The sequence below is a fragment of the Zea mays genome, chromosome 6 (assembly GCF_902167145.1).
Source record: "Zea mays cultivar B73 chromosome 6, Zm-B73-REFERENCE-NAM-5.0, whole genome shotgun sequence".
Lineage (NCBI taxonomy): Eukaryota > Viridiplantae > Streptophyta > Magnoliopsida > Poales > Poaceae > Zea > Zea mays.
The window spans coordinates 20,798,347-20,924,619 of record NC_050101.1 but is presented as its reverse complement, the minus strand read 5'-3'; the positions used below and the strand labels follow the sequence as shown (position 1 = coordinate 20,924,619).

Here is a 126,273-nt window from a genome sequence, read left to right as displayed (position 1 = left end):
ACAACCACGTAGCGCGCGAATTTTGCGCGAAAAATGCCGCGACTTGCACTGGCGGGTGGGGAATAAAAATAAATTTTTTTAACTATTTTTAAAATATGTTTTATGTTTCCTGAAACGATTTGCACTGGCGGTTTTATTACGTCGACCGCCAGTGAAAATCGATTTTCACTGGCGGTTTTATTACGCCGACCGCCAGTGAAAATCGATTTTCACTGGCGGTCCTCAGTTACCCGCCTGTAAAAATGATGATTTCTACTGGCTCCTAGCACTGGCGGTTACGAAAAACGCCACTATAAATAGGTTTACAACCGCCACTATAGAACTTCTATGTACTAGTGTTTATTTCATAACACAATTACATATTTTTTCAATTACATATATGGGTATGGATACAAAAGCTAAAGAAAATTACAAAATTTGTGAATAACAAAAATGATTTACATAGTTGGCTTAGAATTACAAGTACTGGGTCTTGTGTTCGTCATAGCCGCTGCCTCAGATTTCATTTCCTTTTCATTTCATCCTTGGACTTGGAGCTTAAGGAACAGATAAGAATAGAGGATTAGAATAGTAGAGTAGAGTACGAGTATGAGCAGTAGTAGTAGTAGTAGACTAGGAGTAGGAGTAGTAGTAGAGTATAGTAGTGTAGAGAAATAGTAGTACAGTAAAGTAGGAGTAGGAGTAGTACAGTATTGAGATAGTAGTAGTAGTACCATAACAGCAGCAGCAAAAACCACCCACCAGCCACCAGCCATAGCTAGTAGAGAGTAGTAGTAGTAAGTAGAGTAAGTAGCAGGAGTAAGTAGACTAGAGTGGTAGTAGTAGTATAGTCAAATTCAAAAACAAATAACAGGCAAAGGCCAGGGAGAGGGAGAAACAGTAAGCCTCAGATTTCATTGCCTTTTCATTTCATCCTTAGACTTAGAGCTTAAGGAGGAGCCATGGGATCCGTCCAGCCCAGCCATCAGAGCATCAATACAGACACATCTGTTGCTTGGGCATGGACGTATCCCATGGCTTGATGCCAGGCATGAAAACCACAAATACAAGATGCAAACAACATTGCTCCAGTGCCTCACAAGTCCAAGATCATCACCATGTACATTCCATCACTTCAATTGGCAATGTTTTCATCATAGGCAAATTCAAAAAAAGGCCTCAGCTTATTCCAGTCAATAGTAATCATGGTAGGCATGGAGCCATGTGAGCCGTCCAGCCCTCCCTCACACATGGTATCTCTACCTTTCGAAACCAGAGTTCAAGTCACAGCTAGTGGCCACTATAGTATTGCAGAAATGGAACCAGATAAACAGGTAACCAGATTTGTATAATCCAGTAAACATGCAGCCTTAAAAAGATTTGTATAAATATTTGTGTACTTTACTGACTGTTTCTATTATAGGTACTTTTAGTTATGCTTTCAGTGTCATTTTGTTTCGTAAATTGGTCCAAGACTTTAGGGGTGCCCAAAGGATTGCACTCAAAGCTACAAGGCTTTATCCGGAGCTTGAGAACTTGTCCCAGCTGTTGGCTGTCTGTGAGGTGCATTGTTGAAGCGTCCCAATCCTCTGGGACTCAAAAGTGATACAAATACTAGTACTAGGAGGCTAGTATACACATTTATACATCAGATGGTTCCAGATCTACTTAAACGAGACAAGCCTATAAAGGTGGCGATCAACTTTAAGAGTTGGTCCACAACTCGGGACATATCATCCGAGTGGGGCTGAAGCAGCCCGATATATGCAGCGGAGCAAATCAGTGGTCCAACAGCCACAGGCATGGTTGGGAAACAGGCGTAACTCTTACCCGATCAGCGATCTCCTTCTCTGAAAAACAACAAATAAGCAAGAATGAGTACTTACGTACCCAGCAGCCCACCTTCACCCACGGACTGGGGAAATCAGATATAATGCATGGAGTATGTGGAGCTCAGGATATTTTGCAGAAAAAGCCATTTTTGATGCAGGGCTATTTTGTAAAATATTTTGTCATTTTTCAAAGCGCATCCTCTCCCAAAGGAGCAGGAAGTTTTTCAATATAGAACAAAATCCCCTGGACTAAACCATCCAGTAATCTCGGTAGTTTCCCACCGGTTTTTATTTTCAAAAACAGCTACTGGACTTCCCGTCCACCATAGCTCACGGCTCAACCGCCAGACCTTTCAAAAACCATTTTTCAAAACATTTTGGAAAACAAAACACTAATTGTCAAACCAAGCCAGAACTCATCCATAACCGTGGAGACGGACTATTCGAATAGGTTTTTGACTCTGCGCAGAGGTGTACACTTTACCCACTAGACCAGTTTCTACAATCTCACCGTCGTGAGATCCGAATGCCGGAACTCTCTCCTCCCTTGCACGTCTTTACCTTAACGGTTATACCGAAAGGAACAAGGCCACCTCCATGCCCAAACCAGGACAAAACATTCCCCCTCCTTGTCCTCCCGGTGCTCCCCAGCCACCATAACCCTGGGGTGCAGACCGTGCAAGTTTGGATCAAGCGACTGCCCATACAGTCTCGAGTGGTTGTACTTGATAAGAGTGCAGGCAGTGAAGAATGACAAACCGGTCCTTATACGAGAGGGACAATCCTTCATGCTCACACCTAACCCGGCTGAGCCATCACCTTAAGGCCCTCCCAAACCAGGGAGTCGGTGATCATCTCGCTCAAAGATGATAAGGGTGATAACCCTTCATCATACCCATTTTGAAAAACATTTTCTTTTGAAAAACTCACACCTTTTCTCAAACCATTTTGTAAAAAATGTCAAGGAGTATAAAGATGAATTACGGCAAAGTTCTAAGGCTGGGTGGCCATATTAACATGTCTCTTAGCAGCAAAATCATATAATGCATAAAATAACAGGCTGAGGGTTGTGTTTGAAAAACATAGGTAATTTATGCATCAAAGGGATCCAGTGAGCTTGCCATGCTTTAACCGGCAAAAGGGTGAGAGCTCGCGGTACTAGCTTCTGGCTCCACCGTCTGGCGTAGACTCGTGGAACCGGCCTTCACGGGACAACACGAACGCTCCGATAACTATGCAGCAAGAACAAGCAAATACACAAACCAGCAAGTATATCAGCAAATATTCAATATAGTGGTCAGGAATGGTGGTGGATGGGTGAATATAGTTTTGAGTAGAGTTTGTGTTGATGGAGTAGAGATGCTTATCCGAAGGGTGTATTGGAGGTGAGCCAATACTAGAACTGTAGTGGCAGAGCAGGGTACCGAGTGGGGGGGGGGTTGCCCTGGCTTAGTGTGCTGAGGGTGCGGGGAGGGAGAGGGTAACTCTCTGGGTGTATTTATAGCTGGGTGCGTATGGCTTAGTATGGTAGAGTTTACTGTTTATGAGAATAGTGGTGAAAGAGTTGTCTGACTCAGTTCGAATGGGGAAATTATAGGTAGAATATGGGACAACAGTATTTTTGGAGTTTTTTGGAATATGAACCATGCTTACGGGATGACATGGTTGGATAGAGGGTAATTTGATAAGAATTTAGAAATCAGAACTGCCAAAATCAGAGTTTGGACGGAGGAGTTTTGGATTTTACAATCATAGGAATTAGAAAAAGAAAGGGAAAAAAAGAAATATTCCTAGAATATTCCAAAATTTGAATATTTGGGGATATTTGGAAAATAAAAATACAAATGTATTTTTGAGCAGAGTGCCAGGATTTATTTCTGGGCACTATTCATGGGCGGAGGTTTATGTTGGTGGCAACTGTTCCTACCTACCGTGTCACATGGGACAACAGTAAGGCGGGACCCAGATAGTTGGAATACTGTGATATCCTGGCCCGGGCGGGTTGTGGTATATTGGCCCAGAGTTTTATAGGATTGATGGCGTATCCATACAAATATGGTTCGCCTTTCTTTTTGGAAGCCTGGTTCAAAAGAACCCCAAAGTTAAGCGTGCTCAACTTGGAGGATGGGTGACCAGACGGGAAGTTCTCACTGGAAGGAAAATCACAGTCACCGGAGTCCGTATGACTGAGATATTGGTCTGGCAGGTCTTAGGTGAGCTGAACAGCATGATGGATGAGCAGTTAAATATTTGGGCGATCGGATGAACGATGAATAGTAGGATGAACGATCTGATGAACGATGAATAGTGACTATGAACGACCCGATGAACGATGAATAGTGACTATGAACGATCCGATGGACGGTGAATAGTTCGTATGAACGAACGATGAACGATGAATAGTCGTATGAACGAACAATGAACGGTGAATAGGGATTATGAACGAACGAACGAACGATCGGAATTTTGGCAGCATAACGGCTGAACAATGATTATTTGGACGAACGAACGGACGAACGAATGAACCATGAACGATCAGACGAACGAACGAACAAACTATGAACAGTTGGACGAACGATCGAATGAACGACCGAACGATCCTTGTGCTTGTGTTGTGCTTGTGTGGGAGTGGGAGTGAGTGGGAGTGTGTTGCCATGAAATGGCTTGGGATGGCATGAGGGAGCCCCTTGCCCCTCTATTTATAGGCAAGGTGGGGGGATTAGGGGGAGGAGGCGAGGATTAGTGGGAGGAGGCGAGGATTAGTGAGAGATAAGCATGTATTAGCCGTGGATAAGTGAAATTAGCTTGTAGAGCTCATTGTATGGCACCGGAGGCGTATGTATACGTATGAGCATGAGGAAAATTATTAATAAAATATTTGTAGGGACTTTAAAAATGATTCTGAGGGTATTTCTTAGGAGAAAAATATTTGGAGACATATCGGTGGAATATTTAGGGAGTATTTCATGAAAGAATTTGAAGGGGATCACTGGAAAAATATTTGTAGGATATTTTGAGGAGAAATTTGGAGAGAATATAGACCACTATATTTTCTTTGTCGAGATCAACTCGCAAACAAACATTTGGAAACGAAATTTAAAAATTCATTTTGAATTTAGAGCGAGTTCAATAAATTTTCTAGATTTGAATTTTTGGAGTGCTACAGATCTACCCCACTTAAAATGAATCTCGTCCTCGAGATTTGGCTTAGAAGGGTTATGGGTGTAGCTGTACTTTAGCTACATAACTTCACACTGCAGACTCTTCAGGCAGATGGAACTTCAATAATATCTGGCCTTTGAGGAGCATCTTGTTGCCGATTGCAAACGCTGTTTCTGGCTACTCAAAGATCATCCTCAGGCTTCTAGCTTTCACGTGGCAGCTAGCTTACTGAAGAAGCATTGACGCCAACACGCAAACCTTTCTCTTACGAACTTATCCATGGATCCCTTCTTTGATTTGTCTTCTGGCACTTTATCAACAAAACTTGGGTGACCACTTCTCATCCAGAGACTTATATACTTGGGAGATCTAGTCCTCCACAAGCTTGCTGCATATACAGGTCTTCTTCTTTTTCTCCATAGCAGCAACCTTACTTGAACACTACCCCACTTAAAAAGAATGAGGGTAGAACTCTTGTATCTTGGGGATTTCAACTCCTTGAAGTACCTCATAACATGGGTGTTACGGGGCCTTCTTTTGCTGTTGTTGCTTTAGCAGCCTGCGAAGAGATGACTGACACCGAGTCGATTTTGGGATAACCTTCTTCTCATCTTCTCTTCGCTATTTTCTTTTTTCACTGTCCCTTTCTTTCTCTTTGTTCTTCCCACTGGAGGGCTCTATCAAAGAGTATTACCATCACACAGAGGAGGAAACCAAAGACTATGAACCATGTAGCACAGTCTTCAACCCAAGAGTCACCAAGCATTGTGATCTTAGGGGCGAGGGAGTGGAAAAGGAGTTGCTTGCGATTAGGCACGGGGGTTTTTATCAGGTGTGTGCTTTGAGCAGGATGGAACTGAGGGAGCTGGTGGGGGATTTTATAGGCGAGCAGTATGCGAGGTGGTGTTCGGGGTGCGGTGTGGTGGTGATGGAACAGGTGCCACGCGGCAGCAGGGGCGACGAAGGGAAGGGAGCGGTGTTGTCGGTGGTGATGGCGGTGGTGGGTGCGCTGCAAAGGGGGCATGGGCAGTGGTAGTGCGCATGGAGATGGGGGCACGCGTGTGGGGGGCACGGGTGAGTGGTGGGGTCGATGACCCTGATGTTTGTGGTCTCTGGTTCCAAGAATCTTTGCCTCTCTGTATGATAATAACTTTTTCTGTGCCCTTTTCCTTTTCCTGTTTACTTTGACCCAGGGGCAGGGCTTTGATTCTCATGGTCGGTCCCATGGACTAAGCGACTGGACAGGTCCCTTATGTAGCTTATTACAGGCTTCAAGGGTAAGCTTCCCGGTATCTTCTTGGGTAAGGTGCTTTTCTCTTGAGATGGGTTAAGGGGAGAATGGAAGCATAAGGTGAGGATTAGCTCTAATTTGTGATCTATGTTTTTAGAGAAAACCTTTCCTTTTCTTTTTTTAGATAGAAAACACACAAGCTCAGCAATGACAAGCATAAACAAATCAAATGTTTTGAATGAGAGGGGAATAGAGTTTTCCAAATCATGGACTACTCGGATTCAAGGGCTAAGCGACTACTGCTGCTCGGCTTCTGAACTTGACCCAAACTCCGGTTGCTTTGGATGCCTTTGAGGAAGATGAGAGTGTTAAGAACATTCCCATTTCCTTCTTCTCTTGGTCGCTGAGGGGCTGCCTTGAGACTCTTGCTTGAACAGACGAGCTTTCTGCAGATTCTCCAAGGACTTGATGGGCCATGCCTGCTGTGAAGGCAAGACCTTAGATGCTGGTGATGACTGGGGTTCCTCTTAAACTTCTCGTTACATCAGCGAATGCCATTCTTTCCATGTTCCTTGTGGCCGCATTCCGACTTCGAGCATCGGCCAGATCCTTTTGGCATTTCAGTAGAAGGGTTTCTGCTTTCTCCACTTGCATGGTTGTTTTCCGCAACTGAGTGATTATCTTGTCACACCTTTCATCCAAGGCAAGCAGATAGAGGGCAAGGTATGCTGTTGTGAGATCTCCACCGTGCCTTTGCTCTCTCAAAGCTTGCACTCGGGCCTTCCACTCTTGATGGGTATTGTGGAGAGGTGGAAAGAACCTCATGGGGGTGGTTCCCACTTCTTCTCGGTAGACCGAGCATAGTGTACTTAGCGCTTCACGAGCCACGAGATGGCAAGTGTCCTTGGACCTATGCCCGATTGCCATAGAACACCATCCGGGTTGTCGATTACTTGATCCAATGTACACGGTAACCATGTACTTCTTTTTACCATGCTCCATGAATTCCATTCCACGGTATTCTGGGTAACCAGGGATTCCAAGGCATGACATGCTGTCCCTCAAGAGCCTAGAGAAACCTTCTTCGTAGATGTAGAAACTGGTGAAGCTCTAACCTTCCATCTAGGGAACACAAAGGAGATCAACTCTGGCTGCTGAACTGAGAACCACGCTGAATGCGATTTACGAGCACTAACGTTAAAGCATCACATATGCGCACAAAAGGGGAGCAAACATCAAGCACAAATTATTTTGAAAAGCCCTAGGGGGCCACACAATTAGAGGTTTTTCAAAACACGCGGCTACATGGTTACAACTCATACATGCAGGGCTTTGGCCAAAGTGAAGGAAAACTTCACTATCCAATGCATGCAGAGGACTGGGCGTAACTAACTTCAGACCAGGCAGCTTCTCTTCTAGCGAGGCTGGTGCACAACTTCATTCTGAGACGTCTCCTGGATGGGTCAAGAGGGAGCTGATGTTGATGACTTCTTCTAGCGGCGACTGAGATGGCAGGATGGGGTCGAACTCTTCTTCAAGCGGGACTCTCTCTTGTAACTCCAAGGTGACCTCAGAGGGCGGTGGCGCTGGTGGGGTGCTTGCAGCTTCTTCCTTGACTTCAGGGGAGGGTGCTAGAATCTTCTTCATGGTGAGGGGCTCAAACAACTCTGGCGGTGGATCTTGGGAGGGTTCGGGGTGCTCTTCCTTATCCATAGCCTGAGGGGAGACTGGTATTCCTACTAGGACTATGGCTCCTTCTGGGGGTTCCCAAGCCTTCCTCTCTCCTTTTATAGAGACCGGGAGGCCCTCCAGAATCTAGGACTCTTCCGCTCTCATGGGTTGAACTGGGTTGGATGAGGCGGGCTCTTGGATCTGCAGGGCTCTATGTTGGTTGTGGGTGACCAAGTAGGCCTCAACCAGCTTCTGGACGTGCTCATCCTTGGCTTGCTTTAGGGCTTCAACAGCAATGACTTCACGACTTTCCAAGGCAGCTACACGGGCTTGAGATGTTGTGAGATCCACATGGAGCTGACGGTTGCGCCTCTCTGCATCTTCTGCCCGGGTGATCATTTGATGGTGATGCCGAGCTAAGAGATCATACTGTGCATCCAGGGTAAGCAGGTATGCTGTGAGGTACACGACTGTAGGGTCGTCCTCTAGCAGCTGCTGCCCTTCTAAGGCACGCATCCTGGCCATCCAAACGGGATGGTCTCTCTAAAAGGGCGGAAAGAACTTGAGCGAGGTGTCGACCACTTCCTCTTCATAGATCTGACAAAGGGCTCTTAATGCCTTGCGAGCGACGACTTGGTAGGTGTCTCTGAATCTGTGCCCCGCAGCAGTGACACTTCATTCCACATGGTGCGAACTGGATCCAATGTATACAGTCACGACACACTTCTCTGTGCCATGCTCGAAGAACTCACGACCGGCGTACTCTGGCTGGCTCCTGATTCCGAGGCGTGTTGTGTATGCTCTCAGCAACTTGGGGAAACCATCTTCATTCCGGCAATAGCTGGTTTGGTAGCGAACCTCCATCTGACTTCTGGGAGAAGGAAAGGAGGGAAAACATTTTTGAAATGGAGGGATGAGAGCAAGATTTTTTTCTAAGAAAATAGTTTTGACTCAAAAACTTTTGGTCCAAGCCGAAGGGTTACGTCCTGCGGCCAACCTATAGCTCCGATACCACCTGAAGCGTCCCAATCCTCTAGGACTCAAATGTGATACAAATACTAGTCCCAGGAGGCTAGTATACACATTTATACATTAGATGGTTTCAGATCTGCTTAAACGTGACAAGCCTATAAAGGTGTCGATCAACTTTAAGAGTTGGTCCACAACTCGGGACATATCATCAGAGTGGGGCTGAAGCAGCCCGATATACGCAGCGAAGTAAATCAGTGGTCCAACAGCCACAGGCATGGTTAGGAAACAGGCGTAACTCTTACCCGATCAGCGATCTCCTTCTCTGAAAAATAACAAATAAGCAAGAGTGAGTACTTACGTACCCAGCAGCCCACCTTCACCCACGGAATGAGGAAATCAGATATAATGCATGGAGTATGTGGAGCTCAGAATATTTTGCAGAAAAAGCCATTTTTGATGCAGGGCTATTTTGTAAAACATTTTGTCATTTTTCAAAGCGCATCCTCTCCCAAAGGAGCAGGAAGTTTTTCAATATAGAACAAAATCCCCTGGACTAAACCATCCAGGAATCTCGGTAGTTTCCCACCGGTTTTTATTTTCAAAAATAGCTACTGGACTTCCTGTCCACCATAGCTCACGACTCAACCGCCGGAACTTTGAAAAACCATTTTTCAAAACATTTTGGAAAACAAAACACTAATTGTCAAACCAAGCCAGAACTCATCCATAACCGTGGACACGGACTATTCGAATAGGTTTTTGACTCTGCGTAGAGGTGTACACTTTACCCACTAGACCGGTTTCTGCAATCTCACCGTCGTGAGATTCGAATGCCGAAACTCTCTCCTTCCTTGCACGTCTTTACCTTAACGGTTATACCGAAAGGAACAAGGCCACCTCCATGCCTAAACCAGGACAAAACATTCCCCCTCCTTGTCCTCCCGGTGCTCCCCAGCCACCATAACCCTGGGGTGCAGACCGTGCAAGTTCGGATCAAGCGACTGCCCATACAGTCTCGAGTGGTTGTACTTGATAAGAGTACAGGCAGTGAAGAATGACAAATCGGTCCTTATAAGAGAGGGACAATCCTTCATGCTCACACCTAACCCAGCTGAGCCATCACCTTAAGGCCCTCCCAAACCAGGGAGTCCCTGATCATCCCGCTCAAAGGTGATAAGGGTGATAACCCTTCATCATACCCATTTTGAAAAACATTTTCTTTTGAAAAACTCACACCTTTTCTCAAACCATTTTGTAAAAAAGGTCAAGGAGTATAAAGATGAATTGCGGCAAAGTTCTAAGGCTGGGTGGCCATATTAACATGTCTCTTAGCAGCAAAATCATATAATGCATAAAATAACAGGCTGAGGGTTATGTTTGAAGAACATAGGTAATTTATGCATCAAAGGGATCCAGTGAGCTTGCCGTGCTTTAACCGGCGAAAGGGTGAGAGCTCGTGGTACTAGCTTCTGGCTCCACCATCTGGCGTAGACTCACGGAACCGGCCTTCACGGGACATCACGAACGCTCCGATAACTATGCAGCAAGAACAAGCAAATACACAAACCAGCAAGTATATCAACAAATATTCAATATAGTGGTCAGGAATGGTGGTGGATGGGTGAATATAGTTTTGAGTAGAGTTTGTGTTGATGGAGTAGAGATGCTTACCCGAAGGGTGTATTGGAGGTGAGCCAATACTAGAACTGTAGTGGCAGAGCAGGGTACCGAGTGGGTGGGGGGGTTGCCCTGGCTTAGTGTGCTGAGGGTGCGGAGAGGGAGAGGGTAACTCTCTGGGTGTATTTATAGCTAGGTGCGTATGGCTTAGTACGGTAGAGTTTACTGTTTATGAGAATAGTGGTGAAAGAATTGCCTGACTCAGTTCGAATGGGAAAATTATAGGTAGAATATGGGACAACAGTATTTTGGAGTTTTCTGGAATATGAACATGCTTACGGGATGACATGGTTGGATAGAGGGTAATTTGATAAGAATTTAGAAATCAGAACTGTCAAAATCAGAGTTTGGACAGAGGAGTTTTGGATTTTACAATCATAGGAATTAGAAAAAGAAAAGGAATATTCCTGGAATATTCCAAAATTTGAATATTTGGGGATATTTGGAAAATAAAAAATACAAATGTATTTTTGAGCAGAGTGCCAGGAATTATTTCTGGGCTATTCATGGGCGGAGGTTTATGTTGGTGGCAACTGTTCCTACCTACTGTGTCACATGGAACAACAGTAAGGCGAGACCCAGATAGCTGGAATACTGTGATATCCTGGCCCGGGCGGGTTGTGGTATCTTGGCCCAGAGTTTTATAGGATTGATGGCGTATCCATACAAACGTGGTTCGCCTTTCTTTTTGGAAGCCTGGTTCAAAAGAACCCCAAAGTTAAGCGTGCTCAACTTGGAGGATGGGTGACCAGACGGGAAGTTCTCACTGGAAGGAAAATCACAGTCACCAGAGTCCGTATGACTGAGATATTGGTCTGGCAGGTCTTAGGTGAGCTGAACAGCATGATGGATGAGCAGTTAACTATTTGGGCGATCGGATGAACGATGAATAGTAACGATGAATAGTAGGATGAACGATCCGATGAACGATGAATAGTGACTATGAACGATCCGATGAACGGTGAATAGTTCGTATGAACGAACGATGAACGATGAATAGGGATTATGAACGAACGGACGAACGATCGCAATTTCGGCAGCATAACGGCTAGACAATGATTATTTGGACAAACGAACGGACGAACGAACGAACAAACCATGAACGATCGGACGAATGAACGAACAAACTATGAACAGTTGGACGAACGATCGAATGAACGACCGAACGATCCTTGTGCTTGTGTTGTGCTTGTGTGTGTGTGTGGGAGTGGGAGTGAGTGGGAGTGTGTTGCCATGAAATGGGTTGGGATGGCATGAGGGAGCCCCTTGCCCCTCTATTTATAGGCAAGGTGGGGGGATTTGGGGGAGGAGGCGAGGATTAGTGGTAGGAGGCGAGGATTAGTGGGAGATAAGCATGTATTAGCCGTGGATAAGTGAAATTAGCTTGTAGAGCTCATTGTATGACACCGGAGGCGTATGTATACGTATGAGCATGAGGGAAATTATTAATAAAATATTTGTAGGGACTTTAAAAATGATTCTGAGGGTATTTCTTAGGAGAAAAATATTTGGAGACATATCGGTGGAATATTTAGGGAGTATTTCTGGAAAGAATTTGAAGGGGATCATTGGGAAATATTTGTAGGATATTTTGAGGAGAAATTTGGAGAGAATATAGACCACTATATTTTCTTTGTCGAGATCAACTCGCAAACAAACATTTTGAAACGAAATTTAAAAATTCATTTTGAATTTAGTGCGAGTTCAAGAAATTTTCTAGATTTCAATTTTTGGGGTGCTACAATTGTGCAGCAGAGGCAGAGATCAACGGAGGCTTGGAATGGTATGGTATTCATAACAAAGCAATACTGCAAACTTTCCTGTTTGCTCCATGCTGACAAAAATACTCTTCCTTGTGCTGAAGCTGCTTTCAAGTTGGTTTATACCGCTAATAAAATATTGTGTGATCATATGATGCGGTTTCTGTATGACATCAAAACACTACATGTTTTCAGAAAAGTGGCAAAGAAGACTACACATCTATCAGACAGTACTCATGCAAACAAAGGTGATGCAATAGGACATAGGGTCTCCCTGCCTTAAGCCCTTACCAGGTTTAAAATAGCTACTATTTTCATCATTAAATTTAAAATACTAGGTTCTCAAGCCATTGTTCTTATCCTTGGCAGTAATGACAATATTAAAGTCACCTCCAATAATAGTTGGGCCATCCCAGTTAGCTAGAAGGCTATCTAATTCTAGTAATCTCCAAACAGAATTATCAATATAATTCCTCATCTCAATTGCATAAAAATCTCCCAACTAGTTGTCAGCAACACAAAAGACCAAGAATGGAGCAGAAGGGGTTGGGCTTACCTGCAGAAGCCCTACCAGAGAGGGATGTCGGTGTCGGTGTGCAGGGGCTGGCCGGGGACGGTATCCAGAGCACACGGGCGGGCTAGGGAAGCGCCGAGCGCATGGCTGCAACGGTGCAAACCCTAAACGGGGGACGCGGCAGTGATGAGGCAGGGGGGCACGGCCGTCGAGGTCAGAGAGGAGGCACGCGCAAACCCTAGCTGCCGTGGCGGGGCGGCGGCAGTGGCGCAAACCCTAAACGGGGGACGTGGCAGTGATGGGGCAGGGGGGCGGTACGCGTCGGAGGCGAGGGCGGGGGCGGGGGCGGGGGATGAACTTCACACCGGCGGCGGCGGCGGGGACTCAAAAATTCGAAAGCCCTTCAGGATGCAAATGAAGAGCGAAGGACTTAGCCATTTTGGAGCGATGTGTGCGCCTTTTATAGGAGACAATTAACCGAGGCGGGCAAATAACAGTGCCCGCCTCCGTAAATATTAACTGGGGCGGGCACTTAAGCCGCCCGCCACCGTAAATATTAACCGAGGCGGGCAAGTAACAGGGCCCGCCTCCGTTAATGTTTACGGTGGCGGGCGCTTTAGTTTACCCGCCTCCGTTAATGTTTTTTACTTAATGTTATTTTTCACTTAATGTTAGCTATTGGGTTTAATTAGTTAGGGTTTAGGGTTTGTTTAAGGTTTAATTAGCTAGGGTTTAGGAATTAATCTTTAAGGTTTAATTAGTTACGCTTTACGGGTAATAGAGGGTTTATTATAGCTAGGGTTTAGCTAGGATTACTACTAGCGGCGGAGTGTGTGTGTGTGTATATATATATTTAAAAATCAAGTAGTTAATTAACCATGGATATACATATGGTTCTATGCACTACATTATTGCATATATGTGCGCCGTACACATCATTTTGGTTTGGGCGCTCCCACGGACTTGTTCTGACCGTCGTTTCGTGCCCAGGGCATCATCTTGGTCTTGTTGAAGCGTGCCTCGACGGCCTTGATCTTTTGTGGATGATCGATAAAGATCCCAACCTCTTCGTAGGTGTTATATTCTTCAGGACTCTAGATCCCATCAGCTCCCGCAATTCTCTGCTTTCCTGACACAACTGCATGCCTCATCGACTTCTTGCTATTTTCCTTGGGCATCGCATGGTAGGATACTTGTACGACACGGCTTGCTAGAACCCACTAGTCATCTTTGTAGTCTACATTGTGGAGCTGCACAGTGTTTACACCATAGTCGTCCACGACAACCCCTTCGGCTTCATCCACTGGCACCTGAACACGGGTATCTGTAGGTCACCGCCGTAGTCAAGTTCCCATATGTCTTTGATCTGCCCATAGTATGTCCCGGCCTATCCCGTCGACTTGTCGATTCCCCCATATCGAACACCGATGTTCTGTGCCGTGTTTTTCTTGTCCTTCTCTTTTGTGTGGAACCTGTATCCATTGAAGTCGTACCCTAGCCACATAGTGATTTGGGTGGACGGGCCGGACGCAAGCCTCACGGCGGTGGTGGACTCATCATCTGATCCTCCACTTGGAATGTTTTGCTCCTTTAGCCACGCCGTGAAACTGATCTTGTGTTGTTTCTGGACCCATGCCTCCATGCGAGTTCTGTCCTTAGCGACGCGGATCTCTTCTAGGTGCTTGTCAATGTAAGGATCCATGAGCACTAACTGATGAAGGACGTCGTGATGACCTTGTTGCACCATATCGAACTGGATATCGGTGCGTACTTTCCTACCTGTACACCCCTTTCCAGTGGTTCTATCTTTGTGCTTATGGACGGGAAGCCCAATCGCCCTGACATCTCGGATGTATTTAGTGAAGCAGTTCACGGCCTCCTCAGTGGTGTATGCCTCTATAAGGAAAATGGACCCCGGGCCATTTGGCTAAGTGATTTTGGTGTTTGATGATCAACATAACCTGTGGACTAATGGTTTCCATAAGTTTGTGTTTTGTAGTTCACAGGATGCAAATATGTTTTGGACTCAGGCTCTGAGGATGCAACACCTCAAAAGAAGAAAACAAGATGATAGTTATGACGATCTCCAAGTATCAAGCAAAGTCCAAGACATGAAGAGAGTGCAGTCACTGAGCAGACGGTCCAGTGGCTCACCGGACAGTCCGGTGCCACACCCCGGACTGTCTGGTGCACCAGGGAATCGAAGCCCAATGGCTAGTTCCAGGTGGCACTGTGGAGGAGAGGCACCGGACTGTCTGGTGCAGCACCAGACTGTCCAGTGCAAAAGCTGCAGCCCGCCAACGGTCGACTCCAACGGGCAACAGCAACGGCTAGTCGCACCGGACTGTCCGGTGCCTTCCACCTAGACTGTCCAGTGTGCCGCAGAGAGCCGCAGCTTTTCTCCAATGGCCATATTCGAGTTGGGGCCTATATATACTCCACCCAACCGGCCATTTGAAGGTGTGGGAGCCCAAGCAACATACCAAGGAAGATTGTACACATATCCAAGTGCTCAAACACCCAAGTGCTAATTAGAATCATCCAGTGATTAGTATAGGTGCTTTGCGAGGTGCTTAGGCTAGTTAGACCGCTATTGCGCTTGCTCTAGGTATAATCCTAGTTAGTTGAGTGAGTTTAGAAAAACCCACAAAACCCCTCGGCTCTTGCGCGAGCCGTTGTAATATTGTACCGAGTGGGGCGACGTCTTGAGAAACCGTGACAACCGCGATTGTGTCACGGCCGCCACCGTGTACCAGAGGGAACGAGGCCCGCGGCGCTTCGGCCGGAAGCTCGATAGTGGAGACGGCGAGGAGCATCCGAGAGGAGGCCGGCAAGCGGAGCACCACTTGCACGTGGAGAAGGCCCGCGGCTCTCTACGGAGTTACTCGACCGTGGTGCTTGGCCCTCGCGTGGGCTACCCTTTGCGTAGGGGCACCAACGAGGATTAGTCGGGACCTTGTGCGGCTCTGGATACCTCGGTAAAAATACCGGCGTCTTCCACGAGAGTTTGCTTTCTCTACTAGCTCTTTATTATTCCGCATTTACCTTCAAATACTTAAGTTTCAATCTCTCTATTCATAGTTAGATGTGTTAGGATTGGAACTTAGGGGGCAAAACTCTTTTGCGGTAGAGATAGCAAACACTTAGACAAAACCTAGTTTGCACCTTCTAGTTTATTTGCATAGGTTTTGTTCTAGGGTTTTATTTTGTGGCCTAGTTTAGAAGAAGTTTTAGAAGTCCTAATTCACCCCCCTCTTAGGCGTCCACCGTTTCCAACAAGTGGTATCAGAGCTAGGTTTGGCTCTTTTTAAACTTTTTAGCTTCACCGCTAATCGAGCCGACGCTTTTTAGAGGAAGGGGATGGATACCCATAGGCCACCACACTTCGACGGCACTAACTTCCCATATTATAGTGCTATAATGGCTTGTTACCTAGAAGCGGTTGATCTAGGTGTTTGGAGAGTCACTCGCGACGGGATGAAACCACCTAAGAATTCCGAAAAGCTCACCGCGAGTGACGAAAAAGAAATTCATTTAAATGCTCGAGCTAAAAATTGCTTGTATGAATCTCTTAGCATGGATATTTTCAATCAAGTCTTTACTTTGAAAACTGCTAATGAGATTTAGCTTAAATTGCATGAGCTCCATGACGGCACATCAAATGTCCGTGAGCAAAAACATTGCCTAGTCTTAAATGATTACAATTCTTTTGCCATGAAAGATAATGAGCTTGTTAGAGACATGTATTCTCGTTTGAATCTAATCATCAATGAGCTCAATTCTATTGGAATTAATAAGCTAGGTGATGCGGACATTGTGAGGAAGATCATCTCCCTGCTACCTCAACAAAAATATGGGAGCATCATCACTATTCTTCACAACATGGAGGACTTGAGTACAATGACCCCAACAATGGTAATTGGAAAGATTGCGGCATTTGAGATGTCGTGAAAGATGGGTCAAGAGGAGCCGACTTCTTCAAGGCCATATGCTTTTGCATGTGAAGAAAAAAGGAAAGGCAAGAAGAAGGCTCCTAGCCCAAGCTCCTCAAGTGAAGAAGAGGAAGAAGAGGAAAGTGATGATGAAGAAGATGATCAAGGCTCAACATCATCCTCCGAGGACGAAGAAACGGTCCGACGCGTCGGAAAGGTAATGAGGATGATTCACAAGATTAATCTAATGGGTGTGCCCCTGCAAGTGGAGGATCTTTTATTTAATATTGACAGGAAAAAGCAAAGAAAGAGAGGATGCTTCGAATGTGGGGAGAAGGGCCACTTCCGGGATAATTGCCCAAATTTGGCCAAACCCAAAAAGAGGACGGGCAAAGGCAAGGCGCTCACTAGTGTCAAGACTTGGGATGATTCTTCAAGCGAAGATGAACCTCCAAGGACGCGCAGTCACCGATCGTCATCGTGCTCATCACGGTCATCACACAAATGCCTTATGGCAAGAGGTAAAACAAGTATCCCATCCTCTAGTGATGATAGTAGTGATGATGGCGAAGGTGAGGGAAAACCCTCCATAGAAGAACTTGCGGAGACCGTTAAATTTTTTGAGGATGTCTGCACTAAGCTAAAGGCTCAAATTAAATCTTGCAAAAATAAGTGGCTTAGCTCTCAAAATGACTATAAATGTTTGCTAGAAAAATTTGAAACTTTTACAAACTTGAATTGTTAGCTAACTACTAAAATTGAGCAATTAGAGTCTAAAGCTCCATCCTCAACTACCGATGATAGTTTAATTAAAAAGAATGAAAAACTTAACGCTAAGTTAGCTAACTCTGAAAATGCTATGATTAATTTGCTAGAGAAAATGGAAATTCTTAGCATACATAACAATGAGCTAACAACTAAGCTAGAAAGCATCGGTGGCACCCCAGGAGCATCTTTGGTTGAAATTCCTGAAATTATTAAGAAAGATGCTTCTACTTCTTGCTTAGATTTAATTGATGTTAATTCTAATCCATGCAATCAAGTTCTTGTTAAGAATGTTATTGTAGAAACTTGCTCGGATGAGATTGCTATGGAAAATGAGTTATTAAAGCAAGAAGTGGCTCGCCTTGGTAAGGCTTTGTATGACAAGAAAGGAAAAGCCAAACAAACCCAACCACCACAGGATAACACAACTGCGGGAGTGAAGAAGCCTGTGGAGGGAGAAACCATGGTTTGTTGGCTATGTCACAAGGAAGGCCACAAGTCTTACCAATGCAAGGCGAAGACCGGGGAGAAGCAAAAGCAAAAGCTCAAGCAAAAGCCAACAAGCAAGATCTCCAACACCTACATCAACAAGGTGGATAAGAAGGCCGCTACACCTTATTTGATCAAGAAGAAAAAGAATGGAAAGGTGATAGCCATCAAGGCCAACAAGCAAGCCAACAAAGGAAAGGGGGCCAAACGCATCTGGGTGCCAAAGGAGATTATCTCAACCATGAAAAGCACCAAGAAGGTTTGGGTCCCGAGAGGGAAGTGAGAAGTCCGAAGGACTTCAGGGAATTTGGAGACTTGGCAAAGTTGGGATGTATATCATGGGATGCATCATATTGGATCAAGTCTATTGCCAAGTGGGTTAGTGAATACTTTGGACCCAAATTCCCCACCCATGACTAAGGTAACTAGATTTACTATATTTTCATTTCCTTAGATATGCGTATCTATTTTCTCGTATCTAATCTTTACCTTTCATGCCTAGTTTTACATGTGGTATTTACTTTTGATTGAATTACATGCATACTAGGTCAATCATATGGTAGGAATGCTCGCTTTCAATTCATATTCTCGAGCAGACCTACATGGTTTAAATGATTAGCAAAGCACGACACATAGCTTTTTAAATTCCTAAGTAAATGATATCCATGCTTATCAAATCATTCTTCAAGAGATATCATTTAGCTTATATGTGCCAAAGCTCGGATTATGGATAATCTACCCCTCTTGATGTCAAAATCAAAAGTGCATGTCTCCTACAAGTATTCAAAACTTGTATGCACACCTTCAGGGGGAGGTTACTCTATAATCTAAGTCTTTGAGACTAACACCTTTCTTTCAAGTCTATTATGTGTGTAGTAGTCTCATTGAAGGAAAATGGAGTCCCCGGAGAAAGACAATAAGCTTCCACTGCAATACTACAAGAGCTTTCAAATTCCGCAAGTGGTTTACTCCACAATCGGTATCTTTTACATGTCTTCTCCAATAATTTGATGGACTATGCTTTGTCTTAATCATATGCCCCCATGTTGCCATATATGCATATGTTGTTAATTTCTTCATATGGTATTCTTGATACATCTTTTATCATATACCTATGCATAGCTTAAGGGGGAGTTAGTCTATTCATTTTTACCTTGTACCTCACATGCTTTCATATGCAATGTTTTCCCAAAGGGGGAGAGTTTTCCGACAGGGGGAGTATGTCTTGTTCCATCAAGGGGGAGAATACTTCTCCACATGGGAAGAACTTTCTTTAGGGGGAGCAATCTTTTTAGAGGGCAAGTCTTTTAAATGCTTCCTATATGCTTTCAATGTCTTCCTTTTCGGTGTTTGATTCCAAAGGGGGAGAAGTTCTAGGGATCAAAACAATCCAAAATATATCAAATACCAAAATCTACCAATTTAAAATTTTTTGATCTTTCTAAGTGGTTTTGGTTCTACAAGTGTTTTTGGTCCAAAATAGGAAGTATGTGGATTATGGAGTTAGGGGGAGGCTTAAGTCTATAACTCCACTTTATGGGGACAATCATGCATCCTAGCAAGTAGATTGCATTTTTACACTTAATATTTGGTATATTTTCTTGCTTTGGTTGTGTTGTCATCAACCACCAAAAAGGGGGAGATTGTAAGGAAAATGGACACCAGGCCATTTGGCTAAGTGATTTTGGTGTTTGATGATCAACATAACCTGTGGACTAATGGTTTCCATAAGTTTGTGTTTTGTAGTTCATAGGATGCAAATATGTTTTGGACTCAGGCTCTGAGGATGCAACACCTCAAAAGAAGACAACAAGATGATAGTTATGCAGATCTCCAAGTATCAAGCAAAGTCCAAGACATGAAGAGAGTGCAGTCACTGAGCAGACGGTCCAGTGGCTCACCGGACAGTCCGGTGCCACACCCCAGACTGTCCGGTGCACTAGGGAACCGAAGCCCAACGGCTAGTTCTAGGTGGCACTGTGGAGGAGAGGCACCGGACTGTCTGGTGCAGCACTAGACTGTCCGGTGCAAAAGCTACAGCCCGCCAACGGTCGACTCCAACGGGTAACAGCAACGGCTAGTCACACCGAACTGTCCGGTGCCTTCCACCCGGACTGTCCGGTGTGCCGCAGAGAGCAGCAGCTTTTCTCCAACGGCCATATTCAAGTTGGGGCCTATATATACTCCACCCAACCGGCCATTTGAAGGTGTGGGAGCCCAAGCAACATACCAAGGAAGATTGTACACATATCCAAGTGCTCAAACACCCAAGTGCTAATTAGAATCATCCGGTGATTAGTATAGGTGCTTTGCGAGGTGCTTAGGCTAGTTAGACCGCTATTGCGCTTGCTCTAGGTATAATCCTAGTTAGTTGAGTGAGTTTAGAAAAACCCACAAAACCCCTCGGCTCTTGCGCGAGCCGTTGTAATATTGTACTGAGTGGGACGACATCTTGTGAGACCGTGACAACCGCGATTGTGTCACGTCCGCCACCGAGTACCGGAGGGAACGAGGCCCGCGGCACTTCGGCCGGAAGCTCGATAGTGGAGACGGTGGGGAGCATCCGAGAGGAGGCCGGCAAGCGGAGCACCACTTGTGCGTGGAGAAGGCCCGCGGCTCTCTACGGAGTTACTCGACCGTGGTGCTTGGCCCTCGCGTGGGCTACCCTTTGCGTAGGGGCACCAATGAGGATTAGTCGGGACCTTGCGCGGTTCCGGATACCTCGGTAAAAATACCGGCGTCTTCCACGAGAGTTTGCTTTCTCTACTAGCTCTTTATTATTCCGTATTTACCTTCAAGTACTTAAGTTTCAATCTCTCTATTCATAGTTAGATGTGTTAGGATTGGAACTTAGGGGGCAAAACTCTTTTGCGGTAGAGATAGCAAACACTTAGACAAAACCTAGTTTGCACCTTCTAGTTTATTTGCATAGGTTTTGTTCTAGGGTTTTATTTTGTGGCCTAGTTTAGAAGAAGTTTTAGAAGTCCTAATTCACCCCCCTCTTAGGCGTCCACCGTTTCCAACAGCCTTGATCATAGAACCTCCGGGTGAGCACGGTTAAGGGCGTATCTATTGAGGGTCGACATGAACCGCTCGTACGTCCACATCTGATGTAGGTATACGAGGCCCAGTTCTTGTATCTAATCTACCATGTGCATCATCAGTTGTGGCATAATATCAAAGAACGATGGTGGGAAGCACATCTCCAGCTGGCAAAGAGTCTCCACGATGAAGGCTTTCAGTCTAGGCAGCTCAGCTTCATCAATGACCTTCTCTGTGATACGGTTATAGAAATAAGACATCCGTGTGATGACTATCTTCACGTATTCTGGTCTGATACACCTAATGATGATTGGAAGGAACACCGTCAGCATGATGTGGCAGTCATGGGAGTTGAAGTTGGTCAATGTGCGGTCTTTCATCGAGACTAGACTCTTGATGTTGGAAGATAAACCGGTCGGCACCTTCACCTGCTTCAGATACATGCAAAACGTCGTATGCTCTTCATCTGTTAGGTTGTATCCCGTGGCCGGGAGTTCGACTTTCCCATTCTCAGGTTGACCCGGGTGAAGTTCTGGCCTTATGCCGAGGTTGACAAGATCAGTGCATGACTTCATCCCATCCTTGGTCTTTGTCTTGATGTCTAGCAGCGTGCCGATCTTGCTTTCAAAGACATTCTTCTCCAGATGCATGCAGTCGATTGCACGGGGCGTATGTAGCTCCTTCCAGTACGGCAAGTGCTTGAAAAAGATATATTGTTTCTTGAAAGGAACGAAGACGGATGGTTTCTCCATTTCACCCCGCTTTCTCTTCTTCCCTATCGTGATCCCGTCATTCTTCTTCTTCTTTCCGAACTCGACCTGATCCATGTCTTTCACCATGTCAAACACCTTTTCCCCGTACTTTGTCTTCTCTGGCTCGTCAAGTTGTGGCTCGTCATTGTTGTTGAAGTACCTATTCATCATAGCTCTTCGGTACCTATTCCCTTTCACGAGGAATCGTCTGTGCCTCATGTATATAGTCTTGCAAGATCCCTTGAGATAAGTGTAGCAAATATCGTCAAGACAAACTACGCAGTCGATCTTCCCTTTGATCTGCCCCGACAACGAGAAAAGACCAGGGTAGTCGGTGATCGTGACAAAGATGATGGCTTTTAGAGTGAACGGCTCCTTGGTGGACGCATCCATCATCTCGATCTCTTTTTCCCATAGTGTCTCCATGTAATCCATGAATGGCTCCTGGAACACATCTATATCATTGTCGGGTTGCTTCGGTCCTGAAATAAGCATTGTTAGCAACAGATACCTGCGCTTTTGACATAACCACGGAGGCAGGTTGTAGATGGTGAGGATCACTGGCCAAGTGTTGTGGGAGCTGCTGAGGTCACCAAACGGATTCATTCCGTCGGTACTAAGCGCGAACCAGACGTTCCCGGCCTCTTCGCTGAACTTCGGGAACATGGTGTCGAAACGTTTCCACTGGCGAGCATCGGAAGGGTGTCACAGCTTGCCATCGTCCTTTGTACGGTCATCTGAGGCATGCCATGACATCAGCTTGGCATCCTCGGGGTTCCCAAATAGAGCACAAAGGCGGTCGATTACGGGCAGGTACCACATCGACAATGCAGGACTCCTCCTCGATGTGTAACCCTCTTCCTCCTCATCCTGATGAGGCAGGTCATTCTGCTTGGTCTTCTTGGTCTTCTTCTTCATCATACTAGAGGGATCATCATCCACGCGACAGCCAGCATTCGTCTTCCATCGACTAGCGCTACAGTGTGGACACCTCTCTAATTTCTCGTACTCGCCATGATACAGTATGCAGTGGTTAGGGCAGGCGTCGAACTTCTTAAGTTTCATTGCCACTGGGGGGATCATCTTCTTCGCCCGATAGGTATTCACGGGCACTTTGTTACCCTCAGGAAAAGCTTCAGCAAGTACACCTTATTGCTCATTGAAGCTAGTGTCCGAGAAAGCATGACGGGCCTTCACCATCAGCAACATAAGATTAAAACGCAGCGCCGTCATATGCTTCGGACAATCACCCTTCTCATAGAGCGGATCAATTGCCGACAGCTTCATCTCTTTGAAATTTTCTAGCCACCTTGGGTTCCCAAACAGAACATCATCTTCGTCAAGGCGGTTAGCTATGTTCTCAAAAAGCTCCACATCCTCAGGTTCTAGCAATGTAGCACCAACATCCTCATCGCCGCCCCTGTCGCCAGCATCGTCACCGAACAAATCATCCACTATGACGTAATCACGATGATCAGCATCATTGTAGCCAGCAACGGTGGTGCTAGGCCCACCTGCCGATGATGATGACGGTGCCTGGTCTGCATTCGTCGTCGTCGACGAGTTTCATCCACCAGACGAACCACCTACAGTAGCATCTGCTCTCTCGCCGTGGAAAGTCCAGACTATGTAGTCCTTGACAAAACCAAACCTGATCAAATGAGATAGCACCGTGGCGTCTTCATGGCCTTTCATGTTCTTGCAGTGAGCACACTGGCAGATGGTTGTCGTTTGACTCAGACTCTCTCGATGTTTCTTCGCAATGGCAACAAACCTTTTTACCTCAAACATGTACTCGAGTTCCATTCTCTTTAATTCGTACATCCATTTTGATCTTTTCATTCCTAGAAATTAGATATAAGCATAATATATATAAAATCTGGAGAGATTAATTGAAAAAGATCGAGACAAGAGAATAGGAGGTGGGCAGGGGTGTGTATAGCAGTCTACCAACTTTGCAGTGTCCTCCTATAAAAAATATAGCAACTTAACACCTACATCTACTTTCTCTCCACTCCATGCAAAACTAGATCTAATCTAGATCTAGAGAACCTCAAATGATGAAAAAAGTGGATATAAAGGCAGTTTAGGGGGTGTGTACCAATCTCTTACGATCTCCTAGTCTCCGATCCTTCAACAAACCCAAGAAATCCAAGATCAAAACCTCCCCCCTATTAGAGCTCAAAGTCCTTTAATGGGGAGAAGCCGTGAGGAAGAAGAAGGCGGTGATCGATCAGATATATATAGGGCGATTAACGGAGGCGGGCAAGTTACAAAAACTCATCTCTGTTAATAATCCATTAACCGAAGCGGTTGCCTTAACTTGTCCGCCTCTGTTAAACGATTAACTAAGGCGGGCGAGTTAAGACAGCCGCCTCTGTTAATAGACAATTAACAGAGGCGGTTGCCTTAACCTGCCCGCCTCTGTTAATTGATTAACAGAGGCGGGTGACTTAACGCAACTACCTCTATTAATATAGATTAACGGAGGCGGTTCCGTTACGTCGCTCGCCTCCGTTAATTGTTAACCGAGGCGGGCGCAAAGGCGGCGACCCTGCCACCGTTTAACGGAGGCGGCCAGCAGGCCCGCCCGCCTCCGAAAATGTTTTGCCACCGTCATACAAAATCATTTGTGTAGTAGTGAGTGGAGTGATGACTGCTGCGTACGATACAAGTGACAAACTAGTTTATTACTACGGTGTGCTTCAGAACATAATTGAGTATGCCTTCGGTGGCCCTAAGAAACTTGTAGTTGTGTTCTTCCAATGTGACTGGTTTGATCCACATAATGGTACACGTGTAGACAACCTTGGCATGGTCGAGGTGAACCACAGTTCTAAGCTTCAAGGTCAAGATAATGTCGTCCTTGCTCATCAAGCTGAGCAAGTGTACTACCTGCCGTATCCTCACCCTTCTTTGCACGCATGGTGGGTTGCGTTTAAAGTGAACAGGTGTTGGCACCGATCTGGGCGCCAATCACTGCGAGGTGTACCGACGACGGTGCTCTCTGTGGAGGCGCGGACGATCTGCGGCCTAGGGCCGGACGGTCCGCGACCTGTGGCAGGAGCGGGATCTTCTCTGCAGCGAGGCCGGATGGTCCGTGCTTGGTGGCCGAACTGTCCGCGCGTGCGCAGAGGTGGCAGCGTTCGCCAACAGCACCTGGATCCGACCCCCGAGAGGGACCCCGTCAGGGAGGAGGGTTCCTAGGTTTTGTCTTGGGGTCGGCAGGCCACCCAAGACGCCTCTAGACGACGTAGAGCCGAAGAGAGGTGAAGTTGGAGATGAGAAGGCTACATTGCTGTCTACTCCTAGGGCATGAAAGTAAAGAACTGGTAATATATTGATTTGGGTTCGATTGTTGTTTTCTCAATCGGTCGTACCCCTTCAAATATATGAGGGGGGGAGGTCTGGACCCGTTCCTAGGCCTCCTCCAATAGCTCCCGTGAGATTAGAGGGATAAACACGCGAGGAGATAGGAGTTTAACCTCCTGATCTAATCCTATCGCGGACTGTCCGCGCCTATGGGCGGACAGTCCGCAGGTCAGACCGTTCGGGCCTCAAAGCCGGACCGTCCGGCCATGCCCAGTGCCACAAATGGTGCTCAACACATGCCCCCTGCCTTTTGGGGAAGCTGAGCGAACCAAAAGCATTTGTGCAGGCTGGAATCAACTCGATGTGACAACATCGGCTGTCCTAAGCGTCTCGCCACATACCAGTATGGTATTGCTGCGTGATCTTGTGAGGGCCTTGATCGGACTGTCGCTCCCGATGCCGTTAAGTGTCATATTAGTCCTGATCGGCTCGTCATCCTGCTTACCTAATTTTCTGCGTGCTCGGGCGAGGCTCCGTAATCCACCAGATCCTCTCCTAGTAGGTCGTCCTCCTCGATGTTGTCCTCGTCCATAGATGCTGGTGCGTCATCGGAGGCTCCCTGGCAAGGGTCGGACGGTCCGACCTCAGGGGTCGGACGGTCCGAGATGGGTCCGGACTGTCCGGCTGCTGGAGCCGGACGGTCCGCCGTACCTGCAGAGAGCTGTGCAGGTGCTAAGGCTTCCTGGTGAGGCACAGACGGTCCGAACTCAGATATCGGACGGTCCGTGCCGGTCTCGGACGGTCCGGCTGCTGGAGCCGGACGGTCCGCCGTACCTGCAGAGAGTTGGGAAGTTGCTGTCTTATTTTCTGTTTCTGTGGCCGCTTGAGTTGCTTCGACGGCCTTTGGTCTCCACTTTTTTTGTGGTGGTGGGTACTGTGGATGTGTATCATTAAATATTTTTTCCGCCACCTTTTCCCTGCTCTCCTTTGCTCTCAGGCGCTGCAATTTGTGCTTTTGAAAACGTGTCAGTCCCGATGGGCACCATCGGGGCATTGAGTATTTTCGGTCGGATGCTTTGCTGGTAGCGCCTGTGTCCTTTTCCTTGCCTGTTTTGGTCGATTTCCCAAAAATCATCGGCCCTTCATTGTTGCCCTGTATGATGACATCTGTTGTACCTATCTTGATGATATCTCCGCCTGTCGTCCTCTTGGCGCCCACAGATGTTTTCTCTCCCTGCTCCCCTGCCGGATTGGTCGGCCTTCATGGCCGAGTAGCTCGGCAATCTTGCTGGACGTATGCCTGGTGACCAGATTGAGGTGAACCCAATCGGTCTTGCACTAGTGGTGCCAACCTGTCGAACACATAAGTTTGGGGTGCCCCCGAGGCGGGGTACTGCTGCATCCCATACGTGTATGGAGGCATGCTCCACATTTGATTGGGCGTATAAGGTGGTGGAAGATATGCATACTGATATGGCACAGGTGGGTATGGGAGTGGAGGTGTCCATGAAGGTACATTGGGTCTTATATGAACATCATTACGAACTGACTCTTCCGATTGGTGAGAAGACCTAATCGGTCTGATCTGTCGTCGCTCTTGGGTAGGTGAGCGAGGTTTCATTGCTGGCCGATTATTGGGACCGGCCCTCATTTTCACATATTTAGATAATTGCTGATCAAATGTCGGGCCGGCTTTGACCAGCCGATCGGATGCTTTAAAAGTATTCGTTTTCCACGTACCTATTTTGGGTCATCGAGGTTTGAAGGTATGCGGTCGTCGTTGCTCCTGAGTGTTGCCGGACCGTCCGCCTGATGTGCCCGGACTGTCCGGCGGGGTTCTGGACCGTCCGTGCCTCCGCGCCGGACCGTCCGCGATGTACAGAACAGGGGGCCACGCCTGGCCGGCTGCTTGCACATGCCCCCCAGCGTTGGAGGCCGTGATGGTGATCTTCAAGGTCTCATCTCCATTTGGGGTCTTCTCTGCCACCACTTTCCTGCAGGAAATTTTAGTATTTTCATCGGCCTCCCGAGGGTCGCCGATGATGATCCCCTTGCCTTTGCCTTTATCGGCCGCGCTAGGCCGAACCAGGACTTTTTTATCATCAAAGTTGATCATATTCACTGGAAAGGGTTCAGTGTCCACCTGCATTTCCTGAAATTTCAATCGGTTCTCGTTGATGGCCGATTGGACCTGTCGTCGAAACACATTACAATCATTAGTGGCATGAGAGAAAGAATTATGCCACTTGCAATAAGCACGACGTTTAAGCTCATCGACAGATGGAATAGTATGATTTATTTTAATGTTGCCGTTTTTGAGTAATTCATCAAATATTTTGTCACATTTGCCGACATTAAATGTAAATTTAACCTCTTCTTGTCGTTTCTTTTGAACCGGCTGCAAAGAGGTACAAACTGGAGATTTGGCCTATTTTAGCCAAATCAACTCAGCGGCGTACACTTCTTGCAGTTCGTCATCTGAGCTACTCTATTCACGATCTACTATATGGACGTCTTGACGAACCGCTCTAGCTGTGTCTTTGCTTCGGCTTTCGCAAGCCAAAGCCCTCTGGTGTAATTGAGCTAGCGTAAAAAACTAAATGCCTTCTAATCTTTCTCTTAAGTAATAACGCATTCCATCAAGCGCTAATCTTGCTAGCTGTTTTTCTGCAAGGTGAATTTGGAAGCATCGGTTTCTTGTATCCCGAAATCTCCGGATGTAGTCATTAACCGATTCGTCCTTCCCTTGTCGCAGAGCTACCAGATCTACCAGGTCTAACTCATAATCATTGGAGAAAAAGTGATTATGAAATTTCTATTCTAAATCTCCCCACGAATAAATAGAGTTAGGTGGCAGAGTGGCGTACCAGGCAAATGCAGTACCAGTTAATGACAATGAAAATAAACAAACACAGAACACCTCGGTATCGGCCAATTCTCCTAAATGTGCTAGGAACTGACCTATGTGCTCGTGCGTGCTTTTACCTTGATCACCCGAAAATTTTGCAAATTCGGGTATCCTTGTTCCCTGGGGACACGAGTGGTAATCAAATCGGCTGTCGTAGGGTTTTCGATATGGCTGCCCCCCAGGGATAATGCTAACTCCGAGCTTATCTCGGAACGCCCCAGCTATCTCCTCTATCACTATGTCAATGGCGGCTGGTGGTAGCCCACCGGCCTTTTGGTCCAACATAGGTGTGGGTGCTTGGGTGTTATGTTGCCTTCTTGCCCATGGGTTTGGGTTTTGTGGGGCGTTAATGTTTCCCCCAGGTACTTCATATTGTTGGTCAGAATATTTTTCCGGCCTTCGGGGGGCCGAAAAGTGTTCGCCCACATGTGTCTGGGTTATCATATCATGGTGTTGGGGCGCCGTGGGGTGTAACGGGAGGTTTAGCTGGGACGGGTGTAAGAATGGGGAATAATAATTAACATTATTTCCTGAATACTCTGCGCCGGACTGTCCGGTATGGTACGCGGACCGTCCGGCTGTGTGCGCGGACAGTCCGGCATTGTAGACGGACCGTCCGGTAATGTCTTCGGACTGTCCGGCTCTGTGCGCGGACGGTCCGAAGCTGTCAGTTAGTGTTTGCGCGGAGTGCGGTGGCCCTAGCGCGCATTTCGGTAATTCGTTTCGGAAAATGGGGTCGGCCACCGCTGGCCCGGACGGTCCGCCATCACGTGCGGACAGTCCGGCCGTGCGCAGATCGGTGGATTTACCCCCGATCTGTGTTGGAGGCTGTGGTTGCCCAGGGTATGTGTCCATCGGCATCCCGTAAAGTGGTTAGGATTGGTCATGCCAATTTGCAGCCGATGACCAAAGCGTATTTTTCCTAGTTTCAACCTCGTGCGATGGAAAATTAGTAACAGCAGATTTATCAAACGCACGTGCTAGCCTTTTATAATCCTCTTGCATACCCCCTATGATTTGTTGCATTTGTTCTTGCTGCTCATCTATGTAAGATCTAAGAGATTGGATTTCGATTGCTTTACTTACATTGGGGGTAGCTGCAGCAGGTTGGAGCGATTCCGGATCAGTTGCCCGCACACGGACGACCTTCTGATTTCTGTCCACCTTGAAGTTGGTCAGAAATTTCGCCTTTGCTTCCTTGTTCATCCGTTCCGTGTGCTCCTCGAACTCCTGCTGGTCTTCAGCCAGCAGGGCTTCCCAAGCTGGCTCGATGATGTTGCTGGGAGAAACTTCGGTAAGGTCTTTGGAACCGGCCATTAGGGGCCAATTTAATAGATCCAAACGCTTGTTCCCCAGCGGAGTCGCCAAAAAGTGTGTTGGCGCCGATGTGGGCGCCAATCACTGCGAGGTGTACCGACGGCGGTGCTCTCTGCGGAGGCGCGGACAGTCCGCGGCCTAGGGCCGGACGGTCCGCGACCTGTGGCAGGAGCGAGATCTTCTCTGCAGCGAGGCCGGACGGTCCGCGCCTGGTGGCCGGACTGTCCCTGCGTGCGCAGAGGTGGCGGCGTTCGCCAACAGCACCTGGATCCGACCCCTCGGGAGGGACCCCGTCAGGGAGGAGGGTTCCTAGGTTTTGTCTTGGGGTCGGCAGGCCACCCAAGACGCCTCTAGACGACGTAGAGCCGAAGAGAGGTGAAGTTGGAGATGAGAAGGCTACATTACTGTCTACTCCTAGGGCATGAAAGTAAAGAACTGGTAATATATTGATTTGGGTTCGATTGGTGTTTTCTCAATCGGCCGTACCCCTTCAAATATATGAGGGGGAGGTCTGGACCCGTTCCTAGGCGTCCTCCAACAGCTCCCGCGAGATTAGAGGGATAAACACGCGAGGAGATAGGAGTTTAACCGCCTGATCTAATCCTATCGCGGACCGTCCGGGCCTCAAAGCCGGACCGTCCGGCCATGCCCAGTGCCACAAATGGTGCTCAACAACAGGCAAGTGCTTCCTCCTGGGGACGCAGCGTACTCGGATAGCAAGTTAGATGATGATCATGAAGTGTTCCAAGAAGGAGGGTTTGAACCCGATGACGACCATGCTAACATGGTTGGACGAAGACTCTAGATTTTCGATGGAGAAGGGCTAGAGCTAATAGAGAATAATACTATGGACTCAATAGAGGAACCTAGACCAAAACGGAGCCGCCCTGTTAGAAAGTCAGTGAGAATTCAACTCCTAAGAGAGCGTGTCAATATGCAACGAGCCAACGAAGCAGAGTCAGATGCAGACGATTTTTGATAAGTATGCTTTTATTAAATTTGAATATTTGACATATATCTTACCTTTGTTATTTGTCACAAAATTTCCATGGGGCATTTAGCTGTGGCACACAGTAAAAGGTTGAATTCAGCCCTAGGGCACCCCAAAACGGCTTTTCGGCTCTGCAACACTGTAAAACTGGGGATATTGTCCACAACACACCGCGTCCAATGTCCGGAGGAGAGAGCAGACGAACTGACTTATTTGCCCTCAACGTTGACGGAAAGCCGTTAGTTCACATCTCTTCCGCCTGTTGAGACAGAAAGGCCGCCGCCGCCATCGTGGAGAGCCAGTGCAGAACCGATGGCGGAGCCGACCTCATGGGCGAGTTTAAAAGAACTAAAATAAATATGTCGTTGCACCGACGGCGGAGGCTTGTCTAAAAGAACTAAAATAAAATAAATATATAAAATATGTCGTTGCACATCATGCTAAAGTTTTATATGTGTATCTAAATTAAGGGTTGGAACTTCAAACTTGTGTTGATTTGAAATTCATGTAGAAAACAAAATAAAAAAAAGAAAAGGAAAAGCAAACCTGTGCTTGGGCCGATTTCTTTCCCTGTCGGCCCAATGGAGGATCACACTCGCGCTCGCGTTAACGCCCGCCTCACTGTCGCGCTGGCCCCACCTGCAGCCATTCCGCTACGCACTCGCTCGCTCCCTTCCGCTGCCTCTGTGTGCAGGGTCCCACCTGTCGGGTCTATCTCCTCCGTCCTCGCCGCAACAGGAACATGCCGTAGTTCGCGCAGGAAAAGTCGGCCTCGCCCACCCGACCAACCCGGACTTCCCTTCCTACCCAATGCGCGGACGTTGTGGGTTCGGCACCGCATGACCCGCGCAACTCGTTGGGAGTCCGTGGCCGGGAATCACGCGCAGGCCGTGGATATATAAGCATGCGACCGGGGGTATCGCCATGGTTGGAGGGGTGAGCTCGCGAAGATATCAGCAGTAAGCCAGTAGCCAGTTGCCTCGTGAGACTCGCGCTGTGTCGGGGAGCATCGTGGGAGTTGTGCGCTCGCTGGCGGCAGACCAGGGTTGCTGGCGGGGGCCGTTTGATTTCTTGCCGGAGTCGGCAGATCAGGGCCGCATCCGCCATTACCGTCGCTGGGGGGCTTCGTTACGGAAAACTCCGGTAAGACCTCGTCTCTGTGCTTCACCGCTCTCCCCACCGCGAGTAGATCTTAGTAGGATAGAATCTTGGGGACCTAGTGCCGCGGTTGGGCGAGGGTAGCTCGCCGGACTTGGAGTCCGTCGCCAGGGCTGCTACACGCATGGTCAGGCTCCTTCACCAACGTCCGCCGTGTGATGTCGCCAAAGCCCTGCACTGCACGATTTCTGGTGAGATTGTCTTCCCTAGGATCACATTCTTTTCATCCACGCGTAAGAGCCGTTCGAATCACACCTTGGGACACCTGGGGCTCGGTCTGCTGCACACCGGTGATGGCGCTGCCGCGATGCCTGCTGCGCGCCGCCGAGGTTAGACCGGTAGGAGGTGAGGAGAGAGAGTGTCGGGGGTTCAAGATGCGCTCTGCGCCGTTCGATCGTGATCAATGGTTGTGATTGATTCGTCACAGGAGTTCGGCCGAATCCAACCCGGGCCGTTGATCGGCTCACGGACGGAGACAAATAGGGTGTGGCTGTTTTAAATCCGTGGCCGTAGGATCGTGATCTGGCGGGCAGCGTCTCGTACCGGTTCGTTTTGAGTAGGATCTAATCCGCACCATCCGCGCGTAATCGGACGGCCTAAATCTCACCGTACCCCTTTCGACCATAGTACTTTGCAAAAGAGTCCCTGGTGTTGTTAAATAATAAACCCGCAGTCCTCGCGTCTGTGCACTGTGTCTTAGGATCTTTGCGCAGAGACCCCTTCCTTCTATATAAATTGAGACGCAGTTCAGGAATTAAATAAAACCGGAAAAATAGATTTAGAAATTGATTTTTAGTATAAAAATAAGTGTAAAACTTGGGTAATTCATAGAAAATTCATATTAAGCCCAAATTAATCCGTTCCAATTCCTATAATTTTGTAATATTATTGTATATCATCTAGTACCACCGTTTTGACATGAAAGTCACATTAAAATTTATATTCCATTTAATCTTGTATAAAACACATAGAATCTTCAGAAAATCATAACTCCTCCGTTTTAACTCCGATTTGATCCATTCAAGTTGCGATAGTCTCGTAGCAATGTGTAGATTATTATTATTCAGTTTGTTCTTATGTTTGGTGTGATGTTAATTTTATCTATACCATGTTTGTTTGTATTGCTACGACTAGCGCGAGGACACGTGTCATTTGAAAAGCAAGTTGGTACCTGGAATCTCAAGAGCCAGGCAAGTTGTGCCCTTGATCACTTCTTTTACTGTAACACCCTAAATCTAGCAAAAACAAACAACCCTATTTGGATTATTAAATTTTAGTAGAAAGGAAAAATATTTATGTTTTCAAATAAGGAGAACCTTGATATATATGATTTGAAGAATTTCTTAAATAGATAAAATTACCAAGTGTTTGTTACACTCATGCCGAAGCATATATTTTGTTTGAATTGATTTGAAAATCCAATTTATGAATTCGATCTTGTGAAGAAAATCTCATTTTACAAAACAATAATTAATTGCTAAAATAAGGTTTTTTAATAATTCTAGTTTATAATGGTAATCATGGTAATAAATCTTTTATTGAAGTGTGTGTTTCTTTTGGAATGATTTTTGGACTACTCATAGTTGATATTGAACATCATTTCTTCTTAAATGGAAATCCTAATAAACAATATAATAATTAATAGTAAAAAAATAAGTATTTTATTTATAAATAGTTTTGAGTTAATTTTTATAAATTTTTAAGGTTATTTAAATGTATATTTCGAAATTTGAAAAGGAAATAGAAAAAAGAAATAAAAACAAACAAAATGCACGGTCGTTCTACCAGGCTAGCACATTCCTCTCCCACTCTCTCTCCTCTCACCTCCCAATGACGCATGGGACCCATGACACTATTCCTCTTCTCCTCCACTTTCTCTAACGTTGCTCTGTTCGCAAGAATCAGCAGCAGCAGTCACCGTTGATTCAGCCCATATCCCCTCGCTGGCCCAGCGCCCAATCAGTCGCTCGCCCGTTCCTCGTCACGACGGTTTCTTTCCCAGCCTTACCTCCTCTATTAATGGAGATTTCAATCACGGCATTCAACACCACAGCAAATAGCCTTCAAGGCACCATCAAGCCGGCACCCGACGCCCTCTCCCCTTCCTCTGCTCGACTATAAGAGCAGACCCGTCCGCGCTTCTCAGCTCGCCAGCTCCTCTCTTGCTTGAGCTACTTGCTACACGCCGCGCCTGCTGCTCTCTTCTCACCAGTCGTCGGAGCTCTGCTTCCCATCAACAGCGTGACGAGTCCCTGTTGCCCTTTGCCATACCTTTGCCCTTCACCACCGGTGTTTCTTTCTCTGTTTCCTGGCGCTGCCTACGGCTCGTCGTCATTGCCGTCTGACCCACCTCATCGGAGCCGCGCTCGTGCACATCCACGACATCGCCGGTTCCTCACCTATCCGTCACCCAAGCACGCCGTCGTTGAAGCCTCTTTCAGGCAGTCTCCTTCGCTCAGTCCTGGTGCGGAGATCTCCTGCGACCCCGTTCCTTGCTGCTGTGTCGATCCAAGGTAGAAGAAGGTGAAAACAAAATCACAATCTACCGCTCCAAGTATATGTTTAATCACATATAGACCTTGCGACATTATTCATATTTTAAAATATTTATTTGATACTCAAATAAACTAAATACTATTTTGTTAGCTTCGTAAATTTGTGCTAAAACTTCAAATCAGTGTTTGCAACAATCTACATATTTTTGTAATTTAAATTTGATTAGTGATAATTATAATTGATCTACGGTAGTTTTATAAATATGAAAGGAAAGAAGGATTACATATTTTTAACCAAAAAAATAAGAGATTTATAGTGTTATTTGTAAAAAAAATACAAATTTACTAGCTACCTCTCCTAGTCTACCATTATTTATGTGTAGATCAATGTTAAAAATGTACATTTGGAACCAAAATAAATTAGAAATGGTTTTGTTAGTTTCATAATTATGTAATAAAGCATTTTTAATTAATGATTCCAACAGCTCACGTATTTTCATAATTTAATTCTTTATTACTGTTGTTATACAAGAAATATTAAAATGGTATTTTCAGTAGATATCATATTTTCATAATTTAACAATGTTTATTATAGATGTTTAAGTATAGCCTTCTTGAATAGAAATTTAAAAGAAATTGTAGACCATATGTTACTTAATAAAATAAAAGATAAATATATGTATAATTATATTTCCCTTTAAACTTGATTTAGCCTTATATTCAAGTTCTTATAAATGATGATATGTTATGTCTCACAATGTTTAAAAGTAATATAGAGCTTTTTCTAAAATAAGTGTTAAAATAGATTAATTAGTGTTCTTGTTTTTGTAAACTAAAATGATAGTTTATACTTTTTCCTTTGAAATGATTTGGGTCATATGTTCCTAAATTGAAACTAAATATAATCAATAGATTATTTATATTTTCTCACAATTTAATAATTAGATTACGTTACAATTTGTCCATAACTAGTAATGTAGGCGTGATTAATCCGTTCATCACATTGAATCCATATTTTATATATATATATATATATAATTTAGTGGTCCCTAAAGGATAAAATAAATAAAATTAGTGTTCATGTCCTTTTTATAATTAAATGTTAGTTTACATATTTGTTTTGTATATAGCTTTCTTAATAAAGAATACATGACATGTACTTTCTAATAAAAATAAAATATAATTGTTTGTTCATTTTCTCCTACATAAAAGTTCATTTAAAACATATACCATAACTTTCCATAAATAGGTGTTTAAAAATAATAATGACCTTTGCACATAAAATCTATTTAGACTTATATCTTAATTTATCATAAGTGATAGGTTTAACAATGAATTATATGTTCCATAATGCTTCTAAAAATTTATAACGTGATTAGTCGCCCATTAACCTTGGATATATAACATATATCTTTTCTAAAATGTTAAAAAGGTTTAATATTGTTATAACGTGTTTTATCATCTTATAAACCCTTAATATTAGACATATCACGTATGATGCTTTATAAAAGATTAATTTAGTGAACCAAATATTTGTATATTTTAGTTAATATATTTTAAGCCCATGTCTTGTTTTATAAAGTATAGATCACACCTTTTTGAAAAGAATACCTTTTTATTATAACCCTTGCGTGTAGTGTTTTTGAAAAGCGAACGCTCTTTTCGTTAGGCTTTCTTTTAGCTTTACGTATGGTGAATGTGGTATGTTATTGAGTGGTGTTTGTTCTTCTTGTTTGTTATGTGATGTTTAGATATTGATCCAGTAGTTGAGAATCAAGATATATTCTGTGGAAGAACCTCAAGTTTTCTATAAGCAAGGCAAGTGGACTTCTCCCTCTGCATACTCTGTTTGATCCCAAACAATACATTTAATAAAGTTTACTCTTTTGGATATATATGCATAACTTGACGGGTTACCTATTTAGATAACCTTTCCAACCTTACTCCTTGTTTAACCTGGGATTATGATCTAATCAAGTAGCTATGCTATTGCTACAACTTTAAATTTATGCAGTCACTCCTGTTTATGATATTAATGTTCCAAATGGTAAGATTACTTTATTGTTGTTAACCCGATGGTTAAACAAGATTATTGCATATTAATTGGAACATGGAGTGACCACCCGGGAAAACAGTGCTACCATGAGAACTATCATGGCTCTGGTCTTGGCTAAATAACTAGGGAAGTCTTATGTTGGGTGCTGGTCGTGGTCGACAGGAACGGGGGCATCTGGCAAGCTCTTATAGTTCCGGCTCAGGCAGATTGGATACGGGCATAGTTCCCAAAGCTTTACCCTGTAGTCTGGACTATAAGTTGGTTACGGTAGGTGTGCCTTATGCAGTTTGACCATTTCCAGCATTTACGTAATGAGGACTCTAGGGAGAAGCCTCGTAGTGAGACCCTGGCCATTCACCTCGGAAGTGAATAAGGGTCTAGCTAACCCGGGCTAGAAGGGAATCGCGACTCATGGGTAAAGATGCGCCACCTCTGCAGAGTGTAAAACTGATATATCAGCCGTGCTCACGGTTATGAGCAGCCTGGACTCCTCACATGATAATTGAACTTGAAGATGGAAATAAATCGAGATCCGATGATCTGCCAATGGTTTGCTTAAGTGGTTTCACTTAAGTGTTTTTGAAATACTCTTGTATCTTTGCTTAATGGGAATACTTGGGATTCACACTTATTAGTAAGACAGGTGTTGTTAATAAAATGTTGACCAACTAAAATGCTTACTGCTCAACCTCAGCCGCACCTTGTTAGACTTGCATTAGTTTTTCTCCCACTTGCTGAGCCCTGACCATAAGTGAGCTCACCCTTGCTTAATTTTGATCAGAAGTTTGCAGATGAAGATATGATGCTGAACTCCATGGATGCTAGTCTAGTGATACCCCCCCTGTGGATGGATGTCCATGTTTCGCTGTACTTTGATGAATAAAGGTTAAAACATTATGTCTGTTCGAAGTGTAATATGTTAATATAATCGTAATTTACGCTTTTATGCATTGTTCTTTTGATATATTACACTTGTGACGTCAACATATGTGTGGAAATAGATCCTGGCACACATATGCTATGCACCCGGCTCTGCCCTTTGGAAACGGGTGTGATAGAAGTGGTATCAAAGCAATGTGACCGTAGGTCGCTAGATTAGTTAGAAATGGAAAGCCCAGTCAGTCTTTCAAAGCTTGATATATTTTGCTCCATAAAAACTTACTTTATATCAAAACTCGTCTCTTTTATTTTCAACTCTTCTTGTCTGATTCTTTTTCTATCAGAAGATTCTAATGAGAAGCATTGCAAGATGATCAAGCTAGGATTGCGGAACTTGAAGCGAAGTTTGCCAGAAGAAACCCTCTCGAAGCTATCGACGATGCCCTATTCTCTATCTTATCCCCACTCTGCAAGAAGTTTTGTTATGGATCCCCTAGATCTATTATTTGACTTCTTGGCTAGGTTGATAGGATTGTTCTTTAGTATTGAGATTTTCGCCTAGATCGGTAAAGACGACATTATATTATAGTGGTTTTCTAATCCATAATATTGCTATAAAACCCTTGACTTCTTATACTTTTGTTTCCTTGCCATTGTATTGCCATCCTTAGGCAATATCTACCTTGATATATTAAACTTTTGTCTCTCTACTTTTCTCCTTGATAATGCTTTCTCCCTATTGAATTCTTATACTTTTATTTTCTTGCCATTGTATTGTCATCCTTGGACAATATCTACCTCGAGATATTGAACCCTTTGTCTCTCTACTTGATAATGCCCTTGTATTTTGTATCCTTAAAAAAAGGAAAAAACTTTCTCATATCCTTGGTTGTATAATTTATCCTCGCTTCACCAGTTAGTGGTTATCTTATTTCATTATTGGTCATTAACAATAATGTTTTGGTCTTGTCTAACTCCTTGATAATTCTTACCTGACTCCTTGACTTTATAATATCTTTCTTATTCCAAACCTTGTCTCACCTTTTGTTTGGTTGAATGAGTAGAATTGGATTGTGTTGTGCTGGTATGTTTGAATTCATTGTCCTTTGTGTTCATGTTTGATTTACTTCTTTGAAATGATTGTTGGTGTATTGTGTGACTTTTGTCCACAATGGCATCAGTTAGCTAGGTAAAACCTTAGATAAATGGGTTTTCTCTGCTCTCTATAATCTGTCTTTACTCAACCCTTTCGTCCCTCCCATTCTTCCATACCCATACAGATGTCAGACCTTGGAATGATAACTACAAGTGATGTCACTAAATGCAAAGAATGCGGTGTGTTGACAAGTCAAAACAACACTATAAATAAAACAGTTGATGAACAAACATTCAAGACACAACAGGATGCACAACCAAACCAACAGACAAGTGACCTTGGAACATGTTGTTGTTGCGAGTACTATGGAATTCCTTGTCGCCAGATCAGTACAAACGAAAGTGAAACTACAAAATAGAAGAACATGATTTTATTTTCTGGCATAAATAGACAGATGTTCCCCCAAGAACATCTAATAGCAGATTCTCTCGTATCTAATGCACTGTCAGTTGATGAATTGCAAAGTATGCCAAAAAGGAAACATCACAAGGATGCCCAGCTACAAGAAGAAGCACATGAGTATTACATTGATGGATGGACGATCACTTGCACACAGTTTCAGCCTCGTGTTCGCATCAGGTCCAAGAAACAAAAAAGGGAAACATGGAAAAAGTCAAGAAATAACTTCAAGAAAAGCTTGCTATCAATGTGGACGTGAAGGTCATTACTTCTGTAACTGTCCTGAGAAGAGTTCACTACCGGATACCTCCGAGATAAAGCTATCTCAATCTCCACACATGGAATATGAACAAAAATGTACAGAAACTTCTATCAACATCGTGAAGAACAACAAAAGGAATAGTAAAATGTTTGGATACATGAGTAGTCCACCCCAACCACAAGCAAAAGCCCTAAAACACATTGATACACAAACAGAAGAATCAAGCCAGACTCAGCTATGTGAGATACAGACACTCAATCATTCTTCGTCACCTGTTGGTCAAGGAAAGTTGACTCGCAAAGAACTCAAAGCAAGAGGTGCTTGCTACTACTGCAAAAATGAAGAACATATTATTCGCGAATGCCCCAAGAAGCGTCTAGACCAACTAAAGAAGAAGACGGTGAAGCAAGACCCAAACAATAACCCAGAAGACCAACCATTTTATAAGTATGATGATGAAGGTCGCTTGATTAGTATACATTTTGGAGCAAAGAAGTAAGGAAGTTCCTTAAGTTTGGAGGAGTTCAATGTGAACTAAGAACCTACAAATAACCATGTATCTCCTTTGCTTTCGTGCTAGCCTTTCTTAATCTCGAGGACGAGATTCTTTTTAAGGGGGTATGTTTGTAACACCCTAAATCTAGCAAAAACAAACAACCCTATTTGGATTATTAAATTTTAGTAGAAAGGAAAAATATTTATGTTTTCAAATAAGGAGAACCTTGATATATATGATTTGAAGAATTTCTTAAATAGATAAAATTACCAAGTGTTTGTTACACTCATGCCGAAGCATATATTTTGTTTGAATTGATTTGAAAATCCAATTTATGAATTCGATCTTGTGAAGAAAATCTCATTTTACAAAACAATAATTAATTGCTAAAATAAGGTTTTTTAATAATTCTAGTTTATAATGGTAATCATGGTAATAAATCTTTTATTGAAGTGTTTGTTTCTTTTGGAATGATTTTTGGACTACTCATAGTTGATATTGAACATCATTTCTTCTTAAATGGAAATCCTAATAAACAATATAATAATTAATAGTAAAAAAAATAAGTATTTTATTTATAAATAGTTTTGAGTTAATTTTTATAAATTTTTAAGGTTATTTAAATGTATATTTCGAAATTTGAAAAGGAAATAGAAAAAAGAAATAAAAACAAACAAAATGCACGGTCGTTCTACCAGGCTAGCACATTCCTCTCCCACTCTCTCTCCTCTCACCTCCCAATGACGCATGGGACCCATGACACTATTCCTCTTCTCCTCCACTTTCTCTAACGTTGCTCTGTTCGCAAGAATCAGCAGCAGCAGTCACCGTTGATTCAGCCCATATCCCCTCGCTGGCCCAGCGCCCAATCAGTCGCTCGCCCGTTCCTCGTCACGACGGTTTCTTTCCCAGCCTTACCTCCTCTATTAATGGAGATTTCAATCACGACATTCAACACCACAGCAAATAGCCTTCAAGGCACCATCAAGCCGGCACCCGACGCCCTCTCCCCTTCCTCTGCTCGACTATAAGAGCAGACCCGTCCGCGCTTCTCAGCTCGCCAGCTCCTCTCTTGCTTGAGCTACTTGCTACACGCCGCGCCTGCTGCTCTCTTCTCACCAGTCGTCGGAGCTCTGCTTCCCATCAACAGCGTGACGAGTCCCTGTTGCCCTTTGCCATACCTTTGCCCTTCACCACCGGTGTTTCTTTCTCTGTTTCCTGGCGCTGCCTACGGCTCGTCGTCATTGCCGTCTGACCCACCTCATCGGAGCCGCGCTCGTGCACATCCACGACATCGCCGGTTCCTCACCTGTCCGTCACCCAAGCACGCCGTCGTTGAAGCCTCTTTCAGGCAGTCTCCTTCGCTCAGTCCTGGTGCGGAGATCTCCTGCGACCCCGTTCCTTGCTGCTGTGTCGATCCAAGGTAGAAGAAGGTGAAAACAAAATCACAATCTACCGCTCCAAGTATATGTTTAATCACATATAGACCTTGCGACATTATTCATATTTTAAAATATTTATTTGATACTCAAATAAACTAAATACTATTTTGTTAGCTTCGTAAATTTGTGCTAAAACTTCAAATCAGTGTTTGCAACAATCTACATATTTTTGTAATTTAAATTTGATTAGTGATAATTATAATTGATCTATGGTAGTTTTATAAATATGAAAGGAAAGAAGGATTACATATTTTTAACCAAAAAAATAAGAGATTTATAGTGTTATTTGTAAAAAAAATACAAATTTACTAGCTACCTCTCCTAGTCTACCATTATTTATGTGTAGATCAATGTTAAAATGTACATTTGGAACCAAAATAAATTAGAAATAGTTTTGTTAGTTTCATAATTATGTAATAAAGCATTTTTAATTAATGATTCCAACAGCTCACGTATTTTCATAATTTAATTCTTTATTACTGTTGTTATACAAGAAATATTAAAATGGTATTTTCAGTAGATATCATATTTTCATAATTTAACAATGTTTATTATAGATGTTTAAGTATAGCCTTCTTGAATAGAAATTTAAAAGAAATTGTAGACCATATGTTACTTAATAAAATAAAAGATAAATATATGTATAATTATATTTCCCTTTAAACTTGATTTAGCCTTATATTCAAGTTCTTATAAATGATGATATGTTATGTCTCACAATGTTTAAAAGTAATATAGAGCTTTTTCTAAAATAAGTGTTAAAATAGATTAATTAGTGTTCTTGTTTTTGTAAACTAAAATGATAGTTTATACTTTTTCCTTTGAAATGATTTGGGTCATATGTTCCTAAATTGAAACTAAATATAATCAATAGATTATTTATATTTTCTCACAATTTAATAATTAGATTACGTTACAATTTGTCCATAACTAGTAATGTAGGCGTGATTAATCCGTTCATCACATTGAATCCATATTTTATATATATATATAATTTAGTGGTCCCTAAAGGATAAAATAAATAAAATTAGTGTTCATGTTCTTTTTATAATTAAATGTTAGTTTACATATTTGTTTTGTATATAGCTTTCTTAATAAAGAATACATGACATGTACTTTCTAATAAAAATAAAATATAATTGTTTGTTCATTTTCTCCTACATAAAAGTTCATTTAAAACATATACCATAACTTTCCATAAATAGGTGTTTAAAAATAATAATGACCTTTGCACATAAAATCTATTTAGACTTATATCTTAATTTATCATAAGTGATAGGTTTAACAATGAATTATATGTTCCATAATGCTTCTAAAAATTTATAACGTGATTAGTCGCCCATTAACCTTGGATATATAACATATATCTTTTCTAAAATGTTAAAAAGGTTTAATATTGTTATAACGTGTTTTATCATCTTATAAACCCTTAATATTAGACATATCACGTATGATGCTTTATAAAAGATTAATTTGGTGAACCAAATATTTGTATATTTTAGTTAATATATTTTAAGCCCATGTCTTGTTTTATAAAGTATAGATCACACCTTTTTGAAAAGAATACCTTTTTATTATAACCCTTGCGTGTAGTGTTTTTGAAAAGCGAACGCTCTTTTCGTTAGGCTTTCTTTTAGCTTTACGTATGGTGAATGTGGTATGTTATTGAGTGGTGTTTGTTCTTCTTGTTTGTTATGTGATGTTTAGATATTGATCCAGTAGTTGAGAATCAAGATATATTCTGTGGAAGAACCTCAAGTTTTCTATAAGCAAGGCAAGTGGACTTCTCCCTCTGCATACTCTGTTTGATCCCAAACAATACATTTAATAAAGTTTACTCTTTTGGATATATATGCATAACTTGACGGGTTACCTATTTAGATAACCTTTCCAACCTTACTCCTTGTTTAACCTGGGATTATGATCTAATCAAGTAGCTATGCTATTGCTACAACTTTAAATTTATGCAGTCACTCCTGTTTATGATATTAATGTTCCAAATGGTAAGATTACTTTATTGTTGTTAACCCGATGGTTAAACAAGATTATTGCATATTAATTGGAACATGGAGTGACCACCCGGGAAAACAGTGCTACCATGAGAACTATCATGGCTCTGGTCTTGGCTAAATAACTAGGGAAGTCTTATGTTGGGTGCTGGTCGTGGTCGACAGGAACGGGGGCATCTGGCAAGCTCTTATAGTTCCGGCTCAGGCAGATTGGATACGGGCATAGTTCCCAAAGCTTTACCCTGTAGTCTGGACTATAAGTTGGTTACGGTAGGTGTGCCTTATGCAGTTTGACCATTTCCAGCATTTGCGTAATGAGGACTCTAGGGAGAAGCCTCGTAGTGAGACCCTGGCCATTCACCTCGGAAGTGAATAAGGGTCTAGCTAACCCGGGCTAGAAGGGAATCGCGACTCATGGGTAAAGATGCGCCACCTCTGCAGAGTGTAAAACTGATATATCAGCCGTGCTCACGGTTATGAGCAGCCTGGACTCCTCACATGATAATTGAACTTGAAGATGGAAATAAATCGAGATCCGATGATCTGCCAATGGTTTGCTTAAGTGGTTTCACTTAAGTGTTTTTGAAATACTCTTGTATCTTTGCTTAATGGGAATACTTGGGATTCACACTTATTAGTAAGACAGGTGTTGTTAATAAAATGTTGACCAACTAAAATGCTTACTGCTCAACCTCAGCCGCACCTTGTTAGACTTGCATTAGTTTTTCTCCCACTTGCTGAGCCCCGACCATAAGTGAGCTCACCCTTGCTTAATTTTGATCAGAAGTTTGCAGATGAAGATATGATGCTGAACTCCATGGATGCTAGTCTAGTGATACCCCCCCTGTGGATGGATGTCCATGTTTCGCTGTACTTTGATGAATAAAGGTTAAAACATTATGTCTGTTCGAAGTGTAATATGTTAATATAATCGTAATTTACGCTTTTATGCATTGTTCTTTTGATATATTACACTTGTGACGTCAACATATGTGTGGAAATAGATCCTGGCACACATATGCTATGCACCCGGCTCTGCCCTTTGGAAACGGGTGTGATATTTACCCACTCATGTTCTGATTAATCATAATGATCTGCATAGGTTAATTTTGATGGGACCCAATAGGTTACCCTAGTTTGTCTATCTTTATACCTTGTTTACCACTGAACTTTTTGGGTAGTACTTGCTAGTGCTTTATGTGGTTTTGGGTATGAAGATACATTGTTCACGATTATACTTTTACTATCTGTTTATTATCACTGTTCATGATAAGATCATTATGTTAATTGGAACATGGAGCGACCACCCGGGAAAACAGTGCTACCACAAGGGTTTATGGACGCCCTTGGCTGATTAATTAGGAAAGCTAGTGGAGGACTACCTTACCCGAAAGGGGCAAGGGCAGTAAGGGAGTGGTCAGTGTAGGGAGGCCCTCAGGAGGATTTTGCTGCGATGGCGGTCCTGCAAGGGATTCCTGCATTGGAGCTTCCTATAAACTGTAGCGGGTTTTCTGAAGCTAGTGGAACTTTGTAAAGGCCTCGTAGTGTTACCCTGCCTCGCCTCCTCGGTAGAGGTGTATGGGAAGTCGCGATCCCTTGGCAGATGGGTAACATGACTTGTGGGTAAAGATGTGCAACCTCTGCAAAGTGTAAAACTGGTATACTAGCCGTGCTTACGGTCATGAGCAGCTCGGACCCTCACATGATTAATTTATGGAACTAAATTCAATTTGTCATATGCATTGCATCGCAGGTGATGTTGTTACTTTTGTTCTACTGCTTAATTGGGTTGGTATTTACTTATACTTAGTAATTGTTAATAAAATTTTGACCAACTTTAAAAGCAATGCTCAGCTCTAACCATCCTCTTTGGTAAGCCTTACACTTCACATGAACTCTCACCTTTGGCGAGTTCATTCACATTATTCCCCACAACTTGTTGAGCGATGAACGTATGTGAGCTCACTCTTGCTGTCTCACACCCCCCCACAGGTCAAGAACAGGTACCGCAGGATAAGGCGCATGGAGGATGATGCGATGTGTTCGTGAGAGGTCTAGGCCGTCGTCTCCCAGTCAACTTTGGGTTGCTGGACCGTTGTCTCCTTATAATGTAATTATTTATTTATTTTTGTATAGAACTCCTGTTATGTAGTAAAGATGTGACATTCGATCCTGTGCCATGATTCATCATATGTGTGAGACTTGGTCCCAGCACACCTGGTGATTATGTTCGCGCCCGGGTCTTGGTGCCCCAAAATCCGGGTGTGACACTGTGGTAGTGGCAATGGTAGTTGCAGCCATGCTCAAGTGATATGTATGTAATGGGTGTACCTTTGTGACTGACCTTGATTGAAATGGTAATCCAAGCATGTTCAATACTTGAGTTGATCGAAGTAGATGAAACTCCATGAAACTTAGATATTATAGAACGTAGTTCAATGACATATTGCACATGTCCAACAGAGGACACATTACACATGTTCAACAGAAAACAAATTGCACATGTCTTACATAAGAAACATGACTAACAGAACATAGTACCACTTCATGGCACATTACAGAACGTAGTATAATGAGTAACATAAGTAACACTACTTGCTCTTGGTTCCCCTCTGGTTCTTTTTCTTCTACACTGGACTTGATGGTGCAGGCAATGACAGAGGATCATCTTCTACCACCACCACCTTCTTTTTCTTCTGTCTCACCCTCTTAGGCTTTGGAGCAGTTGGTGGTGGTGCATCTGAGTCATATACTGGTTCATTACATGTCCTCATTTGGTGACCAAACTGACCACATCTCTTGCATTTGTGCCTCTTTTTCCCCGACCCTCATTCTACTCCAATGAACCTTCTTGTCCTTGGCTACCAGCAGCTCTCTTTAGTATGGGAGGCCATACCTTGTAACCTACCTCTGGTTGCTCCCACTCAGTCTTATCTGTCAAAGTAGGTATCTTCCCAACATAAGCAGTCTTGAATTTTTCCACAGAGTAGTAGGAGTCAACATAATCTTCCAATTTCAGGTTCCTGAAACAACCTATAACGCTCAATGCATGAGTGCAAGGCAAACCAGTTAGCTGCCATTTCTTGCAGCTGCACTCCCTATTTACCAGATCAATAGTGTGTCTCCATGGAGTCAAATCCTTATGAACACCAGACACTTCAGCTGTATGATCAGGACCCTTGTGAACCACATAACCAACCAAACCTCTGCCAGCATCATGAAGTTGTTTCATGACAGATGGTAAAATTGTGCCAGTCAACTTATCTGCAAGGTTCTTCCTCACAAAAAACTTCTCCAAAATCTTTTGCCTGATTCTATCAATTAGCTCCACTGGTGGTAAAGACTTCTCATCTTTAATCCAACAGTTAAACGTTTCAGCAATATTATTGGTTACATAGTCACACTTGCTTGCTGTAGAAAAATAACATCTGGCCCACAAATGTTTGTGAGTGTCTTCCAACCACTTAATGGCTGCAGGTGATGCTATTTTCATGATATTATAGTGCTTATCATGGACTGTCCTCCTATATGCTCTTGCTGCTGGCCAAAGGTTTCTTTCAAACACTTCACCATGAAACCTTTTCTGAAAATTCTTAAATAGATGTCTCACACATTCTCGGTGCTCAACACCATTGTTGAAGGCATTGGTTAATGCACTGTCTATGCCTTTTCCTGCATCTGTGGATATTACTAGACCATGGGGTGATCCTATAGCTGTCTGCAACTTCTCCATGAACCATTTCCAACTATCCTTACTTTCAGATTCAAACAGCCCAAGTGCCACAGGAAACATCCAATTGTGGCCATCTATTGCAACTGCAGAAGCAAGTTGGCCTTTCCACCTACCTGTGAGCACAGTTGAGTCAATGCCTAAATAGGGCCTGCACCCTTGCAAAAAACCATCAATACAAGCCTTGAATGCAACAAACATTTTGCAGAATCTGATCTTTTCCCCAACCTTCTCTGTTTGTATCTCCACTACACTACCAGGAGACTCCTTCTCTATTGCAGCCTTGAAAGCATAGATATGGTCAAAGCTGTCTTCCCATTTGCCCATCAGCTCATCAAGTGCTAGCTCCTTTCCTTTCCATGCAACACAATATGAAACCTGGATGAGATATTTCTCTTGTAGCTTTTTCACCAGAGCTCCAGCACCTAGGTTAGGATTTTCCCTAAGCATCGGCACTACCTTGTCTCTAACCCAATACTGATTGGCCATGCAATTCTTCTCCATCTTGCTTCTGCTCCTGCAGTAGTGCCTCTTTGACATCTTCTTTACCTGCATTGGATCTGCATGTAAGAAAGTACTCTAGTATATTAAGTATTTAATGTTGCAAATAAACATATTATACCTGCCAAGTTTTACCATCAGGCAATTGTGATGCATGGATCCTCCAATTGCACTTCTTTGCTTTGCAGAATCCTCTATACCTAGAAGATTCACTATAGTGAGCCCCAATTTCAACCTCATGTAAGATAGCCCACTGCCTAATAGCCTTTTTGAAAGTAGGCCCATCCTCAAATCTAACACCTACTGCAATATTAGGGTTCTCTAAGTCAGTTGTTGTGACAAACAGAGGATCTCCATTGTCATCTACAACACAATCATCGTGGTCTTCATCATCAGAGTCAGGGATGTACTCTGATCCACTCTCTTCTATATCAGAAAATAGCTCCTTGTAGGTTGCCTTCTCATCGTCTGCGCCAACATACTCATCTTCATCATATTGTCCCCATGCATTACCTCCCTCTGAGTTAGCAACATCCTCTGAGTTAGCAACACCTTCTGAGTTAGCAGCACCTTCTGAGTTAGCAGCACCTTCTAAGTTAGCAGCACCTTCTGAGTTCGCAGCATGAATCAGGTTAGAAGCAACCTGATCAGAGGTCCCAGCAGCAAATTGTTCTTTTTCTACATGAATAGAGCTGGAAGGAACTGCTACCTCATTCTCATTAGCATTAGAAACAAGGGAAATTGGCATCTCATTCTGTTGTGTATATGTTACTGCACTATGTTGACTTTCAATGCATGGCTCGTCCAACACAGTAGCAGCTAGCTTGAGTCTCCTAAACTCCCAATACATGGAAAGGGCATGAAGTAATGTTGCATCGCAATCTACCTCCTTGTATCTAGCTTCAATCTTGTCCCAATAATGGAGTGATAGCTTTCGCGCAGTTTCTAAGGCAATCTCTGCTCGCAAATCAGCTACCAGATCCATAAAACAAATCAAATCCCTGTCCCGAATCAGCAAAACATCTCTAGAAATGTGGTACTCGTATCTATGTTGCTCCCAATAAGCACCAACCCGAATAGCGATTCTGCAAGCGGAGCTACGGTCCATGCTAAAGAGACGCAAAAGTGCACCAATCAAAAACTCTAGAAGTATGACTAATAGGTGCGTAGGAATCAGGGATTTGAGAGATTGCTTACCCGGGCGGAACCCATGATAGATTCGGCTGCTTGGTCAGGGATCCCAAGCTTGTCATGCGACCTGGATCCTTCCTCTCCCGTTTCGTCATGGCAGAGTGCGTCCGACTCAATCGTGGATTGCGGTGAAGATGTGGTGGGCGAGGGGGTGGCTACCTGTTGTTGAAGGGGAATGGTGGCTCCGTGGCTGGATACGATTAGGGTTTACGGTTGAGGGGGTGCCTACCTGGGCCTAACGGTTGAAACCTGGGCCTAACGGTTGGAACAGAGGCCGTCCGACTCAATCGTTAACCAGGGGCAATGCCTGTCTTTTAGGGCCTGTTTGTTTAACCCCATGGATTATATAATCTAGATTATTTTTGGAGGATTATATAATCTGGATTATATAATCTGGATTATATAATCTGAGTAGTCCCGTTTGTTTATCCAGATTATTTGAGTTGTTAATAGGATTCTTTTGTATGAGGAAGACAATAATGCCAATGGTGGGTTATAATGGCAATGGTGGGTAATTTCTAGGAAACTTGAAAGGGTAGTGGGGAAGTGGGAAAAAAATAATCTGAAATAAGCACCTCCTCACTTGCTTATGGATTATCATAATCCAAGGGGTTAGATTATATAATCTCGGCAAATAAGCTGGACTGTTTGTTTGCCTCTTAGGATTATTTAATCCAGATTATATAATCTGAGGGGTAAACAAACAGGCCCTTAATGGGCGCGGTGTGTTTTAGACAATATCCCTAGTTTTGCCGTGCTGCAGGACGGAAAAGCCGTTTTGGGATGCCCTGGAGCTGAATTCAACCTTTTACTGTGTGCCACAGCTAAATTGCCCAATTTCCATATATAGCTATGTACTAACCTCTTTTTTATTATGTGCAGATGTCGTTCTTTAGATGTCGTTATTTGCAACCCACACCACCTCAGACACGACCACAGGTACGATCGAAAAGCTCTAATTACCTGCTGCTCGATGCTTTAGCAGAACTATTAGCTGCTGGACTCACTTGTCATGATGCTTCATTAGCAGGCCAACATGTGCCTGAAATTTTTTAACCAATCATTGATTTATTTTCTAATGGTATCTGTTACTGCAAACTATTATAGGAGTCATCTATTACTGTGAACTACCGTAGACTAGTCCCACTGTGTTCATCCAGCTAAGTAACTTGTGAATATTATTTTAATTCCTATAAAATGCTTTTGAACAATATTGTGGTTGTTTTAAAGGCAATAGCATCAAAGGCAATAGCACATGGAAAACCCACCCTAATAAACATTAACATCTCAAGGCAATAAATCAAGCCGTTTATCTTGTGATACGGCAAATCGCATGATAAACTTGGTGCCAACTGACATCTGGACCCACATTGGCTTAAATGTGACTGGTAGAACACACTGAAGCTTTGATAGAAAAGGAAAGGAGTTTAACAACAATGAAATGTAGACAAATCCATTCATAAACAAACCTTAGGACCAAAATGTATCTGTCGCGAAGCTCAATGCATGTGTCATGCTTGGATAAGCTTAAGTAGAGTGGCTATGTTTCAGTTTGGAACAACAATATTAGCAGACTAAAAGACAACTGTGTCGAGCATGGTTCCTAGGGTCTGAACTATGTTTGATGGCATCAAATTCGACACATGCTCTTCCAAATGCTTTTTTTTGCATCTTGCCGGCCCACATTTGCTATCGCAAGTTTCTCAGGTGGCAGCTCGTCCTCCTCTTGCACCGCTTTGTTGTACTTGATGGCTAGGTTCAGCATTTCCTAGACAAGAATAGACACAATGTCAATAACAAACAAAAGAAATACTCAAGTATGAATCATCAACACAGAAAAAATCATCTCAGTATACAATGAAGCTGAGTAGTATAGGCACCTGGACAGTCTGCTCGTTGGTTTTCGAGTGAGTGTCAAACCTCTTCAAAATTAGCCCATCGGTCCATTTCTTTTTGTGCAAGTTCAGCAACATTTTCTCCTCAAGCTCATTTTTTCGGTTGTTGATTGCAATTGAGTAGTAGTGTCTGTTCAGCCCATGGATAAGAGCCTGACAAAGAACAGATATGGTCAAATTATTTATAAGAAAGGGAAAAAGCAAGTTCATATGATACAATAGCACTTGGTATTTACCTGAATAGATGGCTTATTTAGGTGCCCAACGTCTGATGTTGTCTGCCATGGCTCCTGGCCAAGCATCATGGTCTGAGGATTAATGAGGCGGAATGCATCAATAACCACCTTCCCCTTTGCACTCTGGATGGGGTCTATCACAACAGCAACCGGCCTGGGGTTCAAAGCTTCAAAACTCTGCACATTTATATATTAAACAAATTTAGACCTATGAGTGCGCAGTGTTTGGCACTATGTAAACTTATCCTACCATTACCTGGTGAGGTTAACTAAGCTAACAACAAGATAAGTTCACCGAAAACTTTCAGGGAGAAACGGAACCTACACAATGCAGATAGTCAAATCTCTACAACTATTAAGGCTCACTTGTAGACTGCCCCCGCTCGCTGGCTCCCGCGCGCGCAACCGCCTTGGCTCCCGCGCGCACAAACAACCGCCGCCCGCTCGCGTGGCTACCGCGCGCACAACCGCCGCTATTCGCGGACGCCATCAGCTCATCCCCGCGCCCGCGAACCAAATTCCGACGAAGATCTCGCGCTGCCCCCGCTCGCTGGCTCCCGCGCGCGCAACCGCCGTGGCTCCCGCGCGCACAAACAACCGCCGCCCGCTCGCGTGGCTACCGCGCGCACAACCGCCGCGATTCGCGGACGCCATCAGCTCGTCCCCGCGCCCGCGAACCAAACTCCGACGAAGATCTCGCGCTCGCCCGCCCGCCCAACGCGCGGTAGCCACGATTGCCCGCCCAACGCGCGCGGTAGCCACGCGCACGTCGCGCACGTCGCGCCCGCCAGGCCGCCCGCCGGGATTCCCCTCAAATGCCGCTCCCTACGCACGCGGGTGCCGCTCCCTACGCGCACGCCCGTCGAGCTCGGCCCCGACCTATCCGCCAACCAACGCCACGGATCCTTCATCAATTAGTTCCCCTGCTCAAACCCCTTCTCAATCCCCTGCTCAATCCCGCACCACTGCATTCCACCGCCCTGCCCTCTAAGATTCCCCGCCTCGCCACCTTCATTCCAACGTCAGTGTGCCGCTGGAGTTGCCCCAACACCGGATACGAACGACGTTTGCTACTGCTCAACCGCGCAGGCCTGGACCAACCAGTCATTCCTCATTCGCGGCGGGAAAGCAAACGACGGCTGTGCGGGTAATACATTTCTCTCCTACTACATGGTAATTTTCTTATGTGATGTCGCCTGCTGAAGCAAACAACAGAAGCCATCTTTTAAAGATAATGTATGCAGTACTTGATATTGGTCAGCCTTGCGCTGTTTTACTACTTGAGATTAGTTCACATTTAACGAGCAACATGATTGAGCATGTCTGGTTTAGTGTGCGGGAAATGTATGCAGTACTTGATATGGTCTCAATTGCCTTTTACCGGATACAAGCATATATACATTGTTCAATCATTGATTCACATTGTCTCGCTTGAACTAATTGAACAGTTGACTCGGTTACCTATGTATATTATATTGCCTTAAACCTGTCTTTCCTGTTACCTTAGCATTTCACATGTCTCAGTTCTGCACTCTGAATATTAGCCAGCTCTTGTGGTTTATATGATACTCCATTTACCATATTCTTATTTCGTTGGAATCATCACTCCTTCATCTCAGTATGGATGGGGATCAATTAAGCAAAACAATAACAATTCAAAGAAAATCCTATTAGAGGGAACTATGGTAACTGATGTCTTCTAATTGTTCCCTAAGTTTATTTGTTGGTGTCAGTTTATCTCTTGTGGTTTATATGATACTCCATTTACCATATTCTTATTTCGTTGGAATCATCACTCTTCATCTCAGTATGGATGGGGAGCAATTAAGCAAAACAATAACAATTCAAAGAAAATCCTATTAGAGGGAACTATGGTAACTGATAGGATCTAATTGTTCCCTAAGTTTATTTGTTGGTGTCAGTTTATCTAGACAACTTTATAACTATGGTAACCGCTGTACAGGAAATTTTCCCTAAGTTTCTTTGTTGGTGTCATTTTATCTAGACAGCTTTAAAATGTGAGAACCTAAACCTTGCAAACAGTCCAATGTGATAGAGGGTAACCACTATCAATTCTAACTGGACCATACCCAGTAGGAGCAATAGCCTTGAAATCAGTGTGTTGTCATCATTCCTTGTCCAAACTGATAACCTAAACCTTGCAAACAGTCCAATGTGATAGAGGGTAACCACTATCAATTCTAACTGGACCATACCCAGTAGGAGCCATAGCCTTGAAATCAGTGTGTTGTCATCATTCCTTGTCCAAACTGATAATACAATCCAGCTAGCAGTTCTACGATCAATAGATTTGTCGCTTCAAACAGTCCTGTTATTTGAAATAGGACAATACATGGAAATAAGGTAACACACAGGTAACAAATACCATTATTTGAAAACGATCAATAGATTTGTCGCTTCAAACAGTCCTGTTATTTGAAATATGCAGCACCAATAAATGTGACATGGAAGACAATCGAGAACATTAGAGAGGAATAAATGGTATTTGGGTACTGCTGCAGTGAGCGGGTCAAATACCATCAAGACCATTATAGAAAAAATTTGTCTTATTCTTTGGGACAGTCAAATTTTGAGAAGTACTGTACAGCTTCTTATGGGCATTCAAAACTTTCATCTTCTTTGACTTCGTTTTTTAAAACCTTCATCTGGCCCACTCTTCTGCTTCTTGATGTTTGCAGCAGAAATTAATACCATCTGAAATTGGACTGTCGTTGCAAAGTTATTTTCAATGAATTATTCAAGTTACAAATTTCTGCGATTTCTGGTACATTTCAGATTGTGCGGATTTTGTAAAGGGAGACAAGGACAAGCATTTGCGGGTTAAGGTGTGTCTGTCAGGATACCTACTAAGGTCCTCTTGTGGTGAAGGTATCAAGCTGTCTACTGTTTGGCTTTATTTAATTTTATTACTGATTGCGTTTTTAGTGTTTCATTAATAGGAATACGTATTGCATTGATCTGTTCACTATTCACTACTTTAGACATGTGTTAAGCATTAAGGTGCTCGCAGTTCACACAATATTATGCTATTGTTAATTTTAATTTGGATTCCATTTATCTTAAAAATATTTTTCTTACTACTATAACATGTAAAACTACTGTATCTATCCTGCACCATGGGAGGTGATTTTTGTTATTTACGTTATTATCTACTCCTTGTGTTCCTAAATGTCTACTCCCTGTGTTCCTAGATTTTCTTAACAAGATTTTTGTTATTTACGTTATTATCTACTCCTGTGTAAATACTTGTGTGTATTTTGGGTATTTATTGGGGTAGTCTAAAGTTTATATGCATACTTCCTGTATATAGAGGTTGATGCTATTTATCTAAGAGTATGATTTGTGTATGGTGAGTTACATCCGTTCACAATTCTCTTTCTCACATGCTTCTCTTCCTTGTTTTTTGGATCTGCCATTAAATACAATGTTGATCCTATTGTTTCTGAACTTGATCAATCATCTTTTCAAGAACTCCAAAAACATCCTTGACAGCCATTTTAGTCGAGTCATCAAACCCAGTTAATGCATCTAATGCCTGGTCACAGTAATGGGGGATGGTTTTGATTCTTCTATTTTCGAGACTTGCGTGCTTTGATCATTCACATTATGAGCTGTCTTATCTTCCCCTATGCGACTTGTGTCACCTTCCTTTTCTGTTGTTTTAGATTGTAGATTCTGGTCTGTTGTAGCATCTGTTGATTGCTCCCTTTCTTTATAAGGCCCATTAGAGCTGACCACTGACTCATCATCAGAAACTTGCTTTGGAGTCATTTCATTGTCCCGTTCTGTTAGATGCTGCCCTTCACTGCTATCATTGGTTCCATAGTTAGCTTTATCTGATTTATAAGGCTGCTCAGTTCCAATTTATGTCGCAGTTCCAACAGGTTCAGAAGTTTGAGAAGGCTTTCCCTGTGCTGATTCGATGCTTTCTCCAGGTTTATCATCATTTGTCATATTAATGTCTTTCAGATCCCCCTCCAAAGCAGTTGCAGAAATCCTGTTATGATCAACCATTTTGGCATCCTTAAGCCCGCTTTCATGATCTGAATCTTTGAGCTTTTCCTGGGACAATGTCTTGGTAGTGGTTGGTCTTACATTGTTACAGCCAACTCGATTCACTGCACCTACACTGAAAGTTTCTCGTTTGGAATGTAAGATTTCAGTTACATAAGCTGTAAGTTTTCCACGCACATCTTCAGGTACAGCTTCTTCTAGAGCCCTCACAAACGTCTCCCCTTGCTCCACAACTACCAGAACCTTATAACAAGAAACTGAAATATAACTTGTAAGCAGCTTGATATACATGTTCTATATTACCCAAAGTTCCTGGCTTCAGCAATATAGCACCAAAAGGTTTTGGTACACTTTAATAGCACCCAACAGTTTCCAATGTTTAGATTTCTAGCACACCTAGCTTTTTCCATCGACTGCAGTTATCCATGATGCAAATACCACAAGGCTAATTCCAACAAGGCATTGCTTGTTATCAACACCTCTCTGCCTCATGCCCGATTGAGCAGTATACATACTGCAAGAGCTTGTAGCCATCGTCACCGACAAACCAATCAGACAATTGCTCTGTGGACCATAGGACCTGCTGCATGACAGGGAGGGAGGAGGGCGACAGAGGCAGTGTGACTTGCTCTGCAGGCCACACTACCTGCTGGGCACTTGTGCAGGCAGTGCCACCCCAACAGAAGGCCACCAGGGACCCACCAACAAGAAAGCAAGCCACTGGGTCACCGACAGGAGGTCGGCACATTTGGGCCTGGGCGCCTGGCACGTAAGAGCTGCTCAGTCACCTTTGTCTCATTATCTGTGAGCAGACATGAGCAGAGCGAGAAATAAGAAAAATAGCAGTAGCCAAAAAGGATCATGGGTACTTCTTGTACTTCTCATTGTGAAAAACGTTCTTATCTGTCTGAAAATTCTAGAAAGATATTTATTTTCGGACATAGGAAGTATATTGGTATTAGGCTTACCTCACTTCTGGAAATGGTGTCCATCATAACAGATGGTCTAACATGGGGTGGCGGATCAGGAAGAACTTGAAGTATCATCCAATGAGGACGGACATATTTGGGATTCAGGCCCAACAGAAGACAGTCCTCATCACTTATACGCTTAAGAACATTATAAAGCCCTGGTCAAACAAGCCATGTAATAAACCAAATACAAGAAATAACATACCTTGCTGAACTGATTAGAGATTATGGAAATACCCTCTCATCTGAGAGAATTTGCTTGCGTTCCACCGGCTCAGGGAGTTGATCCTGATCATCAGTTTTCTTCTTTGGAGCTTTAAACTCAGCAACCATCTTCATGCCATCGACTGTAATATTTAGCGTCTGAGCACCACAACCACCTCTTTTATTAATAGGCTCATCAGTATCATGTTCCTGAACATCAAGCTCATCGCCACCTTCATATACTTTTTTGCTCTTTCAAGTATCATATATCCTCTTCAATCTATTCTTTGGATTCCTTATTTTTAAAGCCTGCTTAAATTTGGTTTCCTCCTGCAAGACAAAATAGATAAATGGTGATTAACAGGTAAATAGAATTTAGTTTTGCAACACAAATGCTAAACATTGTAAGCATCTAATGAAGTGGTCCAATGTGTAAACACTTGAACCTGAACTCATGAAAAAGACTCAACACTTAGTGTTTGGTTACGCCCTAATTACTATAGGAATAGTGCAATGGATACAAAATATACCCTGACCATTGCTGATAACACAAGCCAAAGCAAATAGGTGGTTGCAGAGGTAGTATGTCGGTTCGTTAGGATCCACAGGCTATTCTAAGTCAATAGGTTGCAGTGGCAGTGGCATTGGCTGCTCCGTGGGTACCTTGGCCCTGAAACAAGAGTCGGGTTGGTGTGTTACACTAATAAAAACACTGCTGCACTGAAACTTATCTAGATGCAAAACATACTTCTTCGGACCCCCTCTGCCTTTTCACCAGATCACGGTTGTAGTGGCAGTAGTAGCAACAGCAGTCCCTGTAATAACAGCTGCAGCTGCCTCTTGTTTTGGTAATTACAACGCATGGCATACATGTAAACAATAATTTCTTTCCAAACGAGCAATCAGTTAGGTGTGTTAGTCAAAATGAGAACAGCAATAACACGACTCAGAAACAACTACACGGTAGTTCCATACCTTGTCGGATTTCTTCAAGCTTACTCATACACTTCAGAAAGCTGCCTTACAAGGCTATAGTCATAACCACAATAGTCTTTATCACCAACATTGTATTAACTAAAGTCGATCTGCACAATGGTTTTGAAATTAACTACCTGCATGAACAAAACTAAGTGGATATGATAATAGGAAGCTTCGTTCTGTGCGTGCCGGAGATTGCGGGCTTTTTCGCTGCGTTTCTTGGCACTGATCCTGCAAGTAGCTGATGTTCCTTTTTTTCTTTCTGTCATACTTCCAGCTGCATATATACTGTGGTTTGTCCAAAATGTTTGTTCATAAACTGAGACTAAAATGTAGTGCTAGGATAATGAGGCCTCCCCGTTGGAATGACAAAAACGAAAAAGCAATAGAAAACACCTGAAACATAGTATTGCGAACTGGTGGAGCCTCGATCTGCTACCGCAACAAGAATCACAATTTAGTTTAAATTATTGTCAAATGATAATAGGTTTTGATGGAGCCAGCCGTATTGAACCGTGAAAGAGTTGCATTGGACAAGAAAACCAGGATGCCTGTGTAAGTTATATTATAAACAATAGTTAACACAAGATTTCGCTATCAAATTTATGAATGTTATTTAGTCGCATGTTTAATATAGCTTCAGGTTGTTCGACGACTATAGCGATGACGATTTTTATGGGGCACAACGGAAGTATAGTATTGTCGCTCGAGTTGAAGTTAAATTCCCGATTGAACCACGTTATCGTGACAGGCAACATTACATTTTGTCTGACATCAATGTAAGACATCCCCTCTTTAGGTTTCATTTACATAACTATATATAATGTTCGTACCACAATCTATTTTGTCTTGAAATCAAATTAGGGAGCCAAGATCGAGGCCATTGCTACTCGGTATGAGATAGTCAAATACTTCAACAGTTTGCTCCATGAAAAGCATGTCTACAAGATGCACAACGTATGGTTTGGTCTTAATCCGGGTGCATTTAATTTTCGACATCTAAATGGTACCATGGAGTTGTATTTCACCCAACAAACTGTCGTAGAGCCATACACTGTCCCAGTTCAAATGCCGCCATTTCCAAAACATATATTCTTGAACCTTGATGATATTGCCGAGCTGCCAAACAGGACTTTAGTTGGTAAGAATATATCGATCTACTAACCCTAATAAAAATTCCTTTTACACAAAATAGAGTATTAATCCATATTTAATTGTGCTTTTTGTAGACATTATGGCTATTGTAGTCCACTTGGATACAATCCATCGCACAATGTGGGGTACATTCAGGAAGATTGTTATAATGGATGCTAGGTACATTCCATTAATGTATTACCGATATGATGTTAAATCTATTAGTACTAATCTATTCTTCACAAAATCAATGTCACAAGGTGGTCTTTACATACCATTAAAGTTTGGGGTGATTTACTAAACAAAAATGCACTCCGCTGGGCGTTGGCTAATGAGAATTATAGCATCATAATTGGGACCATGTTTCGGCGGTTCAGAAAACAAGGTACAACATATGTTTACGCCTTGCAAACACATTATTCACTAATTTTTCTTTTATAATGATTCATATTGAATATTTAAATATGCTATTCTAGAGTGTCTCGAATCAACTGACCATACAACAATACACTTCAAACCGTTTCATCACAACACCCATTATTTTGAACGTAAGTATTTTTTAAGATTACCTACATTAAAATTATGTACTTGTTTTCATTATATTGTGAACTGAGTATACATGTGATTAAATGTTGCACTCATTGCAGCAATTCAAAAGGCTTTGGTGGCGCGGAACGATCGTCAGTTTGCCGTTAGATATCTTGACGACCAAAGGCGTAGATAGAGTCTGTAACTGTTGCAAATCTGAATTTTATGATGGAATACATGTACTGTTATTGATGCAACTTACATGTGTCACAATTTGTAAAACATTTTGTTCTCCTGGGACATATCAATGAATAAGTGGAACATCAAATCGTTTAGCCCGTACGTTTTCCATTTAGAACACTATATTGGTTTAATGTTGTGTCATGTTTCACATCAAAATCGTAACTTTGCGCGTGAAATTACGTCAAATATACAGATCCAATTCGGAACAAATTTAATGTACATTCGGTATACCGAAGCCCATGTATAGGAGCTAGGCGTGCTCTAGGAAGATATTCCACATCACCAGATTTATGAAAACAATTACTTAGCGCGTCACCCATATCCATCTATGCAATTCAAACTTGGAATATAATAAAATATCTTATACGGACACCAAAATCGTACTCCTATCACCTCTCTCTAGGTCTTATCTCTTTACTCTCGGTTATGATGCATGTTTCTATAACCTCTATTACCAAGGGCATCTTTTTTGATCTTCTATTCGCTTGGTTTATTCAAGTCATATCATTTCACCCTTGGTTCTTGCAGTATTATTTTTATGCTCATGTTTTCTCGGGTACTGTTCTTGTTATAGATCAGATGGGACATAATGCCGGTCGCAAACCATTCACAGACATCTCTAACATTATCATTAGAGGTAAAGGTCAATACAAAAACTGACCATACATCGTCGAAACGTAATAAGTAGGGAACACTAATACACAAACTTACATTATAGGTGATCAAAATGAATTGCTCGGACCAATGGTCGATGCTAAGGAGCGTAAGAGGAAAAGGGATAGGGAAAGATATGCAGCGATGTCCATTGAACAAAAAAACGAGAAGAATAGGAAGCGTCGTGAAGCACGTCAACGAAACAAGGGACACAATGTGATGCCCAATGTGTCAGGAGGTGAATCGAGGTCGACTTTGGGGCATTCTAACTTTTGATTCTTGTGTAATTAGCCCTGCAAGACTATAGTAAAGTTGAAGACCTATAGTTGGTGCACCAAGTTGCTTAAGTAAGATAGGCCTGTTATTATATGGAAATGGGAGAAAAGAGGGGAGGAACTTGGCTCTGTAGTGAACTGAAGAAGTTCAGAACAGTCCAAATCCCTGAACATATCTCCATCCACTAACTACTCTAGGTGTTTCTGGTGTGTGCTAACTAAAGGAACTCGTTTCCTAGAAGGGGGGTCACTTGCTACAACTCCACCTTGCCTGGAATAAACATGGAGATGTAAAAATCATCCCTGTGATGATTCAGCTGCTTGGATGCCTATTTGCTGTCCCACATGCAGAAAAAGGAATTGGCCACATCTTTTGTCTTCCATGTGCTTTCCCCATACGTGGTGCTCATGCACAAGGATTGGGAGACATGTTAGTGTAGTTGGACTTCTGTTAAACCCTATTAAAGACCTCAACAGCTCCAGCTCTCTAAACTATTTACATTGGTGAGTTATGGCACCAAACTAAACTCCATGTGTTTCTGTCGATTTCCTTCCCCTCTCACCGTCCCATACCATTCCCATACACCTATTCTAAGCCCTTAAGCACATCATATAAAACTTGGCCTTTTGGTACCCTCTTGCCATATAGAACATCATATGTTTATATCATTTTATTTGCAATATTAATTTTTCATTATTATGTTATCACTAATGCATGTAAAATTGTTTAGCTGGTTATAGTAGAAACATTTAAATCGTGTATCAAATAATACATAGTAACAATGATTATAGGTTTTTGTCTCCTGTGGATGGAATCTAAAGAGGAAAATGTTGCACTTACAATCATCCAAAGAGATAATACATTATCTATAGATGAATCTCTACTAATGTCCTTGTCTCATAACAAGCCAAAAAAATCGGTGACTACTACAATAGTTCCGAAAGGTATGATAACTTCCATACTATCGTCTGCATCAATTTGGATTGTTTTTATTGTAAGTGATTCATGTTTGATCTCATGACTGTTTGGTTCGTAGATTATATTTGCACGCAGGGTGATCTTGCACTCATCGATTGGATTAAAGAAATCCCTTGTGAACCAAGGGTAGAAGTCGTGCTTATTGATGATGCTTTTGTGGAAAGGAAGTGGATGGAATGCCTATTTCAACCGGACGCATATCTAGGTGATGAGGTAATTCATGATAATTCAACTAGCTAGGAGCACCACACTTCCAAGATACTCACCCTGGTATTTTAAATCATAACTTACATACTTGCAGGTGATAGACTGTTACATAAATTTAATAAAAGCTCAAGAGCATCTAAAATGCCGATCTGGAGGTCGTGTACACATAGAAAATGCTTTTCAGTTCAACTTTCTAAAGCGAGACGGTGATGTTGAAACTAAAACAGATGAGTTATATCCAAGTAAAGACATGACACAAATATCTAGCGCTGAAAGAAGAGTTTTACTTTATCTAGACCATGACATGGTAAATACGAGATTGCAATCTACACGGTTAGTGTTTACATGTATTATTATGCAATATTTATAATTGACTTGTAGGTGTTTATTCCAATAAATATCCGAGAAATGCACTGGTATCTTGCTGTGATCAATGCAAGAAATATGGAGATACAAGTGCTCGACTCACTTGGTACATCATCCGGTCGCAATGACCTCATTGACACTGTGAGTTTATACAAACTCAACAATTACGAATCCCTTATTAACTTAAACTCTCAACTTTTAATTCTATGTTTTTATAATAATAATAAAGATAAAAGGACTCCAAAGACAAATTGATATGGTATCTCAGCGTAAGGAGTTAAAAGATCATAGGTGGCCAGACCTTCGAGTTGCTTCTTGGCCACTTAAAGAAATAGAAATGGAATATGCAAAGCAAACAGATAGGTACACCATATATTCTTATGTGTTGCTATTAATATTCATTGCTGTTAATCTTGACATTTTATCATCTGGTTGATGTAGCTCCTCGTGTGGCCTCTTTCTACTAAACTATATCGAGTACTGGACAGGGGACGAACTATCTGATAATTTTACCCAGGTATATTATTACTACTATGACATTACATGTGGCTATAACATGAATATCTGTTTGCTGTCTTCTATTATTATTATTATGTCAATCCAATTGATACATATAATTGCTAAATAAATTGTTTCTTATTTGCAGGACGACATGTCACACTTTAGGAAAAAATTGGCTGCTATATTACTATCCTCAGATATAAACAAGAGAAAGGGGTGTCCGTTATACAAGTATGACAAAGAAGTCGATGCTGGATGCTCCTCTGATGTTCAGATATTAGATAGTCCCACAAATCCTAAGAAGAGGAAACTACCTTGTGTATCTGAAGAAAACGAAGTATTGATGGAAGATGGTGATGGCCCCATCACTCAAGCAGACTTAGAAAGGTGGTTTGTTCATGATTGGGATAAAAGAACTCCTATAAAAATCCCGACCGATGAGTGCACTAATGAGTTTTTACTGAGTGGCCTTTCCACAAAGGACATGCCAGTGACCAAAGCCGATTTAATAGATGTTCTATGTGATTACATCATGACAATCCAAGATGATACGACATTAGAGTAAGTGCTCATTGTTTTATCTATTTTATATGTACCAACTACGTAAAGTTTTGATATATACTTTTGTCATGTTGCATTACAGGATGACATGGGTGCGAAGTTTTAACCCTTTTAAGATAGAAATATCTGTCAAAGACCTGCAAAACGTATTAAGGGTAAATCTAGATATGACTCTAAAATGTTTTGACATGGCTGTTCGATTGTTGGCCATTAAAGAGTCACATATGTCGAAAGATGAAATGATAAAGGATAAAAAACATTATATGGACATGCGCTTCTGGGTAAGTTTGTTTCCAATCAATAATGTAGTAATATATTGTATCTATACATATAATCCTAATGTGGACATGTATATATATTTATCTAGAGAATGGTTGGTTTTGGTAAACTTGCAAAGTACCATCAGGATCCTACAGCAGAAGAGTTAGCCAAAACACTCGACTGTTGGCCTTCATTGAACTATTATATCACTGGTTGTAAATATGTAAGTATGTGTTCATTTCGAATGTATTTATAAAAGGCACTTCGTTGCAATCCTAATGACTGGTATTTTGTAGGTTCTTATGCCATGGAAATTCAACGGATGCTACGCACTTTTCATAATCGATCATGGTAAAAAGCACGTAACTTTTATGGACTTTACACCCACTGAAGATTGGTGTAAACACATGCCATACAAGAGGTTTGCAGAAGCAATTATCATGGCCTCTAAGAAATATAAGATTGCCTACAATAAGAAACGTTCTGGATGGGCACATGATATTTTTAAGTGGGAACATACAATTCGGTCTGGTCTTCCATTGGACTTAAAAGGGTATTTTCTTAATACCATGTTCTCAACAGTTCAAATTTTTTCTATGATAACCATTGTATATAATATAGTTGGCCAAACATTATTCTGTAGGGTTAATACAAGCTACTTCGTTCTACAAGCTATGGTCATGTGGGGGAGTGGTAGACGAATGGAATTTAATAGGGTGAGTGGAGTACGTTTGGTTCATGTTCAAACATACATTTCAGTTACATAATATAAATTTGACGTATTGTTCTCTTATGTCTTTGTGTGTAGGATACAAAGATTCTTCGAAGGAACTTTGTAATTGATCTATTAAGTTACGAGGAGAATTCATGCCGCTATGCTATCCCTCCAAACATACAACAACGACTTATCAGTATCGCTAAAAAAGATTAGATTAATGTACGGTTGTCGACATATTTGACTATTATTAGAAATTGTAAGACAAGTTGATTCGTGCAATACCGATGATGCATCAACAATATGCGTGTAGAACTACATATTTTCCATGTCTTCTTTTTCTCGTGTATTATTTTTGAAGTCCGAAGAACATCTGCCATGATATACACTTTCTTGTGCAGACCACTTTTTTGTGTGCTTGCAATTGCAACTATATTGCCTTTTCGTCCTGTGGAGAGGTTAGTCCACCTAATGTTTTCAGGTTCCAGTGAATGCACAGGCAGTGGCTTTGTTTTCTTTCCTAAACATTATAACACATTTGTAACCTTTTTCTATAATATTATAACACATTTGTACATGAGTTATTGTGATATTTTATCTTCCCGTTGCAACGCACGGGCATCCACCTAGTTGAAAGCATAAGAAATAGAGGGGAAAAAAGAAAAGCACAATATTAGTACTTAATGAAACGACATATAACAGAGTGGGACGACAACAGCTATCCTATTTTCACAGACCAAAGTTAAAAAATCCCTTTTAGAAGAGAAGTGGATTTGCATAGACCTGCTGAGTATTGATATCAACGCCTAATAGCCAGCAACCGAAGCCAGGATGTGAGTGATACTAGCCTACAACCATTTCTGGCCTATAAATGGAAAAAAAAATCTCAACATACTGAATATAACTGAGCAAGAACAATATTGATTAATACTAGGGATTCAAGTGGGTCTGTCAGTGAACCCATAAATAGGCCATTTAAGCGGGTTGTTTTGCACAAGCAAACCCACTTGCATTCCTGAGTCAGACATAAGCTTTAACCAAAGGGATTTATGGCCAACATAACATATTTCATAAACTTTTATGATACACAAGATGGCATGTGCCATGTATACAACAACTTCCCACTGTTCGCGTAATTAAAAAACAGTTCATAATTGATGTATCAAGAAAATCAGTGTGAACCCTTCTAAAGCATTCCAATTGAATAGCAAATTGATAAACAGTCCCAAATATTACAGTTTTGCAAACCGATAAACAGTCCCAAATATTACAGGTCCATATTTTTGGAAAATATTACATGCTTGAATCACATGACACCAACAAACATGTTTGAATCACATGCCACCAACAAAATTGCAAAAGAAATATCATCTCATGTTCCAAGCATGTCTCTAGAACCACAAGAGCAGTCGCACCACCAAACCAATTGAGTGGATGCACCACCACCATATGCTGCAAGTTCACAGTTTCAAATATTTTTATATGGCACTATGATGTTTTGATAAACAGGTAGAATAGCTAAAATGCATGATCTGGCGGAACAGCTAACCTTTAGAGGTCATAGATACTCTTGTGACTTGGTTTCCTCTTCCTAGTTGATTTTGGACGAACATGGATTGGTTTTCGAACCCTTGTCCTAGCACCAGCACCAAGGGCTCCAGCTCTACTACTACCAGATCCATCACCTAGTAAACCATACTCTTAGTAAATATAGCACTCTGATGTGTTGCTATTTTTGATGTATATAGTGCTTGAGGATCAAGTGCAGCAGCTATGCAAGAGGGAAAATTGAATGAGTGCACCAAAAAAAGTCACTTTATGGCTACATAATGTATAGTATTATTTTATTAGCATCAATAAAATTGAATATATGACTAATAGATATAGGTAAGACTACAATATTCAGTAGACTAACATTAGTGCAGTAGCTTGCATGATGAAAAATACAATGAATACATTTCTAGTTTAGTATTCTTTCTGCTTTCTAGGCGAAGCAGAAACTGATTATTCTTCATACCAGCCCTCATACTTTGCTGTAAGCTATTATGACGATGGCAGCAACAGTACACGGGTTAAAAGGGCTAAGCACATATTTGTAGATGACATGGGGGCCTCCAGTAGTCACCTTAGCAATCCATGGTCTATGGGGCATGCAGGGACAAGTGATATGCCTGTTAAGGTAGAACTTGAGGCCTGTTAAGGTAGTCACCTCCAGTGTTGCTGCTAACTATTGACAGAAATTTAGCAGATTTTGGGAAAAAAAACAAATAAACATCACCGGAATCAGAGAAATGTGCTTGAACAAATGAGTTTGACAGTACTTGCAAAATGGTTTGAGCCATTGCTCCACAAACTCAAACATTAAGTTGCAAAATAAAACTGATAAACCATGCAAGGCATAAACATTCTACTCATCTTCAGAACCAGCTGAAACAACATTATTCAAACATGTTGTAATAGATAGTACATAGATAGATTAACAAATGTACCGATGCATCATAGTGTGAAATCTGCATGACTATTGATGGCTTTAAAAAATTTGCAGGGTTCTACCAGCTCCCATGCTCGAGATGATAATGCTAACCCTGATGTGGACGTCAACGGCTTTTTGGCGGGCTCGGGAGGAGGATCCAATACTCCTCCATCGTAGTGGATTGCTCTGGACCTCCGGTGCTTGTTTATGTATCGACTTGGACGTTTGTGAGTTTGTGTGGATTTGGACTTATGTGAGATTGTGTATGAACTTGATACTTATGTGTGCTTGAGATTTCTAGACTAAATGTGTTTGAAACTGAGACAATCGATATGGATGTGATATACATGTGCTAATATAGGCTATTTGAATATGTATGTACTGTATATGATATCTGTGTGAATTTATGTTAGTTTTGTAAGAAAAATAACAATATTGGTGCTGCAGGAAACTGGGTAATTTTGTGGACATAGTAGCCCATAAAATTATCACCTTCAATTTCGTGGGCCACGTGGCCCACGAAATTAACTCCACGTTGGCATGTAATTTTGTGCGCCAGGCAGCCCACGAAATAAACTCCACGCTGGCAGCTTATTTCGTGGGTCACATGGCCCACGAAATTACCCCCCTTAATTTCGTGGGCCACGTAACCCACGACATAACCTACCAGCGGGCAAGTAATTTCGACGGCCAGGCCCTGGCCCACGAAATTAACTTAATTTCATGGGAGCCGACAAATTAACTTCATTTATTTCATCCAGATACATTCATCGGTTAACACTACAAGACATATAGCCTTCTATGACGAATACCTTATGACAATAGATCAAAATGTCATAAGGCTCTCCTATTTATGACGTTTTGTAGGGGTCGATTGACTTCAGTGACGAAATGGAAATGTTCGTCATTAAGACCAACACAAAATCGTCATAAACATGGAAGATGTCATATTTGTGACGAACACTCTTTCAATCTCGTGACAATTAGTTAGTGTCATTGTTTCATGACAATGTTGGTCGTCATAAGTTATCATGTTAATTTCCAAACAAGCAAAATTATAGGCCCCACTACAAATAATGAAATAAAAGAAAATGGTAATGAAACAAGTTTGAATATGAAATCATGTTTAAATAAAAATTGGTTAAAGTTAAATTTCCCACGTACAATTTCCATAAATATATTAGTAAAGACTTAAATCTAATATATTCATGAGAAATTTGTTATACAACAATAGCTAAAATAATAATCGAACTGCAAAAAAAAAAGAAACAACTTCAAAAAAATTGGAGAAAACACCCACACAACAGACGAACTGAAAAAAAAGATAAAAACAGCTTTAAAAATTTGGAGAAAACAACCCAGAGAAAATTCGAACCTAGGACCTTTTACACAAAAAGGGTATAGAGCTACCACTGTGCTACAAGATCGTTCACATTTAGCAGCTCACCCATACGTTCTTACGTACAAACAGCTGACCCATGTGTGGCACTCACGTGTAGTCTCCTCTCCATCTGAATCGATCTTCACATGCTGACACTGAATCTTTGGCCAAGTAGTGGTGGTATGCTTCGACACAAATTATCTTTGGCCAAGCAGTGGTTGTGACACTGAACACTTGTACAACAACTATGATAGAAATTCTCTTTTCTAGCAGAAGCTTTCAGAGCATGATAGTAGATAGTTTCAGAAATATCTTTATTCAACTGTTGAGCCTGAAAAGATAAAACCATTTGTTACATGTCAACTAATTACAGAAAAGAATAGGTCGTTATTGCTGAGCTATGGAAAAATCGAAAGGTACCTCTGCTGAATCAAATGGCATGCCTAGTAATATGAAAGTATCTGCCAGGCCTTGGACGCCTATGGCCTGTGACGCATATTTGATCTCTTTGCTGTCTCAACAGGATAGTAATTAATATCAATAATTTTGTTAAGATTGTAAGTAACAGTTGAGGTAACCTGCCTATTACAACTTGCATATTACAACTTAACTAAATTCACAATCATATTGTCCTTCCTGGTTCAGATTGCCTTTTGCCTTCTGAATAATGAACAGAGATCAGATTGCTCTGGTGATTGATTGAGTTGGTGTCGTTGCCTCCGGGATTGGACAAAGCTGCGACAACCTTATTCAGTTCTATGTGATGTTATATACACAGATAAGAGTAGAAGAAAACAATTATAAAGTTGAATTACCCAGATTGCACACATATATGTACATTCCTGAAATAAATATTTTCTGCAGTTCACTTATTAGATTTGCAGTTCACTTATGAGACAACAGCTGTTTTGACAAACAAAGATAGCAGCTATTTTGACAAACAAAGAAGTGGCTTGCTTGCTTTCAGTTTTGACAAACAAAGAACTGCTATCTTTCTGTTTTCAGCACCAGATTTTAGACAAAAAGTTGTATCAGGCAGAGAAGTGGCTTTCAGTTTTTAGCATCAGTTTTCAGAAACAAAGGAACAATAACAGGTCAAATGCTTTATGACATACCTCCTCCAAGTTCAGTAGTGGAGGACATCAAGTTTGTAACATCCTTCACACTTCTATAAACAGTAATATTATCTTTGTATAGTGGCCCTACAGTTGCTTCTGGTATTTGTGTTACTAAAGAATCCAATAGTCAAATTTGTGCTCGGCCAACCAAGACAAACAGAAAATAAAAAATTAGTGGTATATTTTAAGAGTGAATGGAAATGCATAAGCTCCCACTCCAAAAAGTTAGTTAATATATGGATCTTCTTTGATCTATGCTTAAGAGCAGCTACATTGGCTAGGCACTAGACCACCCTGATACAAATGAGGTCATATTATGATTGTAAAAGCTTGGGATAAAAAATTCATAAAGGGGTGTCTCTTTTTGGGATTACTTACTATTTTCTATGGTACAAATGCCTTTTGAAGAGAAAAAATTAAATAAATACTAAATGTGGTAAAAAAATATTAAAACTTGGCATGGAGCCATATTTTGGTACTAGGAGCCTATGATAAAAATATCAAGACATTACACAAAAGTTGATATATACGTTGTTCACAAACGGTCATATCTCCACGAAGTTTCTTAGCATTGAGCTAGTACTTCATAGTTTGAGCAACATTTCTTACCTTTTTTTTGTTGTTTTTGCTTAAAATTGTATCATTTGTTCATCTAACTGTTACAAACTTACTTCATGTAAAGATGTCCGTTTTTGGAATTACTTACTATTTTCTATGGTTTAAATGCCTTTGCAAGCAAAAAATAAATAAATGCCCAATATGGTCAAAAAATATTAAAACTTAGCATGGAGTCATATTTTGATCATAAATGCTTGATATAAAAAATTCAGAGGATTATACAAAATTTTATTTACACGTTGTAACTCGACAAAAAAAAAGCGGGCGTAGTGACAGAAATCGAACCTGCACCGTTGGGAAGGCCATGCAAAAGACACACCACTACACCATGTGAAGGTTGGCGAATAAAAAACAAAGCGAGTTTCTTTTAACAAGAGTTTTAACGAACCCTGCCGGTTAAGTATGCGCACGACGCCATTCCGCCTAGATGAATCGGGGCTAGAGCCCTTTTTCTCGTCACTGCGGCGGCGCCGGCCAACCTGCTTCCGTCACGCCCTACCTCTCCCTCCCCACGCCGGCCAATCTTCTACTCATCGTGGCTCTAGCTGCTCCTCTTGCCACCACACTATCTTCCACCACAGCCACCTACAATCCACTCCCCCATCAGCCAATCCGCTCGATCCGGAGACCACAATGGCGCCTGGGCTTAAAGCTGCAGCAAAATCAACCAAACCATCAGGTAATTCCTTGGAATCTTGTATTGGGATGATAAGGGAGAGGCTATCCTTGTCGGGCGGTCATGCAGCCATGCCTAAGGGTTATTTCTTTAAGTGCTGTCTTGCATTGAGGACCAGCAGAAATTCCAATCTACAGATATGTAAATAATACAAAGAAGTATAACTTCAGGAATTCATGTGTAAACTGAACTGCTGTAATGTTTAATGAATAAATCAAAATTTACTCCTTCTGTCTCCGCATCAAGTGAGTTTACTTAAACCTGAACCAAGCACTAAGTTTAGACAATGACAAATAATAATCGCACCTGCACGCAACAATATACAACAAAGCCTGCTTTGCTGACAAGAACTGTAGATAAAAATAGTAGGTTACAGTAGCAGGGTACCACATGCTTTACAGCAGACTAGAACTCATAGTAATTAAAGTTTCTTTTGGATAGTTGTGTAACATTTGTTCCAAGGTCTCTCAGCCATCTGTCAGATAGATGTAGAAACCGACGAATACAGATATAAACATAGTTTCTTTTCGTTAATTCACGCTAACCTAAACATCATGTCCATGTTTTCACTCCAATGAATTTCAGCAAGTTATCCATTAAGACTTGTGGAACCTGACCAATATAAAATACCAAATTCTAACAAATGTACTGTTAGTTAGTGTATTTATTTGATGATTAGTGGAGCTGACCCCAATACATTTGATGTCTGGCTTTGCCCCTCAGCAAATCAGTGCCACTTTAAAGATAATGTTGCTTGTACATCTATTTGCCATCATATTTAGTAAAGAAACAATTTTTATTTAATGTGCAGAAGTGCCACTAACAGAATATGACAAATTGAGAGCCGAGAATTTGATGAGGAATAACCAAAAGTTGCAAAGATTCGATGTTACTAAACTAGCGTCAATACTAACCATACTTCTGCAAAGAGCAAAGGTGACACTCGTGAAAAATCTGGATCTTTGTATGAGGTCTATGAAGGTGAAGGTTCTGAAGATGAGGAAGTCAATCAGGTACTATCCCTCATCGCATTTAGATATTTTTTCTATATAATTTCCTTATACATTTCAGCATGCAAATTTGCTAATTTAGTTCATATTTTTTCCACAAGTGTGCAACAAGACAAAGAAACAAATTAAAGAGGGTCTTGGCACATGTGCAACAAGATGAACCTACAAGAGTGACTAGGTAGAATACAAGGGATTTGGCTTTAACTTTCAGTCCAGAACTGCAACAAGTCAAAACCTTAGGCCTCTCTACTGCCACATCCACCCCTCCACAGGGCCAGAACAACTCCAGTGATCAAGGCAAGTGATTGCATCTAATTTGTGCAATGCAATCTATTTTCATTTTGTTTTCATACAGTGATTAGTTACATACTATCCTTTGTCCTATTACTCTAGTATTTGGTAAACACCGGCTCATACAGAATGCATGCCACCCACCCAGTTTGGAGGAAAAATACCATCAACTCAGAACTGCATGCATACAATTTTTAGAAACAAAAACAACACATCCATTCATCCACATTACTGCTTACTGAACATTTACAATAACTGAAAGTCTAAAACTTTCAACATTCAACAATACAATAGCTGAAAGTTCACAGCCGACCCACACCCACATGCAGTTAACAGCCACACACACATAGGCAGCATCACAGCAAGCAGCAGCAACACAGACAACAATCTCCAAGCTTACACAGGTAGCAGCAGCAGGCTTACATAGGCAACAGGGATGGGGAGGGGCCACAGCCGATCCTATCCCGTCACAAGTCAGACACCACCTGACCAGGAACCCATCCCACACCACCATCCAAAATGATCACCTGTTGACCACATATCACTGCATGCCACCATTAAATAGTGTTCCAATCTTCCATGAAACCACTTAATCCCATTTATCCTCAATTGACACCACCTGGTTAGAGAGTTCTGCATGCTACCTGCTAGTACTGAAGACTCTGGCAAAATTAGTATGAATGGGGAAAACAAGAATTTGTATCAATTGGGAAATGAGATCCAGTTAAAATGGATCAAGTGCTAGAGAACTCTACTTATATACAACAATTACTTTTCAAATCATTGAACAGAATGCAAGTTCTGCATGGTTTGCAATGATTAGAACTTTTTAAAAGGCATACCATCTATAAGATGTCAGTTGGCCAAAGTGACAGTAATTGATTAGAGTACATAAGAGGGGAAAGTACCTGTAGGCGAGGCAATTTCCAGACTGCCTTCATGCTCTCTCGTGAGGCCGCTCCCTTTGGCCAGTTACTATGTGCTTTCTTACTTCTTAGCTTTAATATCAATAACTGACAGCTTCAACTTTTTAGATACACACTGTTCTTCCTTGCTGTAATCTATATATTTTCCAAAATTTTTCACCTTCAGCCTTTTTCCCCTGCATCAAAGCACCAAAAAAAGGATAGGCGTATCACTTAACAGAACATAGACGCAGACATCAATAATAGCTTCATGATTATAATAGGAAACTTTCATAAGACCATAAGTCAGATTATTTGGGTGAGCAAATCTGGTTTGGGGGATTCAAAAACTCGCATAACCCAGTAAACTAGAAAAATGGAGAAGACATCCGATCAAGGTGATATTCCATAGTTGGAAAACAAAAATGATAATACTACAAACATATAAAAGCGTACTTTGAGCTCTCTGGTATTTCTGCAACCCCATCATTCCACTTCCTCTTCGAACTTGTACCATTGTTTTCTATGCTATGACTAGCAGTGGCATTTTATTCAAGCTAGTTACCATCATGTGCTTCTTCTTCTTGGTGTTTACAACCATCCTTTTGATCCTACGTGACAAGGATTTTGTCATCAACTAGAAGTGGCCTCTTCTCTATTATTTCAAGATCTCGAATACAGTGCACATCATTGTTCCCTACCTGCTTCCTGCAGGATTTTTGTTTAACCCTAACAATAGAAAAGAAAATTGGTTTTGAGATGGTAAGAGTATATAAAAGTCCGAAAAATGTCACAATTGATGGGAGATGGACAACAAAATTTGTTCAATACTGTTTTTGGTGCTGTGCATGCTTGTCAATGACAGATTGAAGTGATGTGACGTGGAATAGGCTTGCTTTGGAGATTGACATGTTGCATAATATGAACCTTGATATTGGCAATGCATTATTTTTCTGTCGTGTTTTCACTTTGTTTTAATTGTTACTACAACTTGCAGCTTCTTATGATGATGCAAAAGTGCCAGACATGGAGGAAATAACTGAGATGATGAATATGTTGTCGTAATCATTGTCCTACATGGGTGGTGTTCTAATGTCATGTTGCTTATGTGTTGCTTATTTCTATACAGTTGTGGTGCATATACCTGAATGTGAATGTATTGTCTGTTTATGTCATTTTTGCAGTTCCATGATTATAGCTACATCAAGGCGAGTAGCGTTTCACCTATTCATGATTAATGTTCATCTGGCTAGATTAGCGACATCATTTTCATAGTTCCATGATTAATGTTCTTATGGCTACATTATACACATAACCTATATGTGTGTTGCAAATAGCAACGAAAGATTGACGCTAATAGATTAATATGATTTTGTTAGGTGCACTTGAGGCAACCATAGATCCAAATGGAAAAAGGAATAGAAGTATTGTAACACCCGGATTTTAGGGGTCCAAAACCCGGGCGCTAACATAAACACCAGGTATGCTGGGACCAAGTCTCACACATATGATGTATAGTGGCACAGGATCGAATGTCACATCTTTATATATAACAGGAGTTCTATACAAAATAAATAATTACATTATAAGGAGACAACGGTCCAGCAACCCAAAGTTGACTGGGAGACGACGACCTAGACCTCTCGCGAACACTTCACAGCATCCCCCAAGCGCCTCATCCTGCGGTACCTGTTCTTGACCTGTGGGGTGTGTGAGACAGCAAGAGTGAGCTCACATACGTTCATCGCTCAACAAGTTGTGGGGAATAATGTGCATGAACTCGCCAAAGGTGGGAGCTCATGTGAAGTGTAAGGCTTACCAAAGAGGATGGTTGAAGCTGAGCATTGCTTTTAAAGTTGGTCAAAATTTTATTAGCAATACTAAGTATAAGTAAATACCAACCCAGTTAAGTAATAGAACAAAAGTAACAACATCACCTGCGATGCAATGCATATGACAAATTGAATTTAGTTCCATAATTTAATCATGTGAGGGTCCGAGCCGCTCTTGACCGTGAGCACGGCTAGTATACCAGTTTTACACTCTGCAGAGGTTGCGCATCTTTACCCACAAGCCGTGTATCCCATGTCGCCAGGGTTTGCAAGGCCCTTAGACACTTCCGAGGTGAATGGCTAGGGATCCACTACGAGGCCTTTACAAAGTTCCACTAGCTTCCGAAAACCCGCTACAGTTTATAGGAAGTTCCAATGCAGGAATCCCTTGCAGGACCGCCATCGCAGCAAAATCCTCCCGAGGGCCTCCCTACACTGACCACTCCCCTACTGCCCTTGCCCCTTTCGGGTAAGGTAGTCTTCCACTAGTTTTCCTAATTAATCAGCCAAGGGCGTCCCATTAAACCCTTGTGGTAGCACTGTTTTCCCGGGTGGTCGCTCCATGTTCCAATTAACATAATGATCTTATCATGAACAGTAATAATAAACATATAATAAAAGTGTGATCATGAATAATATACCTTCATACCCAAAACCACATAAAGCACTAGCAAGTACTACCCAAAAAGTTCAGTGGTAAACAAGGTATAAAGATAGACAAACTAGGGTAACCTATTGGGTCCCATCAAAATTAACCTATGCAGATCATTATGATTAATTAGAACATGAGTGGGTAAAAAGAAGTGATCAAGGGCACAACTTGTCTGGGCCTTGAGATTCCAGGTACCAGGATGATCTTCAGGTGATACGTATCCTCACTGCTAGTCGTATTAATTCAAACAAACATGGTATAGGCAAAATTAACATTACACTAAACATGAGAACAAAATACACCTTAATAATATACATATTAAAATAGGATCATAGGAACAGGAATCATTAATTTTGGAGTTATAGATTTTAAGTTATGAATTTTCAAAGGTTTTATGTGTTTAAAATGGATTAAGTGAGAGATTAAATTTCTAATTGTTTTCATGACAAAACAGAGGCTCTAGGTGGTAGATAATAAAATTACAAAATTTTAGAAAGTGGAATGGTTCAATTTGGAGCTAAAATGAATTTTTCTATGAATTATCTAAGTTCTAGCAATTATTTTCATATTAAAAATCTATTTTCTATTCTATTTATTCAATTTAAACGAGTTCTGGACTGGGCCTCAATTAAACAGAAAGGTCAGGGGTCTCTAAGTGAAAGTTCTTAAGACACAGGGCGCCCCACATGTGGACGGCGGGTTTATTCCGTGAAAGCCGAGGGGCTCTTTTACAATTTTGGCTCGGCGAAAGGGTATGGTTCAATAAGGACCGTCCGATTAGATTTCAACGCTCCTGATTAGATTTAGACTACCACTGTAGCGTCACGCGGATATGGTCATTGGATTTGGGATCGACGGTTGTCGCGTAAAATGCGCGTAATCCAATCCCGACCACTCCCCCTGTGATCCAATGGTCCGAATAGAAATCAGCGCATGGTGTTTCCTTAAGTTAATCCTGGCCGCTCCTCCTAACATTAACGGCCCGAGGCTATCCCTTCTCTCCCCAGCTGAGCCACGCGGCGGCGCTACACACCCGCGGCGGCCGACCACCGGTGAGGAGTGCCCGGGTACTCTAATGGATGATTCCCAAATAGAATAGGTTATACGCGCGATTGGAAGTGTAACGAGCTTGATGAGGTCCATTACCGGGGTTCGCAGGCCACGGAGGAGGCGGTCCACGGTGATTAGCGGGTCCCTGGCGGCGGTGGAAGCTCGGTGAGCGACTTCGTCCACCCACACAGAGCACCCAACACGCCGACCACCGTCGCATCCAGGCGAACGCGCCCGACGCTTCAACCCACGCGAATCGACCATACTCCACGGCTTCACCCAGGGACACCGCGGCGACCGAGCAGCGACGGTGGCTCCCAATCTGGTGAAGTCCTCCCTGGCGCGCGCAGAGACCGAAACGCTAATGCCTATGGGTGCGGCTGGATGAGGGTACGGTTATATACAGCTTGGAGCCGGACTCCGAAGTCTTGATCCTGCCGCGAAGCCCGGATTCCTGTTGCGCGCGCGCGATTCCTGCGGAGTCCGCCACCATCGGTTTGGGGAAGAAGCTTCTGTGGGTGGGACCCAGCCGTCAGTGAAACTAAAGGAGAGAGGCAGGCTGACTGGGGAAAAAGTCAATAGTGGGCTGCCGGGCGCGAATTAGCCACAAGGTGGGCTGAAGGAGGGGATTCGGCCCAGGTTTAGTGGGTGAGTTTCTCTTTTTTTTATTTTCTTCTGATTTTTTTTATTCCAAGTCCAAAACATACTCAAGTTTGAATTTCAAACCTTCATTTCCTTTAAAAAAAACAGTATGATAGGCACTTGTTACCTTAATCTATTTATTTAATTACTTTATTTATTATTATCATTTTATTTGGGTAATGAAACACACACACCACATTCATTACAAAAAATATTATTTTGAGGGTATTAAATAATTTTAAGAGCTATAACCCAAAAGGTCATTTTCCTTTGGTTTGATAGGAAACATTTTTCAAGTGTCTAATCTTTATTAAGATATGATTTAGCTAATATTATTTCATTATGATAATTTGCTTTAGAGAGGGTGAACTCTAAATTTCAATTATTTATCAAGAGCACTTATTTTGATGTTTTTTTTTAACCTTATACAAATTTTTGGGCTTTACAAGTATGGGCAGAGAATTGGATAGGATAAGTAGAGGTTTATGCACTAACATCCCCATCCACATTGCTGAAGGAAAGATATGACCAGAAGCACCTATGCAAGCTGCCAAACTTGCATCAGAGGGCGAGATCATACTTAGGCAGCAAATGCCGATCCTCCAACACTGGAAAGAGTACAAGAAGGATAAGTCAATTGTTACAAACTATATTGACAAAGTTGTTGTAAGTGAAATTCAATGTTACTCATTCATTTAAATATCATTCTATTTTTTGCATTTTGAAATCCTAATGTTCGTGCTCTTTATTAGGCCCAATTCACCATGGACACCAACAATAATGCAATCAAAGCCGCATGTGCCCCCAATAGTGAATTATTGCAGGATGTTTCTTTTCTAAAATTTGGTTGTTAGTTCAACTATGTCTAGTTGTTTTATCAACAATTGGTCGCTAGTTGTTTACTAGTAGGACTTAGCAGGTCCAAGTTTGTTGATTTTTGTTACTAGTAGCTCCAAGTTGTGTTGGACATTGTTGTTTCTTGCAAGATGTATTGTGACCTATGAATTGGAAATTGTGTCTGCTATAATTTTGGTCTTTGGATATGTAAATTTTGTGAAATATGTCATGTGAACATCTGTACAGTTGAATGGGATTGCTCAAAAATGGGCTACAAATTTTGCTAATATAAAATGGTATTCATAGAAAATTACAAATTAGATTTAATTAGACCACAAATTTGGCCCAGCACTAGCACGAGCCATTTTACAAATTATGACAACAAAGTTCGTCATTGAAAAGTGCCATGTCATATTGATTAACGTCATAACCATTTGCCACATCAGCTCAACATCACCAGTACACATGATTTTATGACAATTTTGTCCACAGGGCAAGGTTTTAGCTGATTATTAGTGACATTTTTCTTTGGAGTAATGACAATATGCAAATGTCATAAAATCTATGACGAAGTAGAATCGTCACAATTTTAATGACAGAAAAACTCCAATTCGTCATAGAACATGTTTAGCCACATCACATAGATGACGAACCAAAAAATGTCACACAAGCGTCATAGATTTCAATCTATGACATATATTCACTTATCAATGACACAAGGTGAATGTCATAGAAGGTAATGTGTGTTGTAGTGTAATTTCGTGGGCAAACCCACGAAATTATAGTAATTTCGTGGGTTTTGACCCTTTTTCGTGGGTTTTTCGCACACGAAAAAATATTACATTCCTGTAGTGCTGTTCCACCGGATGCTTGATCTGAGCACCAGAAGCTCTGGTGAAAGCAGCGACTCAGCAAGAGCAAAGCGTAAACAATAATAGCAGATGCTACGGGGCACCATTGGATGCTATCACACAAGATGTGTTTTCCTGAGATCATCCAAAACAAAACTCAGACGCAACTCTGCTTACCGGATGCACTCTTGTTCTCACCGGGTGCCTCACTGGGCAAACCCTCCGTGGTATTGAGTTGGCAGCCAACGATCATGAGATTCTCAGGTGCCAAACTGAATGCTTCCATCGAAGAAAAAGTCTAAAGAGGTTTGAATGACTTGAAGTCAGTTGACCTGTACACACTGAATGCTTCATATCGAACACCAGACTGTCCGTTGAGTTGAAATGAAATTCAAACACACTCATGGTAACTTAGTTTCACTGAATGCGCTAGTGCACACCATTTGTCATAATTATACATGAATTTATATGGAATAGAATTTACCTGGGCTTATACACCCTTGTTTCATAGAGGCAACAAAAGGCCGTTGACATGACATCTAGGTATGGCATAGGTACCTAGCCCACATGCAAGTTAGGGTTCCAATAACCTGATCTTCATCTTCACCATTAATGGTACTTAACGTATTTAACAAGCCGTGTCGGTGATGTGGACCCAGGATACCTCACCGCCCACATATGATCCCACTACAAGCACGGTGGGCTGAGGACGTCAAATATGAGGCCCAACCGAGACAGGGTACATCACTGGCCTTGCTGGACAAGCAACCAACCGAAGGGAAGCTTGGAGATCAAGATATGCCTAAGATAAAAGATTCTATATGATAGATTTCCTTGTAACCGACTAGAAAACCTTACTGTAAACCGATCGGGACTCGAACTATAACCCTACCTCCCAGACTATATAAGGCGAGGTATGGAGCCCCTAATCGGTATCTGCTCATACCTGATTGCAACCCTAGCAATTTGTGATACCCAATTTTCTGAAAAGAAGTTAAATTTCTTTTCTCTCATCTTCGTGTTCTGTGCCATTGGGGTTTGGGGTTATAGGAGGCACTTACCTCTGAGAAACAGTAGATCTTTTTTCTGGCATTCTTTTCGCTGGGGTTGGGGGCTCTGTTGAGAGAGTGAGTTTTGGGCCGTCGGATCGCATCCGATGGATGGGAGGCCCCTCTCCTCTCTAACCCTAGCCGCCCCCCCCCCCTCTCCCTCTCACTCTCCCCACCCCCTAGTGGCCGCCCCCCTCCCTCTCTTCTTCCTTGTCCCTTGCAGCAGCCGCCCCCCCTCCATCTCCTCCTCCCCAAGGTGCAGCCACTTCTCCTCTCTTGGATCTCCATTGTGTTGGTGCAAGCCTCTATTTGGAGAATTGGTGGGAGGAAGAAGAAAGGAGGAAGGAGGAAAGGAAGAATTCAAGGTGATCTTGTTTTCCTTTTGGTTTGTGCTGTAATTTTCGTTGGTTTAGAGGTGGGGGTTAGATTTTTGGATCTCGGAATTAGTTTCTGCAGAGGGGCAGATTCGATAGTTTCTGTTCGTGCCAGTTTTCCGTGGTCTTAATGGCCTCAAAAAAATAAAAAGTCTATCTATGAGTTGTAGATAATTTGTAGATCTTTCTATGGCCGCAAAGAACACCTCAATCGGACATCAGATCAGAGAGTAATTGCAATTTGATTATAGCAGTTTTTCAGCCTCGTAATTCTGTGCAGAATCTGTTCTCCTAGAATTTAAGCAATTCTATCGACAGAATTAGACTTTGGGTTAGTGAGAGAAGTTGTAGATAACTTCATAAGCTTTCCAGATTGATAAAGAGTGTATTCATATGAATTTTGAAACTCCAGTTATGCTTGTTTTACAGTGGCTGTACCTGTTTGCCTGGCAAAACTGAGCAGGTCTGTTCACTGGTGGGTTTCATCTAGTAAATGGCCGAATTGGCTCTTCCTACTAAGGAGACTTTTGTAGAGGGATAAAAGTCCTTACTGCCAGAAAAATTTCATAATTTTTGGTTGAGTAGTTTGGGAGATATCGAATTTTGAAGTTAACTATGCTGCTGTCTGAAACAGATTCAGTCAGCTATCTTGTTGGATGTTTTAGAACTTATAGATGGCAAAATTTAATTATCCATCGAATACCGAAGTTGTAGAGTATTTTGTGTAGATGCTTCCAGATATTTTGTTTGATAGGATTTCTGTAATAATTTTAAAGATACAAAATTAACAAGCAGCGCTGCTGCTGTTTGGCGGGTGGTAGGGAGGAGTGGTTGTTCACGTCAGTGTTGGGGTTTGGGCGTAGGAGCGGTGTTGATTATTAGCAAAGGCTATGTGAATGTTTGTACTAAGTTTTATGCCCACAACAGGTGGTGGGGCTCCGGATCGTACCTAGTACCATTTCGAATTCCCGGCAAAGGCAAGTAAAATGCAGTGGTGGTTGCTATTGTTTGAGTTGTATCTTATTCTCTGTCATTGAGTATTCATAAGTATTGAATGTGTTAATCATTGAAGTCTATGATGAGGTTTTATTTGATCGAAAGTATTAATGCTTAACTATCTAATAATGTTGATGATCATGATTTGAGAATGGCATATGTGGTTGACTCACATTTTGACGAAGTTGAAGTATCTATTTGAAGCATGTTATATGAAGGGAAGTGTTGTTGGCATGTCATGCACATTGCATCATTCATCTTGCATTTTGAAGTTATGTCGTGATCTTATGGTCCGACCGTACCAGTACACTTAGCATCGTACGTTGCCCGAGGAGGGGTACGATGCGGCTTCATATCCTTAGAGGTATGAAGGCAGAAGTCATACTTGCATTTGCAGTCATTTGCACTCATGAGGTATATATGAAGGGTGACATTGGTATGTCACTATTGTGGTTTCTACCTGTGAGGTGTGGTAGCTTGGTGTGTTGTACGTTGTATTCGTACTGCAGCTTCATAATAAGAAGAGGGTTGTGAAATCAAGTGGTGGTAAAACAATGTTCTTATGTGGTTAAACAATTTGATATTATTTTACTTGCTGAGATGTGTCATCTCACTCTTGCATTACTCAATGCAGGTACCTGATTCATGTTGGGAATGGGAAAGTAGCAGCACGTCCACCTTCACTCTCATAATAACGCTGCCCAGTCGCAGCCATGATTTAATTAGAAACTTCTTGTCAAAGGATGTTTTTTTATCTAGTAGTGTGCACTGGTTAATTCAGTTCATGTCGTTATGGTTATCTTCCCTCTGCTAGCAGATTAATAATGTCTAGTTTTTTTTTATATCATGATATCTGTTTATACTCGGCTGCTTCCTCGTTTATGCAATTTTCAAAGGAGATGCTGTTGAAATTTTATACCAGATTGTTAGAAGTGTAGTTTTAGTAGCACCTCGGGGTGTTTGTGGACCTTGGGGTGTTACAGTTGGTATCAAAGGCATAGGTTGTAGGTCCTAGCAAGTGAAATAATGATAAATTGACACACTGCACATATAGGATGGGTTTCCTGCTTTGCTATTGATATATTATGATATTGTCAGTGCTGGTTTGACATGATTTGAGGAGGTGCTATGCAGATCTTATTTACTTATTTACTTACTCCTGTGGCTGCAGTTATGCCGCCTCATAGGGCTCGTGGCAGCCCGCAAGTTCCTAGTGGGGATTCTATGAGTCCGGCGGCAATGCTAGCCGCGATGCAGGCCATGCAGCAGGAGTTGGCCATTCTGAGGCAAGCTATTCCTGTTGCCCCTGCGGGTGCTGCCCAGGGTGCTGGAGGTGGAGGAGTGCCCGGGGGCGCTGTCCCCGCGGGTGCTACTCCCGGTGGCGGGGCTGAGGTGCCCCTTCCCGTTAGTGGTCTTTCTCTGATGCAGTGGATGGGCATGAAGTTGGACACCTTTGATGGCAGTGGTACTCCGGTTGAGGCGGCGGATTGGCTGACTTATGTGGAGGATAAGATGGATGTCTTCGAGATTGTGTATGGTGATCGTGTTCGTTTTGGCACACAGCTGCTGAAGGGAGAGGCTCAAATTTGGTGGAGAGGCGTGCAGGCAGCTCACTCCTCCTCACCAGGAGTCCTGTCCTGGGATGTTTTCATCAGGCAGTTTTAGAGGAGGTTCTACCCGGTCACCTTCTTGGAGAAAATGAAGATTGATTTGCAGTCTTTCAAGCAAGAGAAGAAGTCCGTCGCAGAGTATGAAGTGGGCTTTAACAAGGTGGTCCGCTTTGTTCCTCATGTGGCTTACAATGAGTTGGAGAAGGCGAGCCAGTTCCGTCAGGGCCTGAAACCTTCTATCAGGTATGCTCTGGGCGCTTTTCCGTTGGTGGATTTTCGTACTACAGTGGAGCAGGCATTGGGTGTGGAGATGCAACACCAGTACACCATGGAGTCACAGAAGTCTTCGGGTGATAATCAGCCTCGTGGCCAGGACGCGAGGAGGGGCAACACTGGGGGTCCAGCCCACAAGAGGGGCAAGTCACAACACCAGCGCCACCACCCCTACCATGGCAAACCCTCTGAATCGGGTACTTCAGGAGGAAGTACTCAGAGGTATCGGGTTGTTCCTAAGCCCAGGCTGGGGCTGGTGTGTTTCCATTGTGGTGATGCGCATCGCCGTGCCGAGTGTCAGTGGAGTGGCAGGTGCTCTATCTGCAGCCAAGATCACAAGGATGTGGTGTGTAGGAGGAATCCCAATGCTAAGCTCAGATGGGAGCCAGTGTCTTCCTCCGCTTCTCAGGGCACTGTCAACATGATGTCAAGCGCTGAGTAGCAATTTTCAGTACCACCTCCTCCGCAGCAGTTCTTTGTGCCCGGGACTCCTCAGTTCGTGCCTATGCAAGGTTTTCCTCAGTATTCGGCCGCGCCTACTCCTGCCCCGACTACTCCTATACCACCTCAGTTTGGAGCTCCGCGTCTGCCTCATCCGTCGACTCAGTGGAGTTCTTCTGTTAACTTCACTCTGGGAGCTTCCTCTTCTGCGGGTATTTCTGGAGCATATGTGCTACCCTCTGCGGATGGCAGAGAGCAGGGAGATGTGGTGACAGGTACGATTTCAGTTGATTCGTTTGTGGCCCATGCTCTTTTTGACTCCGGCGCTAGCTATTCGTTTGTTTCGGAGAATTTTGTGTCGCGGGCTGGTCTTTCGGTGCAGAGGTTGGGTCACCCAATTATGGTTAGTTCTGCTAATGGCTCCATTAGTAGCTGTTCAGTTTGTCAGGGTTGTTCCATCATTCTTGCTGATGAGGTCTTTTCAGCTAATCTTGTGGTGATTTCCCTGGGGGCATTTGATGTTATCTTGGGTATGGATTGGTTATCTCAGTATCGCGCAGTTATATCCTGTTTTTGGAAGACAGTGTTATTGCAGGCGCCGTCGGGTAGGGAGGTGGTATTCTTGGGAAGTTCTCCAAAGTTCACGTTATCCTTGTTGTCGCAATTGCTTCCGGATCGTCGGTCAAGGAAGTCGGGAATTCTTTTCTCCATGGTGGTGGAGAGTGAGGCTGCTTTGCGGGTGCAAGACATCCGTGTGGTGTGTGACTTTGCCGACGTGTTTCCAGCAGAGCTTCCAGGCATTCCACCGGAGCGTGATGCAGCTTTTGAAATTAAACTGATTCTGGGTACGCAGCCTATTCATAAGGCCCCGTATCGGATGGCTCCAAAGAAGCAGGTTGAATTGAAGCGGCAACTGGATGATCTGCTGGCTAAGGGTTTCATTAGGCCTAGCAGGTCGCCATGGGCTTCCCCAGTTTTGTTTGTTGAGAAGAAGGACAAAAGTAAGAGGCTATGTGTGGATTATCGTGCTTTGAATCAAGTGACAATCAAGAATAAATATCCGCTACCCCGTATTGAGGTTCTCTTTGAGCAGTTGAGGGGTGCCCAGGTGTTCTCCAAAATTGATTTGAACTCTAGTTATCATCAATTGAGGATTCGTGAGGAGGATATTGAGAAGACAGCCTTTTGCACCAGGTATGGGCATTACGAGTTCATAGTCATGTCTTTTGGCTTAACTAATGCCCCTGCTGCTTTTATGGAAGCAATGAACAAGATGTTACATGAGTTCTTGGACGACTTTGTGGTCGTGTTTCTGAAAGGGAAATGTGCCCTTGGGCCATTTCTAAGTATTTTGGTGATTGAGTGCAAACACAAGTGCTTAAATGTGAATCTATGCCCATGGATGAACAAAGTGCAAATCACAAGTAAAGGTATGTTTCTAAGTCTTAGTACATTGGTTTTGTGTACTAATATTCTTGTCTAAGTGTTAGAAACAGGAAGAAGAAGAAAAGAGGAGAGTTGGCTGTGTACAGCCAAAAGGCTGTTTCGGTCTGGGGCACCGGACTGTCCGGTGGTGCACCGGACAGTGTCCGGTGCGCCAGGTCGCCTCAGGCGAAGAAGCCGCTCTCGGGAATTTGCCGACGGCGTACGGCTAAAATTCACCGGACTGTCCGGTGTGCACCGGACTGTCCGGTGAGCCAACGGTCGGCCGGGCGATCCGCGCGCGACACGTGGCCGAGCCAACGGCTAGATGGGGGCACCGGACTGTCCGGTGTGCACCGGACATGTCCGGTGCGCCAACGGCTCCAAGTCTGCCAACGGTCGGCTTCACCATTTAAGGAAAGGAATCGGGCACCGGACAGTGTCCGGTGTGCACCGGACTGTCCGGTGCGCCACGAGACAGAAGGCAAGGATGGCCTTCTAGATTTGCTCTCAACGGCTCCTAGCTGCCTTGGGGCTATAAAAGGGACCCCTAGGCGCATGGAGGAGAACACCAAGCATTCCTACAACATTCCTAAGCACCAAGACATCGATCTCGCGCATTCATTTCATTGTGATAGCATATAGAGCTCTTGTGGAGTTGTGTACTCTTTGAGTTGTGTTGCGAGCTCTTGTTGCTGCTTGTGTGCGTGTTGTTGCTCTGATCATTTGAAGTCTTGTGTGCGTTGCTCATTCCCCCCTTGCTCTGTGTTTCTTTGTGAACTTCAATTGTAAGGGCGAGAGGCTCCAAGTTGTGGAGATTCCTCGCAAACGGGATTGAGAAAAAGCAAGCAAAACACCGTGGTATTCAAGTGGGTCTTTGGACCACTTGAGAGGGGTTGATTGCAACCCTCGTCCGTTGGGACGCCACAACGTGGAGTAGGCAAGCGTTGGTCTTGGCCGAACCACGGGATAAACCACTGTGTCATCTCTGTGTTTGATCTCTTGTGGTACTGTGTTTTGTTGAGACTCCTCTCTAGCCACTTGGCAATAATTGTGCTAACACTTAACAAGTTTTTGTGGCTATAAGTTTAAGTTTTACAGGATCACCTATTCACCCCCCCTCTCGGTGCTCTCAATTGGTATCGGAGCCGTTCTCTTCAAGAAAGGGACTAATCACCCGAAGAGATGGATCCTAAGGGGAAGGGAATCGTGATCAACGACAAGGAGAAGGAGTCCTTCGTCAACGAGCCGAAAGACAACAAGCCTACCGACTCCGGCTCAGGCCATAGACGGAAAGAAGGGAAGAAGAAAAAGACGAGGCGCATCAAGGAGATCGTCTATTACGACGACAGCGATGAGTCTACTTCTTCCCAAAAGGATGACGACCACGACGACTACGAGAGAAGGAAACCGGTCAATTCGAACTTTTCTTTTGACTACTCTCGTATTACTCATAGTGCAAATGCTCATTTATTACCCATTCCACTTGGCAAGCCCCCTCACTTTGATGGAGAGGACTACGGATTTTGGAGCCACAAAATGCGTACTCACCTATTTTCTCTCCATCCAAGCATTTGGGAGATTGTGGAAAGTGGAATGAAATTTGATAGCTCGGATAGCCCTTCATTTATTAATGAACAGATCCATAAAAACGCACAAGGTACTACTGTGTTGCTAGCCTCTTTGTGCAGGGACGAGTATCACAAGGTGAGCGGCTTGGACAATGCCAAGCAGATTTGGGACACCCTCAAGATCTCTCATGAGGGGAATGATGTCACCTTACTCACCAAAATGGAGTTGGTGGAGGGCGAGCTCGGACGATTCGCGATGATAAGGGGCGAGGAGCCGACACAAACATACAACCGGCTCAAGATCCTTATCAACAAAATAAGGAGCTACGGAAGCACGCGATGGACGGATCACGACGTCGTCCGCCTAATGCTAAGGTCATTTACCGTTCTTGATCCTCACTTGGTGAACAATATTCGTGAAAATCCTAGGTACATCAAGATGTCGCCCGAAGAAATTCTTGGAAAATTTGTAAGCGGGCGAATGATGATCAAGGAGGCGAGGTACGTGGACGACGCGTTGAATGGCCCAATCCATGAGCCTCAACCCATTGCTCTCAAGGCAACAAGGAGCAAGGAAGTGCTACCCAGCAAGGTGGCGCAAATTGAGGCGGCCGGTCTTAATGATGAAGAGATGGCCCTCATCATCAAAAGATTCAAGACGGCACTAAAGGGTCGCAAGGGACAGCCAAGCAAGACCAAGACCAAGGGAAAGCGATCATGCTTCAAATGCGGTAAGTTTGGTCATTTTATTGCTAACTGTCCTGACAATGATAGTGACCAGGAACACGGGAGCAAGAGGGAAAAGAAGAAGCATTACAAGAAGGCCAGGGGCGAGGCACATATCGGAAAGGAGTGGGATTCGGATTGCTCCTCCTCCGACTCCGACAATGAAGGACTCGCCGCCACTGCCTTCAACAAGTCATCCCTCTTCCCCAACGAGCGTCACACATGCCTTATGGCAAGGGAGAAGAAGGTATGTAATCAAAACAATGTCACTTATGATTCTTCCAGTGATGATGAATCTAGTGATGATGAAATAGATTACTCTAGTTTGTTCAAGGGATTGGATAGAACTAAAGTAGATAAAATTAATGAATTGATTGATGCCTTGAATGAAAAAGATAGACTCTTAGAAAAACAAGAGGACCTTTTGTATGAAGAGCATGACAAATTTGTAGAGGCACAAAAATCTTATGCTTTAGAAGTTAAAAGAAATGAAGTGCTTTCTAGTGAACTATCTTCTTGTCATGAAACCATTGCTACTTTAAAGAGTGTTAATGATGACTTAAATGTCAAACTAGAAGTAGCCAGTAAATCTAATTCTTGTGTAGAACATGTTACGATTTGCATTAGGTGTAAAGATTTTAATGTTGATGCTTGTAGTGAACACCTAGCTTGCATTTCTAAATTGAATGAAGAGATAGCTAGTCTTAATGCCCAACTTAAGACTAGCAAAAGTGATTTTGAGAAACTAAAATTTGCAAGGGATGCCTACACGGTTGGTAGACACCCCTCAATTAAGGATGGTCTTGGCTTCAAGAGAGAGGCCAAGAACTTAACAAGCCATAAGGCTCCCATCTCCGCCAAGGAAAAAGGGAAGGCTCCTATGGCTAGTAGTGCTAAAAGGAACCATGCTTTCTTGTACCATGATAGGAGACATGCTAGAAATACTAATAATGATTTTGATTCACATGTCTATGATTCTCATGCCATGTTTGCTTCTAGTTCTTCCTATAAGCATGATAGAGATATGTGTAGGAGAAATGTTGTGCATACGCCTAGGAGAAATTTTGCTCATGTTCCTAGAAAAGTTGTGAACAAACCTTCTACCATTTATTATGCTTGCAATGCTCCCTTTGCTATTTGTAGAAAGGGTAAGAAGGTAATTGCTAGGAAGTTAGGGGCAAGATGCAAGGGAGATAAAACTTGCATTTGGGTCCCTAAGGATATATGTGCTAACCTTGTAGGACCCAACATGAGTTGGGTACCTAAGACCCAAGCCTAAATTTGCCTTGCAGGTTTATGCATCCGGGGGTTCAAGCTGGATTATCGACAGCGGATGCACAAACCATATGACGGGGGAGAAGAAGATGTTCACCTCCTACGTCAAAAATAAAGATTCCCAAGATTCAATTATATTCGGTGATGGGAATCAAGGCAAGGTAAAAGGGCTAGGTAAAATTGCAATCTCAAATGAGCACTCAATTTCTAATGTGTTTTTAGTTGAGTCCCTTGGTTACAATTTGCTATCTGTTAGTCAACTATGCAATATGGGATATAATTGTCTTTTCACAAATGTAGACGTGTCTGTCTTTAGAAGATGTGATGGTTCACTAGCTTTTAAGGGTGTACTAGACGGCAAACTTTACTTAGTTGATTTTGCAAAAGAAGAGGCCGGTCTAGATGCATGCTTAATGGCTAAGACTTGCATGAGCTGGTTGTGGCATCGCCGCTTAGCACATGTGGGGATGAAGAACCTCCACAAGCTTCTAAAGGGAGAAAACGTGTTAGGTCTAACCAATGTTCATTTCGAAAAATATAGACCTTGTGCAGCTTGTCAAGCAGGGAAACAGGTGGGAGGCTCTCATCACACCAAAAATGTGATGACGACATCAAGACCCTTGGAGATGCTGCATATGGACCTCTTCGGACCCGTCGCCTATCTGAGCATAGGAGGAAGTAAGTATGGTCTAGTTATTGTTGATGACTTTTCCCGCTTCACTTGGGTGTTCTTTTTGCAGGATAAGTCTGAAACCCAAGGGACCCTCAAGCGCTTCCTCAGGAGAGCTCAAAATGAGTTTGAGCTCAAGGTGAAGAAGATAAGGAGCGACAACGGGTCCGAATTCAAGAACCTTCAAGTGGAGGGGTTCCTTGAAGAAGAAGGGATCAAGCATGAGTTCTCCGCTCCCTACACACCACAGCAAAATGGTGTAGTAGAGAGGAAGAACAGGACGCTCATCGACATGGCGAGGACGATGCTAGGAGAATTCAAGACCCCCGAGTGCTTTTGGACGGAAGCCGTGAACACGGCTTGCCACGCCATCAACAGGGTCTACCTTCATCGCCTCCTCAAGAAGACGTCGTATGAGCTTCTAACCGGTAACAAACCCAATTTATCTTACTTTCGTGTATTTGGGAGCAAGTGCTACATTCTGGTGAAGAAAGGTAGAAATTCTAAATTTGCTCCCAAAGCAGTAGAAGGGTTTTTATTAGGTTATGACTCAAATACAAAGGCGTATAGAGTCTTCAACAAATCATCGGGTTTGGTTGAAGTCTCTAGCGACGTGGTATTTGATGAGACTAATGGCTCTCCAAGAAAGCAAGTTGTTGATCTTGATGGTATAGATGAAGAAGACGTTCCAACGGCCGCTATGCGCACCATGGCGATTGGTGATGTGCGACCACAGGAACAATTGGAGCAAGATCAACCTTCTTCCTCAACTATGGTGCATCCCCCAACCCAAGATGACGAACAGGTACCTCAAGTGGAGGCGCATGATCATGGGGGAGCACAAGGTGATCAAGTAATGGAGGAAGAAGCGCAACCGGCACCTCCAACCCAAGTTCGAGCGATGATTCAAAGGGATCATCCCGTCGACCAAATTCTGGGTGACATTAGCAAGGGAGTAACTACTCGATCTCGATTAGTTAATTTTTGTGAGCATTACTCCTTTGTCTCTTCTATTGAGCCTTTCAGGGTAGAAGAGGCCTTGCTAGATCCGGACTGGGTGTTGGCCATGCAGGAGGAGCTAAACAACTTCAAGCGCAATGAAGTTTGGACACTGGTGCCTCGTCCCAAGCAAAATGTTGTGGGAACCAAGTGGGTGTTCCGCAACAAACAGGACGAGCACGGAGTGGTGACGAGGAACAAGGCTCGACTTGTGGCAAAAGGTTATGCCCAAGTCGCAGGTTTGGACTTTGAGGAGACTTTTGCTCCTGTGGCTAGGCTAGAGTCCATTCGTATTTTGCTAGCATATGCCGCTCACCACTCTTTCAGGCTGTACCAAATGGATGTGAAGAGCGCTTTCCTCAATGGGCCAATCAAGGAGGAGGTGTACGTGGAGCAACCCCCTGGCTTCGAGGATGAATGGTTTCCCGACCACGTGTGTAAGCTCTCTAAGGCGCTCTATGGACTTAAGCAAGCCCCAAGAGCATGGTATGAATGCCTTAGAGACTTTCTAATTGTTAATGCTTTCAAGGTTGGAAAAGCCGATCCAACTCTTTTTACAAAGACATGTGATGGTGATTTGTTTGTATGCCAAATTTATGTCGATGACATAATATTTGGTTCTACTAACCAAAAGTCTTGTGAAGAGTTTAGCAGGGTGATGACGCAGAAATTCGAGATGTCGATGATGGGTGAGTTGAACTACTTCCTTGGGTTCCAAGTGAAGCAACTCAAGGACGGTACCTTCATCTCCCAAACGAAGTACACGCAAGATTTGCTGAAGCGGTTTGGGATGAAGGACGCCAAGCCCGCAAAGACTCCGATGGGGACCGACGGACACACCGACCTCAACAAAGGAGGTAAGTCCGTTGATCAAAAAGCATACCGGTCAATGATAGGGTCTTTACTTTATTTATATGCTAGTAGACCGGATATTATGCTTAGCGTATGCATGTGTGCTAGATTTCAATCCGATCCTAAGGAGTGTCACTTAGTGGCGGTGAAGCGAATTCTTAGATATTTGGTCGCTACGCCTTGCTTCGGGCTCTGGTATCCAAAGGGGTCTACCTTTGACTTGGTTGGATACTCAGATTCCGACTATGCTGGATGTAAGGTTGATAGGAAGAGTACATCAGGGACGTGCCAATTCTTAGGAAGGTCCCTGGTGTCGTGGAACTCTAAGAAACAAACTTCCGTTGCCCTATCCACCGCTGAGGCCGAGTATGTTGCCGCAGGACAGTGTTGCGCGCAACTACTTTGGATGAGGCAAACCCTCCGGGACTTTGGCTACAATCTGAGCAAAGTCCCACTCCTATGTGATAATGAGAGTGCTATCCGCATGGCGGAAAATCCTGTTGAACACAGCCGCACAAAGCACATAGACATCCGGCATCACTTTTTGAGAGATCACCAGCAAAAGGGAGATATCGAAGTGTTTCATGTTAGCACCGAGAACCAGCTAGCCGATATCTTTACCAAGCCTCTAGATGAGAAGACCTTTTGCAGGCTGCGTAGTGAGCTAAATGTCTTAGATTCGCGGAACTTGGATTGATTTATAGCATACATGTGTTTATGCCTTTGATCTTGTTCCTTATGCATTTTGTTGCTTAGTTATGGTGCTCAAGTTGTACAAACACTCCCTAGACCTCACAAGTCCGTTGCAAAGTGATGCACATGTTTAGGGGGAGATGTGTTACAACTTGACCCTTTGAGACTAACCATGTGCTTGAGTTGGTTTGAAAGGGAAAAGGTGGACTTGGACCATGAAAGACTTCCACTGCACTCCGATGAGAGGGTAACTTATTCCAAGTTCATCTTTAACTTCTAATTGCCTATTTGCTCTTAATTGAAGATTTTGGTGAGGCAATGGGGTTAAAATGGCCAATATTGATCTCGTTTTGGTGCTTGATGCCAAAGGGGGAGAAAATAAAGGCCAAAACAATAGATGGATCAGCTACCACTTGAGAAACTTTGAAAATAGTAGAATAGAGCTTTTGGTTTGTCAAAACTCTTGCATTGTCTCTTTTGTCAAAAGTTGGTTTCTTGTGGGGAGAAATGTTGATTATGGGAAAAAGGGGGAGTTTTTGAAATCTTTGATCAATCTCTTTTGGAATGACTCTCTTTATGCTTCAACATGTGTGTTTGACGTAGAGATAGAGATTTGAGTTTGATTTGCAAAAACAAACCAAGTGGTGGCAAAGGATGATCCATATATGCCAAAATTGAATAAAACTCAAAGTTATTTTTATTTGAAGTGATTTTGCACTTGTTCTTGTTGCTTTATGTTGTGTTGGCATAAATCACCAAAAAGGGGGAGATTGAAAGGGAAATGTGCCCTTGGGCCATTTCTAAGTATTTTGGTGATTGAGTGCAAACACAAGTGCTTAAATGTGAATCTATGCCCATGGATGAACAAAGTGCAAATCACAAGTAAAGGTATGTTTCTAAGTCTTAGTACATTGGTTTTGTGTACTAATATTCTTGTCTAAGTGTTAGAAACAGGAAGAAGAAGAAAAGAGGAGAGTTGGCTGTGTACAGCCAAAAGGCTGTTTCGGTCTGGGGCACCGGACTGTCCGGTGGTGCACCGGACAGTGTCCGGTGCGCCAGGTCGCCTCAGGCGAAGAAGCCACTCTCGGGAATTTGCCGACGGCGTACGGCTAAAATTCACCGGACTGTCCGGTGTGCACCGGACTGTCCGATGAGCCAACGGTCGGCCGGGCCAACGGTCGGCCGCGCGATCCGCGCGCGACACGTGGCCGAGCCAACGGCTAGATGGGGGCACCGGACTGTCCGGTGTGCACCGGACATGTCCGGTGCGCCAACGGCTCCAAGTCTGCCAACGGTCGGCTTCGCCATTTAAGGAAAGGAATCGGGCACCGGACAGTGTCCGGTGTGCACCGGACTGTCCGGTGCGCCACGAGACAGAAGGCAAGGATGGCCTTCCAGATTTGCTCTCAACGGCTCCTAGCTGCCTTGGGGCTATAAAAGGGACCCCTAGGCGCATGGAGGAGAACACCAAGCATTCCTACAACATTCCTAAGCACCAAGACATCGATCTCGCGCATTCATTTCATTGTGATAGCATATAGAGCTCTTGTGGAGTTGTGTACTCTTTGAGTTGTGTTGCGAGCTCTTGTTGCTGCTTGTGTGCGTGTTGTTGCTCTGATCATTTGAAGTCTTGTGTGCGTTGCTCATTCCCCCCTTGCTCTGTGTTTCTTTGTGAACTTCAATTGTAAGGGCGAGAGGCTCCAAGTTGTGGAGATTCCTCGCAAACGGGATTGAGAAAAAGCAAGCAAAACACCATGGTATTCAAGTGGGTCTTTGGACCACTTGAGAGGGGTTGATTGCAACCCTCGTCCGTTGGGACGCCACAACGTGGAGTAGGCAAGCGTTGGTCTTGGCCGAACCACGGGATAAACCACTGTGTCATCTCTGTGTTTGATCTCTTGTGGTACTGTGTTTTGTTGAGACTCCTCTCTAGCCACTTGGCAATAATTGTGCTAACACTTAACAAGTTTTTGTGGCTATAAGTTTAAGTTTTACAGGATCACCTATTCACCCCCCCCCCTCTCGGTGCTCTCAGTTTCTAGATGATATTCTGATTTATTCAAAAACAGAGGAAGAGCATGAGCGGCATCTCCGTCTCGTTCTGGGTGCTCTTAGGAAGAATCAGTTTTTTGGCAAATTGAAGAAGTGTGCCTTTTGGCTGTCGGAAGTGGCTTTCTTGGGTCATGTGATTAATCAACAGGGCATTGCAGTTGATCCCAAGAATGTCGCTGCTGTGGTGGAGTGGAAGAGACCCTCTAGTGTCTCTGAAATCCGAAGTTTCTTGGGGCTTGCCGGATATTATCGGCGTTTCGTACCAAATTTTTCCAGCATTGCTAAGCCTTTGACCAGACTCTTGGGAAAGGGTGTTCTTTTCGTCTGGTCCAGCGATTGCGAGGTCAGTTATCAGACATTGAAGAACAAGTTGGTGAACGCTCCTATTCTAGCTTTGCCTGAGAGTGGTAAACGTTTCACAGTTTTTGCGGATGCTTCTCGAATTGGTCTTGGCTGTGTGTTGATGCAGGAAGGCAGAGTGATTGCTTATGGCTCAAGGCAGTTGAGGAAGCATGAGGGGAATTATCCAACGCATGATCTCGAGTTGGCCGCAGTGGTCTTTGCTCTAAAATCGTGGAGGCATTATCTTTATGGCGAGTCTTGTGACATTTACACCGATCATAAAAGTCTCAAGTATATTTTCACTCAGAAGGAGCTGAATTTGAGGCAGCGTCGGTGGCTCGAATTGATAAAAGATTATGATTTGTCCATTCATTATCACCCGGGGAAGGCAAATGTGGTGGCTGATGCCCTTAGCAGGTCCGGGGTTCCAAAGGTGGCCATGCCTTTGATCGCAGATCTGGACCGTTTGGGGATCGCTTTGTGCTATGTCGGCACCGCTAGTGAGGAGACTCGGATGCTTATTCAATCCTCCCTCATGGAGAGGGTGCGTGCGGCTCAGCAGCAGGATCGTTTGTTGCAGGAAGCTCGAAAGAGGGTTGGCGATGGTAGACCCCGGTTGTTCACCATTGATGAGAATGATTTGGTTCGTTTCAGGGGCCGCCTTTGTGTGCCTCAGAAATCAGAGGTGAAGATGGATATCTTGAGAGAAGCTCATAAAATGCCTTACACCGTTCACCCTGGCGAAACCAAAATGTACAGAGATTTGAAGCAAAACTTTTGGTGGAAGCGGATGAAGGTTGACGTTTCTAAGTATGTGGCTGCCTGTGAAGTATGTCAGCGCGTGAAGGCCGAGCATAAGAGGCCTGTAGGTTTGCTGAAGCCATTGGAAATTCCAGAGTGGAAGTGGGAGCATATCACCATGGATTTTGTGGTGGGCTTACCTCGTTCTCCTTGAGCAGGGATGCTATATGGGTGTTAGTGGATCGCTTGACCAAGTCTGCGCACTTTATTCCCATGAAGACCACAAATTCAACTTCAGAGTTGGTTCCCTTGTATATGAAGGAAGTAATCAGGCTTCACGGGGTGCCTAAGTCCATTGTTTCTGATCGAGACTCCAAATTTGTATCAAAATTCTGGGAGAGTCTTCACAGTGCATTGGGTACCAAGCTCTCGCTTAGTGTCGCTTTTCACCCTCAGACTGATGGCCAGTCAGAGCGAACTATCCAAACCTTGGAAGATATGTTGCGTGCTTGTGTTCTAGCTTGGAAGGGTAGCTGGGAGGATCATCTCGCGTTGGCCGAGTTCGCTTATAACAACAGCTACCAGGCTAGCATCAAGATGGCACCATTTGAGGCCTTATATGGCAGGCGGTGTATCTCCCCTCTGTGCTGGGAGACCTTGGGGGAGAGATCTCTGGTTGGTCCTGATTGGGTTCAGCAGACTTCTGAGAAGGTTCAGGAAATTCGTCAGAATATTTTGGCCGCTCAGAGCCGTCAGAAGAGTTATGCTGATGTGAGGAGGCGAGACTTGGAATTTGCAGTGGGTGACCAAGTCCTTCTCAGGGTATCACCTATTAAAGGAGTTGTTCGGTTCGGTGTCTCCGGGAAGCTTAGCCCGAGATACATTGGACCGTTCACTATCTTGGCCCGGGTGGGCAGCTTGGCTTATCGCTTGCAATTGCCGGATTCCATGGCAGGGGTACACCCGGTATTTCATGTCTCTATGTTGAGGAAGTTCTTGCGGGATCCGGACCATCAGATCAAGATGGAACCAATTGCTGTGCAGCAGGATCTGACTCTGGAGTGTCGTCCGGTGCGTATCTTGGAGTCCTTGGAGCGTGTTATGAGGAAGAGATCAATTAAGTATGTTAAGGTCTTGTGGACTAATCAGTCTGAGCGCGAGGCTACTTGGGAACTCGAGGAGCTGATGCGGCAGAAATATCCCGAACTTTTTGTTTTGGGTGAGTTTTATTGATTCATTAATCTCTCTTTTGTCGTTCCGATAGAAGCGTTGGAATTCGAGGTCGAATTCTTTTTAAGGGGGGTAGAGTGTGATACCCAATTTTCTGAAAAGAAGTTAAATTTCTTTTCTCTCATCTTCGTGTTCTGTGCCATTGGGGTTTGGGGTTATAGGAGGCACTTACCTCTGAGAAACAGTAGATCTTTTTTCTGGCATTCTTTTCGCTGGGGTTGGGGGCTCTGTTGAGAGAGTGAGTTTTGGGCCGTCGGATCGCATCCGATGGACGGGAGGCCCCTCTCCTCTCTAACCCTAGCCGCCCCCCTCTCTCTCTCTCTCACTCTCCCCACCCCCTAGTGGCCGCCGCCCCCCTCCCTCTCTTCTTCCTTGTCCCTTGCAGCAGCCGCCCCCCCCCCATCACACCCAACCCTAGCCGCCCCCCCCTCCATCTCCTCCTCCCCAAGGTGCAGCCACCTCTCCTCTCTTGGATCTCCATTGTGTTGGTGCAAGCCTCTATTTGGAGAATTGGTGGGAGGAAGAAGAAAGGAGGAATTAGGAAAGGAAGAATTCAAGGAGATCTTGTTTTCCTTTTGGTTTGTGCTGCAATTTTCGTTGGTTTAGAGGTGGGGGTTAGATTTTTGGATCTCAGAATTAGTTTCTGCAGAGGGGCAGATTCGATAGTTTCTGTTCGTGCCAGTTTTCCGTGGTCTTAATGGCCTTAAAAAATAAAAAGTCTATCTATGAGTTGTAGATAATTTGTAGATCTTTCCATGCCCGCAAAGAACACCTCAATCGGACATCAGATCAGAGAGTAATTGCAATTTGATTATAGCAGTTTTTCAGCCTCGTAATTCTGTGCAGAATCTGTTCTCCTAGGATTTAAGCAATTCTATCGACAGAATTAGACTTTGGGTTAGTGAGAGAAGTTGTAGATAACTTCATAAGCTTTCCAGATTGATAAAGAGTGTATTCATATGAATTTTGAAACTCCAGTTATGCTTGTTTTACAGTGGCTGTACCTGTTTGCCTGGCAAAACTGAGCAGGTCTGTTCACTGGTGGGTTTCATCTAGTAAATGGCCGAATTGGCTCTTCCTACTAAGGAGACTTTTGTAGAGGGATAAAATTCCTTACTGCCAGAAACATTTCATAATTTTTGGTTGAGTAGTTTGGGAGATATCGAATTTTGAAGTTAACTATGCTGCTGTCTGAAACAGATTCAGTCAGCTATCTTGTTGGATGTTTTAGAACTTATAGATGGCAAAATTTAATTATCCATCGAATACCGAAGTTGTAGAGTATTTTGTGTAGATGCTTACAGATATTTTGTTTGATAGGATTGTTGTAATAATTTTAAAGATACAAAATTAACAAGCAGCGCTGCTGCTGTTTGGCGGGTGGTAGGGAGGAGTGGTTGTTCACGTCAGTGTTGGGGTTTGGGCGTAGGAGCGGTGTTGATTATTAGCAAAGGCTATGTGAATGTTTGTACTAAGTTTTATGCCCACAACAGGTGGTGGGGCTCCGGATCGTACCTAGTACCATTTCGAATTCCCGGCAAAGGCAAGTAAAATGCAGTGGTGGTTGCTATTGTTTGAGTTGTATCTTATTCTCTGTCATTGAGTATTCATAAGTATTGAATGTGTTAATCATTGAAGTCTATGATGAGGTTTTATTTGATCGAAAGTATTAATGCTTAACTATCTAATAATGTTGATGATCATGATTTGAGAATGGCATATGTGGTTGACTCACATTTTGACGAAGTTGAAGTATCTATTTGAAGCATGTTATATGAAGGGAAGTGTTGTTGGCATGTCATGCACATTGCATCATTCATCTTGCATTTTGAAGTTATGTCGTGATCTTATGGTCCGACCGTACCGGTACACTTAGCATCGTACATTGCCCGAGGAGGGGTACGATGCGGCTTCATATCCTTAGAGGTATGAAGGCAGAAGTCATACTTGCATTTGCAGTCATTTGCACTCATGAGGTATATATGAAGGGTGACATTGGTATGTCACTATTGTGGTTTCTACCTGTGAGGTGTGGTAGCTTGGTGTGTTGTACGTTGTATTCGTACTGCAGCTTCATAATAAGAAGAGGGTTGTGAAATCAAGTGGTGGTAAAACAATGTTCTTATGTGGTTAAACAATTTGATATTATTTTACTTGCTGAGATGTGTCATCTCACTCTTGCATTACTCAATGCAGGTACCTGATTCATGTTGGGAATGGGAAAGTAGCAGCACGTCCACCTTCACTCTCATAATAACGCTGCCCAGTCGCAGCCATGATTTAATTAGAAACTTCTTGTCAAAGGATGTTTTTTATCTAGTAGTGTGCACTGGTTAATTCAGTTCATGTCGTTATGGTTATCTTCCCTCTGCTAGCAGATTAATAATGTCTAGTTTTTTTATATCATGATATCTGTTTATACTCTGCTGCTTCCTCGTTTATGCAATTTTCAAAGGAGATGCTGTTGAAATTTTATACCAGATTGTTAGAAGTGTAGTTTTAGTAGCACCTCGGGGTGTTTGTGGACCTTGGGGTGTTACACAATTAGACTCATAGCTATCAGCGCCCCAATAAACACCAAGCATACGAGATAAAGAGCTATTCTCCGCTAGACATAGGGTACCCCATACCTAAACCAGTATAAATCAGTGTCCCTTGCGCTACCCGGCTGATTTCCTATGGGTGATTTGATGATCTGTATTGCCGGAGCATATAATTCCTATAGTTGGTGTGCCAGGTAAGGGCCTTTGTGCATAGATCTGTTTTCTAGCTTTTCAAATAGGGATCGTCTTCAATTTTGACGAAAGCAACAAGTTCCACCTGGACGATAGGATCTTCTTTGGCACCCTAGACTTTGTTGCAGATGGTCTCGGGGAAGCTGCATCTGCAGGAACCCAAACCCGTCATGTAGGAGGAGGAGCCCCACAAGTCCAAAAATAGATTACACTTTTTATAATCACACCAAAAAGGTAAATGGCTAAGCCCTAATGCATTTCTTAACCCTTTTCTTTTTAAACTAAACAATAAGAACAGAACTGAAGGTACTATTTCTAGGGCTCGGAAAAATCCACAAAAATTACAGTAGCATGCTATCCCTATCAATAGTACTTTGCAAAATTTTTAGAGCATTTCAAGCAGTACAACATCCTACACAAAAATGACAAGATAACAGGTTTATATTCACTTAAAAATGCTTAATACAGTGAAAAGTATCAAACAATAGATTACATATTTTTCTTAGGTGCTTCTAAACATAAGATTATCACACAAAAATATTCATAGTCAGATATCTCATATTTTTGCCACACTAATTTTTATAAGAAATCAGCAAATAACAACTTTAATCCACAAAAGCAATATTTTCCGTATTTACTACCACAAATATATTTTTTTCAGATTTTACACAACAAGACCAACTCAACAAAATTGGAATCATATTTTTACCATCTCCCAATATTTAGTTATACAATTTTCAAGTTTACTGGATTTAAACAAATTAATTAAAACAGGACATGAAAAAGTAATAAAAACCCTAGTTCATATTTTTCATAGGTAGTATTCTTCAAGACAAACACAACAAAACTAGTTTCTCCTCATTTGGATCATTATTTCTCCAGATACAAATTTTTAAAGCTTTTTAACAAAAACTGAAAATCAATTTTGGAAAACAAAACCGGATAAAAAATGCTAAGTACACCTGAATCCACACTAGAGAAGGCGACTGAGTGGCTGACACGCGGGCCCCAGGGTCAAATGACCCCACCTGTCATAGGGACAGTGCGCGCGTGCGACGCTTACCGGTGAGAGATCGCCGTCGGCGAGGTCTCCGGCGTAACGGGCTATACCTATGTGTTCCCCTTGACGAGACGTGTCGATTGAGCTAAGTGGTTGGGGCTGGAATGGTGGTGAGCTACGGCGGCGGCGGCAATGGCGGCACGCGGCGTGGCTCGATAGCGTGCCGGTCGTTTCCGACCATGGCAACCCAAACGAAAGGTGAGCATTAGCTTCCTGGTACCCTAGCGGACCTAACAAGCTAACCCTAGCCCTACATTACCTCGGTGATGAGTTCTAGCCACGTGCATGGCAGCACGGTGGCGCGGAGCACGTCGACGGTGACCCTGTTCTGATGTAACCGAACCCTAATCGACCGAACCATCTAGCTTTTCACCATCTACGTATCCTGAGTAAGAAACATCAAACGGATGGGAAAGAGGATGAACGGAGAGAGCCAGCCATGTGTGCGCGGAGCTCGGCGGCACTCCGGCGACGATGGCACAGCGACAGTGCCCGAGGGCCTTACCCGATGCTCTCGCGGGCTGCAAGCAAGTCTAGAAGCTCAAGAAGATCATGGCGGAGCTACTGGCGCGGTGGATTTGGAAATGGTGGAGTGTGTGTGGAGATTTTCGCCGGTGAACGCGCGGCAGCACGCGGTGGCGTTCAGTGTCCGTAGTAAACGGCGAGAGGGAGAGCACCAATGAGAGCGGGAATGAGCGTGCGGCGTCGCTCTCCACATCCAGACTGCCGCGGCCGGGCCAGCACTGGTGTACGGCCACCACGTGGCGCGTGCGGCCTGAGGCCGGTCGGCCACTGCTGACGGCGTCAGCGCGACGTCGAGCGTCGTCAGTCCGACTGACAGCACGATTTCGACAGTGATTATCTCCTAAACCGTTCGTTATTAGCAAAAACTTCACTAATACAACTTGTAGAGCTACATAAGATCTACAACTTTGATTTACTGAAGTTGTTCTAATTCTCACTAGAATTGAAACTACGAAGCTCCAAACATGGGTACATTCAAACTGGAAACACATTTAGACTTAGGAAAAATTTCAAACTTCAAAACAACACTATTTTTTATCTTGTGGGCACTTTTGACCATGTTTAACACATTTTCATGACTTGGCCCCAAAATAAAGTTTGTTCCTTATAAAATTTACTACAGCTTTTATTTAGGGTGCATCAACATGCAAACAATCTAAGTCAACGTTTTTACTCAGTTAAAGAAAAGTGTTCTAGGGTGAGTTTCTAGTCAAACCTCACTTAGGAACTTAATTAGGCCAAATGACCAACATGAACATTGCTCCAAATTGTATCCTAAGTGATCCTAGACAAGTTTAATAGCTAAAGGACACCTTTGTCAACATTGTTCACTATGACCCATAGTAAAAAAAGCATAAAGAACAAGTTGAATAGCACTTTCACACTTAACCAAAACAAAACCACATGTGATCATGGTGACCAATGCATGGATGATGATCATGCACATGTTTATGCAATGTGAGATGCATGCTTAACACCTAGGGTGTTACAGCGATGCTAGCGCAATGTCAATATTTGTGATGTTTTTATCCTACATGGCATGGTCTAAGTATTTGTGACAAAAAAAAGAATGTTATAAATCTCTATGACAAAACAAATAATGTAACTGACTAGTGACGCAAAAACATGTTTTTGTCACAGAGCATTGTGAACAACGCATGATAGGTGATGTGTGTATTTTCATCACGTAAACGTCACAAACATTGACCTATGACAAAAATTTAATGTATTATGATCTAAATGAAACATCATAGGAGGCGAAGTTTTTAGTGAACCTGGTGTAGCTTGGTAGCTTGGTTCAAACTTTTGCCCAGGGTGGAAATGTAGGCATGAAAGTGAATGACTAGATTGGTCCATATTTTTCAAACAAAAGAAGGCTTAAGACAAAGTGATTTGTTGCCCCCGATTTAACATTGTGGTGGATATGTGAAAGAGGTCGTACCACATTTAGTGGAAGATGGATGTTCTATCTTATGATATGCAGGTGACATGGTATTGTTTTTAGACCATGATATTGAACAAGCAATGAATATGAAGTTGCTTTTAAGCACTTTTGAGCAATCATCGGGTCTAAAAATAAACTTCCATAAAAGTGAAATCTTCTGTTTTAGGCAAGCTAATCATTGTGAGATGCAATATTCACAATTATTTGGCGGCAAATTAGAAACATACCCCTTCCATTACCTAGGGATACCAATGCAAAGAATAACAACAATGACTCAAAAATAGTTGAAGAAAGGATAGAAAAGAGGTTGTATAGTTGGCAAAGAAATATGCTTTCATAGCGTGGTAGATTAATATTAATTAATTCGTCCAGTTTACCTATGTTTATACTATATTTTTTAAGATCCCCAAAGGAGTGCTAAAGAAAATAGAGTACTATAGATCAAGGTTTTTCTGGTAGTATGATTAACATAAAAATAAATATAGACCCGCAAAGTGGTCCATCATTTGTGAATCCAAAGAGCCCGGAGGCTCGGGTATTCAAAATGTAGACATTCAAAATAAGTGTTTATAGAATAAGTGGTTGTTTAAGTTGTGTAATGAAGATAGAGTATGGCAACCACTTATCCGGAATAAATACATTAATTAAAGACAAAATCTTAACATGGGTTTCCAAAAGGGCTGGTGCACTACTAGAGAACAGACTTTTGGTTCAGAGCTTCGGTTGGATCCACAAATCGGGACTAAATCCCCCTGCCCAATGGCTACAGCTGTAGCTTTTGCAGGAGGGGGACCTTTTGTCCTGGTTTATTGATCCAACTGGGACTAAAGGTCAATCTCTAGTCCCGGTTGTAGTTGCTAGCCAATACTAAACCTTTAATCCCGGTTTGTGGCACTAATCGGGGCATATAGTGGACTTGTAGTCCGGGTTGGAACCACAAACCGGGATTAATGGTTCTAGGATATATACCATCTTTTCTTCCTCCCCAGACCGAGCCATTTGTAGCTCTCTGTTCTTGCTCATCGCCTCCTCTGCTGCTCGCATCTCCGATGGCCATCTCCGATTTATTCGACTCCTAGATCCATTCTTCGGTTCTAAAGGTTACCAACTTCTCTCATGTTTCATCACTAGCATTTCCATTTCGTGCTGTAGAATAGGGAAATTTGTGGTTTTTAGAATGGAAAATAATGGTGGATATTTCTTGATTTGTACACCATTTGTGCTTAAAATCACTTGATAGCTTAAAATCACTTGCATCAAAACTAGCTAGAATGAACCTTTCATTGCTAGTATACATGGCTTATAATAGAGAAAAATTTAGGATTGATATATATACCTTATTTCAATTTCATGGCTTAGAAAATGAGAAATTTATAGTAGTTGATGAAAATAAGTATAGTGAGTAGATGGCGACCGCTTCGGGTTCCTTGGGCTCGCATGGAGTTCATAATCGACTGAGGCCGGACCTCCCTCGCATTACGTGTGGCAAGTGTAACAAGAAGATTGTATTGGAGTACTGAGTGAAGAAAGAGGGTCCCAACAAGGGTCGTATCTTCTACATTTGTTCGGTTCGCAATGTGAGTTGTTTTTCTGGGTTGTGCTTGTTTATGGTTTGTAGCCAATTTTTGTGATGATTTTGATTAACTTCCTTCTCATTTGTTGTTGTAATTTCAGTGGGATGGCACTAGTTCATGTAGTGGTTGGTATTAGGAGGAAAACTATGAATCCCATGTCAAAGAGTATCTTGCTAAGCAGGCGGCTAAGGCGGCCGATGAGAGTGTAGGTGTGGAAGATGATGAGGCAGTGTGCCTGGAGAACAAGCGGGTTGTTAAGGAGGCTGTTGACAGTGAAAGTATGGATGATGAGGTAGTGAGCCAGTAGAAGAAGCCGATCGATGATCTATCTATTTAGTTGGAATTGGTCGTGAAATCCTTTTTTGCTGAAGTGAATTGTAGGTTTAGTTTGTCTAGTGCTACTTGGGATTGTGTACATTATTGTATGTAGGCTTCACTAAATTCATGTTTTAGAGTATAATCATGTTGATTGATGTATATCTTGGATCTTTTTTGATGTGGTGTATGTCATGGAGTGCAGATGAACAGGCAATGGATGTACAACGCTAACCGCTGCTCACTAGAGTTCATTATGGGTGTGCATGATTTCATAAATATGGCCAAGGCAAACATGCAGAATGGTTTCATTTGCTGCCCATGTGTCCTATGGAAGAATGAGAAGGATTATTCTTGCTCAAAGGTGCTTCACAAACACCTATTTCGGTCGGGTTTCATGCCAAACTATATTTGTTGGACTAAGCATGGAGAACGCGGTGTTATGATGCCTTTGGTGATACTGCAATGGGAGAAGCTGAAGAAGAGGTACAGGCAGAAGATGAGCCTGATGATGATGAGCTTGGTCAGGCCATCCTTGATGGAAAGAGAGGATGCGATAGTGAAAGGGAGAAGATCAACTTTGAGCGCATAATAGAGGATCACAAGAAGTTGCTTTATCTGACTTGTGAGGGGCAGAAAAAGTTGGGTACCGTACTGGAATTGTTGCAATGGAAGGCAAAGAATGGTTTATCAGACAAGGGATTTGGGGAGTTACTATCTATCCAGAAGAGGATGCTTCCGAAGGATAACGAATTGCCTGCCACTACATACGAAGCAAAATAGGTCCTTTGCCCTCTGGAATTAGAAATCCAGAAGATACATGCGTGTCATAATGACTGCATCCTCTACTGCGGCAAGGAGTATGAGAATTTGGATGAATGTCCGGTATGCCATCCATCACGGTATAAGATTAGGCGAAATGACCCTGGTGATGTTGAGGGCGACGGACAACTTCCCACAAAGAGAATCCCTGCCAAGGTGATGTGGTATGCTCCTATAATACCACGCTTGAAACATTTATTCAGAAACAAAGATCATGCAAAGTTGCTGCGATGGCACAAAGAACACCATAAGGTAGACAATATGTTGAGACAGCCCGCTGATGGGTCCTAGTGGAGAGCAATCGATAGAGAGTTCCCTGAGTTTGCAGATGCCACAAGAAACTTAAGGTTTGCTTTAAGTACGGATGACATGAATCCTTTTGGGGAGCAAAGCAGCAATCATAGCACTTGGCCCGTTACTCTATGTATCTGCAACCTTACTCCATGCTTGTTGAATGCCCTAGTTTGGTTTTGGATAATTGATGAAACCTATGTGTACTAATCTTAGCCATTAAGTGTTATGCATGAAGATAGATTGGTACATGCCAAGTGATGGAGCTACATGGCATCCATGGAGATGGTGTAAGACCACAAGCAAGTGTTGATCAAGTGCTCCACATCTAGAAGGAAGGAAGAGGTAAACAAAGACCCTATGGAAATCAAGGCAAAGGTATAAATAGGGTATTGGTTTTTGTGACAAAGATACTATAGAGAGTGTGATCACATTTAGGATAGATAGCCGTACTATTAAGAGGGGTGATCTCATGGTCAATACGGTTATCAAAGTGCCACTAGGTGTTTCACTCCGTGCATATGCATTAGGACCTAGTGTGCTAACTATTAACCCTTTGAAATTGCTTTGGAAAATGCTAACTCACGTGCACGAGGTGGTGAATCACTTTAAGAGTTGGCATATTTGCTAAAGGGGTGAAGGAGTAGGCCGAGAGGTAAGCAAGTTCATCTCGGTGGGTATGACGTGGCAGAGAAAGATTCGACGATTTTCAAGGAAGTTGGTGTTGAAAAACACCAACCGGACCCTAGGGTTACGGGCCAACCGGACCATTGTCCCTGGGTCCGGTTGCTAAGCCTGGCAGTGGAAAACAACCGGACTCTGAGTCCGGTTGTCAACCGGACCAATGGGTCACGGTCCGATTGGTGTTCATGTGCGCGGGAATATTCAAACGTGTAACCGGACACTGGGTGATAGTCCGGCTGAGTGAACCGAACCGAGTCCAGTTGGAATTTAGCTCCCTGGAACCTCTCTGAACCTAGCCGGACTCTACTGTTCGATGGTCCAGTTGGTTACTGTGCATGGTCCGGTTAATCGACCGGTTAGTCGAAACAGAATGCGGTGAGTTGAAGAGTGGCAACCGGACTGAGGGTGATTAGTCCGGTTGCAATTGGACCGTGAGTCCAATTGGATTTTGTGTGTTTCCAACAGCCACCTGGACACATGGCGCAACCAGATTCAAAAAGGATAGCAACCAGACCCCGGGTGATTGGTCCGGCTGCCCTGAGTGGCGGTCCGGTTGATGGTCCGGTTGCTCTGTTAAAGTGAGTAATGGTTGGATTGTGTTGAGGGGTTTATAAATAGACCATGGCATGGGCTTGGCTGGCCCTCTTGGCTCTCTATCTTGTTGATACACCTTGTGAGCATATTCCACTCTCTCCCACTCATCTAGTTCATGTGTTGATCATCACTTGTGAGTTTGGGAGTGATCCAAGTGCATTTGTGTTGAGTTTGAGCATCTAGAGATCGTGTTGGCTGCGGGATTTCTTGTTACTCTTGGTGGTTGCCACCACCTAGAAGGCTTGGAGTAGCGGAGGAGGTCCGGCATGAGGTGGAGATTGTTCGTGGCCGGCTCCGGTGGATTTGTGAGGGGTATTGTACCTTCCCCAGCGGAGTGCCGCAAGGTAGCTCTAGTAAATTGCTCGTGTCATTGAGTTACCTCACTCGGCGGTAGGTTCTTGTGGTGTCCAAGTGTTGGACTAGGCTTGTGTGCAATGCCTATTAGCCACCTAACCATGGGGTGTTGGTCCACACAACGGGGACGTAGCTTGCCGGCAAGCAAGTGAACCTCGGGAGAAAATCTTGTGTCATCTCGTCTCCTTGGTTCATTGGATTTCATTGTGCTCATCACCTTCGAGTGATTGATCTTCATCTCTTGCCCAGCATCGGTATATCACCCTATCACTCTTGTACTTACATTTGTTATATACTTGTGTAGTGATAGTTCTTGTATTTGCAAATAGCTTGTTTAGCTATCTTGCTAGATCATTAGCTCAAATTAGAGATATAGCTATTGTGTGACATAGAGATTACAACTAACTAGAATTGTTGGATAGGTGGCTTGCAACACAATCACTAGAGCTAGGCAAAACTCACTTTATGCCATTTATTATACTAACCACTTTATTCTAGTGATTTGTAGAGTTTTTATTTAGGCTATTCACCCCCTGCTAGCCATTTAGGACCTTTCAGTTGTGCATGAAGCGAAAGTTCATTATGATGCCAGTGCTCATCCAAGGCCCAAAGCAACCTGGCAACGACATTGATGTGTACCTGAGGACATTGGTTGATGAACTTCTACTTTTGTGTAACAGCGCAGGCGTATGTGTGTGGGGTGAGTACAAATAGGAACACTTTGACCTACGAGCCTTGTTGTTCGTTACAATCAATGATTGGCCTGCTCTTAGTAATCTTTCCGGACAGCCAAACAAGGGATATAATGCATGCACGCACTATTTCGTTGACATTAAAGGTATATTCTTGAAAAAATGTTGAAAGGTCGTTTACATGGGCCATCGTCGGTTTCTTCCATCGAATCACCCCTTAAGAAAGAAAGGCAAGCATTTTAAAGGTAAGGCAGATCATCGAACAAAGCCTGACAATCGTAGCGGCGAGGATGTATTGAATATGGTGAAGGATGTAAAAGTAGTATTTGGGAAGGGACCTTACAGCCAACCTATTCCAAATGATGCTACTAGACATGCTTCCATGTGGAAGAAGTCCATATTTTAGGAGCTGCCATACTGGCGTGTCTTAGAGGTTCATAGAGCGATCGACGTGATGCACCTAATGAAGAATCTTTGTGTGAATCTGCTAGGCTTCATCGGTGTGTATGGGAAGTCTAAGAACACGCTAGAAGCACGACAGGACCTGCAGCGTTTGAAAGAATGAGACAACCTGCATCCAGAGAAGACAATTGACGATGGACGCCATTCCTTGAGTCCTGCTAGCTACACTCTTAGCAAAGAAGAGAAGGAAATCATGTTCGAATACCTTAGCAGCATCAAGGTCCCATTTGGCTACTCCTCGAATATAAAAGGTATAATAAATGTGCCAGAGAAGAGATTTCTAAACTTAAAGTCTCATGACTGCCACGTGCTTATGACGCAATTGCTTCCTGTTGCATTGAGAGGGATTCTACCTCAAAATGTACGATTAGCCACGGTGAAGCTATGTGCATTCCTTAATGCAATTTCTCAGAAGGCAATCAATCCAATGGATCTAGCTAAGCTACAGAAGGATGTGGTCCAATGTCTTGTCAGCTTTGAGTTGGTGTTGCCGCCATCCTTCTTTAATATCATGACACACCTCCTAGTTCACTTGGTCAAAGAGATTAGTATTCTCGATCCTGTGTTCCTACACAACATGTTCCCTTTGAGAGGTTCATGGGAGTTCTAAAGAAATATGTTCACAACCTTGCTTGGACAGAAGGAAGCATCGCCAAGGGCAACCGAATAGAGGAGGTCATTGAGTTCTATGTTGATTTTGTTCCCGACTTCAACCCTATCGGTCTTCCTAAATCAAGGTATGAGGGGAAACTAAGTGGAAAGGGTACACTAGGGAAGAAATCATATATTGGCATGGAGGACGATTATTTCTGTGAAGCGCACTACATAGTTCTGAAAAACTCTAGCTTGGTGGAACCGTATATCGAGATACATAAGGACATTATATGATCTGAATCCCTGGGTAGGACTGAAGCCTGGATTACGCGTTAGCACATGGAAACTTTCAGCTGTTGGTTGCAAAAAAGATGCCAGGGTGACGAGGGTATTGATGAGCAACTGCAGGGAACCATCTTGGAATGTCCTGACATTCAAAGGGTACAAGATAAATGGCAATACATTTTACATGATAGCCCAAGATAAAAGGAGCACCAACCATAACAGTGGTGTCAGCATAGATGCCACAAACCTAAATGGGAATAAGGAAACATATTGTGGCCGCATAGAGGAGATATGAGAATTAGACCATGGACCCCGTTTTAAGGTCCCTTTGTTTTGGTGCCAATGGGTGAAGAAGATAGGAGGCGGGGTAACGGTTGACCATCAATACGGAATGACAACAGTTAACCTCAATAATCTTAGGTACAGAGACGATCCATTCATCTTAGCCAAGGATGTGAATCAAGTGTTCTATGTGAAAGACATGTCCACCAAACCGAAGAATAAAGGGAAAACCGACAACGTCTCAGACAATGAGCGAAAGCGCCACATAGTTCTTCCAGGGAAAAGAAATATCGTGGGAATTGAGGACAGGACTGGCATGTCAGAAGATTATGAAAATAGTGATGGATTTCCGCCCTTCACGGTGAACAATGACCCAAGTATCCTTCTAAATAGTGAGGACAATCCATGGATATGGAATGATCATAACCAATCCAGGAAGAAGTTCATTCCTGTTCCCGCTTGATATTATGAGACTTTTAATTGTAATAATTGTGTTATGAGATTTTTAATTCTGCCATGTTTTCATATATTTCCTACGATTTAAATGAGTTTTTCACTTGATGGTTGGTTTTTCATGGGAGCATGTGTGATGAAAAACTAAATGATCTACATTAATAAGATGTGAAAACTAGTTTGCTGTCGAAAAGCATCAGTATTAATGATTTTAATTAATAGGTACATTTTTGCATGGTGGAAATTGTGATTATTATATGCACTGTACTAAATATTTATATGGTATAACCCTAAAGTTTATGTTACAAAATTTTCTCGTGTACAAAAACAGAAAATCAAGTCTAGATTTGTTTTTTGTATTTTTTTGGCTCATATTCTATTTCCTAGGCAATTAACAACTCTATGCATATTATATAAAAGACAACAACAACAACATAGCCTTTTTGTCCCAAGACAGTTGGAGTAGGCTAGAGATGAAACCCACAAGAAATAGGATAAGAAAAACATAAAAACAAGCACAAGACAAAAGGTAGAGTTAAGGATAAACAGAGAAGTAAACAAAGATCACGGTTCAAGCACACTGATCACTAGTCTCCAAGCGCTCCTATCCATAGCTAATTCCTTAGAGATATTCTACTCCTTAAGGTCTCTCTTAACCGACTCGTCCCATGTCAGTTTAGGTCGACCTCTACCTCTCTTGACATCGTCAACCCGCTTTAGAACTCCACTACGCACTGGCGCTTCAGGAGGCCTCCGTTGGACATGTCCAAACCATCTCAACCGATGTTGAATCAATTTCTCCTCAATTGGTGCCACCCCGACCCTATCCCGAATATCTTTGTTTTGGACTCTATCCCTTCTTGTGTGCCCACAAAACCACCGCAACATACGCATCTCTGCTACACTCAGTTGTTGGACATGTCGTCTTTTTGTAGGCCAACATTCAGCACCGTATAGCATTGACGGACAAATTGTTGTCCTATAAAACTTCCCTTTTAGTTTTTGTGGCACCCTCTTGTCACAGAGGACGCCAGAAGCTTGACGCCATTTCAACCAATCGGCTGAAATTCTATGCCTAACATCTTCATCAATGTCGCCATCCTTTTGTAGCATCGATCCTAAATACCGAAAAGTATCCTTCTTGGTCACCACTTGTCCATCGAGGCTAACGTCTCCATCCTCATGCCTAGCCACGCTGAAACCGCATATCATGTACTCGGTCTTGATCCTACTAAGTCTGAACCCTTTCGACTCTAACGTGTGCCTCCACAACTCTAACTTCCTATTAACCCCTGCCCTACTCTCATCAACTAGCACCACATCGTCAGCAAAGAGCATACACCAAGGAATATCACGTTGTATGTCCCTTGTGACCTCATCCATCACCAAAGCAAATAGATAAGGGCTCAATGCTGACCCCTGATGTAGCCCTACTTTAATTGGGAAGTCATTGGTGTCACCATCACATGTTCGGACAAACGTCATCGCATCCTTGTACATATCCTTGATGAGGGTAATATACTTAGTTGGGGCTTTGTGCTTTTCCAATGCCCACCACATGACGTTTCTTAGTACTTTGTCATATGCCTTCTCGAGGTCACTAAATACCATGTGCAAGTCTTTCTTCTGCTCCCTATATCTCTCCATCAATTGACGTATTAAGAAAATCGCCTCTATGGTCGACCTCCCAGGCATGAACCCAAACTGGTTTTGGGACACACTTGTCACTCTTCTTAAGCGATGCTCGATAACCCTCTCCCAGAGCTTCATCGTATGGCTCATCAGCTTAATCCCATGGTAGTTAGTACAACTTTGAACATCTCCCTTGTTCTTGAAGATCGGTACTAATATACTTCTCCTCCATTCTTTAGGCATCTTGTTTGACCGAAAAATGAGGTTAAAAAGCTTAGTTAACCATACAATTGCTCTAGCACCTAGGCATCTCCACACCTCAATGGGGATACCATCGGGGCCCATCGCTTTGCCTCCCTTCATCCTTTTCAAAGCCTCCTCGATCTCTGCTTCCTGAAATCTCCTCACAGAGCGTCTATTGCTATCATCAAATGAGTCATCCAACTCAAGGGTAGGACCCACATTCTCCCCATTAAACAACTTGTCGAAGTACTCCCGCCATCTGTTCTTGATCTCCTCATCCTTCACCAGGAGCCGATCTGTCCCATCCTTGATGCATTTGATTTGGTTGATGTCCCTTGTCTTCCTCTCGTGGATCCTAGCCATCCTGTAAATGTCCTTCTCTCCTTTCCTCGTGCCTAGCCGCTGATAGAGGTCATCAAACGCCTGACCCTTTGCTACACTCACAGCTCGCTTTGCATCCCTCTTCGCTATTTTATAGCCCTCGGCGTTGGTTGCACTCTTGTCAAGGTGGAGGCGCTTGAAGCACTCCTTCTTCTCCTTAATAGCCCTTTGCACCTCGTCATTCCTCCACCAGGTATCCTTTGCTTCTTGTTTATCCCCCTTACTCACTCCAAACACTTCTGAAGCCACCCTCCGAACACATGCTGCAATCTTTAGCCACATGTCGTCCGCATCTTCTCCTTCTTCCCAAGCCCCTCACCTAGCATCCTCTCCTTAAACGTTTGCGCTGCTTCCCCTCTAAGCTTCCACCACTTCGTTCTCGCGATCTTGGCACGTATGTCCCGGTGGACACGTACCCGAAACCAAAAGTCCACCACTACCAGCTTGTGTTGAGGGACAACACACTCCCTAGGAATCACCTTACAATCTAAGCAAGCACGTCTATCCTCCCTCCTTGCAAGGATAAAGTCAATTTGGCTCGAATATTGTCTACTATGGAAGGTCACTAGATGGGATTCCCTCTTCCTAAAGAGAGTATTCGCTATCAGCAAGTCGTAGGCCAACGCAAAGTTCAACACATCCTCCCCCTCTTTGTTCCTACTACTATACCCAAAGCCCCCGTGCACTCGCTCGAACCCTACATTAGTCATGCCCACATGGCCGTTGAGGTCTCCTCCAATGAAGAGTTTCTCGTTGATAGGCACAGTACTAAAAAAGCAAAAACTTCTGGTTGATGGCGGGAGAACAAAACGCAACCCACCTTTATTCCCGGGTGGATCCACCACCCGGGACTAAAGGTGGGCTGCGTTTTGGCGGCCCGCAAAAATACCCTTTACTCCCGGGTTGTGGTAGCTTTAGTCCTGGTTCCAGCCACCACCCTGGACTAAAGGTACCTTTAGTCCTAGGCCGTGGTAACAATCGAAAATAAAGGTCGCGGGTATATATAACGCAGCGTTTCTCCCTTCTTCCTCCTCCCTCCGTCGTGCACGATCCACGCTAACCCTCACAACCACCACGCCAATTCGTCCCTGTCGGCCACCGCGCCCCCCATCGCTGCCCCGTCTTCCTCTGCGTCGGCGCCCAGCCCCATCTAGACCGCCGCCCCGTCCTCCACCGCCCGCCCCGCACCTCAGCCCGCACGCACGCTCACTGACAACTCGCCACCGCCGTCGCACGTCCAACACACCTCGATCGTCTCCACCGACCCTGCCGCGCCCCGATGCCCCGGCCCGCCATATCCCCCGACCCCGGCCGGCGCACCCCGACGCCCTCGGCCCACCACGCCGTACCCCTTCGTCGATCCGCCCTTCACCGCGCCGCACCCCGCGATGCCCCTCTAGCCGCCGTTCGTCTTCACCGGGCCGCCGTTCGCCTTCACCGCGCCCGCATTCATCTTCCCCGTTGACATACGCCCCTTCACCGTGACGTTCGACGATCGACTTCACCATATCCTCGCCCATCGCTATTCATCAGTGAGAGGTGTGTGTGCAATGTTTGTGTGCGAGTGGTGTGTGTAATTAATAACTGTCTTTTGCTGGGATAAAAAAATTGTAGAAAAAATTGATAAAAATGTAGACAAAAAATAATGTACTATATATAATAAATAGAAAAAATGTATAGTGATGAAATATAGGATGAAAATTAAACACAATATATTTAACTTGTAGATGCGATATGCGAATTTTGATATATTAATTTATATTGACATTATTATTAGTACATGTGATATGCGAATTAATTGTGATATATTATTAATTAGTACATGTGATATGCGAACACTAGCTAGCTAACTATATTTATATGGTATTCATTAATTTATATATACTTAATAAGATGGCCGATCTGAGGGACGATTACGACCACAATGACGAAATGATAAACCTGATCAATTTCGGCGACCAATATGGCCTCAACCAGAACGAGGTCGACCCGGAGTTCGAAGGCTCTCAGTATTTAGTTTATCCAGAAGACCTAGCCAAAGAAAATTCTGAGCAAGAAAATCTTGGGCAAGAAAATGCTGGCGAGGTAGTGTTAACAATCTTATATTTCATCTCTTATATGCACGCATGAAATTAAAAATAATTCTATTAATTCCTTTGTGTTTCTTACATACGTAGCCCTCTAGATCAACAACGACCTGTTGGGATGTGTCCTCTACACGAGCCGGTTAACAGCAACCGGGGTAGAGCAAATCCTAGCCGTCTAACCGCGCCCCTGATCGGGGGGGCTATCCTAACCGTTGGTTGCAGCCCCCGGTCACACGACGCCATATAAATACAATTAAGGGGGCCGACGGGTTTAGCCAACGCTAACGCTCGACCACAAAACCCTAATCGACATTCCACCAGGTCCCCATCACCTAGGCGCTCGGAGTGACTGGAAGACTGCGATCTATGGCGTCTGATCCGGTGATCTCCCCAACGGGAACCGGATCTGACCCTCCCCCTGCAGGTGCCACTGGAGGAGACGATCCACCGCCGACCAGCGACGGGAACCAGTCTCCTCGCTGGAACACGCAGGGAGGCGAAGGAGGAGGCGGGTCTGCGATGCAAGACGCCGCCGCTATGGCTGCTATGATGAACAACAATGAAGGTATGTACTCCTGTTCTTCTCAGTAGAATAGATCTACTCATCATCGAGGAATTGCAGTTACGGATTGGTATTCTAGGGGCTTAAGAATCGATCCTAGGCACCACAGTTTCTAACAATGGTACCGGAGCCACCCTAAGTACCCCTAGATCTCCTAATCCGCACTCGATTTTGAGATCACAGAAAGGTCTCGGGTCCAAGTGATTAGACTCATTTTCATCATCGTCTATCACCCCGAGAACATAGATTAGATCATGAATAGAAAGAAAGAATAGATCTCTCGGGTTAGGGTTTACCAAACCCTAAGTTCAAGGTTTCGGCCACATTAAGAGAGACAGAGTCTCGGCCATACTCATGAACCGAGAAAGCAACAATTCATCCACGGTCTAGGGTTAGGGTTTACAACCTAACCCTAATCAGTTTATCCGCGTCACAGAGACCGGTAATGGGCTCGGGATCTGTGATCCTCGGCCAAAGTTCAGAGAGAAGATAGAACGCGCACAGATAGAGTTAGGGTTTTCAAACTCTAATCGAAATATTCCCCAAAACCGCAAGGATCCAAGTGCACAGAGCACTGTTCGTGACGTCTGAGGACCGGATCTCGGTCAAAAGGTCACAGAAAAAAACGCAAAGTGCCCGGATCTACGCGTTTAACCTCAAGAACTCGATTTGAACCATTACAAGATATCCATCTCATACATTCATTCACACAGAATAGAGAATCGAGTTATTGAAGCCTAGATCCGGGTGCAGGAGCAATGACCACGGCCACAGGGCCGTCACTTACCATAGCAGACCAACTAGAGCACCCACCGGATTCCCCTCCGACGGCGGCGAGCTCAACCGAAGGGAGCTCGCTCACCGGTGGAGACTACCGTGGGGCCCGCTACGCCTTGCACTAGGCCGACCAGAGGCTGGTGCTAGACAGAGGTGGGAGAAGTGGAGCTGTGAGCACCGGCCATGGCACAGAGGATGGCCAGAGCCGACCCACGCCGGAGCTTGAGAAGAGGAGCAGAGAGAGTGAGAAGGAAGGAGAGAGCGCGCTCGCCGGCGCCAAACCATGGCCAGTACCTTGGATCTCCTTTTCCTCACCGGAGAAAAGGAGAGGATGAGGAGCGCCGCCGGCCGAGCGCTCTGGCCATGAACGGCTCGGCTGTGGTGTGAAAATGCGGCTAGGGTTTCACAGGGGTCCGAGATTTCCACCTAATATAGCACCTGCTACAGTGCACGGGCAATCCTGACCGCCGGATCGGATCCGACGGCTCAGGATAAGGCGGGGCGTGGGCGCGTGCCGCGTGGGCCGGATTGGCGGCCCAGGCCCAGGTTGCGGCCTGGGCGCGCCCGCCCCCTCACTCCACCGGCCGAAAGGCCACAGTGGGCCGGGCCGGATGGCCGACCAGGCCAGTTTGGCTTTCTATTTTTTCCTTTGGAAATGAGAAATCTTTTATTATTTCCTGGAAAAAGATAAACAGTGAAAGAAATCAGAAAATATCAAAGAAAATCCAAAAAATTTTAGAAATATTTTTTCCAGTTGTAGAAAATTACAGAGAATTTTATGGACTATTTTATTCCGCTGCGTACTTTGGTACTTTTTATTTATATTTTTATGCAATTTTTTCAATCAATTATGAAACCAACGTGGATTAATTATTGTTTAAATTGCATAGAATTCAGAAAATTTGTGGTAATTGAATATTTTAACCAACGTTGGATATTGTTACCACATTTTATACAAGTTTATGTTTTCTAGATCATCCAACGATGGTTTAGAATTTTGTGACCAGAAATTTTTTGTAGATCAGGCATGGTTATTATTTGACCAACGTTGAATATTTAATTCATGCAAGTTCTATGATTCAGTATTTTATTTCAGATGTCCTAAATATTTTTTGTTTAATTTTGCAAAGGTGCACATACTGCCATGCTGATTGGCCAGATTGCTCAGATCAAACCGCTAGATGGTAATAATTACCACTCTTGGCGGGAGGATATTGACATGATAACCACAGTGGGTGAGATAGATCTCGCACTGCGTTTTGACAGACCAACAGAGCCCACAGTGGGCACTCCCAACTATGACCATAAGATGCTACAGTACAGTATTGACAAGGTTAAGTGGGAGAGGTCAAATGACAAGTGTCTAATTGTCATCAAGAGAACTATCAAGGATCCTCTTAAGAGTTCTATACCAGATTGTGCGACTGCCAAGGAGTACCTTGAGAAGATAGCTTCTCACTTTAAGGGGTCCTCCAAGGCATATGCATGTTCTCTGATGACAGAATTTGTCAATGCAAAGTACGATGGAAATGGTGTTAGACCATTCATAGAGAAAATGATCTCCATCGTTGCTAAGCTCAACAAATACCTCGGGTCCCCCATGCACGAGGAATTAGTAGTGTTTATGATAATGAAGTCTCTCCCTAAAGAGTTTGAGACTTTTCATATCCAGTACAACACTAGTGTAACAGATAAATGGAACCTTGACCAACTCATGGCACAGTGTGTCCAGGAGGAGGAAAGGTTGAAGCAGAAAGGAGACTCTCTCAATTTTGTCAAAGGCAATATCCCAAAACAGAACAAGAACTCAAAGAAGAAGTTCAAGAAGCAGGCTAAGCAGAATAACCAGGCTTCTACTAGCAACAACCAGCCAAAGCAGGCAGGCAGCTTCTCAGTTCCCCCTGATACCTGCCTCTACTGCAAGAAGACAGGACATTACAAGAGGAAGTGCCCTGATTTCCTGCAGTATCTTCTGGAGAATGGTAAGGACCATGTAACTTTTGTAGATGAGTCTTTATACTTGGAATATCCCAGTTATTCTTGGTGGATTGACTCTGGTGCAACTGTTCATGTTGCCAATTCTCTACAGGGATTCCGTTCAAGCCAAGGGCTCCCAAAGGGCCAAAGAACAATTAGAGTGGCGAACGGAGTCGAAGCAGCAGTCGAGGCCATTGGAGATCTTCATCTTAGTTTACCTGATGGTTTTGTACTGTTGTTGAGAGACGTACTCTATGTTCCTTCCTTGCGAAGGAATCTTATTTCAGTTTCTAGACTAGATGATCAGGATGTTCATTGTCACTTCGGTGACAGACAGTGTATCATTCGATTTAGTAATAAAGATGTTGGTCTCGCCGTCCGACGAGATATGCTTTATTTACTTTCACACAGTGATGTTGTTAACGTCTTGGATACACCAGAAAATGATCCAGACATCAGTGGCAGGAAAAGAAAACGAAGTGATGGAGAGACCTCGTCGAAATTATGGCACTATCGTTTGGGCCATATTTCGAGGGGGAGAATAGAGCGTCTCGTTAAGGAACAAATTCTCCATCCCTTAGACTTTACAGACTTAGAGCAATGCAGAGATTGTATTAAGGGTAAATTTGCGAAGCAGATCAAGAAAAATGCTAAGCACAGTACGAGAGTGTTAGAAATTATTCATACAGATATCTGTGGTCCTTTTCCAGTTTGGACAGTAGATGGGTTCGACTCGTTCATAACCTTCATAGATGACTACTCTCGCTACGGTTACATTTATCCTATTAAGGAAAGATCAGAAGTTTTAGACAAGTTTAAACAGTTCAAGGTTGAGGTAGAAAATCAACACGATTTGAAGATAAAGATTGTTAGATCAGATCGTGGGGGGGGAGTACTACGGGCGCCATACTGAGTATGGACAGGTCCCAGGGCCTTTTGCAAGGTTCCTAAGAGATAATGGTATTGTTGCTCAGTATTCAACACCTGGTGAACCACAATAGAATGGGGTCGCCGAAAGGCGAAACAGAACGCTAATGGACATGGTAAGGAGTATGCTTAGTTACTCTAGCTTACCATTGGGTCTATGGATGGAGGCTTTAAAAACCGCTATCCATATACTCAACAGAGTCCCTAGTAAATCAGTGGCTAAAACTCCATATGAGTTGTGGACTGGCAGAAAGCCCACGCTCAACTACTTTCACATATGGGGTTGTCTAGCAGAAGCTAGAATATTTAATCCTGGACAGGGAAAGCTAGATGAGAGAACCACTAGCTGCCATTTTATTGGCTACCCTGAGAGATCGAAGGGTTATAGATTCTACTGCCCGGGTAGACAAACTAAGTTTATAGAAACCAGACATGTCATTTTCTTAGAGGATGACATGATCAAGGGGAGTAAGGTACTCAGAGAGGTTGACCTTCAGGAGAAGAGGATGTATGTCCCGATTCCGATGGTTGAAGAACCATACTTCTCGATACCCGCTGAGGTTCCACCAATAGTCATACCGACTGTGAGTGAAACCTCTGCTGCAAATGTTGCATCACCTAGTGCAACTACTACAGAGCAAGATGCTTCACCTTCTGCACAATCTGGCCCTTCTCAGCCGGTTGCACAGGAGAGTTCAGATGACAGTGGTAGTATTGCGCCAAGTGACGCACCATTGCAGGAGCCCGAGATCGAATCAGAACCAAGTCTTAGGAGGTCGCAGAGGACCAGAAGATCTACGATTCCTGATGACTATGAAGTCTATACAACTGAAGACACAGAAAGTGATGAGATATATATGAGTGAGGACATTGATGCAGAAGGTGATCCCACTACATATGAAGAAGCTATGAGAAGTAAAAATTCATCCAAATGGGTTTCAGCCATGGAAGATGAATTAGAATCCATGAGAATGAATAAAGTTTGGGACTTAGAGGTCATTCCCCAAGGAGCCAAAACAGTAGGCTGCAAGTGGGTCTACAAAACCAAGTATGACTCCAAAGGGAATGTAGAAAGATACAAGGCTAGACTTGTGGCCAAAGGGTTCACACAGAGAGAAGGCATTGACTATCATGAAACTTTCTCACCTGTCTCAACGAAAGATTCATTCCGGATCATTATGGCTTTAGTGGCCCATTTTGATCTAGAGCTCCATCAGATGGATGTAAAGACAGCATTCCTAAATGGAGAGTTAGTAGAAAACGTGTACATGGCACAACCAAAGGGTTTTGTCGTGCGCAGTAAAGAACACATGGGATGTCACTTAAGGAGGTCCATTTATGGATTAAAACAAGCCTCCAGACAGTGGTATATCAAGTTTGATCAGACCATCAGAAAGTTTGGTTTCGAGGAAAACAAGGAAGACAACTGCATTTATGCAAAGTTTAAGAAAGGAAAGTATATCTTCCTTGTTCTGTATGTCGATGACGTACTTTTAGCTAGTAGTGATAAGGATCTACTGGCAGAAACAAAAGGGTTTCTTTCCTCGAATTTTGATATGAAAGACATAGGGAAGCCTCTTATGTTCTAGGAATAGAAATTCGCAGAAACAGACAAAAGGGAGTATTAGGACTCTCACAGAAGTCATACATAGAAAATGTACTAAAGAGGTACAATATGCATAAGTGTAATGCTTCGCCTAGTCCAATAGTCAAGGGTGATAAGTTCGGGGAATATCAGTGTCCCAAGAATCAGTATGAGAAAAACAAAATGAAGTCAGTACCATATGCTTCAGCTATCGGAAGCATTATGTATGCTCAAGTATGTACTCGCCCTGACTTAGCATTTACCACCGGGATGCTTGGACGCTATCAGAAGAATCCAAGCATAGATCATTGGAAAGCAGTCAAGAAGGCTCTAAGGTACCTGCAAGGTACTAAAGGTCTCATGCTTACGTACAGAAGATCTCGTTCCCTACAAATAGTTGGCTATGCAGATGCTGACTGGGGAGGGTGTAAAGATACACTGAAGTCCACTTCGGGGTATATATTTACACTCTCTGGGGGAGCTATTTCTTGGAAGAGTTGCAAACAGACAGCGATTGCATCGTCGACAATGCACATTGAGTTTGTGGCTACGTATGAGGCAACTGGACAGGCGATGTGGATGAAGAAATTCATACCCGGATTAAGAGTGGTTGATAGCATAGAGCGACCACTGAGAATTTACTGCGATAATGAGCCAGCGGTATTTTTCTCCCATAACAATAAGTCAAGTGGTTCTTCCAAGTACATTGACATTAAGTGTTATATTGTTAAGGAGAAGATTCAGGATCAAACTATTGAAGTTGAGCATATAAGAACCAATCAGATGCTTGCGGATCCGCTCACAAAAGGCCTTCCACCCAGCGTGTTTAGTAAGCACGCAGCCGGCATGGGTTTAAGGGAGTGCCTATGATCTTGAATCACAGGGGCTACAGATTGCAACCTAATAAAGTTCTTTCGTTCTAAAACAGGGGAGCATGTTGTAGTCAATGAGTGCGGTGATACTTAATTGATCATTGTCACGCATTGGTCTCTATGTGTAAACTTGTCGAAGGACGGAATTCAGAAAAGTTTGAGTGTGAGGTATGTAGAGAACAAAGGGGAGATTGTTGGGATGTGTCCTCTACACGAGCCGGTTAACAGCAACCGGGGTATTGCAAATCCTAGCCGTCTAACCGCGCCCCTGATCGGGGGGGCTATCCTAACCGTTGGTTGCAGCCCCCGGTCACACGACGCCATATAAATACGATTAAGGGGGCCGACGGGTTTAGCCAACGCTAACGCTCGACCACAAAACCCTAATCGACATTCCACCAGGTCCCCATCACCTAGGCGCTCGGAGTGACTGGAAGACTGCGATCTATGGCGTGTGATCCGGTGATCTCCCCAACGGGAACCGGATCTGACCCTCCCCCTGCAGGTGCCACTGGAGGAGACGATCCACCGCCGACCAGCGACGGGAACCAGTCTCCTCGCCGGAACACGCAGGGAGGCGAAGGAGGAGGCGGGTTTGCGCTGCAAGACGCCGCCGCTATGGCTGCTGTGATGAACAACAATGAAGGTATGTACTCCTGTTCCTCTCAGTAGAATAGATCTACTCATCATCGAGGAATTGCAGTTACGGATTGGTATTCTAGGGGCTTAAGAATCGATCCTAGGCACCATAGTTTCTAACACGACCTCGATGAAAAGCAGTAAAAATGTAAGAGGCACGACAAAACCGTTTGAGGGTCACTTCCTAGTCACAGAAATCGATCCTAATACCGGCGAACCACTGCAGCCAGAAAAGAATACAGAGAAATTCATACACCACTGTGGGGCTCGTGTAAGGGACAGGCTATCCATGAATGGAAAATGAAGAAGGATGCTCCTCATATCACTTTTGTTTCTGACCAAGATAAGGACCTTCCTTAGGATGAAGACATTGCACATTTCGGTCTACCAAGTAATATTGACGAAGATACAAAATAATTAGTTAGAAGCTGGAATCTCAAGAAGATGGCCACACACAATTCCAGAGCTGGAAGAATAAGTTGTACAAAGACTTTGTCAAGAATGAGTGAACTCCAGATTTCAATGCGAACAGCCTGTATAAAAAGTTGATGGATGACTGGCCCAGATTTGTTAGGTATAAGACCTCGGAAGAGGGTGAGGTAATATCGAAATGGAACCAGCAGAATGCGCAAAAAAAAACCATCATAAAACGGGATCAGGTGGCTACAGGACTGGCATTCCAAAGTGGGAAAAATGGAAGAAGACCTGCTTGGCAAAGGGATCGCTCTACAATCACTCGATTGGCCCGAGCGGTCCCAGCATTGGTTTTTCGCACATGGGGGATCACTGACTAGACCCAGAGACCGGACGTCCGGTTTTTGGTGGGGCACTCGCAACGCCAGCACAAAGACTTATCGAGATTCTAAATGCTTCCACCAGTGGTGAGTTTGAGCCGAACCAAGAGAAGGATGAGCTGACGTGTGCGCCCTCCAGACTCCAGAACACCCTGGGCAAACGTGAGGCAAAGGCTTGATTCCGTGGCGGCATGGCTTCCCTCAGGATGCTGAGACCTATAGAAGCCGCCAGCGAAAGAAGAATGAGGAGGCAGAGTGGATCTGCAGGCTAGAGGAGGCGATGCTTGAGTCACAGGAGTGAGAACGAATGAGGGACGCGATGATCCAAGAGGAGGTCTCAGACGACAAGTGGTGCTACAGTGGGGTAGCCAAGGGCAGTCACCATCAAAGCAGCAGGGAGTCAGCCCCTCTTAGCGAAGAAGCAGCTGCACTTCCACTGTGGTGTTGTTGTTGCACAGGATGACGCATTGCTGCACTTCCCCATAATGACATCACTGATCCTTTTACGGTATATATGTGAGCTACACATTCCCATGGGGGATAGCACAGTCCTGGTGGCGCACGTACGGTTTTGTTTCTCCTATGGACCCTAACATGACACCAAGAATCCATGGGAGTTTAATTCCACCTGGATATTATCGAGTCAATGTGGATAGAGTTATCAGCGCCGCCCATAGGGGAGTGGCTAGATCTAGACATTGCTGGAGGTGATGGGGAGAAGACCCGCCTAGATGAAGAAGTAGAGCATGGAGTAATTTTGTGGCGCAAGCGCTACATCATTATTCCTCCCAGTGTGGTGGCTAGGGTACCCGTCTCCTCCTCTTCCAGATGATGATGGTGCCATCCATGGCACGGGTGCTTCTCTGTCTCCATCTCCATCTCCTACAAGGTCGTCTCCCCCTCCTCCATCGCCTCCTATGTCAAAGAGCCATAAGAGGCCCCTGCCCCCCGATGATGTCCAAGCTAAAGAAGCAGAAAGCTAGCTGTCGCAAGCCCTCTCCAAAGAAGTTGGCTAATGAGTCTGAAGAGGAATCAATAGTGGCGGTTCAAAGGGATGTGGATAACTAGAAGAAAGGTGTAGCGGAAGGAAATGCAAAGAAGAGGGAACTTGAGAAAAACCTGCCTAAGCCGGAGTACATAGCATGACAACAACTAAGGAGAAAAGTCACCCTAAGGGAGAAAGAACAGCGTGACACACGTAAGTCCCCGCCGTTGTCGGACTATAACCGCTCTTCTCTCGTAAAGTCAGCTCAGGCGTATAGGACGCAGAAAGGGAAGAGTGCAGCCAAAGATGTTCCACAGCTCGGGATGTAATCTAAGCAATCTATCCCGCCGCTAGTTGTTTGATGTTTGATAATCAGCTTCTAGCAGCGTACGGTCAACAAATCGATTCGGAGCAACTCGAAATATTCCTGGCCGACGCATGTATGTCAACGGCATAGCTCCGCGAGATTGCACCGATGGAGACACTAGAGCATGATATATTCCGGACCTATAAGCGGGGCAGGAGTCTAGTCGGCAAAAAGGACTGGCCATCACTGGGTACGCAAATGTTCAACATAAACCAGTGGTACATGAATGCGTGCAAGAGGAAGGAGCAATTGCTTGTTGTCAGATATAAGCCTGAGCATTGGTACTTTCATGGCTATGGAGTTATGCATGTTCTCTTCGATGAACTACACCCACTATTACATCGACAGGCTTTCGACAAGTCTCATGAGCTGCTGGTGTCTGTAAGTAATTCTTTCTATTGAAGTAACTTGCTCTCTCTCTCTCTCTCTCTCTCTCTCTCTCTCTCTCTCTCTCTCTCTCTCTCTCTCTCTCTCTCTCTCTCTCTCTCTAGGGTCCACGTAATGGAAGCCCTGGGCTTCGGATAGTAGAGAGAGCCCCAGCCGCGATCACGCACGGGTGTTTACGCTGGTGTAAATCGCGCGTGGGTGCGGTCGGGAAGCGCGTTTACGCTGGTGTAAATCGGGAGCGCGGGTGCGGTCGGGTGCGGCGGGTCGGGGTCGGGTGCGATGGGAAGCATGTTTATGCTGGTGTAAATCGCGCGCGCGGGTGTGGTCGGGTGTGGCGGGTCGGGGTCAGGTGCGATGGCAAATATTGCATAAACGATGGCCGGCCGTGTGGTGGTGGGACCAATCGCGTGCGATACGGATCCAGTAGTTAAGTTTCCATGCGAGGCAAAAAATGTAGTGTACAATACAACAAGTGATTTGAGATAATTGTAGCGTAAAACGCAACAAGAAGTATCGTAAAATTCATTTGATGTACAGTGTACACAGCCTCGCCAGAACAATGGGTGTATATGTATAGTCTACAGACTCCACAGCCAAAGAATGTACATCTTAGACAACACTTTTACTTCTCGTGATCTTCCTCCGTTGTATAGAATGATCCTACAAAAACACAATAAACTCAGTTAATACTGGATGTTGTATGCCACAACCACACTAAAGTAATACTAGTAATATGCAGCATTTGACAACATACTTGAAGTAATACTAGTGAGAACACACTTGAAGTAATACTAGTAAGAGGCAGTATTTGACAACATACTTGAAATAATACTAGTAACAGGCAGCATTTGATTACATACTTGGTCAGACATTAGACATGTGATATATGCTTGGTAAGTATTTGACAACATATACAACAAGCAAGGATGAGCACTTGTAATCGACAGCCCAAAACTACGCACTAATCATAATATAATTTGGGAGTGGGAATGCAGGCTAGTCATCTATCGACTACCGCAATTTAGTAACAATCCAAATGAAATAATATTTTATACTAATAAGGTAGACATATTCAGTAAATAATAACAAAATAGATTATTTATGGAACACTAAAACCAAAAGAAGACGATGCATATCAGTTAACTGACATAATCAAATTACATGGTCATAAAGAGGACAAAATGGCCAGCAATTTTAAAATATGCATATGCAGAATCCTGACTTGCCAACACAACAAAAAGAGGACAAAAAATGATTGCGACGCCAAGGCAAGGGGTCTTCCTCTGCATTAGAGGATGAATCGTCAAAATCACTAACTCAATACAGCGCCCAAGAGATTGTATTGACTTTTACTTTTATTCAGTGTATCTGATCTTCTTGATTACATAAATCCTGACCAAGAGAGCAAGGGGGGATATTCTGAGTCTGGAAAAAGGAGATACTCAAGCATAAAGGTCGGTTACCTAGGGAAAATATCCTATGCAATCACTTATCCTGGTGCAAGCATGCAATCAAGCGATCTGGTGCATCCGATCTAGATCTAATGGTAACTGTTATTTTACATTTAACCCCTTCCACCTGAAATCTAGTGTCTATTTTACATTTAACCACTTCCATATGAAACCGTTGGATCTAGACTGGATGCTCTGGATAGTTTGATTACACGCTTGCACCAAAATGAGTGATTGCACAGGATATGTCCTCGGTTACCTATATTTTGTTCTGCCTTTATTTGTTTTTTGTCTAAGAATTTATTCATCCATCCTTATTCTGTCAGGTTTTATCTCATTCAAATGAAAGTTCAAATGGAACAAGCCCTGAGATATCTCCAAGACATTCAAATCCCATTATAAATGAGGAACAACAAGTTAAAGAGCCATCAAAAGATGACAGTACTAAAATTATTTCTAAAGCTGAAAACAAGTTATCTCATAACCTAGAGATGGTTGGCAGCCTGTTGAAAGACCTAAATCAGCTGTGTCCAGGAAAACAGATGAAGCATTATCGCCCAACCACTAGAAACGTTTATGACCCTGTTAGTAATGACCCAACGAACCCCCAATAATCCGAAACGAGGCCAAAGACGAGACCTTGGTTCATGATGCTCCTATCCATATGCAAATTTGCAAATGATGTTCACCATTAGTTCATACCTTGGTCAAGTAAAATTTGCAAATGATGTTCACCATTAGTTCATGATGCTCCTATCCATATGCAGCAGCCCTTTCCAACAGTAACGAGCAGCAGCGTCGTCCTCTTCTCTCTACCCCTACCTGGAAAAAAAACTTTAGCTACATCACCGACAGGTTTCTGAAACGGCAAGCAAGAAGGTTCTACAGAGGTACACACTAGAGAAACAGGGGCTCTTCTCACGCGTCTCGGGCGACATCGCGCTCAGGATCTACCTCGTCGGAGATGATGTCAATAATGAAAGCGTACAGGTTCCCGCTCCTCCCAACCAGCAGCTCCTCTCAACTAGCAGCAGGAGTCCGTCGCCGCAGCCACCACCAGCGGAGACCCCGAAAGGATGGTCAGGTCCGCCTTCGCACCATAGCAGCCATCGGTGGAGCAGCCAGTGGCAGCCGGGAACAGCGCTAGCAGCGGATCAGGCCCAGGGGACGAGCACAAGGCACGCCCTCCTCGCATCTTCCGCTCCATGCCAACAGCCGAGCCCCGCCGTGGCCGCGCCTCCTCCGCCCGGCCAGACGGTCATCATGCCCAAACCCGCTGCCTACGCGCCCTCCGGGCCCTGCCTTAGGCCTGGTCGAGACCAAGCCGCCTCTGCCAGCCAAGATGGGCCCGCGAGCAAAGCAGCGCGCGGCGATGGCAGTCACTCGAGGTCTTGGTTGTCGAAGTCGTCAGGGAAGGCATTGCCGAGGCCTCCAGTTTGGCAGCGATGCCGACGTAGTACTGGCCGGAGGCGGCACCCACCATGGAGGCGGGCGTGTATTTCCCCAGCGCCATGGCGGTGGACATGGGCGCGGACGGAGTTGCGGGAGGAGGGAGCCGGCGGCGTCGCCATGGGTGTCGGCTGGTTTGAGCACCAGGAGGGGATGGCGGCGGATTAGATTAGGGTTGCGAGCGGTTGGGAGCGCTTGGAATGATTTGGGGGCATACTGTGGATTTGGTCAATCCTGATCCGAGCGGGGCGTGGGCGTGGGCGTGGGACAGGTCGCGTCACAATTCATACGTTTTTTAAAACAGGTATAAAACAAGCGTAAACGTTTATACAGCTAATCGTAATGACACGTCGGGTTGACCAGGTGGACGCGGTCTGTTAGCGGAGAATGGGGCGGACGTCGGTCAGATCAGCCAAGGTGGGTGTGGGCCGTGGGGGTGCGGTGGCTAGGGCTTTCTCTAATTAGAGGAAGCCCAGGGCTTCTAATACATAAAGTCTCAAACACATTTACGCAGTAACGTGTGTACTGTAGTTACGCTGGTTTGTACACACATTTACGCAATTTTTGCCTACGGTTTACGACGTAACACAGACAGCCGGTGCTATGCATAGCACACTAGCCGAACTCTCTCTCTCTCTCTCTCTATATATATATATATATATATATATATATATATATATATATAATTTTGTCCTATATATGCAGACATCAGATGCTAGAACTAAAGAAAGCAAAGCAGACTGATGTTGGTTGCGTGGATCCTGATCTTATTTTTAAGGACGTTCACACTAAAATTGAGCATTGGTTACATGAGGAATCTTTTCAGGTTCTTTGACACCCAACATGACAAGACATTGAAACTCTTCCCTTACGGTTTCTGGTTAGTGTTAATGTCTTGCGGACATTTTATTTTGCTTACTCCATGTTGACTCAAGTTATTCATGCTTTTAAACACATGCAGCTTTCACTAGATACTCCTGGACATCGATATGCTCAGGGGTATTATACACTAGTAGAAAAGAGCTCAAAGCCTGCGGCACCCATAAATTATCACTGGCGGTTTCAGTTACCGCACGCCAGTAAAAAAACAGGTGGGCCCGGCTTAGGAACCGCCAGTGAAAATGTATTTCCACTGGCGGTTCTCTTAACTCAACCGCCAGTGGAAATAGGCTATTTCCACTGGTGGTTGAGTTAAGAGAACCGCCAGTGAAAATACATTTTCACTGGCGGTTTTTTAAGCCAATCGCCATTGAATTATGTGTTATAAATACACTCTTCCTCCCCGACAGGAGCTGTAGCTCGCAGCCAACTTTCATTGGAGGCGATTTTGGAGGTCTGGAGTTCACAAAATACAAGGGGGCGAGGTTTTGATCTTCATTTTTTGGAAGAAGGTCGCTAAGAAATGTTGGTTTATGTTTCTTTTGTCAATTTTTGTTCATTCTTGCTCAATTTTAGCCACATTTTTATCTAGGGTTTCACATGTGAGGCAGAAGAGTATAGCTAGGTTATTTTCTCTA

General features: G+C 43.5%; 3 protein-coding genes, 3 long non-coding RNA genes and 1 pseudogene across 9 annotated transcripts; 4 read left to right on the top strand and 3 right to left on the bottom strand.

The window, feature by feature from the left end:
- Positions 1-45,053: 45,053 nt before the first annotated feature.
- LOC100216790 (uncharacterized) lies at positions 45,054-48,285 on the bottom strand. Of its 2 annotated transcripts, none has more exons than NM_001279942.1 (3): positions 48,087-48,285; positions 47,011-47,089; positions 45,054-46,937 (listed from the first exon to the last, which is right to left on the bottom strand). In NM_001279942.1, the coding sequence occupies exons 1-3, from the start codon at positions 48,173-48,175 to the stop codon at positions 45,492-45,494; spliced, it is 1,614 nt and encodes a 537-aa protein (NP_001266871.1). In that variant the 5' UTR covers positions 48,176-48,285; the 3' UTR covers positions 45,054-45,491. The 2 variants fall into 2 exon arrangements, with proteins under 2 accessions (NP_001266871.1, NP_001334829.1); NM_001347900.1 differs by having other exon boundaries at positions 47,011-47,998; positions 48,087-48,245.
- A 1,330-nt stretch (positions 48,286-49,615) lies between these two features.
- Positions 49,616-65,165, bottom strand: LOC118472287 (26S proteasome non-ATPase regulatory subunit 14 homolog; annotated as a pseudogene).
- On the top strand, positions 57,088-57,853 carry LOC109940266 (uncharacterized). Its single transcript, XR_002262950.2, has 4 exons — positions 57,088-57,178; positions 57,264-57,540; positions 57,629-57,713; positions 57,794-57,853. It is a non-coding gene; the product is annotated as an uncharacterized lncRNA (long non-coding RNA).
- Positions 59,898-60,464, top strand: LOC109940267 (uncharacterized). The gene is made up of 2 exons (XR_004850084.1): positions 59,898-60,178; positions 60,271-60,464. It is a non-coding gene; the product is annotated as an uncharacterized lncRNA (long non-coding RNA).
- A 3,673-nt stretch (positions 65,166-68,838) lies between the features above and the next one.
- Positions 68,839-72,557, top strand: LOC100276222 (uncharacterized). Of its 2 annotated transcripts, NR_158687.1 has the most exons (4): positions 68,839-69,092; positions 69,901-70,102; positions 70,201-70,396; positions 72,293-72,485. NR_158687.1 is itself a non-coding variant. In NM_001365962.1 (3 exons), exons 1-3 carry the CDS (start codon positions 69,047-69,049, stop codon positions 70,226-70,228), a joined length of 276 nt encoding a protein of 91 aa, NP_001352891.1. In that variant the 5' UTR covers positions 68,839-69,046; the 3' UTR covers positions 70,229-72,557. The 2 variants fall into 2 exon arrangements, 1 of the variants encoding a protein (NP_001352891.1); NM_001365962.1 differs by having other exon boundaries at positions 70,201-72,557.
- An 8,719-nt stretch (positions 72,558-81,276) lies between these two features.
- LOC118472286 (uncharacterized) lies at positions 81,277-94,478 on the top strand. The gene is made up of 4 exons (XM_035960267.1): positions 81,277-81,431; positions 82,590-82,659; positions 82,756-82,797; positions 93,993-94,478. Exons 1-4 carry the CDS (start codon positions 81,277-81,279, stop codon positions 94,476-94,478), a joined length of 753 nt encoding a protein of 250 aa, XP_035816160.1.
- Positions 94,479-122,280: 27,802 nt separating this feature from the next.
- Positions 122,281-125,020, bottom strand: LOC118472163 (uncharacterized). Of its 2 annotated transcripts, XR_004850083.1 has the most exons (3): positions 124,206-125,020; positions 124,010-124,129; positions 122,281-122,516 (listed from the first exon to the last, which is right to left on the bottom strand). It is a non-coding gene; the product is annotated as an uncharacterized lncRNA (long non-coding RNA). The 2 variants fall into 2 exon arrangements; XR_004850082.1 differs by having other exon boundaries at positions 124,010-125,007.
- Positions 125,021-126,273: the final 1,253 nt, after the last annotated feature.

What these genes read in the sequence shown, in the direction of transcription:
- LOC100276222 (NM_001365962.1), top strand. Translation starts at nt 69,047, where the DNA reads ATGGCGCCTGGGCTTAAAGCTGCAGCAAAATCAACCAAACCATCAG. An exon ending in AAAATCAACCAAACCATCAG is followed by an intron (nt 69,093 to 69,900) that starts GTAATTCCTTGG and finishes TTTAATGTGCAG; the next exon opens with AAGTGCCACTAACAGAATAT. An exon ending in AAGATGAGGAAGTCAATCAG is followed by an intron (nt 70,103 to 70,200) that starts GTACTATCCCTC and finishes TTTTTCCACAAG; the next exon opens with TGTGCAACAAGACAAAGAAA.
- LOC118472286 (XM_035960267.1), top strand. Translation starts at nt 81,277, where the DNA reads ATGAAGATTGATTTGCAGTCTTTCAAGCAAGAGAAGAAGTCCGTCGCA. An exon ending in GGCCTGAAACCTTCTATCAG is followed by an intron (nt 81,432 to 82,589) that starts GTATGCTCTGGG and finishes TCGTCGGTCAAG; the next exon opens with GAAGTCGGGAATTCTTTTCT. An exon ending in GGGTGCAAGACATCCGTGTG is followed by an intron (nt 82,660 to 82,755) that starts GTGTGTGACTTT and finishes CTGGGTACGCAG; the next exon opens with CCTATTCATAAGGCCCCGTA.
- LOC100216790 (NM_001347900.1), bottom strand. Translation starts at nt 48,175, where the DNA reads ATGACGAAACGGGAGAGGAAGGATCCAGGTCGCATGACAAGCTTGGGA. An exon ending in CTATCATGGGTTCCGCCCGG is followed by an intron (nt 47,999 to 48,086) that starts GTAAGCAATCTC and finishes GCGTCTCTTTAG; the next exon opens with CATGGACCGTAGCTCCGCTT. An exon ending in CTGATGGTAAAACTTGGCAG is followed by an intron (nt 46,938 to 47,010) that starts GTATAATATGTT and finishes GATCCAATGCAG; the next exon opens with GTAAAGAAGATGTCAAAGAG.